The sequence below is a fragment of the Leptinotarsa decemlineata genome, unplaced genomic scaffold (assembly GCF_025532065.1).
Source record: "Leptinotarsa decemlineata unplaced genomic scaffold, Ldec_3_MD MMD2_P_RNA_scaffold_2, whole genome shotgun sequence".
In the NCBI taxonomy this organism is placed as follows: Eukaryota; Metazoa; Arthropoda; class Insecta; order Coleoptera; family Chrysomelidae; genus Leptinotarsa; species Leptinotarsa decemlineata.
Genome location: NW_027412529.1, coordinates 22122984 through 22267162, shown reverse-complemented (window position 1 = coordinate 22267162; position 144179 = coordinate 22122984). Strand labels below are relative to the sequence as shown.

At 35.8% G+C, this 144179-nt stretch overlaps 3 protein-coding genes across 4 annotated transcripts; 1 reads left to right on the top strand and 2 right to left on the bottom strand.

The window, feature by feature from the left end:
- Window positions 1–12327: 12327 nt before the first annotated feature.
- On the bottom strand, window positions 12328–28696 carry LOC111507836 (cytosol aminopeptidase). The gene is made up of 3 exons (XM_023163198.2): window positions 28476–28696; window positions 28244–28356; window positions 12328–14211 (listed from the first exon to the last, which is right to left on the bottom strand). The coding sequence occupies exons 1-3, from the start codon at window positions 28578–28580 to the stop codon at window positions 12846–12848; spliced, it is 1584 nt and encodes a 527-aa protein (XP_023018966.1). The 5' UTR covers window positions 28581–28696; the 3' UTR covers window positions 12328–12845.
- Window positions 28697–76688: 47992 nt separating this feature from the next.
- Bcat (Branched chain amino acid transaminase) lies at window positions 76689–143342 on the top strand. 2 transcript variants are annotated; one of them, XM_023163197.2, is made up of 7 exons: window positions 76689–77214; window positions 99009–99149; window positions 110604–110813; window positions 120600–120830; window positions 134263–134569; window positions 137893–138047; window positions 142784–143342. In XM_023163197.2, exons 1-7 carry the CDS (start codon window positions 77191–77193, stop codon window positions 142970–142972), a joined length of 1257 nt encoding a protein of 418 aa, XP_023018965.1. In that variant the 5' UTR covers window positions 76689–77190; the 3' UTR covers window positions 142973–143342. The 2 variants fall into 2 exon arrangements, with proteins under 2 accessions (XP_023018965.1, XP_074041796.1); XM_074185695.1 differs by lacking the exon at window positions 99009–99149.
- Window positions 131994–132738, bottom strand: LOC141487473 (uncharacterized). The gene is made up of 2 exons (XM_074186558.1): window positions 132536–132738; window positions 131994–132450 (listed from the first exon to the last, which is right to left on the bottom strand). The coding sequence occupies exons 1-2, from the start codon at window positions 132646–132648 to the stop codon at window positions 131994–131996; spliced, it is 570 nt and encodes a 189-aa protein (XP_074042659.1). The 5' UTR covers window positions 132649–132738.
- Window positions 143343–144179: the final 837 nt, after the last annotated feature.

Here is a 144179-nt window from a genome sequence, read left to right as displayed (position 1 = left end):
TCTGCAGAGCTGGTGCTCTGGGCTTAGTCTAGTTCACATGTACTTTTTTTGTAACATTTTTCAGCCCTGTCCAAAAATTACGACCAAGGAGTCATTCGATTCGTATTTTTGCCTAGAAAGTTTAAGGAGAGGTCCGAAAACGCGCCGATAAAAATTACAAAAGTTATAAACAATTAAGTGAAAAAAAATGGGGCTTTACTTTTTTCTTAATATCCCGGAAAATTTTGAAAATTTTGGAAATTTGAAAAAAGATTTGAAAAGATCAATGAATTTGCGTAAAAAAAGTCCCGACTCCCGAAACTGTATCTCGATTTTTTATAATTTTTACAGAGCCCTGAAAATAGAGCCAAAAGCGGGTAGTCTGGCTTCCGCGCGCCTTTCGTCACTCTGACATAAAAACAAAAAAAAATATTCAAACATATTAAATGTAAATATTAAGGAATGAAAAAATTCATGTAATGTTGGGATACATCAATAAACAATAATCCGCAGTCAAAAAATTTTTATTCCAATTTTAACGTTAATTATAAATTTGTTGATTAATAACTTTTTCTGAATTGAAAGTTAATATAAAAATCCCTATAATTATTAAACTGAAACCCTGGCACTTTTTTCCTTTGGTGAAGTTATCCTTAATAGGCAAAGAATACAGTTGGCAAAATAAAAAAAATTGTTATTTTCTATTTTTTTATTGACAATTGAAAATTATAATTTTATAAAAAATACATTACAAATTTTATTTTTTTATTTTTTATTGTTTCAATGTCTCATGGCTAAAAAGTAATTAATAATATTTTAGAGTACGTAAACGTTAAGTGGGAATCTTCAGACCAACACGTAGATGTTACGCCAGCTCGGCAAAAACGAGATGCTAGTGATCGGCAGACATTTAAAGCTGGGCTACAAATACATAATCCCTTTACTCGATCTGAAAAATTGCAAAAAGATTGGTAGGTGATGCCAATACTGATTGCCATAGAGCAATCCCGAAAGGATTAGCGAGTATGGCAAGTATGGTTGGATTCAATGGAGAAAATTATAAGTATTCAAAGGCAAACATGGTTCAAACTTTAATTTCAACCGTACCAACTGTAGAATTAGATGGGGAAAAATCTGTCAATACATCTTTATTATTTCAACGAATTGCAGCAGTGATGATAAATGACCCAAATATAATAAAGACGGCTCTTCTCTATGAACTCCCGATGGATTTATTTGATGACAAGGGTATCATGCGAGAGTCTAAAGAATCGGAATTGTATGACATACTGAAAACTACAACTTTTCGTTTATCTGATTTGATTGGCTGTATGTTTGTTGTTGATGGCGGTTTTCTGTTACATAAAGTACCATGGAAAGAAAAGAAAACATTTGGTGAAATAATTAGTGATTATAAATCTTACATTTTTAATCATTTTAACAACACAACGTCTATTATTTTTGATGGCTACAAAGAAAATTTTCGTAGTGTCAAATCATATGAAAGATTCAGAAGAGTTTCCAAAAAAGTTGCTCCTGAAATCACCTTTGAAATAGATATGAAGCTAACCGAAAAAAATAAAAATTGTTTTTAGCTAATGAAAGGAACAAGTCTCGTTTCATTACTAAATTGAAGAGTGCGCTTATAGCCGACACAAACTTAACAATCAAACAAGCTAAAGAAGATGCTGATACACTAATTATTCAAACAGCCATAGACCTTGCCGAAAAAAATCCAGATAAAAAAATTGTTGTAATTGGGACAGATGTAGATCTTGCTGCTTTATTGATAGCTTTGACACCAGATAATTCAAATATTACAATGTGGAAACCACGAGCATCTACCAAACAGTTGGATGTTATTTATGAAACCAGAAATAATAAGCACTTGAAAAATATCATTCTGTTTGCGCATGCCTTTACAGGATGCGATACAACGAGCGCTATTTTCGGCAAAGGGAAAAAAATTGCTGGATATTATAGATAAAAATCCTCAGCTGATGCAATACGTGGAAGTCTTCTACAATCCCGATGCCTCTCGTCAAGATATCGAAGTAGCTGGAGAGAGAATTATGCTGGCCTTGTACGGTCAATTCGATACTAATTCAACATCAGGTCAGTGTCGTGTTTCTCGATTTTTAAGTATGATTGCGAAATCAAAGACTGCGATCAACTTAGCAACTTTACCTCCAACAACAATAGCAACACATTTACACTCATTTAGGACGTATTACCAAGTTCAGTTTTTGATTGGTAATTATAATTTGAATCCGGAAGATTGGGGTTGGATCAAATCTGAAACAATGTTCCTGCCGATAAAAACAACGGAAAAACTGGCCCCTGACGACTTACTTAAGCTGGTTAATTGAGCCTGCATAAAAGAGTGTGTAATAATCGATGTGGATGTAAAAAAGCTGGGCTTCCTTGCTCATCTTTATGCAAAAATTGTAAAGGTGAAACATGTTCTAACAGTACAAGGCCATCACTTGAGGATGACAATGATGATACTGATATCATGATCGGTCGATTAAATGCTATCGATAGTAATCCCGACGGAAATGAAGACGACCTTAATGATTATCAAGATTTTCCAGTAGGAGTTCAAGAATACTGTGAACCTATAATTGAAGAAGTCGAAGAGGAGGAGGTTCAAGGAACATTATGACAAGAAACTACAGAAAAAATCACAGATGATGAGCCACCGCCACTAAAACGATCTAAAAGATTACAAAAAAATAATAAAAATTATAAAAAAACTTTTAACTGTACTAAACATGATTCATTAAATTTTAAAAATAACTTTTAGTATGTTTTTGATTTAGTAAATTCCCTGAAAACTTGAAATATTTCTTTTTTTAATAAATAACGATCAATAATTAAATAAATAATAGGACTACAACTTTAGTAAAAGGCTTACATTGTTAATAACAAAACAAACAACAAAAAAAGACTTATTTGTCATAACTGCAATAGTTTAAAAGTTATTATAATTATAAAAGCGAAGGAGCGAATGAAAAAGACAAGTATCAAGGACAATATTAAAAGTTTTATAAAAAATAGATTAAATTAAAAAAACACATAGTTACTTTTATTGAACAAAGTATTGAAAAAAAAATAAAAAAAATTGTTTATAACAATTTTTTTAAAATAAACAATTAAAAAAAGACTAAAAAAAATTTTTTTCAAAACCTTAAAGAACAATAGAATTTATGATTAAAAAAAACAGTTCCTTAATGTCAATATTTAGTTGCAAAAAACGATTGTTAATTAACAAACGCATTTTTTAGAAACAAAGAAATTTTTTTAAGAAACCATTTTTTCCTAAAAATCATGATTTTTTTCAATTAACATAATGCAAAAAAAAAAATCGAATTGCTCACAAACAATGTATTTGTTTATAATAAATTTATTAACAATAGCTGTAAAAAATAAAAAAAATTAATTAGTTTTTAGCCATGAGACATTGAAACAATAAAAAAAATTGTAATGTATTTTTTATAAAATTATAATTTTCAATTGTCAATAAAAAATAGAAAATAACAATTTTTTTATTTTGGCAACGGTAATCTATATTTTTGCCTATTAAGGATAACTTCACCAAAGGAAAAAAATGCCAGGGTTTTAGTTTAATAATTATAGGGATTTTTATATTAACTTTCAATTTAGAAAAAGTTATCAATTAACAAATTTATAATTAACGTTAAAATTGGGATAAAAATTTTTTGACTGCGGATTATTATTTATTGATGTATTCCAACATTACATGAATTTTTTCATTCCTTAATATTTACATTTAATATGTTTGAATATTTTTTTTTGTTTTTATGTCAGAGTGACGAAAGGCGCGCGGAAGCCAGACTACCCGCTTTTGGCTCTATTTTCAGGGCTCTGTAAAAATTATAAATAATCGAGATACAGTTTCGGGAGTCGGGACTTTTTTCACGCAAATTCATTGATCTTTTCAAAAATCTTTTTTCAAATTTCCAAAATTTTGAAAATTTTCCGAGATATTAATAAAAAACTAAAGCACCATTTTTTTTCACTTAATTGTTTATAACTTTTGTAATTTTTATCGGCGCGTTTTCGGACCTTTCCTTAAACTTTCTAGGCAAAAATACGAATCGAATGACACCTTGGTCGTAATTTTTGGACAGGGCTGAAAAATGTCACAAAAAAGAGCTAAATCGAGTACATGTGAACCAGACTATCTTGTTCCTGTTGTATCCAACGCTATTTTCTTACTGGGCGCTCTATTTATATCGTTCTTAAGTGTATTCCCTATTCGTGTTCGTGTACCTTTAAGGACAGGCAGCCAGCCCGTCTGACTGAGCTCGGCCTCCACTTTTTTTTTTTGTGAAAAATACTCATCAAAAACACACATTTCAACGCATCACGTGATAAGAATTTCTCGAAAACTCTAGCCTCTCCCACAAAACTTCACACTGACCAATATATAACTCGAAACTCAGACAGACTCTCATCTGTCACAAAGTTAAGTGCGTCTGGATATTACCAACCTGAAAACACAGCGAACGTAATATTGAAGTAACAACTTTACGTAGAAGTTAAGTTAAACATAATATATCATATTGACGTAAATTTTTACGTTTTAGCTAAGACATATTTTTACATAAACTATTTAGTAAATATGTGGTTAAAGTATGTTAGAAATGCAATGGAGTATTTACGTAAATGTATTACATAAACATGTTCTGTTAATTTTATGTCATATTTATGTAAATGTAAAAAAGTGTGTTTGCTGGGTTATTAATATTCATTGTATGTTCTTTTCTATTGAAATTATACCTATGCGTTTGAATCTCTTGCCTCTATATATTCTTGGTGCCTTCCAATGAGATAATGTGGGTACCTTCTTTGTTGAGAGCAAGCTCGGCCACAGCCAACTTGTCGGTTTGTCCGAGGCGACAATTTCTCTTGTGTTGTAGCTGGTGGTTCAAGTTTTTGTTCAGGTGGGTTGGTTTTCTGTACACTCGGTGGCACAGTGTACTTCCTGTTCACAAGAACATCCAAAAAGGTTAGAGTCCTTTGGGTTTCTCGTTTCATAGTGAATTGGATTTTTGGGTTGAATGAGTTGAGATGTAATAGAAAATCTGTTAGTGTGTCTTCCCCATCTCACCATATCACGAACGTGTCGTCAACATAGCGTAGCCAACAATATGGTTTCACGGCCTCTTGCTCTAAGGCCCGTTGTTCGAAATTTTCCATAAAAAAGTTTGCCACCGCCGGACTTGATGGACTGCTCATTGCAGTACCATCCGTTTGTTTGTAAAACACGCCATCCCATAGGTTGATGATAAGCAGAGGTAATAGAGATTCAAAAGCATAGTGACGATTTCAATAGATAAGAAGTGCGTTGGATACAATAGGAACAAGAACCAGAGCACCAGCTCGGTTATTGCGACCGTCAAGCAACTCTTCCTGTAAACCTTGGCGGATTAGGGCTACGTTCGGCTTCTTCCTTAGCTTCACCAGCTTTTCTGTCATCAGTCAATAATGTTTCCGATCTCATCGATTCTATCCTTCCTTCCATATTTATCAATATCAAAGACGTTTTTTATTCTGAAGGTGAATCACTTTGGCATGCTGCAACTAATATTGCTCCTCCTACAGATAATAAGAAAATGCAAAGTGTATGGGACTGACCTCTTCTGAACATTATAACTGATAAACCTCTGAAATCTACAAGTGTATACGATAAGGCTCGTCTGAAAGCAGCAATGATCAAGGAATCGGGTGCTTGGCTGAATGCTTCACCTGTTGCATCTCTTGGAACACTATTAGACGATGAATCTTTCAGAATAGCAGGACTTAGAATGGGTTCATCTATTTGTGTTTCTCATACTTGTGTTTGCGGTAGTATAGTTGATGAGAAAGGTACACATGGTTTGAGTTGCAGGAGAAGTGCAGGGCGTACATCTCGACATCACCAAGTGAACGACATATTGAAACGAGCTATGTTGTCAGCGGATGTTCCTGCAATTCTGGAACCCTTAGGTACCAGTCGAGATGATGGTAAACGACCAGATGGTATGTCTCTCATACCATGGAAATACGGTAAACCTGTGGTATGGGACTTCACTTGCGTTGATACGGTCGCGGCTTCCTATCTAGCCGAAAGTTCCAAGTCTGCTGGAACTGCAGCATTGTCTGGCGAGAAATTGAAAAGAAAAAATACCAAAATCTTGGAAACTATCTGTTTCATCCAGTAACAGTTGAAACTTTTGGTGTTTATGGCCCGGAGTCTCTGTTATTCGTTCATGAACTCGGAAGGAGAATAGGCCATGCAACGAAAGATCACCGTTCTACCTCTTTTTTGATAGAAAGAATTAGTATTGCTATTCAACGTGGCAATGCTGCTTCAGTACTTGGAACTATTCCTCCTTCACATAATTTTGATGAGATCATGCATTGCCATAATTTCAGTATGGAACTGAAAACTCTTCGAAACAAGCCGAGATATGTGGATATTCATCAGACTCCTATCAAGGTTAATTCACAAGTGATTGATCCACCTTCTTCTTTTTCAGTTCGGTCAGTGGACTCAGGTCATTCTTGCCCCCCAAATATGAGTTGCAGTCCTCGTAGAACTGGTTCCCTTTCAGTGGAAGAGTTTCATGAAGCAAGAGCCGAATCGATACCTCTACGAGACCGTCCTTCACTTAGAAGGATCGATCGCAGCTTGAGAAATGGTTCTTATGGAGATTCTGTGAAACATGTTCTTCCTTATGAATCAGTAGATAGTTGTCCTGAAAATCTAGAGAAGAAAATTGGATTGGATGATTTAGGAAATACTTGCTACATGAATAGCATTTTACAAGTGTTGTTCATGACGAAGAATTTCAAGAACGAAGTTTTAATGATGAACGAGAACGGGAATGTTTCCTACTTATTCATCAAACTTAAATACCTGTTCATGCAGCTGCAGTTTCGTAAGAAGGTATCATCTTTCCATCCAACCGATTTCCTGGAGTCTTTGTAGTCCACGAGATACTCGTTAGGACAAACAAGAGGATTGTTCCGAATTCTTGGGGTTCTTGTTGAATACTCTTCGTGAGCAAAACAATAGCAAAATCAATACTCCTGACCGCTCTGGACTGAATGATTCCGTACAGCCCATCTCGTATTGTGTTTGTAAATCTTTTGCTGGAAAAATCCTCACTTGTTGACTTTGTGGTAAATGTTCAAGAAGTACCGAAAACTTATGTGAATTCCTGGAACTTCATCTAGCTTTTCCTAATATGACTAATAACCAGTCCGTGCAAAGCTTATTGTTAAATCATCTGAAAATGGAATTTTTAACAGGTGATGATCGAGATATGCCGTATTGTATTGTCAAACATGCGCCAAACTAACTGTCTGTTATAAGGAAACAAGTATAGCTGATGCACCAGTCAATCTAATAACAGTGATGATTTTCAAACAAGACTCAATATCTAACGGAAGCAAGAAACTCTTTGGAAGGTTCGAAATAGATGAACATTTCAACCTAGCAGACCACTATTATAATATTCATGCAGTCATTGTTCACTGTGGTTCTGGCGTTGAATTTGGTCATTATTACGCCTTGGTCAAAGAAGAAACGGACTGGTTTAAGTTTGACGATAGTCGTGTCACGAAGTGTTCTGGCGATGTTTTATAAGAGAGAGGACATTGTTAGATCAAGATCTTCAGATGATGTGGTGCTGCAGGTTTTTCCGGGTTTTCCTGCAGCTGAAAGAGCAAATGCGGCACTGGAATCAATGAAGTCGCCCCGGAGCGCCAATTCATTTTGTCGTTTTTATTTTATTTTAATCACAGAATTAAATTGACAGATATTTGATTTTTTATTGATTGGTTTCCTAGCAACGCTATAAGTACAACAGCCTACCTGTTTAAAAATTCAAATTTCACATGGATAATTTTCTGACTTTGACATATTGTAATATGTTTTTTTCAATATTAAATCATAGTTTTTCCTGTCTCAGAAAAAAATTGTGTTTTTTTTGTCTCCCTCCGCTTCGTGTCGGGAGACAACACAATCTCGAGCTAAAATCTAATACTTTTTTTCCTTGTATAATAAATAATATAACTATTTCCATACCATAAGTAAAAAAGTGTTTGGAAATGTTTTCATAGAAACAAGACATTTTTGACAGGAATAAATTTATAGCGACTTTTCGAAAATGCACATTTTCGAAAAACATGCTGTAACTCAAACAATGATAGATATCGATATGCGGGTTCCCCATTAAGTGTGTCATGAAACTGACTCATAAGACACAACCATCACTTTTCATCCATCTAGTTTGAGCACTATTTGATACTATTATGTATTTACATGATGGACGTCTTTCCTCCTTGAAGATTTTGAAACGATTGATATATTGCGCAATAGATCTTCTTCTGATAAGACAATGGCTATTCCCGCGTAAATGCAAACCGTCCAACGTCATCTGTCGGATTTTTATTCAACCGTACGATATATTAAAAAAAAAGAGAAAAAAGAAATTTTTTGAAACGAACAATTCACAAAGACATTTTTGACAGGAATAAAGTTATAGCGACTTTTCGAAAATGCACATTTTCGAAAAACATGCTGTAACTCAAACAATGATAGATATCGATATGCGGGTTCCCCATTAAGTGTGTCATGAAACTGACTCGTAAGACACAACCATCACTTTTCATCCATCTAGTTTGAGCACTATTTGATACTATTATGTATTTACATGATGGACGTCTTTCCTCCTTGAAGATTTTGAAACGATTGATATATTGCGCAATAGATCTTCTTCTGATAAGACAATGGCTATTCCCGCGTAAATGCAAACCGTCCAACGTCATCTGTCGGATTTTTATTCAACCGTACGATATATAAAAATAAAAGAGAAAAAAGAAATTTTTTGAAACGAACAATTCACAAACTCAATTTTTGCACCTATGCCGGTCTGATTTAACATCGGCGACTTGGAAAAGGAAAAAATGACAGGCCTTCTGATGATATTGATATGATGGAAATGTATAGAAGTTATTATGAGTACATTACAGCTGCAGGACCGCCACTTCATGTATTTATGTATAGCAATGAACAATTATTTATAATTGATCATCAAGCCACATGGTACTTGGATCAGGGCCGTAGCCATGGGGGGGCGGGGGAGCCCCCCCCCTGCTTTTTCGACTCGGGAAAAAGTTGGGAAATTTTGGACCGTGAAGATAGAAAAAAATAATAGTAAAAAATGAATGAAAATTAAAAAAATAAAAATGAGAGAAAAGAAAGGGAGAGGTAATAAGAAAAGGGAAAGAACCAGGAGAAGGTTGCATAACTTGGAGATCCCAAACTTTGAAATTCTGATTTTCAAAAAGTTTAATTTTTCCCAAGTAAGAGAACAGTCCTGAACAATACTCAAATTTTGAAGTTATAAAATTCTCAACTTTTCGCTGTTTTTCGACTTGGAAAAGTTGGGAAATTTCGGGTCATGAAGATGGAAAAATAATAGTAGAAAACAATAAGCACAATATTATTTAAGTGTTGTTTCCTTTCATTTGTATTGAATATTTCTATACATGGTGGATATGGTGGAAGACCAAGAACCTTTGCCCAAAGTAGAATAATTCCCATTATTATTTTTATAATTACCAAAATTTATTTTTGTTTGTGCATACCCTAACGGGCATAAGCATTCAGACAATCTTTGGATAGCTAAGTAAGAAAATTAATATATTATAGTAGTAACTAATCCCTCGGCTTTCATTTTTTCGAAAGTTGGGAAATTTTGCTGGTCGGATTGGGAAAATTTGGATTCCCTCCCCCTCTGGCTTTTCTTTTCCTTCATGACTTGGATGCAACAGGAACGTTGACAAGAAAAGTGTATAATGATTCAAAAAAAATTATTACTGTGCTGTGATTCAATCAGCAAACATGATGCGACTTCTACCGCGGCATGGCTTTTGAAATTCAAGTCATTTTATATTGAACACGGTGAAAATGACCACCCTTTGAAAGAGTTGTGATTGATTTCGCTTTTATTCTACTTCAATGACATTGAATAATATGGAATTGAAAGATCATCTCGACCTTACTTGTGGAATTATTTCTCATCTGTTGCTTTCATATGATGAGAAAGAATCATTAATGAAGATATGAAAGCATATTTCAAGGAAGACGGTGAAATTCGTTCGACATACATTGAAGGAATAGTTTAGTATCAAATCCAAATTATTATCGATAAATAGGCAAATCTTATATTATCGCTACTTTCGACAACTTACCATGTGTTATTAAAGAAATTACCAACGATGATTTCCGAATACTTTCAGAAAAAGATTGGTTCACAAACTTTTTAGTTGATATTGTTTTAATTGACACCAATAAAGCAAACGGAAAAATATGTTAGAATTTTCCTTGCTAGTTTATAAGTTATAATAAGTTCAAACATAAAAAATCAGGTGGGAACGATGAAGTAAAGAAGAACAGAAAATTGGATATAAAATATAAAAACATTTTTTTCGCAAGAAATAATACATGATTGTTTTTATTACAACAAATTGTTCATAAGAAAAGCAGAAAATTTAAATAAAAACATTTTTTTTAGGTATCAAAGAGCAAGATGAATTATGATTAAAAAATATTAGTGTTGATTACAAGTGGTAGAAAAAAATAGTTAATTAACATATCCGTTTTTAAACAATGAAATTACTTTTTTTAAGAAACGAATTTTTAAAATCATATTTGCATTAAAGATTACGTTTGGAAAATGTCAAATAGTTCTTGAGATATTTGCAAAAAACCAAATTCAGTTGATTGTGTTCATAATTTTTGAAAATTTTGCAAACAGCACTTGAATTTATACGCTATTTCGAATCGAAAGACACCTCGTTAATATTTTTCGGAGGCGGAGAAAAATGTTTGACCTGAAAAAAATTGTTCGTTTGGGGTCTTCAGTTTGGAATCTTTCAAATAGTGTCTAGTGGCTTTTCCAGAGCGTCCAGAACGACAAATCTCAAAAGTAGAAACTTGTGCGAGCTAAGGACTAACGAGGTCTTACCTTTTAACGTGTGATTCCTGAGATGAAAAGGGGGGAGCCAAACGAAATGCATTTAACCCATAAATAAATGAAGCTACCAATTTCAAATTCAATATTGCAGATGCCACCATTTCCATACCCATATTGTATGAGTATCTAACGAAAGAGTTTGACGGAGGGAATAAGATAAGCAGCGTAACGTTATTCTGTCATTCTGAATCTGAGTAGCAACATCTAGCTCCGTGAGAAGCTAGATAGTTAAAAAATTAAAGTAAAAATATTTTGTAGTAGGTATGAAGATTTATGACCAAAAATGAATAGATTGAAAAATTCAAACGAAAAATAGTCAAGGAATATTTTCAAAAACGAGCTCTCATTAAAGTTGGTGTACTGAGACGAATAAAGTGAGTTTTGCTCAGGAAAGAGTACTGATTTCAGAAAAAATTAATTATACCCACCTACTGACTGCATATTTTTATCATTGGTCATGATTTAATTTTGATTTTGTATTCAATTTGAAGTTTTGCTAAAAGTTCGTCGCGCAAATTGCTAACAAAATTTTATCAACATAAAGCGCAACAAGCTCTTAGCGAAACTATAAACACGGTACGAGTACAATATTGAGATATAATTCACTACGCTGAGCAAAACTTACTTTATTCGTTTTAGTATAATAACCTTAATACGCGTATATGAAAGCTAGTTCTGAAAAATATTCATTTTTAATATTTTTCTCAATAATTTCCATTTCGGGTGTTAAAAATTTGACTAAGCATCTTTATTTGTTCAAATTTCCTAGTTTGCTTTATAACTCATTCAAATGTTTTGTTCCAAGCATTTTCAAAGTTCCATTAATTTTTCTTTTCTTAGATTTCAAATCTAAAACAAAAAACATTTTTCAAATAATGGAAGTTTGAATCGCTAACATCAAATGCACTTATGCTCACAAATCTGTCATTGTGAAACTTCAGTGGCAATCGAAGTTATTAAATTGAATGGTTAGAAGAAAAATTGTTGTATGAAATATTTAATGAAATAGTTTTTTCAAGTTTTTGATTTCACGTGAATATAGGTAGGTAATGTAAACATTTTCTTCCACTCCAGAACAAAATACTGTTAATCGCGTCGAAAGATATTTTGTTTTGATGTGGAGAAAGTGTTTTTGATAGATTCATGTTTCTACCTATCATGTTTCACTTGATGTGACAGATTTCCAATTGGAAAGTGGAAATTTATTGAATAAGATGCGTTTTCAGATGAACATGTGAGTATGAAAATTAACAAACTATTCAATGTAAAATAAACTCCATCAATCAGTAAATATTCTGATGACTCTTACAAATTTATTAGGTTAAGACAGTCAACAGTTCACTACAGGTACATACAAAATATATTTGTTTATTCGTTGAATAGGGACAGGTTGAAGAGTTTTCACAGAAAGTGCATATCTTATAAATCATAATACTTGACAGAGTCCGGAGTATGACAAACTCATTAACAAAAAATATTCAAATGAGTCCAGCAGCTGAGGTATGGTTATTTCGGATGCACTCAGAATTTTATCAAAGGGTGATTTTTTTATTGAAAAGATTATCAGAATGTCATTTCAGTTGAAGTTGTTTCTTCCAGTTGACAGTGACCAGCCGTCAATTATTAAGGTCATCCCAAGAGAATTACGAGATCTCAAACTATTCCTAATTCGAAATCTCCCTTGAAAAATCCCATTTTACCTACTTTTAGAATTTAATTTGACCCATTTAAAATGTCAAGAATCCAAATAAGTGAATTCATGCAGTGTCATCCGAAAATATTTTATACCAAAATATGCATATAAAAGTATTATTCTAACTTTCTTTGTCCTTCTGATGGACACGAAAGTTGATATAACAGTTGTATTAATGTACGTGTTGGTCGACCTGTCATACGCCCTTTTGTCAAATAAGGATACACTTTATGTTCACTCTTGAAACCTACACCTGTGGTATCAAAGTGAATCCAGTCCACACAATCTATGAATTCATTCAAAAATGCTGCCCCGATGCAAGAAGATCCATGCCCAAGTCCTTTATTATTGACATCATGAGATCTAAATCCCGTCACTTTTTTGGTGAAAAATTTCCATAAGGGCATTCTCCAAACCCTGTCTCCAGTAATGACCCCTGCTTTGCGCACCTGAGACCACATTGTTTGAGAATTGCAAAATACACCACTTGCTGCTGAACCAAGAGCAGCTCGAACCCCTGGTGTTAAGCTGGCTACATCAATTATTAAACGAGGTTTGTACATGTTCTGTCCATAAACCAGGGCGTCGGCTAATATCAATCGACCTTCATTGTCTGTATCAGTGATCATAATTGACTTTCCATTCAGACCCATGACGACATCTCCACATTTCATCGCCATTCCACTGGGCATATTCTCGCATAATGGAATTACAGCTTCTATATTAATTGGAAGACTCAACGCTGAGGCAGCACGAATCGTGGCTATAATAGCTGCTGCTCCACACATGTCAGCTCTGTAACGGTCCATACCCTCACATTTTTTTACACACAGACCTCCACTATCAAAAGTTATACCCTTTCCTATCATAAGTACAGGTTTTTGTTCTTGAGGAGCACCACAGTACGAAATTTCGACCACAACAGGTGGTTCACAAGAGCCTCGAGCAACAGTAAGAAAGGCGTTCAATTTCTTCGATTCAATCCAATCTTTATCATGCACCATTACTTTAATACCACATGGACATAACTCATTAACAGTTTCTTGTGCGAAATGGAGGGGTGTCATTTGATTTGCTGGTGTATCGGACAATCTTCTTGCTAAATTTTGAGACTCTGCTTTGAAAAGTCCCCGTTGAAAACTCTCAGCATCACAGTCGTCAAATAATTCCAAGGTGGGAATCACTTTCCAATGCTGACGTGATCTATTCTCCTGGTACCTCCACAAGGCGAGTGCACTTCCTTCGGCTGCTTGTTCCGGATGTCCCAAACCTTCAACTAAAATTCTTGTTACTCCTTCTCTTTTCAATACTTGAGCTCCCATTCCTGCTCCCTCTCTCACAGCCTCCATGCCTTCGTCTATCGCTTCCATTTCATTATATCCAAGTTTTTCTTTCCCTAGTCCCACTACAGCAATAGACCAAAATTCTTTGTCAATGTTATTGAAAATTCGGGCATGTCCTCTTCGTATATCTGTTCCAGCTCTGAAAATTAGAATTAGATCAGATTAAATAAATTTATTTTATTACAGACAGTTGAAATAACTATTTGAACATATAATAATATATTTTCATAAAGAAAAACTGGTGCTGGAGGCAGGAAAATATTGTTCAATTTGGTTATAAAATACACGATGGGAGTATAAAACTGTAGGATTTATGAAAGCTTTATTCCATAATATGAAAATACAACCTGAAAATACTATTCCAAAACTTCACTATCACTTTTGAAAGGAATTAGTTTACTTCACTTTCCCTTGACATCACTGCTTTCAGCTATGTTCGTTATGCTTTATTCTGTGATGAAAAAAAATAACAATTGTTTCTACCAGCCACCATTTCACGAATAACCTACGCCTTCCAGTCTCATTCACCGTTGCTTCAAGCACATATCTTAAATACGATGAATAGATTTTCATTTATGCCATTGGAACATTGCTCCTACTCTTCTATACCGGAGAATTGTTGCTTGATTTTGACGTAACGAATTCAAAGGAGCTCTCCTAGCTAGGCAACTACCGATTTGCTCCTTGGAGATTAGTGGATACTATAGAATAAGTTATAATTACAATAAATAGAAATGCTTCTTATGAGCAGCTTGATTGATATTCATGACTAATATTCATGACTACCGCACTACCATGTTGCTAATCAATGTCACGGCGACAGTTGACCCGGTGGTATCTCTCCTGAACTTATGCAAGCGTTATGTTCATGTCAAAATATCCTTCTACACCACTTCTGTAGAGTTGGTCCAGGACATTTGATATTTTCCTTGATGAATTTGGTGCACTACCGTTGCCCGATGATTATACCATTGGAATTTGTTTCCAATTAGGACGAACTAGGATGTAGGGCCAGCTCTCGAATATTTTTTATGTTTATAGACCTCGAGAATTCCCAAAAGTCCATCTGCAGATGCCCTGTTTCCATAGTTATAACAACAATTCCAACGCCGCTTTCAATACACCGTCTATTGTTGAATGGCGACCCAGTCATAGCAACTTGCTGCCTTTTGATGTCCTTTACTGTTCCACAAATTCTTTAGGGGTTTGGATATATCAAGTGATTATCATTTCTGCTCCATATTCCTGCAAAGTCTATTTGAATTGTTCGTTTGGGGTCTTCAGTTTTGGGGACTTTCAAATAGTGTCTAGTCACTTTTTCATGGCGTCCAGAATCCTTTCGTATTCGTTTGGCAGCTTGCGGTCTTCATTTTTGTTCACCTGTTAATTATCTGGTCGTATCTTTCCCAACTCGTTTCCAACGTCTGCCACACACAGATATTGTTTTCGAATTTAGAGTCAGCATCATCTAATTAAGCATAAAATCCAAAATTATTTTTTACACGTAAAAGTACTTGAAGCCTCTGAACTACAAAAATAACTGATTTTTCAGTTTTGTTTTGGAATAATCCTCATTTTGAGGAATGACAAATGAATAATTTTGATGCAAAAATAATGTCAATTTTCGATTGGCGTACTTATACGAAAGCAATATTTTTTACTAACAGCAAAAAGAAAAAAATGCGCTGGGATTTGAAATCGTGAAACCCGTGATCATCATGTCGTACCACTTACTTGACACCACTGAGATATTTTGGTATTAAATTACAAAACGATAATTTCCATCTAAAAACCATTCCAATAGCCTTATTTATTTTGTGAATGAAAATACATCTGCTATAATAACATTAAAACCGTTTGACTGACGCCTAACAGAAAACAACTACTCTACTGGCTAATACCACGAACGGTGTTGGATTATATCCGACATGCGTCAGTGCAGGAATCTTCACAGAAAATTTCCTGCATATGCAATTGGCAATGCAACTGAAAGAGTTGACCCTCAATTTTGGAACGGTCACCCTTGCAGACCGATTTCGGGCTCATTAGCCACTCATCAGTGCAAGATAGTGGCCATCATCGACCTAAAGTCAATGATATTCCATAATTGAAAATCGAAAAGGATACCTAAAAAACATTTTGTAATATATGAAGATACAGCCTATTCTGAGGTAAATCCAAATAATTCCATTAGATATTTATCTAGAGAAATAACTTCCACCGTGTGTTATTCAGCGAATTCTGAAAGAACATAAGATTTTTCCTTGTAAGTTAAGATAAGTTTTGTCGGTGGTTTATGAATAAATAATGCAGACAAAATCCAAACTTCTATAGAAATATTATATGAAGCGATGAGGCTAATTTTTCAAATTGTGGGATGTGTAATAGAAATAATTTTCATTATTGTAGTAGACATAATCCATTTCTAATATTAATGTTTGGTGTGGTATATTTGGAGGCAGAATTATCGGTCCATTTTTCTACCATGGTTCTTTAAATGGACCCTGTTACATTAATTTATTAATGAAGAGTTTTTCGATGATCTTGATCTGGTCGCTCGTCAGATGATCTATTTTCAGTAGGATGGAGTACCAGCACACAATTTCACTATCGTGAAAAGAATGTTGCGAGACTGTTTTGGAAATAGATGGATTGCTACAAATGAGACTGTTTTGGAAACAGATGGATTGCTACAAATGGTCCTGTTAAGTGGCTTCCTCGTTCACGAGACATGAAACCTTTAGATTTTTATTTTTGGGGATTTCTGAAAAATGAGGTGTACAAAATAAAATATTTTAATGTAGATGAACTGAAAAATTATATTGAAACAATAATTAATAGATTTGATGACCGAATTGTGTTGAAAGCAACACATAGGTCAAGAGAAGGGTCCAAATATGTGTTCAACATGAAAGCGGTGTTTTTGAATAACTACTCGATATTTTATAGCTCTTTATTCGCCAAACCAAAGACATTTTTTGTACTAGTGAAAGAAAGAAATATTTTCAAATAAGTCGCTCATCTAGGCTGCTCTGACGAGAAATGTTTGACAACGAGTTTCAAAATATCAGTTGTATTTAGCGAAATTTGGTTTAAAGTATTTTAAAATTCAGTAGAAATAAAAGCACTGTGAGCACTGAAGAAGCATTTTTAATACCCAGAGAAAAATCTTTACTAGGGTACAATAAGCAAATTATTAAACGGATTTGAGGCTTCTGGAGATGTAAGTGATGAATTTGGTGGCAAACTCCAACAATGGGTAACCAATTAAGATATGGAAATTGAAATAATGTTTTCAGCATTAGGATTTCCTAAATTAATCCCTGCGAGAAAAGATAGCTTCTATGCAAAATCCTATTGAAAAAGATACGGTTTCAAAAATGAAAAAAAGAATAAGTTTTCCCATACAATCTCCGATTTATTCATACTTTAAGACCATGAAGACGTTTTGAATTCTGTTTCAATATCCAAGGAATGTTAGAAGATACTCCATTGATAGGAATCATTTTTTTTTCGGATGAAATAACACTTACATCAAATGGAACAGTCTCTAGCCAGAACTGCCATTGGCGGAGTGACACTGATCCAAATTTTACCAGTACACATTTGAAACAAATGTGTGGTGTAGAGTTTGGGAAATTTTCATGAATCTTTTAATGCGGATCGTTTTTTGCTCTTTCTAGAGAACGAATAACCTTCCTCTCCTTCAACGTTCCAACAGGATGGTGTCCCATGCCACAGCCGGTAGAAGTGAAGCGATACCTTGAAAATTGTTTTAATGAAGATTTTCTGAAATTTTTTGCCACCTCTGCCTCCAGATTTCTAGTGGTGTTACCTGAAGGAGGTGTATCTTCACGGGCCATTCATTTTTAACGAATCATCACAGAATCGGTTCAGTTCATTACTCCGGCTATGACCAGAAGAAGTTAATAGAATAATTACCTGTATTGAAACAGAAGTCAAATATGTTGAGGGGTTAGTGCCTTGAGGAAGCTCAATTGTTCATTGGATTATTACAACAGAATGAATTATGGTATCATTAACATACGTCATTAAACGAAGAATTAAAATTTTCCTCCTCCAAAAAGAAGAGCACCAGTAACTGATATTTCCGAGTATGAGTATTCCAATATTAGACGGATTCTGATACAAAATTAATGACGGTTTGGGAATTGTGGCTTCCAAAACATCTCTTCGAAGAATTTTGAAGAAAATAGGATTCAAATGGAGTTGGACTGAAAAGAATAGAAAATGGTCATTAAAGCATTGAGGATCAAGTATTTACAAAAAATCAATTAATTTCGTAGCCAACAGCGACCAATTGTGTTTCTTGATGAAACATATATTTTTTTTTCATAGTGAACATACATCTTTCAAGAATTGGAAGGATGAATCGACCAAAGGGCTATTTAAAAATATTGCGAAGGGACCAAGACTTATTACTGTTCTTGCATAAGGTGACATTGGCTTTATACCTACTTGTCTGTTTTTATTAAAATCAGGCATAACATTAAGAGAGTATCATTCAAAAATGAATTCTGAAAATTATTAAATGGTTACGAGAAAAGTTAATCTCAAATTTACCTGTGAATTCGGTAGTCGTGACCGATAATGCTCCATACCATATTATTCAAATTAATCCAGCCTCCAACACAAATTTTAGGAAGGCTGACATGGTGACGTGGATACATGAAAAAAGCATTATGTTCCTTCCTAACATGCTCAAACCCGAATTATACGAGTTGATAAAGGTAAATAGAAAGCATCATATTTTAACAAATTTGATGAGGTTCTGCTTGAACACGGACATAACGTTTTGCGACTTCCATCTTACCATTCTGATTTGAATCCCATTGAACTCATTTGTGCTACTGTCAAAAACAACGTTTTCCAAAAGAAAGTAACTTTCAAGTTGGAAGATGTAAGGAAACTGGCAGAGCACAAGTTTGATCAAATCACTTTCGAGGAATGGCAAAAGCGTTGTCGTCATATAGTGAATATAGTGAAATATTGGAAAAATGAAACATTCACAGACGTTCAAACAGAGATAAACCTAGTGATTATGAATTTAAATGACGATACAAGCTTAAGCAGTAGTGAAGATGAAGAACATTTTTTTTCAGATAGTGACTGATAAAGTTTATTTTTGGATAAGAGTATCATTATACAACATTTTAATGAACTGTACTATTACCTATAATACAAAAAAAATGAAAAGAAACTACAAAGAAGTCATGTTCTATTTGCTACCCTAATCAAATCTAGTAATAGTTACGACACTGGCCGGCAAGGGGTTTACCGTAATCCAATACTAATTTAGTTGGGAGAGTCTATACCTGCGCGATTTCTCGCCATCAGCCGTTGGCACATGTTTTCATTTCATTACAATTCTTGTTATTTTTATCAGCCCTTTATCGAACATAATGTTCATATTAAAATATGTAGTTAATTTTACAAGAATCTAATGAAAAGACTCACCACAACTGTGGACGACCCACTGGTTCTTTATCATGGATTGATTAAAACTGGGAAAAATGCTTCTATTTAGATAGAACAGGATATACTATTTCCAGAAGCCAACTTGGAATCACTGAAGCAAAAATGAGTACAATCATTATCATATAATACTTTGAGTGAATCTATTATATCGAGAATTTTAAGGTAGGTATTATGCAAATACCTAGAGTATGAAAATATTGAGTGTGTGAAAGGTTTGAAGCTGGAGATAAGAATCTGAAAATTATCATGATACTGAATATTACATTAAGTAATATTTCGATCCATTTCAGTTTGTGAATACATTGAGAAATATGAAGGTTGGATGATGGAAAATGCTTTATCCATTGAAATTAAATAAAGCAAAACAATCTATAAGCAAATTGACTGAAACATTGAAGTATTTTCATATATTTTTTATGTAGGTTTCGAAACTACCTTCCAAACATGTTTTTCATGCCGGTCTATTCATAACTTTGAAATTGAATGCTTGTTATCTTCTAATGTGAATATGATTCACTTGAAAAGAAATAGAATTGTATTATGGAATTTTATGCAAAAGTCAAAAGCTTTTTCACATTTTCAATACATTTCTTCAGTGATCCACATTTGGTACTGGTTCTTGCATATCCTGAATACCTATTAGAATGAAACACTTAAGTGTAACCCTAAAGAAAACTTACATGAATGAAAGGATCATAAAGAAAATTATATCTGTACATTGGAAATAATATCGTTTCCAAACTACGTCCACCATTCATCTAATGCATTTCAATTCTATAAGTGGCTCTTTTACTTTCACCTTGATCAAACTATCAATCTAACGAATTCAAATTTCAAAGGTTAACTGTAATTTTAATTTTTTATGAACCCATGAAAAGTGCAGTGATCAACATATTTTCAAGTTCGGGACTTGAACACTGTGGTTACAATATTGTATCTATTGTAATTTCTATCAACTCTCATGTGTGGAAAACTTTCCCAAAATAACCAAACCAATGTAAGAACTCATGAAATGGCGTAACCAAAATGTGGTTTGTCAAATTCATGTTCAACGTTTGATTTTTTGGTGTATAATCTGTATCTGTAACTAGAACAACTCATACCGGAGTATGAGTTGTTCTAGTTCTCCATTCTCAAAATTTTGCAGACTGTGACGGTTAAAAAACTGTTATATTGTCAACAACAAAAAAGTAATGCCTTTGCTTCAAAAAAATATCTATTGAGTTGCAGCATTTCCTTCCACAGCATAAGGCATTGTAAAAAAATAAAAGTTTGCGGAAATAATGGATGTTGAAGATGGCATTATGAACTTTTACATGAAGTCCAAAGCGGGTGGGCCTATCAGAGCCTCTTCTGCAACCTCTTCTGTATTGTGGCTTTAAAATTATTTCGTGAGAATAGAAAAGAATGGTTCAGAGAAGTCTGCACTTGTTGCTACTGGTAGTTTAGGCAAATATAGAAAGAGTGTATTGTTGAAACGTTGACAGCTTGTTCTGCAGCGGTAATGGAATGTTTAAAAATTATGCTCTTTCAGCTATCTCACCTATTTCAGCTATTTATGATTTGTGAAGAATTTGATAATTCTCCTGCACTTTCTGAACCTACTTGAGTGCCCAATGTATTCATATTTGAAACTTTCATACAATATATTTCATGTCGAATCCATGGTTCAAAATCAAAGCAGATAGCACGGTTTCGACCCGCTATAAGAATCATCAATAATTCTTGGCTGACTCACGAATGCATTACTGAACTGAAAACTGTGCTTACAGGAAAAGCCTGAAGGCGATTACTTCTTCCCTTACGAAAACACCATTTATGGGAACGACAAAAAATTCAATACATGAATACTAAAAGAAAGCCCCCCTAAGGTGGTTATTTTCAAAACCAAACCACGTCATCGACTATCCCATTAACTCAGACTTGTCGACAGTTGAGTTCAGCACTGCATTCGTGGTTCAGCCTGTTACCACAAATAAAACCTATGAGGGGTCTGAATCACGAGTGACTTTTTTTTGTGCTTTCGGTTCGACTAGTTACCTCGTTGTGGAAGCTGCAGCTGAACACTGAGTACAAATTCCGTTCGACGGTCATGTTGAAGCTTGTCTTTGCAACGGATCACCTTGGGAGTTTTATTTATCTTTGATATTCATGGCTTGAGTCTTCTCCCGATCCAATGGATGGTACCTCTGTGAGGGGAGACATTATAGCCTTTGATTGAAACATTGCTTGATAACTTCACTCCCTACCTCAAAATTCTGATGGAAGCACGTGATACATACTACATTTACTGTATACGGAATGCTTTCAGTTTCAGGAGAAAAAATGTGGAAAGTAACGAAGGAACAATGATAGAAAATAGTTTGTCAATCAAAATGGGAGTGACATCATATGACATCGTTTCATATAAAATAAATATATATATATATATATATATATATATATATATATATATATATATATATATATATATATATATATATATATATAGATTTGCCGTCCAACAAGAAGATACATTCAAAAAAATAATGTTCAGTATTGTGTCTTCCTTACTGATTCTTTCATTTTATAAGAAATTTTATAAGAAGACTACATTGACGAAAATTCAGAATTATGGATGACAGATATGCTAAATTCCAAATCTCCAGACAATGCTTTACTTCAAACCAACAAGAGTGTGATGTTTGTAGAATGTTTCAGTAACTAACTATGCATATGCAGTTCATTTGAGAATTGTTTCGTTTCGTTAATGCTAAGACGAGAATAACGAAAGCTCCTTTCCAAATTGTTACTACAAGAACTTGATTTGAATCTCGACATGTTTTCAGTTTTTTATTGGAGTAGTTCTTAAATCGTTTGAATACAGTCTGAAATTAAATTTTTAAGGTTTTTTTAGCTCAACGAATAATAGAGCTTCATGAGTAGACAAATGATTCTGATTGGAAAAACGGCAATTCCAAAGAGAGCACTGACGTACACAACCATAGAACCAAAATATTCAACATCGTAAATAAGAAATAGTGGTGGATATTTTTCGTTAAAACTTTATATACAGTTTGTGGAAGCTTGAGGAAGCTAATGTATAGCGTAACACGTGTCGAAATTTTTTGAATCACGTAAACCGTATAAATAAATTTTGAAATGGATATTCAATATTCCTCGAAAGTTCTGGAACTGAGAAAGAGGAAAGCAATGATATAATAATTGTCATTTTCAAGAGCACTCTCATAGGTACCGATCATAGAAAGCTAACCAAGAAAGATAACCAAATTGTAGAATAGAACCAATCCTAAGACAAGACCTTTTGCTGAAATTAGTATATACTATTTTGACATCAAAAGTGAGTATAAAAAGAAACCAAAAAAGATGGATACAGAGAAAAATTTACATGTAATTGCGGTAACAGTATATCTTAAAATTAAACCAGTTATGAGTACCTGTGATTGTTTTATACATCATAAACGTTTTTCGACAGTTTTGTTGTTGCAGAGGGTTTCCAGATAAAATATGTAGCCATAACGTAAATACGTTATTAATAATTACGTTTCGAAATTTTCTCATCCTCAGAAAGAAAGAATAATTTTTCCAGCTATGACTTTCTCCTCACATTAGAGACTGGTGGGAACGACTTCTATAAGGCAATTCTATCAAACTAATCAACAAGTTTTGAACTTCTTGTCCAGTTGGATTGCTTAAATAATAGCAGATCTATTTTGTAGGATATGAATTTTGAAATGATAACCAAAACTCAGACGAAGGTCGAATATAAGAAACGTAGGTGATAAAATAGGTAGAACCCAAGGGTATCGATAATGATGTGTATCCTGCCAAAGTCAAAAAAAATTGTATTTACATGAAGACCAATTTCTTCTCTGGAATTACAAGGAGTGAAAAATGTTAAAGTAGAATAGTTTATTCCTTGAAACACCCTACGTATAGTGTTTGTCAAATATCCAGAAGTTTCATCTGTTTTTGCGTTAATCAGCTGTCGCCCCCATATGAGCAACAACTCTCAGAAGTTGAGAAACTTGTGGGAGCTAAGGACTAACGAGGTTTTGCCTTTTAACGTGTGATTCCTAACACGGTTGCAGAATCATCCCAGCTTCAACCAGATGAATTCTCTCGAGAAAAATATCTGGTCGAGGCGGGAATCGAACCCACGGCCTTCCGATCGTGAGTCGGGCGCACTACCACCGCGGCCAATTCCACAACAATTCATTAAAGTATAATATCGAATAAGACGAGAAAATTTATTCAAATAATGAATTATTCGTAAGAAGTTTTCAGATATAACCATAATGAAGATGAAATGTGTATTGAAGAGATAGTGCTGGATACGTATTGCATATCAACACAGATGGTGGTGCTGGTATTGAATCCATATTATTTTCAGTAAATCCTTACTTTCAAAAGACACGTGTACCAATTTCACAGCTGTTGGATTATCAGTTTGTGGGATAGATCATTTTGAGTGAAGCAAGTTTTGTTAGTTTCAATGGAGAAAAAGAAATTTTGTGTGTTGATAAAGCATTGCTGTTTGGCGAAAAAAAACTGTTGAAGTCAAGGTTTCGCTTGATGAACATTATTCGGACCGTTGAGTGGTTTGCTATAAAAAAAGCCCAGAAAATAATTTTGAATCAAAGGAAGGTGTTAGACATATCCTGCATGAATATTTGGGTAAAAACAATAACTAATTGATGATTCTGAGCAGTGTTTGAAGCTGTTCCATCATAAAAACCCAAATTTATGTGTCGATATGTAAAAATGGATACAATATGGCTCCATAATTCCACACTAGATTCCAAACGATCGTATTCTGAGTGGACTGCACGTGGTGAACTGACTCCAGAACGTGCAAACCGCAACAGTCAAGTCGGCTGGAAAGGTTATGGTGTCAGTATTTTGGGATGCGCATATCTATCGACTATCTTGAAAAGGGAAAAACCATCAACATCAACTATTACATAGCGTCATTAGAGCGTTTGAAGGAAGAAATTCATTGTTATATAATTTTAAAGAATGTTCATCCTAAGGATTATTTGAAACTACAATGTTATTGATTACTCATGACAATCGATGAAAAGAATACATTTTTCAATGAAACATCCTATATACAGTGCTTAATAAAAAGTCTGCGACATATTAAGTTCATTACTGATTTTCCAAACAAATTTATAAAATTTCTGATTGATTCGGCCGTTACTTGATGAAGATCAATAGTAATTTCATAAACTACTTAAGATCTGATCTTCACAAACTTTATTTTCAAAGGTGTAGTTTATGAAATTCATAAAAAGTATCTTCAACCCAAAATGCGCATTTTTCATCGTTGAAAATATTAATTTTGAGAAGTAATGAACCATTATTTTTCAAAATATCAAAAATTTCCACCTACAATGCTGTAAGTATAGTATCTATACAGATATATTTTCGAAGGATTATCGACATTTGAAGTTGAAATATCAATGAAAACTATTGAACACTGAATTTCAGATATCTCAGAATATAATCATATGCACTGAAAATCAATCCAAATAAAACTTTGGCCTTATGCATAGGGTCTCAAAAACAAATAGTAGAAACTCAGTGTAACTTCAGGCTCACTCTCGATAATGCAGACATTGACTGGGTAGACACTGCTAAAAATTTTGGCGTAACCATAACTCTTTGTCTTTCCTTGAATATGTGACGAACATTTTCAAAGTATCATTCTTCAAACTCAAATCGCTATATGAATTCAAGTATCAATTATCAGAAGAAATGAAACTCAGGTTAGTTAAAACTCTTATTTACCCCATATTGAGTATTGTCGTTCGGTGTATTACAATTTTTTGCCGCAGTATAACAAACAAAAGTTACAACGTATACAAAATGCTTGCATGCGATTCGTATGCTGTATACCATATGGTGAACATGTCACCCCATTTTTGTTAAAAATGAAGGAGGTGAATGTGAGGTACAGAGTCCAATATTTGATAAAAATGTTTTTGTTCAAGTTGCTTCAAACTAAAACACCTAGTTATTTATATAGTTTATTGAGCAGGCATTCTGAGATACATATGGTCAATTTGAGAATTAACTCATTCAACATACCTAGCCACCGTACTTACAAATTTCAAGGATGTTTTTCTTATATAGCCCCTTCTTATCTGAATGAAATTTTACCCCTTTTAAGTCATAATATTTATCAATTTAAGAAAGAAATAAAATCACAGATGCTTACTGCTCAGTGCTAATTTAAAAAAGTTTAAATTCAATGTATGGTAGTGTAATGAAATTGTTAAATTGACCAAAATAATGTTAAGAATATTAAGAGTTATTAGCAACTATATGATGTATTATTTGTTTCTATTCTCTATCATTGTTATGATAGTAAATAAGTATGTTTATAATTATTTTCTTATACTCACTGTATAATTTTTGGGAGGGGTGGAAGATAGCCTTTGGCTAACCCTTTTCCTTTTATGTATAAATGTATTTTTATGCATAATAAACGATATTATTATTATATATATATATCCAGGTTTCGTTAATGATATGTTCACTTTGAACCAAGAAAACCAACAGTTAATTATGCAATAAACTATAATAAATTATTGGAATTACACAGAGGTGTATATTTCATAGAGTTCTACAGATTTGAATAGAGTGAAGTACGAAAGTCTAAAAAAAATATTTTTCTCAGTATAGTTAGCTTCAGTTGTGAATTTGTTTATATTTACAAACAAATTATTAGAAAATTTAGACTACTTTAGTTTGAATGAAAGAAATCGAAAAATTGAGTCTAAGGTTTAGACTAAGATATAGGACACGATACACACAAGTTGCTTCAGAACCATGTATAAGGTCTAAAACTGAAGAATATATAGGGTGGCCGGTTTGAAAAACTCAAGTTGACATTCGGTATAACGGGCAATGCTACCATTGCTCTTATTTACGTGAGTATAGTGATGATTCTTTAAAATATTTTATACATTGAACGAAAGTCATTTTTTTGTATAGGAAAATCAGTTTTTTATCGACCTTCTTTGGGTATTTTTACCTTCCACAATCTGTATGAAGTTGTTCATTACAATTCAAATTTTTCCAGATTGTAGAAGATGAAAATACCCGAAGAACGTCGATAAAATTTTTATATATATTTGTATAAATTATATATATTTTCCATATACAGTTCGGACGGATCTCCGGTGGAATACCTTGAATATTGAGAATCTGAACGTAGTGTGTGTAGTATGTCTATGAATTTATAAGAATCTAATTCGAGTAAGAACTCAAAATATTCACTTCCTTTTTTCAGATGAGTCAAAATTGAATTATTAATGGAAATTTTCCCGAATAAAGACTGATTGTATTTGAGGTGGACATTTTCAAAATTAGGCAAAATCATAATGACCTAAGGTCTACATCGCCTTATATAAATTTGAAAGACACGAAAATAAATATCAATAAAAGGTATCATTAATGAAATATATATACAAAGTTACTGGAGAAAAACCATACCTGTAGTTGTTTTCCATTTTGACAAAATTAGCAGTTGAATTCGAAAAAAGAAACTGCTGGAATCTGATTTTGCTTCAAACAGTTGTCGCCCCTCTAACAATAATAACCCCTCAAGAGACGAAAATTGTTAGATCTAAGAATTAACGAGATCTTACCTTTTAACGTGCGATTTCGAGTACGGGTTGGACGATAAGACAGTGAAAACCGATCGTCCGACCTCTCGGCTCGAACCACCGTTTCACCTGGCGGTCGATTGAATGAGTGAAAGAAACCACTCACGTCAACCCAACCGGCTACGTACTGGATGAAAAAGCCGAAACGCAACTCAAATACACGTCTTCATTTCGATCAGAATATATTCAGTCTCCAGAAGATCTCAAGTCTCCAGAAGATCTCAAGTTTTTGGTTTACTCTATAATGGGTCCAAATCAATAATTAAACTTTTATATATTCGCCGAAATCATTAGAGTTCAATAATTTTTTTTTTAAATACTCACATCAACGTAATATACATTTCTGTAAACATCAAAACTTTAAAATCTCAAGGTTTTGTAAGTGGCATTTTATTTTATGAAAGATAATCATGGGTACTGAATATGTATAAATGAAAAATATGTAGTTATCTCTTGAATTGAGTGATGACTCAAACTGATGAGAGAGTAGAATCACATCTTTCTAAGTATTAGTTATTTATCCATTTAATGACTAAAGTCATTCTTCTATTCTATCATTTATTATTGTGAGACTTTCAAATACAGAAAAACAGAGAATACAGAACCCCTAAAGTTCTGAAACTTAAATTATAACTGGATTTGAACATTTATTAAAATAGCTAATGCTACCTGAGAATAATATTGATGAACAAAAAACTCAGTTTTACAATAAAAAGTATAACTGTATCACTATTTGGAATTTGTTACAAACAAATTTCAAAAATCAACGGCCTTCAAACACGGAAAATAGTGATTCTGAAAACCTCGACGGCGAAAGCCTTAACTATTTGGTCACCATGAACCTGATTCTAAATAGTTTCGCATCATGGCGATCTAGAATAAACGTCCTAATGGTAAATGACAAAAAACATTAGAAGTTATATTTTTGAAAGGGATATTATGCTTCATTCAGTTTCATTATCTATACCAAAATAAAATTATTAAAAAACCACTAACCTTTTAACTAGGTCGAATAACTTTCCGCTGAGATGATCATTAAATTTTGCTGCTGCTTTGGTAAACACTGGTTCTTCATTTTCACCCTCATATATGCCTAATATGAGCCCTTTCTGAAAAAATAAATGGTTATTCTTTTCGCCTAAAAATATGAGAATTCGATAATCAGTTCAATACGAATTTCTCTGCTACATCTAGGAAAAAAACTGTAGAAATTAACTTAAATATTTACCTTCTCTTCACCGCAATCTTCTGAACAAAACTTGCGTATTCCACATATTCTTGGTAGTTTGGATCGAAAACAGTTTATGCCTTTCAGAAATGTTACGGAAGACATGTCTTTCCTTATTTTATATACATATTTTACGTGAAAATTTTGGACAGAAATTGAAAATAGCCAACTTTTGTTTACTGGTTGCCCACGTCACCCACATTCGTTTTTAGAGGACTTATGGTACCTTTTCCTGAAATGACTTGACTGATGACATTGTCATGTAATCTATCATTAATGTCACTTTTTGTCAAGTACTGATAAAGGGTGTTCGACATTCTACATTTCCTAATTGATATTTCAAAACGATGAATCGTGAAATTATTTCAAGAAAAGTTTGTTGAATTTTTCACTAATATGTTTTCGACTAGTCCTGCTATGAATATTTCTTTCAAATTTGAATCCAAATAAAAACTGTCGATAGAAACAAATATGGAATATTCAAGTTTTGTATATCGAGAGTTCACAGAAACAGAATGAATTTATCATATTCAGTACCTACTCATACATAAAAACTATAAGTCTCTCGGATTCATTGAAATCTTTTATAAAGTTGAAAACGTTATGAATGAAGCAAGTTTGATACAATGATTGTAGACTATTCCAATACATTTTTCAAACTCTCTTCAGTTATACCATTTTAATCATGAAATTATGAACAGTGATAAAGTGAACCCTGTTGAATCCAGTGGAGTAGTCAGAATTATGATAAAATTTTCAAAAATTGAATTGATGAAATGAGTGAATCTGAGATTTGTCTGATTATGAACATTTTTCGAAATAATATTGAAGTAAATCATTTAGAAACTACGTTTACTATTTAAACGCCAAATAATTTGGAAACAAGAAGAATCCAGTGGTGGCGCCAGATTAGAAAATCTCTAATGTTTTTTTTTATTCTTGACATTTCAATATAATTGCAGTTGGTCCTGAAAAAGAAGACTCATTCATGAAATATGAAGTTCTAGTAGCCTTCTCTAAAGTCAACCTGATGAAAAAAATCTAGTCGCTACAGGTTGGGGCACCCCATACGACACGGTCCTGTGAACCAAATCATTAATTTTTTTGTGAATTTCTGTATTTCGTCATATGTATACTGATCGAGGCTGCAGAAGGAAATTACTTTGGAGTCTACAGGGTGGCTCAAAAAATGTGTTTCGTTACACTTCTGAGTACGTCGGATAAAAATAATATGATAAGTACTTTGCATCTAACCATAACCGTTCTCAAGTTTTGTTTCGTATGAAAATGCTATACAGGTAGAATAGGAAACTAAATAGCATAGAAATGTATAGAAATAATCCCCTCGGATTCTGACCAAGCATAGAGATTTCGAGCTATTGATTTCGATAAAACCCGTTTCTCAGTATGTATGTATATGTTGGATAAATCTTGCAGCTGACTTATGACCCACTTCTAGTTGTCCGATCAACTTGAACCGAGACTTGAACTTTGGTGATGTTGATCATTGCGATGACAATGCATTATGGAAATTTTGTTGAAGAAAAAACAATGAAATTGCAGGTCCAGAATGCGTTATGCGTTTTGTTATGCATGGTCCGATTCGATTCAAAATTAAATTGAGGGGATTTTGGGTATAGAAAACTTTTGAATGCGATGAGAAGAAAAAGAAAAATGTGCCACGAGTACAAAATAGGTATTTTTGGGTGGTAAAATTTTGATTCTGTTACGCACAGGATAACCTACGTCACACATAAAAAAATATATAATTTTCTTTTTAGCGCATTTCTATAAAAGATTTTTCATCAATTCAATCAAATTTTTTTCACTCATACTGGAAAGTTGTAAAATCCCCATTTGCCAATTTTGAATCGTATCAAACCACATTTAAAAATGTCCGCCATCTTTTTATTCTGTATCGACAAAACAATCATAATTTCCTACCCTGAAAATCCTCACATACTAATTTTGAGTCGAATCGGACCATAATTACAAATTTCGTCCGCCGTCTTGGAGCCACCCTATTGTTTTTTTGCATTGGCGAACAAATCATAATTTCCGACCCTGAAAACCACCACTCATCTATTTTGAGTCGAATCGGACTATAATTGCAAATCTTATCCGCCATTATGGAGCCGCCATTTTTCTTTTTTCCTTAGAAAAATTTTATAATGCATTGTCACCGAATCTATGTCAAATTAGCTTGCAAATGAAGTATCATAATTTGGAATATGAAACAGTTTTTCCCGTGAGAGGGCGCCAAAATAGAAAGGTAGGGAGCGAAAATTGATATGGCCAAATTCCTCACTATTCTATCTTGACCTTGGTATTATACGGGTGGGGCATCGAAAACGAAACAGATTGAATATTTTCAAAACTCAAGTTTTCTGAAAAAAATGCGAAAACACGTCGATTTGTAATCCAAGGGGGACATCTTTCTATCATAACCTCATCTGTCATATCTCTCCCCCCACCCCACGGTCATTATCACCAAAACAATTTGAATAGGGAGAATAGTAATTGTGACACATTATTAAAGAGGTAATTTCATAAGGAATTTGGCCATGTCAATTTTCGCTATCTACCTTTCTATTTTGGCGCCCGCTCGCGGGAAAAACTGTTTCGAATTTCAAATTATGATACTTCATTTGCAAGCTAATTTGACATAAATTTGGTAACAATGCATTAGGAAATTTTTCTAAGGAAATAAGCAAAATGGCGGCTCCACAATGGCGGATAAGATTTGCAATTATGATCCGAATCGACTCAAAATTGATGAGGAGTGGTTTTCAGGGTCGGAAATTATGATTTGTTTGTCAATGCAAAAAAAAACAGTACACTGGCTTCAAGATGACGGACGAAATTTGTAATTATGGTGCGATTCGAATCAAAATTAGTATGTGGGGATTTTCAGGGTAGGAAGTTATGATTGTTTTGTCGATGCAGAATAAAAAGATAGTGGACGATTTTTGTAAATGTGGTTCGATACGATTCAAAATTGGCATAAGGGGGTTTTACAACTTTCAAGTATGATGTGTGACGTAGGTTATTCTGTGCGTATCAGAATCAAAATTTCACCCCCCAAAAATACCTATTATGTACTCGTGGCAAGTTTTTCTTTTCTTCTCATCGCATTCAAAAGCTTTTTATTCAATTATAATCAATTCGTTTTAGTCATGCTGAAAATATGTACCCAAAATCCCCACAATCCAATTTTGAATAGAATCGGACCATAACTACAAATCTCATTCGTCATCCTGGACCTGCAATTTCATTGTTTTTTCTTCAACAAAATTTCCATAATACATTGTCATCGCAATGATCGACACTTACCAAAGTTCAAGTCAAGGAACAAGTTGATCGGATAACTAGAAGTGGGTCAAAAGTCAGCTGCAAGATTTTGTCCCACATATACATACTGTAACGAATCTGAAGCCGCCCCTGACCCATACGCCAGCCGATTCATCGAATCAATACATGACTAAACCGCGAAAGAATGCAGTCTGAAACCGCCGGGAAAATTCTAGGCGAGTATCGAACAGACTACAGAATTTACAATGGACCTTTACCGTAAGGCTGGCTTCTCGTCCTGAGAGGGCAATTGAATTCAGAAAGTGAATCAAGCTGTTGAACAAGGAATTCAAATAGTGGAAATAAATTGAGCGTTAGTTGTTGAGTGTTGAATATAAATTAGTTTGTGATAGTGAAATATTCTTAGAAATGAATTTGTATAAGACAGTTAATTCTTTAATTTGTTACAGTTGGTGATCAGAAGTGGATTTTTAAAATAAATTTGTGAGCGCTTGGTATTCGAGGAAAGCGCGCCTAGTGGACTTGAAAGTTACCTAATTGAAGCAAGAATTTGAGGAGAGGGAGCTAGATTGTTCCAGAAAGAAATCAGTACTCTAGAAGAGACTGTGTAATAACTTGATGGAACAGGAGAAGATCCCAAAACATATACCAAATCGCTTAAAGATGAACTTCATTAAAATTCGGTGAATTTAAAAGATGAACTTCAACAAAATTCGAAGTGCCTAGAGGAGAAGCTTCTGGAAAATTCGAAGAGTTTGGAAGACAAACTTCTAGAAAATACGGAAGGCTTGAAGAAAGAACTTTATTGCGTGGCGAGTCTACTGGCATTTCTTGCTACACCGGAAAATGTAATGGAGAGGTTAGCAGTTCAGGCATTCTTGGACGGACTTCGCGACCAAGAAACGAGGCAAGCCTTGACACCAGCTCATCCCAAACATCTCGTGGGTGCACTGGTAAGCGCTCTGGAGTTTGAGGCTGCAAAACAATCCTGCAAGAGCCAGAGCAAAGTTCGAGCTATCGAAAAAGATGGACAGGTGCCTGCTGATATTGAGGCCACCATCAGAAAAGTAATAGAAGAAGAGAGAAAACAAATAAGATGCTGGAACTGTGGGAAAATTAGGCATGTGCATAGCAGGAAAACTAGAGGGGGTCGATGAGAAGGGGCAATCGTCGGCCTGTACCCAGCAAGCCCCCGTAAAAAACGCATATATTGCCATTCTCCAACGACAAGACAAAGGCGTTTTCGTAGACGACTTCATCAACAACGAGCACCATGCTGATAGATACAGGTGCGACGAGAACCATTCTTGGGCCAACCTGTGCCAAAACACCGGCAAGAATTGAATCGTCCAGTTGGAAGCTACGCATCGCAACAGGGGAGCCAGCCACTGTACTTGGAGAACTACCCATTGAATTGGTGTTGGGCAGCACTTAATTGAACTAGCGTGCATTGGTGGCGGACATCGAGAACGATGCGATTATTGGATTGGACATAATGCTGCCTGCTGGCTGAAGATGTGTGCGTACCTGAAAAGGCTGAAACCATCCTGGAGGCTCGCTTGGATGGAAGCGCGAGCAGCGGCAAGATGGTAATGTTCGAGTCCAAGATACATGATGAGAAAATTGAACGAAGAATCGCACTGGGGAAGACCCTGTTGCGTGTTGATAAAGTTGTACCCGTCAGGGTCATGAATGTAAACTACTTTCCCGTGACCTTGAAGAAAGGAACAATGCTGGGGCCCTGTTCGTCTATTTTCTCTGTGATACGGAGTGATCACATTTCGGTTAGCCAAGCCAACCACTTGCCTAAAGATTTGGAGAAGTTGATTGACAATTCCTCCAAGGACATACCACCAACTCACCGATAAAAATTGATGGAGTTAGTCAAGAAGTAGCAGGAAATCTTCGATATTGGAGAAGAAAAAGGCGGCAGAACGAATGTGGTTCAGCACAGAATCGACACTGGGAATGCTCGACAAATCCGGCAATCAGCTAGAAGACTTGCTATTGCCCAGAAAGAAGAGACAGATAAGATAGTCAGCGATATCGAAAAAGAAGAAGTCATTGAACCTTCTGACAACCCCTGGTCTTCCCCACAGTCGTATTAATAAAGAAGAAGGACGGCTCGACAAAGTTCTGCGTGGATTATCGCCAATCGGCTCAGGATTGTGGCAGTTCACGGTTATACCATTCGGGCTTTGTAATACTCCAGCGACCTTCGAGAGATTGATGTAGACGGTTCTCTAGGGGCTCTCATGGAAGACGTGTCTAGTGTATCTCGACGATATAATCGTGGTCGAAAAATCGTTGAAAAATCTGGAGGAGGTATTCCTGCGTCTGAGGAGTTCTGGATTGAAACTTAGTCCCAAGAAATGCAATCTTTTCCAGAAAAAAGTCCGTTACCTTGGCCACGTTTATGGAAGAAGATTCTTGTTGAGAACGGACCATGCAGCTCTCAAATGGCTTCTGCAGTTAAAGAATTCCGAGGGCCAAGGAGCGTGCTGGATTGAGAGACTTAAATAATTTGACTTCGAAATAGAACATCAAGCTGGGACTAGCCATAAAAATGCAGATACCCTTTCACGGAGACCATGTCCCGATGACTGCTCTCATTGCCGACGAGCAGAAGAGAAGGAAGCAACTATATAAAAATACAGCTGTAGACGACAACTGGGAGGACCATAAGATCAAAGAAGACCAAGCGATAGACCCAGATTTTGGTTTAGTCATCGGATGGAAGAAAAGTAATCGAAGAACATCGTGGCAGTAGGTAACAGGTTATTCGCCAACGGTTTAGTCTTACTGGGCCCAATGGAACACTCTTACCTTGGAAAATGGGTTTCTGAATCGGGTGTTGGGGTCTGAAGATGGTGAAGGAGAAAGGCACCAGACAGTGGTACCCAGGAACAGACGACGGGAGGTGCTCAAAGAAATCCAGTATGGAATCACTGGAGGACACCTGGGAGTAACGAAGACCCTCCAGAAAGTAAGACAACGGTTTCACTGGGTTAATTGTCAAGCCGACGCAAGGACTGGTGCTGTATGTGCTGCCAGTAACGGACCTCGGATACGACTGAAAGCTCCAATGCGCCAGTATAACGTGGGTAGTCCCTTTGAGAGAATCGCCATCGACATCGCCGGCCCGTTAGAAATAAATTTGTTTAAGACAGTTAATTCTTTAATTTGTTACAATACATAAGAACTATCCGGCAGCAAGTTGAATAAAAGCTTTAAAAAAAATGGAAATCCTTGGATAAATTCAAATCCAATAATCCCAAACTACATTAATTCACATTACATACATTATTCTCGAAACGCCGTCTGACGTTTTTAAGTATTTCTGGAGTTATTTGACGACAGTCGTACCTTTGGAATAAAATTTGACCTACTACGCCTATGTAGTATATTGGTATATTAAAAAAGCCCTTTGTTTCAGTGCTTATGTGTGTCAGTTTCTTGTCAGCTGTATTTCAGGTCCATTAACAAGTAAAATATAAAAATGGTTCATTCTATTGAATATTATTTCAAAAATAATGAATGTGCCAACACAGCCAGTAGAATTTTCAATGAGCAACACCCAAACGAAAACGTAAATCGTAAACAAATCTAAAGTAAATGGAACTTCAAACGTTCCAGCCAGTCTCTATATACCTACACAGTAGGTTTAATGGACTGACACCTATCAGAAAACAACTACTCCCCTGGCTAATAACACGAAGGGAGTTGGATTATATCCGACAGGCGTCAGTGCAGGAATTTTCACAGAAAATGGCTTGCATATGCAATTGGCAATACAACTGAAAGAGTCGACCTTCAATTATGGAACGGGCACACTTGCAGACCGGTTTCGGGCTTATTAGCCACTCATCAGTGCAAGATAGTGACCATCATCGACCTAAAGTCAATGATATTCCACAATTGAAAATCGGAATTCTCTCAGAGTATTTCATTCCTCTTCCGAAGTTGGAGCGAACATCACAAATGTCACTCCATCTAGTGGACGAGGTACTAACCAACTGCATATCCGTAATTTGCCCGATTCCTCTGAATAAGGAAAAAACTTTCTTATTAGTCAGTGGGCTATGCTTGAAGACTGGCCGTAAACAAATCTGAAGTAAATGGAACTTCAAACGTTCCAGCCAGTCTCTATATACCTACACAGTAGGTTTAATGGACTGACACCTATCAATTGCATATGCAGGACATTTTCTGTGAAAATTCCTGCACTGACGCCTGTCGGATATAATCCAACGCCCTTCGTGGTATTAGCCAGGGGAGTAGTTGTTTTCTGATAGGTGTCAGTCCATTAAACCTACTGTGTAGGTATATAGAGACTGGCTGGAACGTTTGAAGTTCCGTTTACTTTAGATTTGTTTACGGCCAGTCTTCAAGCATAGCCCACTGACTAATAAGAAAGTTTTTTTCCTTATTCAGAGGAATCGGGCAAATTACGGATATGCAGTTGGTTAGTACCTCGTCCACTAGATGGAGTGACATTTGTGATGTTCGCTCCAACTTCGGAAGAGGAATGAAATACTCTGAGAGAATTCCGATTTTCAATTGTGGAATATCATTGACTTTAGGTCGATGATGGTCACTATCTTGCACTGATGAGTGGCTAATAAGCCCGAAACCGGTCTGCAAGTGTGCCCGTTCCATAATTGAAGGTCGACTCTTTCAGTTGTATTGCCAATTGCATATGCAGGACATTTTCTGTGAAAATTCCTGTACTGACGCCTGTCGGATATAATCCAACGCCCTTCGTCGTATTAGCCAGGGGAGTAGTTGTTTTCTGATAGGTGTCAGTCCATTAAACCTACTGTGTAGGTATATAGAGACTGGCCGGAACGTTTGAAGTTCCATTTACTTTAGATTTGTTTACGGCCAGTCTTCAAGCATAGCCCACTGACTAATAAGAAAGTAAATCGTAAATACTTTCTGGAACTGATTCAAAAATTTTGACAAACGGATCTGTGGCAAATATTAAACGTCAAATTGAAAACCCAGTATAAAAAGAAGCAGTGGAGGTAGCTGCGAATCCAACTCTTGATATACGAAAGCTTGCCGAATTATCCGGAGTAAGTCGACGTACCGTCGGGCGAATTTTGAAAGATCACAGATTCCATCTGAATATTACTGGAGTTTTTCCCAACACCTCTTTGAAGATGATCACTTGGTGATAGAAACACGTGTCGAGGTGTTGAAAAATAACGATTTGGTGTTGGCAAAAACTCCAGTAATATTTATTACTACACCAAAGGTTCCAAACAGTGCATCATAAGATTCCATCTATATAAAATTGAACTGGTTCAGGAACTTAAAGACGACTTCGGTCGTCGCATACAATTTTGTGAAATCATGAGTGAACGTGCTATACAAGATCCAAATTTCGTTTTCAACATTTGTTTTTTGGATAAATGGAGTTTTTATTTCAACGGGATTGTCAATTGACATAATCGTCGGTACTGGTCAGATTGTAATTCAAGAGTGTTTCATCAAGTACATACGCAATACCCGTTTGGGCTGGAATATTTGGCGATCGTATTATTGGTCCATTTCTTCTACCAGGTAATCTGACTGGGGACATGTATTTGGAATTACTCGAAGATACTGTGGATCCAACGTTATTGGACATAATAGAAAACGATAACCGCGATACCATGAGGATCACCTAATATTCCAACAGGACGGAGCTCCTCTATATTTTGCTGTAGCGGTTCGGCAGTATCTAAATGAAAGATTTCCTAGATACTGGATTGGAAGAAGAGGATGTATTGAATGGCCCCCACGATCTCCCGATTTATCCCCCTTAGATTACTTTATGTGAGGCCATTCAAAAAATTGAATATACGCCACTCAGCTAGGTTCGTTAGAGGAGTACGTCAACGTATTATTACCGAATGTCGTCAAATAACCCCAGACATGCTCCAAAACGTCAGACAACGTTTTGAGACGAACTTATACTCATGTATGGCAGTTAATGGAGAACACTTTGAACATCCACTGTGAATTAATGTAGTTTGGATTTATTTTAGTTAAATGTATGCTCAATTTTCCAATTTTCAAGTTCATGCACTGATAATTGTTTCAATTTCTCTTCTTTTATCGTCAATTGTTCATATTAGCTTTCAAATACAATATTAATATGTGATAGGAACCACACGTTAAAAGGTAAGACCTCGTTAGTCCTTAGCTCGCACAAGTTTCTCAACTTCTGAGAGTTGTCGTTCGTATGAGCTGATTAACGGAAAAACAGATTTTTTTAAACAGAACAGTTGTTTTCCCCGCAATAGGGCACCAAAATGAAAAGTTAGGTAGTCAAAACTCACATCTCTATATTCGTTATGGAATTACCTTTTTAATGCTGTGTCACATTTAGTACTTTTCCTATTCAAATTGTATGAGTGACCACGGGGTGGGGAGAGAGGTATGACAGTTGAGGTTACGATAGGAAGATGTCTCCGTTGGATTTAAAATCGACGTATTTTTGCAATATTGTGTTTTAAAGAATTCGTTTTCGGTGCCGGGTCGGATCGAACCATAATTACAAATTTCGCCTGCCATCTTGATTTTTGCAACGACAAAAATATTATAATTTCTGACCTTGAAAATCCCCACTTACTAATTTTGATTCGAATCAGACCATAACAACAAATTTCGTCCGCCATCTTGTAACCACCATATTGTTTATTTGCATTGACAAACAAATCTTAATTTTCGACCCTGAAAACCACCACTTATCAATTTTGAATCAAATCTGACCACAATTGCAAATCTTGTCTTCCATTGTGGAGCCGCCATTTTGCTTTTTCCTTAGAAAAATTCCATAATGCATTTTCACCGAATGTATGTCAAATTAGCTTACAAATGATAATTTGGAATACGGAACAGTTTTTTTTTCCGCAAGTTTGGTAGCGAAACTCGATATAGCCGAATTCCTCGTGAAATTACCTTTTCAATGGTGTGTCATACTTACTACTTTTCCTATTCAAATTGTTTGGGTGATAGTGACCGAGGGGTGGGGGGAGAAGTATGACAGTTGATGTTATGATAAAAAAATGTCCCCCTTTGATTACAAATCGACGTGTTTCTGTATTTTTTTTTTTCAGAAAACATGTGTTTTGAAGATATTCGATCTGTTTCGTTTTCGGTGACCATAAGATGAATACCTAGTGAATGTGGAAAAAGTTTCACTCGGAGTGACAAACTGCGTCGTCATCAGCGGACATCCTGTACTTCTACGAATGATAGGTAAAGGGCCATCAACATCAAAGAGGTGGAGGTCAAATCCTCCAACACCTCCAGCAATGCAGACATGTTAGTGTTGCAAGTTGATTATTGTAAGCGATCAAATGAATGTACAATGGAGAACTTTGCAGCATGAAATAAATGCATGTGTTCAATATTGAGACGATGTTTTTGAGCTACAGGGTGGATGGTCAAAACCATGACATGGATTATACCCCACATTCTTCAATGAATTGAAACAGAAAGTATTAAAACTACTTGAAGAAGTGTTAACGATCCAAAAATGTGTGAAAGTTGATATGGAGGTGTTTGGATGTTACTGTCAATCTACTGATTTGAATTTGGTTTTGTTGCAAAATATATTTCAAAACTTCTTTGACATCTGTCGAAGAAGTAAAGAAATAAGCTCTCAAAAAAGAAATAACTGCGTATATATTCGAATTTTTATCCATTTCTGAAGACGGAGGCAGATTTTGGCCTCCGAAACGTAAAAGATAAGTATTATTTCTTAATAATTTTTTTGATAGGCAAAATTGTTAAATACGACAAGTTACTGATAAATAGAAGATTTTTCTTTGTGAAAAATACTTTGATTTTTACGCAGTAACTTATCGGGGCAAACTAAAAAGTTTGCCCTTCTACACTTGTATAAAGTTCTCCATTATAATTTTTATATTTTTTCAGATTGTGGAAGGTAACAATTACCCAAAAAAAGGTCGATAAAAAATGATCAGCTACTGCTGATTTTTCTAGTCTTAACTATTTTAGGTGGGCTAAGTGTTCCTTATATGTTATTTTAATAGGCTTTTTGTCTGTCCATAATATTTTGTATCACAGTCCTGACATTTAATTTCGTAAATTCCAGACTTTTCCAATATGTGTGATTGATGACTTGTTTACTTTATGGTAATTCATGATCACTTAAATGAAATAAATAAGAATACTTTTGTCTAAATACCACTGGAAAATTTTATTTTACGACTGGTTTCGGGTTTGATCCCATTATCAAGTATAAAACTGAAATCTGAATTTGGAACATCGATTTTATAGAATTTTCAGGTACGTTGCAAGGCCAGGTATTTGAGAGACAGGATGCCAACTTAAAATACCATCCTGAAAATTCTAGGGGTTGTTAAACTCTTAAATTCAAGAGAGGAGACCTACATAAATCAAGTTGCTCTTTTAGGGGTATATATTTCTGGTTTTCAATTGATTTGTTAATTTTCATGGCCTCCAGCAGATTCATTTTTCTCCCTTTATTACATATATGTAGGATTTTGAGGTTATCTTCATTTATTTTGTGGTTTGATACTTGAAGATGTTCGTACATTGCAGATTTTTTGTCCAAACAAACATGTTCACGCAGTCTTATTTCTACCGGTTTGGCCTGTATATACTGTAGAGCGAATTATTATTGTTTAGAGAAATAATTTTGAATATTATCTGAAAGTTTACCTGAGTAATTGATTTTATTTCATCTTGGAATTTTTTTCCGGTAAAGGGATTGCAAAAGCTCTGTGTATCATTGACCTAAACGCGGATAACTTATGTGAGAGCGGACTGAAAGACTCAAAGGAAATTGTACAGTCTGTGAACGTATTTTTCCGGTAGATATTGAATTGAAAACCATTATTAACTCTTGAAATATTCAAATCTAAGAAGTAAAGCTTCTTGTTTTGTTCGATTTCCACTGTGAACTTAATTTTGTTATGTAGACTATTGAGAAAGTTTAAAAATTGATATACCCCTAAACGAGCAACCCATCTCTTGAATTTATGAGTTTAACAACCCCTAGAATTTTCAGGATGGTATTTTAACTTGGCATCCTGTCTTTCAAATACCTGGCCTTGCAGCGGATCTGAAAATTCTATAAAATCGATGTTCCAAATTCAGATTTCAGTTTTATACTTGATAATGGGATCAAACTCGAAACCGGTCGTAAAATTTTCCAGTGGTATTTAGACAATAGTGTTCTTATTCATTTCATTTAACAGACTTTTCCAAATTTTCCACTTTGTCTTTTGATTTTCCTAAAAGGCTCTGTAGTGTATGTCTTGTTTTAAAAACACCTTCATACCTAGTTCCAAAGTTCTTCGTGTATTGGTAATATGGAACTGAGATATGTTCATCTTGGTTTTCGTCGTTTCAAAAAGTCCTGTATTGTATGTTTTTCTATTGTGAACCTCTCATGTGTGAGAGGAAAACTCAAAAGACGATGCACCAGAATATTCAGCCCAGCACGTTTGTGCTGTCCACAGTGATGTCAACCGCCAGGAATATACCTGTACGTCAAGAAATGGAAGTTGTTCTTTATTTTGTTGATGAAAATATGTTTTGTAAAAAGGAAACAAAGTCCTCAATATTCGATTTTTTGTTATTGAATATCGCGAAAACATCATACACATACCTTAGCCATATTCTAGGAAAATACTTTGACTTTTCTTTGGTTTCCATTTCGAATCTTTTCATGAACAGGTTTGCCAGGTAGGAGGACAAGCGATTACCCATAGCCGTTCTCTCCTGTTGTTCATGAAAGCAACCTTCTACCTACGGTTTTATTTCTTACACAAATTAGCGAGAGAAACGAATTCATCAATTTCGTTAGTATGGATTCAATGAACGGTATCAAGGTTTGATTATCTATCATCCCATAACTGGCAAGAAACTTAACGCCACAAATATAGTTTGAACATAGCAAATATCGAGTGTTACAACGAATGAGACGATTTCGATACTAATTGATATTCAGATTATTTTTAGTTATCGCCATCGTTTGGAATAGTCTGGTAACTTTAGGGCTAATCAGACTGTAGCCTAATTTGCCTATAGATACGTTAATTCGGTCGACCCTATATTGAAGTCACATTTGATGAACAGCACCAGGCGTAATTGATGTGAAACATATTACAGCAATTTATGATTCAAATATTCGTTCATTTTTACATATATCGTACTGTCTAACGAGCGATCCATATCATTGGACATCTTTAATACAAATAATTAGGCTTACATGGTTTCGTCAACTATGGAGTTGGGATATTTTACAAATACCAAAGCTTCATTATATATTCCTAGCTTTATTTGTAGGAGTTCATCATTTTAACATAACCGGCCTGCTTCATTTGGATTTCATAATGCCAGTGCAATTTCCTAATAGGGTAAGTGATTGATATACTCATTAGTTGACTGTATTCAAAGTGAGTTTATTTATTTACCAATATAGGGGTTACAAACAGATTAACAAATCCAATAGAGAACACACTTTATAAATTTAGTTTACGTGGGCTTTGAGAAAGAAGAATAGAAAGAAAAAATAAAAAAAAAATATAACGGACAATCGAAGGATGACATAATTATTTATAAGAATGACAGAATACAGAAATGATCATAACTTATCAATGAAGATTCTTTCATCCTGCATTTGAAATAGTCTAAAGAGTTTCAACCCTGAACATTGAACTCGATTTTGGAATAAAGCTCTGGACAATGAACTAGTCCTTTCATTAACTTCAAAATAATGATGAGATCCGTAACAGTTATTCTATCCTTCATAGGCATAATATTGTATTGTCGCATAAAGGGACTGTAGTCGATATTCGTAATTTGAAAATAACCGATGTATTATGTACATATGCATAATATAAATTAACAAGAAGTTTTGCCGTTCTGAAATATTGACAGTTTCTTTTGAGGAAGGAATCCAATAATACTATTACATTCATTGACGATGTGAATTCAATGATAACTTCGAGTTCATAATTATTCCCAAGTCTTTAATTTCTGAAACTGATTTCAGTTCGTGATTTCCGAAATAATAATAATTTCTGATTATATTTTTGTTTTTGGAGAATGAGATTGACATGCATTTTTGTGGATTGGGAAAGGAATCATTATCATCACAGAATTTTTGTGGCGCCTCAAGTCCTCCTCAATTTCTCTGCTATCATCTGAACCCTTTACTGTGTGATGGATTTTCAAGTCATCAGTATTAAGTAAAAATTTGCATTTATTGAGGCAACTGAAGATTTCGTTGATGTATAAAATGAAGAAAAAAGGACCCAGATGGTTGCCTTGAGGAACTCCGGAGGATACCGTGGAGGGAAATGACGTAAATCCATTTATGGATACCATTTGTGACCTGTTGTTCAAATTGGACAATATCCACCTCAATAAAAAGTTATTCACACCGATTTCGGCAAGTCTCTGTAATAAAGTTTTGTGATTGTTCTTATCAAAGGCCTTACTGAAGCATATGTATACAACATCCACCTTGACCTGTTTATCAATCGAGTTTTACAAAAAAATCTGTGAATCCTATTGAATCAGTTTCTATCGTCCTATGGGGGAAGAAGTTCAAGGATGTTATTATATATTATGTTTTCAAAAAGTTTGCCAAATACGTATAATTTATTGATCGGCCTATAATTCTTTACATTGTGTCTGTTGCCGCTCTTGTAGATTGGTGCAATATGCGAAATTTTCCATTTAGCAGGAAACATTCCACTCGGCAATGATTTATTGAAAATATATAGCAGAGGCTGAACAAAGCTGTTCTTGTAAATTTTTTTATATCTAACGAGTTAATACATAGCTGGGGAGACAAATGAAGTTGGATTAAATATGTCAATAGGTTAAATGAAGTTGCTTTAGAAATTTTTAGCGAAAATTTAACAAATTGCGTCCACGGTGTCTGCAGTTTCTTTGTTGGGATACAATGATATAAGATATAATGTTAAGATATAATGTGTCCTGAGAAACTAGGACGTTGGAATCAAAAATGTACTCTGAAATATATTTGAAATTTGGAAAATCAAGCATACAATGTTGAGAGATGACATCCCAATGATTTTGTAAGCTTTTGTTTATAATATTTAATGATAAGTTGGTAAAAAGAGAAAATACATCAAAACTCACTAGAACATAGTCTTCTAGAAATTTGTAATCAATAATGAAATTGCTAAATGATAATGAATCTTTCACATAAAAATCGTTGACAGTATTATATGACATAGACAAAATATTGGCCAACCATTTAGCCAGTTTGCCAGTGAATTCTCTGACGACACTTTATCTAGGTATAGCTTTATTAAGAATGTTCATCTAATACTTGTTGAATCTTCCGATTCCTTTCAATCTCGAGGGTATCACAAGAAATATACCTAATAATGAATGAACATTCTGTGATACACAAAATACTTGACAGAATGGAACAAGGCATTAAAAAAAACACTTACGAATCTTCAATTACAAAGAAACTGATGGGGATAAAATTTAAAAGAAGGTAAAATCAAACTTTTCAATACGACAATGGCAATTAAAATAAGTAATGCGAATATAAATTATGCTACAGAGTTGGGAAAAAGCAGAAACCCGAGGAAAAACAAAAGGAATTTTTATGAGACTCAGAACCTATGGTATAAAGCAAATAATTTATGAATATTACTGGAGTTATGATGCACTGTTTGGAACCTTTGGTGTAGTAATGAATATTACTCGAGTTTTTTCCCAACACCAAATCATTATTGTTAACACCTCGACAAGTGTTTCGATCACCAAGTGATCATCTCCAAAGAGGAAGATTAAAACTAGAAACTAATGCAAAGATTACCCTATTTATGCTATATAGGTATCCCATACAGGTAAACCATCCAGGCGTACCACCCATACAGGTATACCAACCTAAATTAATTTTACAATTTTGCCTTATCTATTATTTTACAATATATGTAAAAACGTCTTCTTCCTTATTATGTCATCTACAATACCCCTCGAGAAACCGTTAGTGGTTGCTATTTCCTGTATTGTACGTCTTTCTTTTGTGAACCTATCATGTGTTAGAGGGAAAGTCAAAAGACGATGCACTAAAAAATTCAACCCAGCACGTTTGTGGGGTTTCCCATGCCCATGTCCTCCAACCTGGCAGACCTGTTTATGACCAGATTCGAAATGGAAACCAAAGAAAAGTCGAAGTATTTTCCTAGGATTTGGCTAAGGTATGTGGATAATATTTTCGCGATATTCGATACCAAAAAATCGAATATTGACGACGTTGTTTCCATTTTAAATAATAGATGTGCATCAATAAAATTCACGTATGAGTTAGAAAATAAGGGACAACTACCATTTCTTGACGTTTTGGTAATGAGGAGCCAATATGGAGGGTTAAAATACGATATATTTAGAAAAGAAACAAGCACGTAGGTATATTCCTGACAGTTCACATCACTGTGGACAGCACGAACGTGGTGGGTTGAATTTTTTAGTGCATCGTCTTTTGACTTTCCCTCTAACACATGATAGGTTCCCAAAAGAAAGACGTACAATACAGGAAATAGCAGCCACTAACGATTTCTCGAGGGGTATTGTAGATGACATAATAAAAAATAAGTTTAGGTTAAGAATGAACGAAATCTCGACTTTCTAAAGGACAAAAACCAAGATAAATACATCTCAGTTCCATACCACCAATATACGTGGAACTTTGGGAAGATTTTCATGAAACTAAGCATGAAGGTGGTTTTTAAAAATATGCAAAATATGATGGACAGACAAAAAGATCTATTAAAGTAAGATATAAGGAACACATAGCACACTTAAAATATGGAAGACCTGAAAAATCAGCAGTCGCCCATCATATTTTGCAACAAAACCATTACATAGACTTCATCTGTTTAATCTGTTTAAAAAAGCTGATTAACGAAAAAACAGATTTCAAACAAATTTTTTTTAACATAAAAAACGTTGTTAGAAAACGTCTGAATCTACGAAGGAGAAATTTTTGTCAAATATAAAAATAAGATTTGTATTTTCAAGTCTTGTGAAGAAAGATTTTGATGAATTATTTTGTGCAGAAGATTACCTACATGAGAATAAATGATACACTCCCTATGATTTCTTTTCAATAATTGAACTGTTATTCAATAATCAATAGTCTGAATTCCGTCATAGAAAATAATTAGGTAATAATACTTCATTATTATAAAATGGGGAGATTTCGAACAATGCTATTTTCAGTAACCCATCGAGAAACTATGTTATATACTATCGATGAGGTTACATACACTTTTCTACATTTCATATTAAATTTTAGTTTCAAGTTGACTAATCAATATAAAATGATGGAATTTACAGATATTTTAGATGATCAAAAGAAAATTGAGACTCAAGAATTTCATGACTTTCGAGCGTTTTTTGATGTACAAGAGAATATAATGAGTGCGTTGGCTTTTATCCATTTTAATATCAGAAGCATTAACATTAATATTTTGATGAACTCCTTATTTATCTAGAAGAGGTAAATAAGCATATGAACATAACAATTATATCGGAAACATGGAACGCCAACTCGGTAGGTAAGTGATTATTTAATACCACATTACAATAATTCGAAGGTGAGTGATGTCACTAACTGAAATCAAATCAATACAAATTTCATTGACTATTGATGGTATTGAGAATGGAATAACAGCATCATATAGATTACCCTCCCCCGATACTTAAATTTATCTGAACGACATAAATTACAAATTTTTTTTTGCAAAAAATATTGACATGTCAATTAGTTAACATGAACATTAATTTAATGTTTCAAATTTTCGGTTCTGTTAATGAGTACCTCAGTATCCTTGCTGAAAATGGTTATTTCTCCTATAACAATGAGCCGACCAGAGTTACGTCTAATACACAAAGCACAATAGATCATATTTTCGTTCGTAAAAATAATGTAAATCAAAACATACTATTGACCTCGGCATTATTCAAAGTCGATATCACTGACCACTAGCCAGTTCACTTGGAAATATCAGAAACAATGCAGTCACCTTCTGGAAATGAAAATGAACCAAATACATTTGCAAAAAATTATGAATTTCAATACATTATACAAATCATTAAAAGGGAAATAATGATGAAGATTAATGAAATACAGATTTGTTACAATGAGTTTATTGAAAAATTTGAAATTCATTTGAGTTTCAGCATCACATTCTTGTAATACCCGATATGAAAAATAAGAAACAATGAAACCATGGATCACTACTGGTCTGATTACCTCAATACGGCAAAGGGATCACCTAAAAAAATATTAGTTAGATATGCCCCAGAAAGGAAAAATGAATATAAGTCATATAGAAATAGATTAAATAATATTATCATGCTGGTAAAAATAAATATTATAAAATCAGGTTAAATACAATAAATGGAAATCGTAAGAAAACGTGCATGGGTTCTCATAAATCGAATAACTGAAAAAAAATCGGTAATGTAACGTTCAAAAACAAAAAACCATTCTCTTATACATTTTAACAACCACTTTTCTAATATTAGAACCAAAATAGCAAAAAACATAAAAAACTGGAGAATTACTTGATCATCTCCTTTAAAAAACACCCAACAAGAATCGATGTTTCTGAAACCAGTAACACAAAACTGATTGGAATTATAATCAAGTTGATATATAATCAACAGTTTATCTGATTCTGATGGCATTTGCTCGAAACTCATGAAGTATATTCATTCATTCATTATATCTCCATTAATCCACATGATGAATATTATCTATGAAAATGGTAAACTATCAGACCAATTCAAAGAGTCAATCGTCATCCCCATTTATAAAACAAGTGAGTGTGACGACATCGCGAACTGATATTGATGATTTTGCTAAAGTCTTTGAACAATCCCTGGAAGAACAACTCAATAGCACTTGTGCTGAGTTGAACTTCGCCTTTTGTTATATCAGCAACTAGTTCTGTAATTTATTTAAATATTTGTATGTAACTGCAGCTAGGAAACAATAAAGACTATCATTATTATTATTATTATTATTATAAATTACCTCAATGCTAAAAACTACTAACAGACAGACAATTTGGTTTCATTAGTAACTCCAATACCGAATAAGCGATGATAGATTTTGTTCAAAAAATAATTGGAATCTTGAATAGTTCAGAAAAATCTTTAGCTATATTTCTAGACCCAGCTAAGGTATTGGATACCGTTAATCATGGCTTGCTATTGAAAAAATTACTTGGATTGGCATACGTGGCCCAACATATAATATACAAAAAGTCAAAGTAGATAATAACCTGAGTAATGCAATGAAAATTTAAACAGGAGTACCACAGGGAACTCTTATTATTTTTTATTTACATCAATAGTATCTGTTTCATCAGAAATTTTGGGAGCAATTTCATATCATATGCGGATGATATAGCACTCATATTCGCAGGTAGTAGTTGAAAGGAGGTATTTAAAAAATCAAAAAAGGGACTGAGATATATCCAGATATGACTTGATCACACATTCACCCTATTGCAGAACGATCAACCAGGAAATAATATAATCCACAACAATGACATAGACTGTACTAATATAACAAAATGCAATTATTGTGCTTTGAAAGAAAAAAAAATGAGAGTTATTGTGAATCGGCATATGGGATGGGATGACCACATAAATTATGTTGTGAATCGGCTCAGACTTTTAAATTCTATGAAGTGAGGAATATCATGAAGTATAAAAACTTTATCACCATACACCACCATAATCTGCAATAAGATGCCTGACGTGGTATTTTTAACAATTCGCTCGATATCCTCCAAATATCTCAAAAAACAGACTTGAAAATATTATCAAGAAAACCTAAATTGTACTTTACTGAATGTCTATATATGAGGACACGCAATTACTAAAAACGAATTGGCACACAAATCCACACTTCAATCAACAAACAAAGAAAAACAAAAAATATTCGTCGATAATTCATCCATAAACCTACCAACATTTAATAAAAGTCACACACAGAGACGTATTTTTTATCATGGCCCAAAATTATTGAATTTTCTGCCAGTTAGCATAAGAAATATTTCCGAATTTAATGTATTCAAATAATCAATCAGAACATTCGTTATGTTCAATGCCGAACTTCTCAATATATTCGGCTAAACAGAACTAATGTTCAGCATTATCATTCATCATTCCCTATATTCGACAATTTACTGAATTTATTGATCAAAATGTATGTATATAGATATAGTTAATAATATATCATTCAATACCTTGAGTGGTGGATGTAAAGCGTAACACAAGCACTTTAGTCACTTAGGTGCATCCATTCTCACACATAGGGTAATAAAACGGTATGTAAACTGTAAATTGAGATTCAATTCAATTCAATTTATTCAATTCAGGTTATTGGAAATACATTTTTATATTTTGTTTAATATTTTTTACATTTTGTTTAGTATTGTAACGTATTAAAGAATTAACTGTCTTAAACAAATTTATTTTAACAATACTTCACTATCACAACTAATTTATTTACACCACTCAGTAACTAACGCTTAATTTATCTTCACCGTTTGTTAACCGCTCGAATCGCTTTCTTGGTACAGACTACTCTTCGGGACGATTAGCGACGTTTTTTATATTGTCAACGAACGTTCCGGATCCCTCTGCGGATTTCGGGACTCATCCGCATCCTTCCCGCTCTTTCGCGGTATTCCGTCATGCGTCGGTCAGGGCCGGCTTCAAATTCATTACATTGCCCCCTTCTTAAAGACGTTTCGCCCCGAAATGTCATCCTTGGCGTGTGTCGATACCTGCAGAACTCTTCATATTTGCACTGTGAAGTTCGATGGAAGTAACACTCCACAGTCTTTATGCTCGGTCGTGGAAGATGGTTACCACACACCAGAATCTGGATGCCGCTGGATCTGAAGATCGTTTCCAACATGCTTCTCACAATTCTCCAGTCCAGCCTGTCGAGCCCAGAGGCTAATTTCGGGATCGCCAACTCCACGAGATTCTTGTCGAGCATCGTCTCCTTCAGTCTAGTAAGACTCCTCCAGACATCTTCATAGGACGGTTTGTCTCGATAATGCTTTTTGGTCACCAAGTAGAAGATGTTTCTCTGACCCTTCTTCAACTGTAGCACTCCTCCGACTTCTGGATTCTGTTCTCGTAATGTTTGAAGCTGGCCGAATTTCTTGTTGAATACCACAGCGATACCCTTGGACATTTGGAGATCCTCTGCCACGCAGTGCGCTAGGGCGTAATCAACTGGAACCTTGAAAAGGTCTCGTGGCTCGTCTCGAGTTACCCCATGTACGACCTTCTGTCCGTTCGAGTATAAAGACATGAATTGCTGGAACGTCATTTCATCCTCTGGTGGTCTGAGGGCGCGAACTTGGTCGTGATTTCCAGCATAAGGAGCCAGTCTATTAAAATGGACGACCCTAGGCTTTCCTCGAGGTGGCTTATGGATTCGGTAGACGAGGTCATTAATCTTTTTCATGATTTTGTACGGACCTTCCCACGAGTTCCGCAACTTCGGTGATAAACCACGGCGGCGCTTAGGATTGTACAGCCAAACTAGGACGCCGATTTCGAATCCTCCAGCATTCGCCTTGATGTCATAGGCCTCCTTCATTCTATCGCTGGCACTCCGGATGTTCAGACGGACTCGTTCATGAATGTCGTCCATTCTCTGCCGAAGCTTGCTGACATAGTCTTCCCCCGCAGTGTCTTGCTCTGGAGGCATCCCAAATTTTAGGTCGCAAGGAAGCCGCAGCTCTCGTCCCATTATAATACTGGCAGGGGTTTGGCCGGTTGACTCGTGCACTGCCGAACGATAAGCCAGCAGGAACAGGTGGAGGTATTGGTCCCAGTCTCTTTGATGGTCAGAGACTACCTTGCACAAGTGGCGGTTTATAGTCCTATTCATTCGTTCCACCATTCCATCGGACTGTGGATGTAAGGCTGTGGTTCTGGTCTTTCGAATGTCCAACAGTTTACATATTTCTTGGAACAGGTTGGACTCAAAATTTCTGCCCTGGTCTGAATGCAGCTCCAATGGGACACCGAATCGACATATCCATTCCTTTACCAGGACGTCAGCGACGGTAAAGGCTTCCTGGTTGGGCAGGGCATAGGCTTCTGCCCACTTGCTGAAGTAGTCCATGGCTACCAGGATGTATTTGTTCCCATGGTGGGACTCTGGGAACGGGCCGGCGATATCGATGGCGATTCTCTCGAAAGGACTACCCACGTTATACTGGCGCATTGGAGCTTTCGGTCGTATCCTAGGTCCGTTACTGGCAGCGCATACAGCACACTTTCTGCACCAGTCCTTGACGTCGGCTTGACAATTAACCCAGTAAAACCGTCTTACTTTCTGGAGGGTCTTCGTTACTCCCAGATGTCCTCCAGTGACTCCATCATGGATTTCTTTGAGCACCTCCCGTCGTCTGCTCCTGGGTACCACTGTCTGGTGCCTTTCTTCTGCACCGTCTTCAGACTCCAACACCCGCTTCAGAACCCCGTTTTCCAAAGTAAGGGAGTTCCATTGTGCCCAGTAGGACTTGATCACTGGCGAATAACCTGCTACCTCCTGCCACGATGGTCTTCGATTACTTTTCTTCCATCCGATGACTAAACCAAGATCTGGGTCTTTCTCTTGGTCTTCCTTGATCTTATCACCCTCCCAGTTGTCGTCTACAGCTGTAGTTCTACAAATAGCTGCTTCCTTCTCTTCTGCTCGTCGACAATGTGAGCAGTAGTCCCAGCTCGATGTTCTATTTCGAAGTCAAATTCTTGTAATCTCTCAATCCAGCGCGCTACTTGGCCCTCGGGATTTTTGAACTGCAGAAGCCATTTGAGAGCTGCATGGTCCGTTCTCAACAGAAATCGTCTTCCATACACGTATTTGTAGAAATGCTCTACTCCTTTGACTACGGCCAACAGCTCTCGCCTGGTGACACAGTAATTACGCTCTGGTTTACTGAGCGTTTTGCTGAAGTAGCCAATAACTTTCCCCTGTCCATCCTGGATTTGAGAAAGAACTGCTCCAAGTCCCACGTTGCTGGCGTCCGTATCCAAAATGAACTTTCCGTCAGGTAAGGGGTAGCTCAAAACGGGAGCGTCGATCAAAGCTCTTTTCAGCTTCTTGAATGAGTCTTGGCATTCCTCAGACCACTGGAACTGGATCTGCCCTTCTGTGAGGCGAGCCAATGGTTTGGCGATGTTGGCAAACCCCAGCACATATCGGCGGTAGTAGGTGCATAAATCAAGGAAGCTCCGAAGCTGATGTATGTCTTTTGGAATGGGCCAGTCCTTAACTGCTTTGATCTTTTGTTCGTCTACCGCCACTCCTTCCCCAGAGACAACGTGGCCAAGATAACGGACTTCTTTCTGGAACAGATGGCATTTCTTGGGACTCAGTTTTAATCCAGAACTCCTCAGACGCATGAACACCTTCTCCAGATTTTTCAAATGATCGTCGAACGATTTTCCGACCACGATTATATCGTCGAGATACACTAGACACGTCTTCCATGAGAGACCTTTGAGAACCGTCTCCATCAATCTCTCGAAGGTCGCTGGAGCATTACAAAGCCCGAATGGCATAACCGTAAACTGCCACAATCCTGAGCCGATGGTGAAAGCTGTCTTTTCTCGATCTTCTGGGGCCAATTCAACTTGCCAATATCCACTCTTCAAATCCAAGGTCGAGAAAATTGTGGAGCCGGCTAGCGTGTCTAGGGTGTCGTCGATTCTTGGAAGAGGGTAGCTGTCTTTCTTTGTCACGTGATTTAGTTGGCGATAATCCACGCAGAACCTTGTTGAGCCGTCCTTCTTCTTCACTAACACGACTGGGAAGACCAGGGGCTGTCAGAAGGTTCGATGACTCCTTCTTTTCCCATATCGCTGACTATCTTGTCTGCCTCTTCTCTCTTGGCAAGAGGGAGTCTTCTAGCCGATTGCCGGATTGGTCGGGCATTCCCAGTGTCAATTCTATGCTGAACCACATTCGTTCTGCCGCCTTTTCCTTCTCCAATATCGAAGATTTCCTGGTACCTCTTGACTAACTCCCTCAATTTAGATCGGTGAGTTGATGGTATGTCTTTGGAGGAAATGTCAATTAACTTCTCCAACTCTTTAGGCAAGTTGTTGGCTTGGCTAACTGAACTGCGTACACTCCGTATGACAGAGGAAATGGACGAACAGTGCCCCAGCATTGTTCCCTTCTTCAAGGTCACGGGAAAGTAGTTGACATTCATGACCCTGACCGGCACAACTTTATCAACACGCAACAGGGCCTTCCCCAGTGCAATTCCTCGTCCAATTTTCTCGTCATGTATCTTGGGCTCGAATATTACCACATTCCCGCTCAGGTACGCACACGTCTTCGACCAACAGGACTCTAATCATCTCTTCGCCTCTTCCATGAAGCACCAGCTCTTCTCCGCCGACACGTAAGACGCCGTCTTGAAAATTCAGCTCGAACCCTCTGGAATTCATTATGTCCATTCCAATGATCGCATCGTCCTCGATGTCCGCCACCAATGCACGATGTTTCAATTTTGTGCTGCCCAACACCAATTCAATTGGCAGTTCTCCAAGTACATTGGCTGACTCCCCTGTTGCAGTGCGTAACTTCCAGCTTGACGGTTCAATTCTTGCCGGTGTTTTGGCAAAGGTTGGTCCAAGAATAGTTCTCGTCGCACCTGTATCTAGCAGCATGGTGCAAGGCTCGTTGTTGATGAGGCCGTCTACGAAAACACCTTTGTTTTGTCGTTGGAGAACGGCAACATGTGCGTTTTTTACGGGAGCTTGCTGGGTACAGGCCGACGATTGCTCCCTCTCATCGACCCCCTCTAGTTTTCCTGATTTGGGTGTCGATTCTTTGAAAGCTGGACATTTGCTACGCACATGTTCAATTTCATCACAGTTCCAGCATCTTATTTGTTTCCTCTCAGGCAACACTTCTTTCATTACTTTTCTGATGGTGGCCTCAATATCAGCAGGCACTTGTCCATCTTCCTCGATAGCTCGAACTTTGCTCTGGCTCTTGCAGGATTGTTTTGCAGCCTCAAACTCCAGAGCGTTTGCCAGTGCATCCACGAGATGTTTAGGATGAGCTAGCGTCAAGGCCTGTCTCGTTTCTTGGTCGCGAAGTCCATCCAAGAATGCTTGGAACTGCTAACCGCTCCATTACATTTTCGGGTGTAGCAGGATACGCCAGACGGACCAACCGAGCTATGTCGGCTTCAAACTCCTGTAGGGATTCTCCTGATTTCTGGCAGCGGTTCTTGAGCTGTGAATGGTAAACGTGCTCTAGGTGGGCCTGTCCATACCGCAGTTCAAGATTCTTTACAAGTTGGTTATAGTCTTCCTGTTCCTGGGTTTGCAGGATATTCGTTGCTTCTCCACGCAACGCCAATGTTAATGCTACCGCCTATTCTCCTGCATTCCATCCATTCGCTCTGGCCGCAGCTTCAAATTGTCGGCGGTAATTTGCCCAAGGAGTTTTTCCGTCGAACTGGGGCGGCTTCATGGAGAGCTTTCCTGGTTCAGAACTGAGTTTGACATCTTTCAGTTCCGGAATTGAGTTTTCAGTAACCGTTTCTGTGGGGTGGGCAGAATTAACAATTTTGTTTTGCAACCTGCTAATTGTTTTCTTTATCTCGCTGATTTCTGCCTGAACTCCGTCTTTGATTTCTTCTACTTCTGTGTTCATTTCCTTCCTGATTTTATCTATCTCTGTCTCAATGGTTCCTATTCTTTCTTCGAGTAGGCTCGCCACACTACAAAGCTCTTTCTTCATGCCTTCTGCATTCTCAAGAAGTTCTTCCTTCAAGCTATTCGAATTCTCTAGAAATTTATCTTCCAAACTTTTAGAATTTTCCAGAAGCTTCTCCTCCAGACTTACCGAATTTTGTTGAAGTCCATCGAGTTTGCTCATTATTGAACTCCAATCACCCCCAGAAACTTCGAATAAATATGTTTCGGGATCTTCTCCTGATTCAATCAAGTTGTCCCATAGTCTCTTCTGGAGTACTGATTTTTTTCCGGAAGAATCCAGTTCTCTCTCCTCCAATTCTTGCTTCAATTCGGCAACTTTCAAGTCCACTAGGCGCACTTTTCTTGAACACATATTATCTCTTACTGTCTATTTTACTCAAAACTGAATATGTCCACTTATTTAATGGAGTCCGAAACACTTATTTATTTTCACAAGTCTATTTTTTTCGCGAGAAAGGTCTATCAGTTTATATTTCCGTCGTCCGGTACTGCCCGCTTCGCGAAACACAATGAATCACCAGTCTATCTGCGCGAAAGTGCGAAAGTTTTATAGTCAATTTCACTGTAATACAAAAATTGTCCACCAAGCGCTCACAAATTTATTTTAAAAATCCACTTCTGATCACCAATTGTAACGTATTAAAGAATTAACTGTCTTAAACAAATTTATTTTAACAATACTTCACTATCACAACTAATTTATTTACACCACTCAGTAACTAACACTTAATTTATCTTCATCGTTTGTTAACCGCTCGAATCGCTTTCTTGGTACAGACTAATCTTCGGGACGATTAGCGACGTTTTTATATTGTCAACGAACGTTCCGGATCCCTCTGCGGATTTCGGGACTCATCCGCATCCTTCCCGCTCTTTCGCGGTATTCCGTCATGCGTCGGTCAGGTCCGGCTTCAGATTCATTGCAGTATGATTCCTCCAGTGATAGTTTCAGTTAGGCAACTTAATGCCTGTCTTCTGAAAGTTATCCTTTTGAAGGATCATATTCCTATTCCAACGATATATCGTAGATCAGAGATAAGATTAGTTGTACATAGAATGTGTCCGATTTACTTGTTTTATACAAATCTTAGGCTTTTATAATGCTTGGTTATGAGAGGAGTGGAACAATTGATATAATAATGTTCCTGTTTAAAACAGGCGTAGGTATAGTTTACGACCTATGGGTGTTTTTGTGAGGGTCAGTGATTGGGATATTATTGATTACTTAAAATATATTGAAAATATTAAAAAAAATTACTTCTTTTTTTAATCTTATGGTACTTTTTAGTTATTTTATATTAGTTGGGAATAGGTTATATAGTTTGGGTCCATAAATATAAACTGATTTCCGAGTCAGTTTTATGCATCGAGGGAACTAACTGTAAACTGTGTATTTGTAACACCTCTTGTTGTTCGGGAATTTTGTAGTAAAATTTTTTGACAATTGATTTGAGACCACAACGATAGATGTAAAGAGATCTTACATTGAATATTTTTGTTTCCTCATACAAAAGATTGGTAGAGTAATTTATTTTTTCCTTCAGAACTATTTTTAAAATTGTGTTTTGTGCACTTTGTAAAGTTTTTATGGTTGAATTAAAAATGCCTCCCCAAGAGAGAATGCAGTATCTTATAACTGATTCTACCATAGAAGTATACAGGGTTATTACTTTTTTTTTGTTTAATATATCTCGAAGAGGTTATCTCACCCTTTTTGTGACGTAAGTAATATGTTCGTGCCATCTGAGGTGTGTATCAACAAATACTCCAATGTATTTAATAGAATCAGTTTTTTCCAGAGATGGGCATGTGCAAAATAGTGGTGCCATACATACGTGATTATGTAACTTCAGAATCCCTATAGTTGGTTGACCCAGGTCAGTAGGTCAGTTGGAGAGAATGCCATATATTTAGTTTTCTTTATGTTTAGGCTTAACAGATGATAGTCCATCCACTTTTTAATTTTTTTGATGCCGTTTTCAGCAGAATGGTAAGCTTGGTCCCAAGATTCCTCTGTAAAAAATAAAAACGTTTCATCAGCATAGCAAATAAGATGTCCTTGAAAATCTTGAATCCTAGCTAAGTTGCTGATGTACACTAGGAACAGTATTGGAACCAGTACTGTCCCCTGTGGAACACCAACAGTGATATTCAGTGATTCACTTACTGCATTTCCTACTTTAAATGATATTTGAATTTGTCTACTACTATTACTACTACTAATATATATGTATATAATAATATAATAAAATTTGCGTACTACTACTACTACTACATATAAAAACTAGAGTTGTCGAATTTCTTTTTTAGCTCTATCGCCTTTAGGGCATACTGTCGTCTTTGTTTTATCTTTTTCAATAAATTTAATATACCTGTCAGTTTCATTTGATTACATGTCTCGATACTTGTTTGCAAATAATCAACTGGTTGTCAATACCGAGCTTGGAGTTCCATGCAATGAGTGGGTACGTGTGTTTTATCGCTACAGCCGCTCGTTGGATCACCAGACTCCGATGTTTTTGCAAATTCAGGTGCCTATCCAGGATAACTCTCAGATATCGTGCGCGTTTCCCTCATCAACGCTCACACCTTTGATTCGCAACTTCCCGAAGATCTTCAAGTTGGTAAATTGCTCCGAAAAACTGACGAGCTCAGTTTTCGATGTGTTCATCTCAATTTTTTTCCTGTCGAAGTACGACACGACCATCATATCGAAGTGGATCTGCAATTGCTGCTTAGCCACCTCGCTCGAGAAGGAATGCGCGTGAAATGCGGTATCGTCCGCATAAATACCCACATTCCTTCGCGAGAACATGGGAAAGTCATGCTAGTGCGGTGATAGGCAGGACCCCTGTGGGACACCTGCTTTTATCGGATAATGTGCATATATGGTTTGGTTCACTCTTACACGAAAAAAATCTAAAGAAATGAACTTTGAACGTTCAATCCAGTCTCGATATACCTACCCAGTAGGTTGAATGGACTGACGCCTATCAGAAAACAATTACTCCTCTGGCTAATACCACGAAGGGCGTTGAATTATATCCGACAGGCGTCAGTGCAGGAATCTTCACAGAAAATTTCCTGCATATGCAATTGGCAATACAACCGAAAGAGTCGAGCTTCAATTTTGGAACAGGCACACTTGCAGACCGGTTTCGGGCCCATTAGCCACTCGTCAGTGCAAGATAGTGACCATCATCTATCTAAAGTCAATGATATTCCACAATTGAAAATCGAAATTCTTCCAAAGTGTTCCGAACGAACTGGCCAAGTGGGCGCTTCGCAGGCCAGCGCTTGCCAGCATCAACTTGTCCAAACGTACCTGGGAAGTTTATATCTCTTTGTTTCGCTATTCCATCAGTTGACAGCACAGTACCTATGGCAATGGACGAGGAAAAATTGAGTTGCTTGTTAAAGCAGACTCTAGAATAGAAGTTCTGAAAATTTGCCTGGAGTCATTCGGAAAAACTGTAAAAATTTCTTCTCGTCTTCTTTCAGGTCGTTGAAAAGATGATGAAACTCTACCATATTTGCCCTCTTTTGATTAATTGGATGGACCCAAAATATTTTTTTTGTGACTATATTTTCTTCTACATTAGATAATACGGCTACTATAATGACAAGTTCTTCGTCAGAACTGCTAGACATGTTTTCGTCACCGCTCGATGTCAACTAAAATTCTTCAATCCATTTTGTTTTCACTTCACTATAATCTTTAACTAATACTATATCTCCTCTACATAAAGTTTTTACTCTTTTTCCCCCCTAATACTTTTTTGACGTTTCAAACTTTTATCTTTTCTAGAAAACTTCTTTCCGTTTTTCCTCTTTTTCGTTTCTGGCAAAAACAAATCTAGCCAATCATTATCTCCGCGGGACTTGTACCAGTAGTACAGTGTGAAATATTTCTGTAATCCATCAAGAATCGCTTCAACAATGAATCCAAATCAGAAATACCTGAATTCACACTTTCCATTAAAGATTTCTTTATCGATTTTACTCAATTTTCAGCCTGGCCATTCGTAGCGAGATGGAAAGGTGGATTATGTTTTATTTCAACACCATTACCTTTCGAAAAATAATGAAATTCTGAAGAAACGAAGTACGACGCGTTTTCTGAAATAAAAATGTGAGGAATGCCAAATCGTGCAAAAAGACTCCTTAATTTTTTTTTTGTATCCGTTGAAATTATTTCACTCACGATGAAAGCTTTATACCATTTTGAAAAATTATCTGATGTCACAAAAATATATTTTTTTCACTGGGCCTAGATAATCTATATGAATTCTTTCCCAACAATCATCGGAGTATTTCCAATGTATCAATTTGGCTTTAAGGGAATTATTTCTTGAACATGAACACGATTTGCATTTTTTTACCATTTTTTCAATTTCGATATTTAGTCCTGGCCACCAAACATAGTTTCCTACCAGACTCGGTTAAAATTTGTCCCTGTATATCTTTTGGTATTACAATTCTGTACTCGTTCTCTGATATTTTTTGTAGGACACTATCCTACAAGGTCAGTTCCATTATCTTTTCCCAATTTATAGGAATATTTTCGTTTTGTGAAATATATTTAATCATAAAGAAACAATCCTCAGCTTCTGCTGAATTTGTTGGGAGCGATAATCGTGGGAGACAATTTGCATAATTATTTTATGATTTTACATATTTGATCTCAAATTGAAAATTAGCCAATATGAGAGCCCATCTCTGTAGTATGTTTGCAGCAAATATGGGATTTTCCTTTTCAGTGCCAAAAATAGCTACTAATGGCTTATGATCGGTCAACTGCCAGGTAACATAAAGGGCGTTGCAGTCAGTTACCACTTTAAAATGTAGGTATTCCTAGCAGATACACCCTGAAATATCTTAATGCATAAACAACACCAATTATTTTCAGCTCATACCAGTGATATGGTCCATCGTCGTCTGTTTACTAAAATAAGAAACCACGTGTGACTGTCCTTTTTGATCGAATTGTATAAGCATGGTACCCCTTCCTACTGAACTTGCATCCGTGTGAAGCTCCATTCGCAAATCCGGGTTGTATATAACCAATACAGTTGATGACATCAGAATTATTTAAATTTTATCAAAAGCATTTTGTTGGGATTCATTACATTCAAATTCCATATTTTTTCTGGTCAGTTTGGTAATTGGTTCAATAATATTGAAAAATCCCTTCACAAACTTTCGTGAATAGCTTGCCAAACCAATGAATTGTCTCACTTGCTTAACATTGTTCGGCGGCGACATTTTTGAAATTGAATCTACCTTAGCTTTTCCTTGTCTCAGGCCTCCTTTGCTGATTTCTCTTCCCAAATATTCTATAGTTGTCCCAAATTATTACTCAACTTCAAAGTGAGGTTATGTTTTCTCAATTTTGACAAGACCATATGTAAACGTTCAAGCCCTTGGTCAACCGAGGTAGATGGGATTATAATGTTATCAATGTATGGGAAAAGCAATTTTATTCTTGAGATCTCCCAAAATGGTATTGATTAAAGATTGAAAACCCGATGGGGCATTGGTGAGCTCAAAAGGCATTCGCGAAAACTCATAATGCCCATCTGGAATGACAAACGCTGTCTTAGCTAGATAATTTTCTGCCATAGGTACCTGATAATATTCAGAAGCCAGATCAAGGATTGTGAAATATTTATAACCGCCCAACTTGTCAATTTGTTCATCTATTAAACGAAGTGGGTATTTATCTTTAATAGTGATATAATTTATTTGCTGAAAATCCTCGCACATGCGATATTTACCAGCTTCTTTTTCACTGGAACGACATGACTGGCGTATGAGGACACAGATTTAAGAATCATACCGTTTTCTAAAAGTTCTAAAAATTCTGCAAACTTTTTTATTATTGATTTTACTCTAAGTATGTTTTCCTCTATGGTGGCTCTGGAAATGAGCACATAATCAAGAAATGAAGCAAAACCTTCAATTCCTTGTAACAAAAGTGACATAATTTTCTGAAATTTCGTGGGACTTGAATGTATACCGTAACCTGTTGTAACAAAAAATACCTTTAGATGTTGTTAAAATGCGATATTTTGAGCCTGATTTTACCTGCTTATATGCATTCAGCAAATAACTCTTCTATACGTGGTTAAGGAAATTTTTGTCGATCTCTAGATGTGTATTTAATGTTATTTTGTAGTCACCGCATAACCAAATTGTTCCATTTGGTTTCATTATCGGAACTATTGGTGTTCCATATTCACTGTATTCTGCCGGTGATGAAATTTTTGTTTCAAATAGTATGTCAATACAGCCTCAACTTTTTCTTTAAATGCAAATACAACAGCTTATACAACCCTTATTGAAACAACCTAGCTCTGAATTTAGAAACTTCTTTTTGAAAATACTCAGCAAGATCTGTTTTTAAATTATTTACTGACAATTAAAATTTACTGAAAAAGTCTCTAGGTAACAATGGGGGCCCTCCTTTGTCTACAACATATAAATATAAATTGTCATTCATGTTTTTATAGATAATATTTACAAGTATTTTTCCCAGAGGGGTGATAATTTTTCCATCATAAGATCTTATTATTTCTTGAGTGTTTTCAAATGGAATATTGAAAAAATGAGCATGTTTGAATTCTTTTGAAATCACCGACACGGAGGCATCAGTATCTAACTCAAATTCAAAATAAATATCATTTATAATAACACCTACCATAATAGGTTAAACATTTTTCAAATTCTGATTTAGATTGTACAAATGAAAAACTTCATCAAATGATTCTATTCTATTATTTCTAAATCCAGATATAGAGCCACTTTTAAGTTTAGGACATTTTACTGCAATATGATCCTTAACACCACATTTTTGACGAAAACAATGTTTGTACCTGCATGATACTGGATGTGCTTTACCACACCTACCTCGCTGCAGCGGACGACTGCTGCTTTCCAATCTCCTTTCACCTGTTGTACCTGAATACTTCCTACCGTGACAAACGTTCTGCTCTGGGCAGGGTTCATTTCTAATGACTACCTCTTGACGTCTTCGACTGCTAACTTACTTGTTTGAAGCTATTCCGATGGCTTTCTTGAATGTGAAATTTTCACTTTTTTGTTTTCAAAATGCTTCTCCTTTATACATCTTTTTGGTAGATGGTAGATGCATCGCCCGGTGATATACCATCGCAACAGCTTAGGCAGCGTGAAGTTGCTCTCGGGCTGAAGTTCCGTTGCTGTACCGCTGTTTCCGGATTCAGGGGTGGGAATATAAGAAACAATTGCATGATGGTGCTCCTAGGGTCAAAATACTCCGGAGGTAAAATGGCTCCCCAATCGGATCTCCATGTGGGGGCTGATTCGAGGGCGTCATCCCGCAGAAGTTATTCGTAAATCACTATTTCTGATAGTCAAAAAAGTATTCCTAACATTAGCCCACAGAGAAATGCAGTTTCTCTTTACTTGCAAACAACACTGATTTTCTGCAAATCAATCATCCCAGTGCAGAAATTTCCAAATTCGGTGACTTCAATGTACACAATATCGAATTAGTCAAATTTTCAAATATCAAAGACGAACAAGGTCGCGAAGCTGAGGCTTTTGAAATAAGCAGCGGACTTATTCAGATTATAAATGAGCCAATCCGGATTCCTGACCGTGATGGAAAATGTGCTAGTCTTCTGGATCTATACTTAACAACCAATCCAGAAATTTACAGTCACTTTAAGATGTCCATTGGGATCTTCTGATCACAAACTCATTTCAGTGTTGAGTGAATTACCGATAAATGTTGGGAACAATCTAAGTCGCGGAAATTTTGACATTACAGTGATATCAATAATCATGGAAAAAGCCGTAAACCACCATATCCTTAAATATTTGAAAGGCTTCAACATCTTGAGCGATCATTAATATGGCTTTGGAAAACAAAGATCAACAGGCGACTTTCTATCGTATGTCACCCATATTTGGAATAACGCAATCGATAAACATGGAGAGTCAAGAGCTGTTGCGCTTGATATTTCTGAGGCCTTTGACCGTGTGTGGCAAAAGCTGTTGCGCTTGATATTTCTAAGGCCTTTGACCGTGTGTGGCATGAGGGTTTGCTGGGTAAACTTCGATGTTATGGCTTGTCGAATCATTTTTAGTGTGACTCTTCAGCTTCCTGAAAGAACGTGCCCTGAAAGTGGCCGCCGAAGGATATCTCTCGAATACTTTTACCATCAACGCTGGCGTTTCTCAGGGATCCATATTGTCTCCAGCCATCTTTTTATTGTAAATCAACGGCTTATTGAATAAAACCAATCCAATTCAATATATTGCTTTGCTGACGACAGCACACTTGTCTCGTCATTCCATTTGGTTTCCACGACATCGGTTGCGGATGCACAGCAGGAGGTTGCATATCTTAATGAGGATCTCCAAGTGATTTCGAATTTAGGTGAAATTAACCAGGTTCAATTCAATGCCACAAAATCCTAGACATCAGTAGTGATTCAATGTGAATCACTACTTTCGCACAGACACCGCTCTTAGAGCGCCCAAGGATTTTCCTGTAGTGTTTGTACGGTAATTGTAATTTTGCTATTAAAATTTCGTCACACCCTACGATGTCAGAGAAAGTCTCAAACATCACCAATACCAGCTCTCAGGAATCAATCAATAATGAGTCAACGACACTCGGCGAAGAAGGAACTTTCCTTATGAATATTTTCATTTCATTCTTAATGCAAACAATAAGCTTATAGAAACATAATCAATGAAGATTTTGGAAAAAATCAAAGTAACTAACTTTTTGAATGGTTTCATATACTGTCTTCATTTTTGCAAAACATAAGAATTTTTGGCACTCGGAATGTTTCGTGAACTTTTGTTGAACTATTGTCAGACATTCTTTTTTGTCGCTTATTACGGCCGGACAAATTGATTTGACCCTGTATATATGACCTTCTATATGTCTTCTTTTCCACGTAGCTCAATAATTTTTGGCACTAGGCACTAGTAATAATTCGGGTACTTTACTTGAAGTCTTGCTAGACATTATTTTTTTCTCGCCTATTACAGTCAAACAAAATGTTTTGACCCGTTTTATGTAACCTTCTGTATGTCTTCCTTTTTGTGAAATATGAGAATTTTTGACATTCGAAATATTTTGGATATATTAACGGCAATCTCACCAATGATTCATTGTAGTAGAGTATGACTTTATGTTGAGCATTGTATTGAAAACATTATTTTCTCGTAGGATAACGTTACTCATTGGAAGGATTTCAATCATCAGAAACTGAAACAGTAGATAATCTGAAAACACCGCCTGCGCTTGCTCCTCTATCCCACATACAATTTTCCCTACGTTAGAAAGTGTGGCCAGTAACTGTGACTAACGTCACATTAATGATATCTTTTACCACCAATCTTGTAATTTTTCAAATTCTACTATAGTCATAATATGGAAATAAAATTCCAACGATAAAAAAAATGTTTGTCAACTTGCAGTGAATTGACTTCAAATTCATTTGCTTCTGCTGGTTAATGAAAATATACAAAATATTTTTTCATGTTATGTGATAACTTTCCTTTCAATTCTGCTCTCACCTATCAATTTGATGCATTCATCAGTTCGGACTTCCAATGTCTACTATGATAAAAATTGATTTGAAATCCCTGAAAGAATCTGTAAAAAATTGAAAGATTAGCTGAAAAATAACAATTTTATTAGGCAAAAAACTGAAATTACAATGAAATAACATACCGCCAAACAACCAAAAAAAAATTGAACTATTAGCACGAGTTGAAAAATTGAAAATTGTTAATAAATTTTCAACAAACGAAAATTAAAAATGTAAAATTAAAAGATTCCAAACCAAGTTACTTCACGACGTTTCGATTGATATTATTATTTGGAGATCTCACTATTTATAAGTCATTCAACTGCTTTCACCTATCCCCTCTTCCCTCTCCCCGCTTCTTTGGTTTTTAGCGGGAGCTGACCGTTTGGCGGGAGTTGGTCGTGTTCTGCTTGATTAGAGGTTTCCATATGTTACGTATCCCTACGCCAGCTTGGCTAAATGCGTTGTTGGACAACATATATGTGGCTTTGAATTTCCTCCTAAACCAGTGTTCCTTCTTGTGGAAGATTTCAGCTTGAGCCCACTTGACGTCATGTTGATGAGTTTAAACATGCTACGCTATTCCGGATTTGCTGGTTTCTCCTCGCTGTGTGTGTTTCTTGTGCTCGGCAATGCGAACTTTCAATGGCCTCTTAGTTTCACCGATGTATGATTCTCCGCACTCGCAGGGTATCCGGTTAATGCAATTCTTGGAATCGCAGTCCGCGTTTGGTGGCCTGGTTTTCGTGAAACTGCTACGGATAGTGTTCCTAGATCTGAAGCAGGTTTTGATGCACCACTAAACATTTTCAACTACCTTCAAACAAACGTATCAATTTGACGTTTTATTGACGTTTTGATACCAAAACGTCAATAAAATAATGTTGTTAGGTTTACTGATTACTACATAAGGACACATTGCAAAAATAAATTTGGTAAGGCAATATTGTGAAATTAATTTTCATATGGCTGAAAATTGTATATAAACATATATTGTAAAATTATAGATAAGAAAAAATTATAAAATTAATTTAGGTTGGTATACCTGTATGGGTGATACGCCTGGATGGTTTACCTTTACATAAATAGATTAGCTAGCATTAGTTTCCAGTTTTAATCTTCCTCTTTGAAGATGATCACTTGGTGATCGAAACACGTGACGAGATGTTGAAAATAACAATTTGGTGTTGGGAAAAAACTCCAGTAATATTCATTACTACACCAAAGGTTCCAAACAATGCATCATAAGTACAGCTATGAAGACATCACAAACTCACGGATTTGAATAGAAATCCGCTAACGAAGCTATTATGATTGCATTATCCAGTTCTGTATCCAACGTGAAAGATGTGATCTCCATATGGCTTTAATTACTAGAAGTGTAGCGTAAGCTGCTCAAAATTTACTTATTGACTCCAGAAAATCGAATGACTTCATAACGGAATTTACTTAATAACTGCTAGAAATCGAATAACAAAGTTTCGTTTTCCATATCTATATTCATAAATTCGTATAAATGAAGTCATTCCGGTCACAGTTTCGCCATACACGACTACAACGCGAATAATTAATTTCAAATGTATATTCTGGCTTTCACGACCTTCTTTCATAATGCAGTTTTCTATGGCTTTTCGCTCCATCTTATTTCTTCCAAAGTCCATCGCAAATTGCAAGCGTGTGGTTAGTCTATATACAAAGGCAAAATCCATGAAAACTAATAGAACAGCGCAAGTTGGCGCCCGGCCCGAATACGAGGTGGCGCGACTAGCGTGACATGTGACTCGCGTGGCACAGTGGTTGAGACACAGTTTATCGTGCCAATTCTTTCGCGTGTCGCCTTATTTTTTTGTTGTTTATTTTTTATATTCGCAGTTATGGTTGAGGAAAAGTTAATAAAGGCTGTGAGGGCATACAAAGAGTTGATTGACCCCAACGATTCGAATTACATAAAAACAAAATTTGAAAACACCGGTGTGAACTTAGCAGCTAAAAGGTAGCAGCCAAATCCCGAAAACACCCGAGCGCACATAGACGTACGTCGAACAGTTATTAGGGAGAAATAAACATTAAAAAGGTGAAACATGATTATAAGCTCTATTATTATCGCTGAGCGAACACCTCAGGCAACTCTTTCGAATGTGCCTACTAAAAAAAGAAATTCAAAAAAATTATAAATAAGGGATGAGTACATTTGTAACAAATTATTTATCACTGAAAACATGTATTGTTATCAGACGTAGTAGATGAGAACAGCAGCAGCTCAAATAGTGAAATAATTGAAGGTCGTCACATGGAGACATACATTTAAAAAGTAATCGAAAGTCCTAGAAAAAATTCTGTCACCTTAATTTCACGTTAGAAGAATCGAATTCGATCATAATATGAAAACACAAGATGAGACCCACTATCGAAGGGAGTCAAATGGGAATAAAATTCAAAACTAAATCGAAAGTCATAATAGGAAAAATCCTCTCAGCATGATTTTATGTTAGAAAAATCGAATTCAATCATTATATCAATTTGTGAAAATCACAAGATGAGACCGTCCGTCGAAAGGGAATTGGGGTTATGAATACAAAAATAAATCGAAACTCAAAGAAGGAAAAATCCTGTCACAATAAGTTTATATTGGAAAAATTGAATTCGATCATAATAATAATCTCTGAGAATCACAAGATAAGACTGGCCGTCGAAAGGGATGAAATGGGGATATAAATAATATTGTATTGTAATATTACAAGAAAAGAGGTATTTAGGAAAAAATGTTTCAAATAAAAATTGTAGAGAAAAAAATTTCAAATAAGTTTCATTCTTAAATTTTTTTGTCTATCATGTGAATTAAGTGAGGTATGGGCACTTTTTCTTGTCCCATGAGATACGCATTCTACCTTATATCGCGTTAACGGAACGGATATTTTATTGGCTTTCTAACAGCGAGCAATTTATAGAAGTTACATGCGGTGCGTATGCCTGAGAGAGCTTTGTTCGATTATATTTATTTGAATTTATTCTTGTGCACGATGTTTTTAAAGGTTGATAATTTTATATGTTTAAAATTTTAATTTTTGGTTCTTCACTCTTTTATTATGAAGAAACGTTACCTTTCCATCGAAAAGGCTATATCAATAGCCTTAAAAGACAAAATTCCTTCATAAAACCCAAATATAGTTGAAAAAGATATTTGTCAAGAAATTGCTGATTCTCTGAAAGGAACATCATTTGGCGTTTGTAGTCGAAATCAGAGAATTGTAAATGATAAGAACAATTTCAGAAATTATTTTATGAGGAATTTTATGAATTCTCAAGTTCAGACTATGAAAGTTTGTAGTACCTTGAGTGAATATAATCTGAAGAAAATGCTATTTTCAATGAACATTGATCCAGTAGAGTTGTGTAGTTCATATCGAAGTGATGGGTTCAAAATAGAAAACGAATTAATTACATGTGGAAAATATTAAAAAAAGAATTTTGGATGAAAATTGCGGTAATTGTAGTAGAATGGACGATAATCAATTTAATGATGTTTCGATTGAATACTGTTCTACTCCAAAGAAAGAACTGAAATATTCAGTAGATGGTATCGTCTACAAAATGCGACATTGTTGAACAGAGTCAGCGTTTAGAAATGGAAAACTTGGGAAGTTAAGAGAATTGTACCGAGGTAATGCCCGGAGCAGAAACTATTATAGATGGAAATCATAAAAACATTTCCCCACACATAAGTTCAATTAATATTATTGGGAAATCGGTTAAAACGGCTTATAAAAGCTGCAATTTTCTAGAAGGAGTATTTGTAGTTGAGGAAAAAATCTGGAGAAAGATATTTATCGATGAAAGATTAGATGTAAAATATTATCCATATGTATTTTGAAATCGAATTGCATTATAGCGTTTAAATAGATTAAATATCTCAAGAAAAGTAATATCATCAACGTATATGGTATTTGTAAACATAATAATTATGGATGTAAAAAATTCAGATTGAATATTGTTGATAGAACTGTTCAAGTATTTAGTACATCTTCAAATTACAACCATCCATTTCATTTAACCAATCCCGTGAAAGGGGTGGAAAGACGATTGATAAAGAAGAGATTATTTAATGAAACAAAAAAATCCTTTCTGAAAGCTAACGAGAAAATTTTGAATAAAGGTAAAAATCTGCAACAAATCAAATCTGATTCAACCTTGAGGAAGATAAGATCCGAAGCAATGTCAAATTTGGATCGTGAGAAAGACAATCTCTTTGATTTGATATTATCGCAGAATGATCACCCAGAGTATATTAAAGAGATATGTCTCCCGTTTAGCGTAAAAATGTATAGCGTTGAACAGTTGAGTGTTTTGAAAGCCCAGAATAAAAAATCGTTACGAATCATTTATTTTGATGCAACAGGGGGAGTCGTAAGAAAACCAACATCAATTTCTAAAATGGTTTATTTCTATACAGCGGTAATCAAGATTGAGAAACCTAAAAGAATATATCCCATATCTTCTATGATTTCTTCGACACACGATTCAAATTCTATTTTCAAATTGTTGAATGACTTTAGATATTTTTGCGAAGACAACAGGTACTGGACAGCATTTTCAGGTGTTGTAACAGACTTTTCATTCGCTAATATACATGCAATTTGTAAAGCATTCTACAGATGTACTTTGAAAGAGTATCTACATAAATTCTATGTTTTAATAGAAGAAGGTTTCACCAGTGTGGAAAATCATTTCACGGAAATGGTTTCCAAGGATATAAATGACCTATGCATGAATATAGACCAAAGAAATATTTTCAAAGATTATCGCGGCTGCCATTTTATTCAAAGAAATTGATGAATTTGACACATTCGTCGAAAATATGTTCATACTTTTGAATTATGAATACCGCAATGAAAACACGGAATGTGCTTTTAGGAAACTGACACAACTGGCTAGAGAAAAAGTTGAATACGCAGTAGAAACATTTGAAGAGACATTAAAAGACGACTGCTTCAGATCAAATACTGAATATGCCGAAAAAGAAAATAAAAATTAAAGTATTTTCAGTTCCAGTCCTTTTTATATTAGATTTTTGAGAAAAATCGAAACAATTCATATCAAAAAAACACTAATAAGAAGACCTGATTTTCCTGTTTTCCTGGAAACTATAATTTGGACAGATGAAAGCGCTTTAAGAATTGTGGGATATTCAACCGAAATAACGAATACATTTGGAGCATACCTAAACAACTCCAGACAGTTCCAAGAAATTCGACCTCAAATGCGATTTAGTATTAATGTGTGGGCAGAAATCATTTATTTGACGGCATTCTGAATGGAGAAACCATCACCAGTTTTTAATGTCGATTTTCGAAGACTATTCGGATGATCTACCTTTGGCTAACTATAACAACATCTATGATTTCAACATGATGGTGCTCCACCGCACACTACCAGATGAGTATCTAATTACCTGACTGAAAGGTTTGGTGATAAATGGATAGGAAATAATGGGCCGGTGAGGTGGACAGCAAAGAGTCAGAGTCAGAAATGCTTTATTGTCATAAAAGTTTAGGTTTTGTTGACAAAGCAGGCTTAAGAACTAAAACAATCTGAAACATTAACATAAAGGTCAAGAATTTAGAACAAGATATTAATATGGCTCAAGCACACTTCAAAAAGTTTATGGTAAAACTCTGTGATAAAAAATTTTATATGTTGACAAAACATGCTCTAAAACTAAAACAATCAAAAACATTAAAATAAAGGTCAATAATTAAAATAAGATATTAAAATGGCTCAAGCACACTTCAAAAAGTCAAAAAGTCAATGGATAAAAGTCTGTGATGAAAAAAATTATAAGTTGGAATTATAAGTTGCGAAGTCATCCAAAAGAAATTCCTCAATAGTATAATAAGCTTTATCTAGCAGAAGTTTTTTTACTCTTTTTCGAAACTGTTTGTAGCATGTTAACTTTCTGATTGAAAGGGGAAGATGATTGAAGTATTTTTTGCTATTATAAAGAATCGAATTTTTAATTTGTGCTGTTGACTGTATAGGGAGAGGAATATTGAATGTGAGACGAGTGGCATAATTCTGAGTTGAGTTCGAGACGTTATCTTTGTGCTTTTTGTGCATTAGGCAGACTGTTTCTAAAATAAAGAGGCAGTAGACTGTTAAGATGTGATGTGCTAAAAAAGAGGCTTACAGGAATCTTGCACTCTAGCTCCGGTAATGAATCTCACTTTTTTTTTGTATTGTGAAAACTTGACTCAATAAGTTTTGACAGCTGCTCCCCCAGAAACAAATTCCGTACCGCAAGTGGGATTTGAAAAGTGCAAAGTATACTTTTCTATCAGAATGATAGTCCAAAGAGTTAGAGATAGACCTTATCGCATAACAACTTGAGGATAATTAAATTGGCATTGGGATATTCGTCTTTGATATATTAAAAGATAATAAATTGGCATCACAGCATTGTTTAACTTTGCTTATATCATGCTCCACCCCAATTTTTAGTGCATCAGTGCTTCTTCCATGCCAAAGTATAGACGTGTCATGAGCAAAAATTGTGAATTTGCCTTCAATCGATATATATGCCAGATCATTTATATAAAATAAAAACAGCAAAGGCCCGAGGACAGATCCCTGACGTACTCCGCATTTAATGCTCAATTTATCTGATGATGAACTTTTGAAATTCACTACTTGAACACGATGTGATAGATATGACTCAAATCACAACAAGATGTTTCCTCTTTTGAAGCAATATTTTGTGATCAACACAGTCGAATGCTTTTGTTAGATCACAAAATACTGCCACTGCAGCCTCACCAACATTCAGTCTAAGGTAAAGTTCTTCTAAAAAAGCAAACATTGCATCATTTGTGCTCTTAGAGGCTTGAAAGCCATATTGATTGGAGTGAAGAATATGATTTTTGTCAAGAAAATTTAGGATTCTCTTTTTCATTAACTTTTCCACGATTTTAGATAGAGCTAGCAGTAAAGAAATAGGCCTGAAGTTCGCAGATATAGACTGAAGTTCGCAGGTCTCTAGACTTAAGTGTTATGGATACATTCTTATGGGGTACACTGGAGAATAGAGTTTATGGTCAGATGAAATATTAAAATATTGAGGACCTTGAACACAGCATTGTTAGAGAGTTCGGAAGATTGGGGAGGAAGAAAATTATTCGTGCAGTAAATAATATTCGAGGAAGGGCACAGTCATCGATAACTCAGTGATCGGGGAACCATCAGGATGAATAAACCTCTGAAGAAGCCAGCCACTCGTGCTGGTGAAACGTTAGGATACAGTTCCAAACCACAACGGCCTTCAAACCCGAACGAAGATCGTAACGGCATATTGTTAGTCAGGTAATTACGCAACTTTGCATCCCAATTTGACCATCTTCGTATCTCTTATAGTTTTCGAGATTCAAATGGTGAGGATCTAATTTGAAACACTCTGTATACAAATCAATTTGAATAATAGATCTCTCAACTGAATTTTTTTATGCAAACAGATATAATAGTACGGGAGACTCATTCGAAAATAAAAATTTGAAAATTAGACTAGAAAACCATTGAAACAAAAATAAGAAAATAAGTAAGATTGTTTATCTTTAATAGTTCTGAATAAAAGTCCACGATAACATATATCTACCTCTTATGTGATAGCCACTATATGCAAAATGTTGAGTCATAAATACAGTTAAATTGGATACTTTTAAAAAAATGCACATTTTAGAATATCTGTAAATTTTTTATAAAAATTGACACAATTGTCATTTCGAGTATTTAATATAGAAAAATTTTGTCTTTTACACTAGCAATTTGGACGAACCGTTTACAAGTTATCACGATAAGATTAACCTTCATAATCCCGTGGTCAAAAACTTACATTAAATACGGAGTGGGGTCCAAATGCACCCCAACATTTTTTTGGCTTATTATTATTTTTTTAATGTTATAATTAGAGAATATTAAAAAAAAACACATTCTGCTTATGAAAAAAAAAATTTTACATTAAAAAGTTGTCAGCATTGATAAATGAGTAAACACATTTTGAAAAAATAATATGAAATGATTAGGAATAATAAAAACAAAAATAATTATGAAAAAAGAACAAGTGACAATTCAAATAATGATTGAATTATCACACCTGTTACAAACTGTTATATTTTTTGAATGTTCTGCACATACGAACTGATTGCACCGAATACAAAACTTTCGAGATTTTCGTGAATTCCTTCGCTAATTTATCTGTTGTGTCCACTGCACCCTTTGTTTTATTGTATTGTAAGATAATGTCTGGTTTGTAATTAGTTTCTTCTCCACTTATTTTGTCATCGTTATGTTCAGTCGATAAAAGAATAACTGCGGCATTTTTTTTTGGTACGTAGGAAACTAAGGTTTTATTTTCCATGAAAGCAAACATGCTTGAAAATTCCTTCTTATATCTTGCTGGAAGTATTTCTTTTGGAATACAAGTTTTATTTTTACGCAGTGTACCACACAAGGTAAGGTTTTTATCTAAAAGCATATTAGCTAACTCAATACTGGTAAAAAAGTTATCAGTAGTTATTCCATATCCTGAAGATAAATGCTTTACCAGGTCCAACACTACCCTTTGTCCTTGGCCTTTCTCCGGTTTGTTTCCTACTTTGCCTAAAATAATTATTCTGTAATAAAAATCTACAATTTTGCATCAAAAAACTTACCTTAATGAGATTGCATATTCACTGTATATGCTGAACTACAATCAGCCAATGCCCCAATTTTTAAACCGTACTTGTCCGGCTTACTCTTCATGGGCCTTGTCTCGGAATGGGACTGCTCATCCACGCACAAATGTTCAGATGGATTAAAAGATTTCTTGCAATTTGCACAAAACCATCAAAAACATGTCTGATTGGGGCCAATTTATCAGTGCGTTTTCTTTCTTCTCTTGTTTCAAAATTGTCGAATCTTAGAAAACACATAATCTTTTGGAATCTGTTGCGAGACAAGGCAGATGGTACTAGAGGCCGACATAAAGTTGGATCTTGGCTCCAAAGTACACAAATTGGCTCTTTAGCAGCGTGCCAGGCTCCAAAAATAATAAGCAAACCAATTGCTTCCAGTTCTTCTTCAACAAAAGGAGAAAAGGCCTTCTCATTTCTCGCATAATATGATTCGGCTTTTCTATTTGTCTCCGATAAAATCACATCCATAATATCTTGTGAAAGAAATAGTTCAAAAGCTTCTTTTATGGTGGAAAATTGGGAACTATTTCTAGTGAAACCTGGTGAAACCTTCTGAATATTACATTTTCGTCTCTTGATGTTCGTAGTAAAAGGAACCTTTGCCCACACACTACCATCTTTAGACGAATAAGTTGGATCATCTGTATAAAAGTTTATTGACGGGCCTACTTCATCTGCAGAATCTGTCGACTCATTTTCCCTATCACTAACTTGTAAAACGTCATCTCATCAGTTTCAGTCACTATGTCAGTCTCCTCAATATCACTTGAACCATCCTCAGGTTGTAAATCATTAAAATAATGGTCGTAAGCGTCCGTTTCTAATATCGCCAATAGTTCTTCGTCAGTTATCTTATTTTCATTTCTAAACTTTCGTGGTTCACTCATTTTTATAAACGCGTACTCGACAATCAACTGTAAACGTGACTAAACACCCTTAAATTATATTGAGAAAATAGGTGTACAAATAAATTGGGAATCCCCTAGACAAGAAACGGGGAATCCCCGTCGTTTGAACAATTTGGGATTAATTTGTACCCCGGTTGGTTTTAAACGTAGGCAAAATTTATACCTGTCGTTACATACCGAGCGGGATGCATCTGGACTCCAAGCAACAAAATTCTTTATAATTAGTTACAATAAAAAGCAATTTATTCAAAATTTTGTATACCAATTTAGATATATATTTAAGAAGCATAGCTCGAAGGATATATTAGAATATATACCCAAAAATTCATGTCTGGGGTTCAGCTGTACCCCGCTCGGGTTTATGAAGGTTAACTTGACCATCGCCGTCATCGTCGAGAACGCGGGCAGACGCGTGAGGGCAGACGTCGTTGACGGTGGTGTTATTTTTGCGAATTTCTTCATAGGTAACAGAATTAGATTCTCGAAGCTATTCATTACTCAGTGCAGTTGGCATATTTTTTCAGTTACTGTATTTTTGAAGTAAAAATATAAATTACCAGCTGTTGCTCACTCTTATATTAACGTATAGCCGAAGCTACCGAACCTAGAATCTTGAAATATGCAGGTAGGTTCTTTGTATAGCGAAAATAAGCATCAAGAAAGAGAATCGGGAGTTTCCACCACCAAGGGGGAAAATAGGGATTCAAAAATCTTATTGAATTTCGTCAGTTCTAAAGTTGAAAACCTGCACTTGTTTTGCCTGACGACAGGCCCTAGTTCTTAACCAGTTGCCTTTTAGTGAAAGCTGCAGTGAAAGAGAGAGGAAGACGCTCGTAGGCGGTCAATGTCAAAGTTTGGCTTCCCAATTGACCGCTCTATCCCATTGATGGCGCCTTCGTAAGGAAAGATGTCGAGCTTGTCATTTAGGGACAGTTGAGTCCAGCAACGCATTTGTGGTTCGCCCTAGCACCAATGATGAGTCCTATGGCGGGTCGAAACAGTCATGTGTTTTGCTTCCTCAAGCAGTAATCGTTATCAAGAATCGACCGATTCTAGTATTGTTACTTGTCATTGTATCACAAATTACTGGAAGAAGGAGATATTTTGAAATATTTAGTTTTCAATTAGAAAGAGATGGACTGTATTGAAATATTGGTATAATATCAATGACTGAATTAGCAGTGAATATCAGTTATGTGTTTTATAATGCTGACACAGTTTCCTGGGTAGAAGCTGACACAATATTCGTTCCTTACAACAAACGATAAAAAACATGATAGTGTTTTTCGGTGTTTCATTTCATATCTGTGATCAATTTGTAGTGAGATATATGGAACATAACACAACGGAATACTCAACCAAGAATCCAATATATTGCTTTGCTGACGACAGCACACTTGTCTCGTGATTTTCTTTTGATTCCAGGACATTGTCTACGGAGGCACATCTTCACCGGCAGCAGAAGGTTGCATATCTTAATGAGGATCTAGAAGTGATTTTGAATTGGGGTGGAAGTGGGGTGGGTGGTTCAATTCAATGCCACAAAAACCCAGGCATCGGTTTCCTCCAAGAAGATAAATGTCGCTGAACCGGATATAATAATGTCAGGTCACACAATTTCGCTTTCTGCTTCGATAAGTTTGTTGGAGGTTGAAATGGACACCAATATGTCTAGGCACAATTATGTCGCTGGAATTGCAAAGGCTGCTTCTCAAAAACTTGCAACACTGTTCCGTCCAGGAAACTGTACACACCTCAGCAACTTTTGTTAGTTCATAAAGCTCAGATCAGACCTTCTTTGGAGTATTGCTCTCATGTATGGAGTTCTGCCCCCAAACATACCCTGAAGTGGCTGGATTCCATCCAGAAAAGAGCCATCCACCTGATTGGAGACGCCAACATCACGTGCAACCTTGATAGCCTGGAACATCGAGGAAAGGTTGGAGATTTGTTTCTCTTCTATAGATACTTTCACGTGAGGTGTTCAAGTGACTTGGCACATTCGATTCCACCAAGAACGGTACATATCAGAAATACGCAACGGAATGTGGCTGCTCATCGTTTTGAGGTTCAGCTCAGTACACCTCGAACTTCACTCTTTGAGAACTCTTTCATCTGGAGAACGGCGTTTATGTGGAATGGACTTCCTGAGAAAGTTTTTCCAAATGGATTTAATCTCAAGCGATTCAAATCCAATGTGAATCACTACTTTCGCACAGGCATCGCTCTGGGAGCGCTTTGAGGATTTTTCTGTACTGCTTGTGTTTTATCCTCCTTGAAAAAAAAACGTAGATAAGTGTATGATACAATCTGAAATCCTGTGTCATGTCTGCAGAAACTGATGATTCGATCCTTCCCTTAAGTGGTCTTTCTTCCAGAAATTCTTTCGCTACTTGTCAAAGTCGGTTAGTTAAGTTTCACTCTCCTACTACCACTAGCTTCTGGAGCTTCTGTTCCTTCAACAAACTTTAAGTTGTAGCATGCCAGTTACAAGCGAGCTTGTGTTTTCAACTAGACCAGTTTGATAGGTTTCCCAATGACAGCAATGAATAGATGTTTTGAGACTACATCTTTTCTACCTTTTGTATTATTATTGGTATCTGCGTCAGAACTTGTTGCAGTGGAGACACAAAAAAGAAAATCTGTGCATGAAGGAAAACCGATTGTTTTTTAGTTCAACTGGCCATATCAATTTATTTGAAAAAATTGTTTTTATTTCATCAATGATATTTTTGGTTATCAATAAACTTACTACATAACAAAATGTATTTGTTTGAAGACTGAAAGATAATTCTTCCAGTTGTTCTCACTTGCAACACCAGTGTATTATGATGTTCACATATCCCAACTTCCACTTATCAGTCATTTATTTTCTGTGCAGTAAAAATGATTAATATCGAATTTTCTTCCACTATCTGAGATTGTATTTGAATTCTCTGGTTGGGTAAAGTGAAAGCAATTGAGAAACAAACGTGAAGATAATGAAATCACGATAAACAAAATGTATACGAAAAGGTCGTGATCTTTCATTATCATATTTCGACATTGCGTTCGTTCGATTTCTTCAATGCTACTGCCGTTTTCAATGAATGTTTTCGTTTCATCGATGTTTTTGCCATTCAGAGTGCGTCAATAAAATTTTGTATTTTTGGAAACCTAAGAACGCTGTCATGCTCAGGATTATAAAATATTAGTTACAGACTATTTTAAAGTATATGTTAGTTTCTTGTTGAAAATAACCACCTGATTTCAGTGTCCGTATTCGAAGTGACATGTGGTGAACTTGTTGAACTGGATTTGGTTGTTTCAGTGTTTTTATGTATATCATTTGAAAATCAGAAAAGTTATGTTTGTTATAAGTTCCAAACAGGTATGTACTTGATAAGGAAATGAATTATTGTAGATTTCAAAGAGTTGCTAATAGATACAATATATTGAAATCACATCACCACCTCAAAGGTTGATACTTCTATAATGAAACAAATGAATGCTTTCCTTTTCCACCTTTCAGTAGATATCAGATGTCGGATAATCATTGAAAAAAATTAATACATTTTTATCTTAATGGTGCCACCCTATTGTAGAGTATCTATCAATTGCACTAAACATTATTGTTTCCAATGAAGTAGTCCATTAATAAGTCATTTTATAAGATATCATAATAATTTTTGTACATTCTTCAAATGTAGTTCTTCCATGTATACTTCAAGTGATGAAATTGGTTTCATGTGAAGAGTATCTGCGATATATTATGTTTCACTTAAGATTTGAAGCACCATTTCAGAATTTATAAGTCGTTTCGAAAGGAATTGAAATAATTTGTCTCTTCTGCATTCCTTAATTGATATCTCCAAAATGGACTCCACATCTTCATACATTCATTCATTTTTTGTTATTATCATCATAGAAATTAAACTACATGAAGCAACTACAAAGCAAATAATGTTGTACACATTGAAAATTTCACATTAATATTAGTTAAGATCATGTATATTTACTCATCTGTCATATTTTACGATTGTATAAAAGTATTCCAAAACTTTTTCATTAGATAAAGTAGACTAAAAAGATCACATGAATGACTGTTCTATTCATATTTTCAGTAATTGAAAAAGAATGAATTTTATCATGGACCAAATAAGGTTCATTAAAAAGTATTATGGTTAGAAATTACAGTTTATAAATACCACTTTCTTAAGGACAATTACACCTTCAGTAATAATGTTATTACCTAAAAACAATGACATTAATAATAACGTATAAAAGTAAGAAACTGGCAGGGGTCGGGGATAATTTCAGTAATAATAATCGTGTAAAGTGAGGGTATAATTATTTTGTCATTACTCTGTTCAAAATTTCAAGAACAGCTGTAGTTAATGAGGCCGGTGACGTTGCAACTGAAAACTTCAAATCCTCAAAGCTAATTATTTTTTAGTTCAACTGGCCATATCAATTTATTTGACGAAATTGTTTTTATTTCATCAATGATATTTTTGGTTTTCAATAAACTAATAAACTTGCTTCATCAACAAAATGTATTTGTTTGAAGACTGAAAGATAATTCTTCCAGATGTTCTCACTTGCAACACTAGTGTGTTATGATGTTCCCACATCCCAACTTCCAGTTATCAGCTTCTTCCCGGGCTAGGTATCTCAGAGTTGAAGCCATTCTTTCATTAACTGGTAAACCGTTCCGCATAACCGTACTTTTTCGTGTTAGAATTGGTTGAACCATTCGCAATAATTTATTGAGAGTGTCTTCGTCCATACGAAAATAATTTTTATAATCACTCACTTCATTCGTTTCACTTATAACACTAAATGTGAATAATCTTCGCGTATTTTACCATTTCTTCATCCAGTAACGACGGTTTATACTTAATGCAATAATTATAGCTAGACATGTTTTTTTCTTAAAATCCATAATCGATAAAAACATAGTCTATGTGATTTTTACGCCACTCGAAACATAATAATGATGAAAAAACAATATCAGTAATAATCAGCAAGTAAAGCGCGGAAAATAATGACAGGGAATAACGGGACAATTTTCAGTAATGATTTGCTGAAATGACATTATAACTGAACGAGTAATGGTCCCTTTAGATTTCCATTTCTCCGTCAGTAATTGAAAACAGATAAATTCATTAATTGATCATTATAAATCATTCTTGGTGACTGAGGTGAAGTTTTATGACAGCAGGGAAATGATTATGTGTTGAGCACATATCAGACGTCCAAATAACGAAATGTTATTTTTTACTGTTGAACGTATATGTTGTATACATATAACATCTGAAAACTCCAACTGTTTTTATAATGATAGATGATGTATCTATTTGTGGTAGCCTTTCGGAATTGCACAATGCTCGCCACGACGCTCATAACATTTTGTAAATGCAAAACAGCTGACTTGAGTATTTTTCCTAATTATGCAAAAATGCATTGATAAAACTTTTCATATTCATCAGGCAGCTCCGGAACCATTACCAGTAACAATGATAATGGAAATTCAATGATAATAAAATTACATAATAGGCACAGCACGTTTGTGACAAATTGGGTGGTATTCAATATGTGATAATACATTTTTTCTATCAATTCAACAGGTGCGTTTTCGGTCCGACTCTCGGCACTGTAGGACCCATATTTATGCTTTTCTCTGGCTTTCGCAAGACACATCCACTCTGGACCTCTTCTTAAAAATTTGAAAATATAAAATATTAGTGCTCTCAATTACCATGAAAGGAGAAGAAAGAGGAGAAAATGAAGAAAAAATGAAAAAAGAAGTTGAGATACTGACATAGAAATATGTTGACGAAGGGCTGAAGAAAATAATTTTAATCAATCAACCAAGTGTGTTAGTCTGCAGTGTTCAATATAATGTAACTCACTCGTATGTCAGGATTCTCGCAGGCTCAGTCACTCAGATTGCTGACAAGGTGCTTTTTGAATATATTTAGACATATAGTTTCTGAAACATTGCAATTGTTTTTCATGGAGATGATTCATTGTGGAGGAGATATCATGAGAAAAAGATCATTTAAATATTTCCTTTCAATGGGCAGAAATGGTTAACACATTAACCACATTTACGATCAAACATATTTAGTAGCGTCAAATCTGCTAATTTGTGTGAAATTTCAAATCTTCTAATTCCGAATATTAATCTGATGCAATAATTTTGAACTTTCTGTATGCGGCGCCAATCGTTGTTGTCTAAACACGGATGATAAACAACATCACAGTGGTTGAAATGCGATAAAACTAATGAACCATTTAACATTTTCTTGATATCAACATTCAAATATTGTCTATGGGGTTATTGTCTATGGGTTCCAGAGATGAATCAGCAATTTTCAATTTGTAGGTTATATGTCCAATAAAAGTTTATGATCTAAAATCAACCCAAACTTTTTTGAATATGACCCAAATTGTATTTCATGGGTATAGAAAAGTGAACCTAAAATGCTGTCCTGTCGTACTTCTGTTTCAAATTTTTTCAAGGTACAAGAAATTACGTTATCTGAAGTTTTTGTAGTCTGTTATTCAGCTAGGTTAATATCAACATTAATTATGCATTACTAAACATAGCACAGAGTATTATAGTGTCAAATTCTTTTGAATAGTCCAAAAGAATTACTTGAAATCAACGAACTTGAAGCCAGATGAAAAGCCAGATCGATAACAAATCAATCAAAATTTATTTCATAGATCGTAACTGAAACATTCAAAATAAAACAATGTGTGTGTTTAGAATGTATGCTTCCGTTAACCAACTGTCGCCTCCTAACCAATGACAACTCTTAAAAGTCGAAATTTGTAGAAGCTAAAAGTGAAAAAGGTAAACAGGTCTTTTCATTCAATGCCGCGTGTTATGCAGAACGGCTCAATCACGTTAATTAACCGGTTACTGTTATAAAGTACAATGATGTGTTATAAATGATGAATTCGAGTGCAAAAAATGTTTAATCTCTTCAAATCTCTGTTCCCTACTTTCTGAATCATTCTGGATTGATATTTTTTAATGGAAAAAACAAATTTTTGAATATTGAGGCATAAATATTTTGGTCTCATATTGTTTTCCAAGAATACAAATCCATATGTACAATAACAATTATGAATTGATGAATCATTCTAATATCTACGGAATAAGTGTATGCATTCTAGTTCAGAAAAAATCATGATACGATGCCGATTTCGGAACCTTACCCCACCACTTTCAACCTTGAAACGACCTTGACTCTTAAGAGGTGTTTTGACTTGTACGACTTTGACCTATGTCATACGATGCAGATGCACTTCCATGAATATTAATTTATACCGGGTGACCCGAAACCAATTTACCCCCCTGTATCTTCGTTGTTATTTTATATGGATGTTTCAAATTTGGTACTTCGATTTTTGATGTAATGAATGTACAATTTAGCAAGTACCAAACCAAATATGAAACTTCGGTTTGACCGGAAGCGCATCCAATTTTTATATTTCAAATAGAAAGTATGTATTCTTTTCGAAAATTACGATTCGATAGAGAATTACCTTTCCAATGATATGTCACAATCATACTTCCCATTCACAATCTGCCGATATAATTGAGATTTTATAAAAAATTACTTTTTGTATTCCCCTCGTAATGGAACATTTTCATGAAAGTATGCTATGGAAGATTGAACAATATCGTGTGAGTAACAATAATTCATGGTCAAACTTTTTACACAATATGTTTTATGCAGACTAACTACTTTACAATTACTCATTTCTTTTAAATGGTAACTTAGGAATCTTTAAAGTTGGTTAGAAACTCCAATAGATATTGAAATACAACACATGAAAAAACCTCCATATTTTTGTTTCCCATTTATTTTTTATGAAGATAATTTCCATGGTATATCAACAATCTTTCGAATGCTTCGTTATGTAGATAAATCTTTCATCGTTGATTTGTGACGCCAGAAAACGATTTTGGAGAAGTTCTCCGAGCATAAAAATCATGTCAATTATTTCTTCTTTTGGGATAATATTAGTTAATAATTATATATAAAATTATTACAATGTGTTAAAACAACGATAAAAATAAAATAAATACAACAATAAAAATTAATTGGCGCTCCGGGGCGACTTCATTGATTCCAGTGGCGCATTTGCTTTTTCAGCTGCAGGAAAACCCGGAAAAACCTGCAGCACCACATCATCTGAAGATCTTGATCTAACAATGTCCTCTCTCTCATAAAACAAAATGTAGGGTGTCTCCAGGGTTAAACTAACATTATTAGTAACAAAATAATGATAAGAAGATCACAAACAATCGTTATCACTAATAGTGCAATTTGGAATTGAACACATAAATGACTGACAACCATAAGTAAATAAAATAATACAACTTGTCGAAACACCTTAGGCGACTTGTTAATAATACATTTCTTGAAATCGATTTGCAAAATGAAAATGTTCATTTCCTTGTAAACGTGAACTATCAGTATATATACTTATTCGATGGATAATTGAATTTGACATCTTCTGTAGACTTAAAATACAGAGTGTTCAAAAATTTTAATTATTTTAACTTAATTTTCACACCTTATATGAGTTGGTAGATTATTATTATGTGCAATATAAATGTTGTTCAGATATTAGCCTTCAGCACTAATTTGCAAAACGTCAGTTGGGAATTCAAGCCACTACATTTTAATAAAATAAAAGATATTGCAAAAGCTACGAGGCTCAGGAGATTCAATACAAAGGAAGTTGTTAACAATTATATCTGACACAAATTAAAAAGAGGTGAAATTAGCGCACATAACACTCAAAAATGGGACAAAACCGCAAACACGGAGAGGTTCATACGTAACGCTTAAGTTTCCGTAAAAATACTTGTCTCTCGTGTGAGTCCTAGAATTTTGTAGGTATGTTGACAGATATATTATAGGAAAACAACAACTTACCCAGTTTAGCCCTTCTCAAGTCATATAGGAAAAAATAAAAATGTGACTTTTTGTTTTTATTGTATTCTAAATGTACTATTACCATGTAACGATAAATATTTGATTAAGCGTGGTGTGTTGACACAACCATCATTAACTTGTTTTTTTGAATACGGGCCTGTCTCTTTCAGTTTTATAACTAATATTGCTACAGACATAATATCACAATAACTAGCATTAATTACCAGCAATTTGTTTTCTATTGAACTAGCGATCCGCCCCGGCTCCGCACGAGTACAATGCTGATACTGAATATATATGCTAATCACAAAGTGCTATAGGGCGAAGCACGGATAGTATAGCCGCATCCGGCCATCCGGATGGTACCGCCGCAACCGCTATGTACCTGCATTCTAAATCTGTAATATCTTCGAAAATATGTACCCGCATTTAAATTACATGTTGTGAAGGGCCATATTGATCTATATTAAATGCATAATGTATTTAAGGATCGGATAAGAATTATTGATGCATTGCTTAAAATCGCTTCGTAAATAAACCATTATTTATCGAAGATGAAAAATGATTATTGTGGGACTTTTTTGTAGACCTTTTTGAAATGTACAATACTGTAGTATACAGGGTGTAACTGAATAACTGTAAAACATTTAAGGAGGTGATTCCTCATCGAAAAAAAAATAGGATCATCCATATAAAGAAACTTCATTGGAGCATCCCTTGTTAAGATATAGCCCCTTAAAGGGGGTACATAAAATTTATATAACAATTTTTTTCACAAGCACCGAAAAAGTTACAATATTGAAATCAACCTGACGTTTTGTACTACCAAAAACACACTTAGCCAGTAATTTATTCGGTTTACCCCATGGTTGTAAGGGGTGGAAAACGCAACCCCTAAAATTTATTTCCAATGTAACTTTTTGTCTTATTATTTGTTTACCATTTAAAAATTTATTTCCGATAGCCTGTTTCATTCTAAACAAAAAATATCTCCTGGATTTTCTGCCCAAAATAAACCAGTTGGCAGCAAAAAATTATTTTACGAACAGCTACAGAGATACATCGCCATAAATGCGAACTGGATTTATTGTTATTTTGTAGTTAACACCTGTATTAAACGATTGAAGTGTAATGAACAAAACTAATTTATTAATAACAAAACACACAACATGTAGAAAAAATAGTAAATGTTCAATATGTCTACCTTCCCACATAGCAATAGATATTCCAGGTATATTTCATGAATATACATTTAAGGATATTGTATTATGCTATGAATATGCCATGGATATATATATATATATATATATATATATATATATATATATATATATATATATATATATATATATCTTCTGGAGAATATTCCCTGGAAGTGCTCCTGGCGAACCTTTGATATATTTTAAGAATATTCCTTGGGAATATTCTTGGAATATCTTATAATATTCTTAGAATATCTAAGGAATATTCTATTAAGAATATTCCAGGAATAGAACCCGAGGAATATTCATAAAATATTCAGGATATTCTTAGTTTATTGTAGGAATATACAATAGAGAAACACCATAGAATATTCTTTAAATATATGTTATGAATATTCTAGGAATATTTGGAATATTCCAAGAATGTGACGAGTAACCGCTATAAGGCATGTATATATTGCATTTTGATGCAAGATTCACACAAGCAATAAAACACATAATATTCATAAACAAATATATTTTAAAAACAATATACACTGAAATATTTGACGTTTCAACCAATATTAAAAATAAAAAATCTGATTCAAAATATTTATACACTGAATAAAATATTCCTGAATACTGTCATATTATAAATATTAGAGATGTATTCAAATTAGGATGTTCCTACTCTCAAACAAATGTATACTAAAAAATATACTAAAATAACAACTCTGTGAATTCATCAGCACTAATTAAAAAATAATAAATATATCATTTCATTGAAAAAGAAAAAGTGTATTACATCAAGAAATAGGTTAGGTTAGGTTTCTCACTTGAAAAAATAAACCCACAAATGGAGTATTTAAAATGAGTGGTATGATGGGTTCTTCAATGAATTTCACTTACTTAAAGTTATCCAAACTTTGGTCACCAGAATAGTTTTCCTTATATTTGTCCAACAATGCATCAGCCAGTGTTTCAATAGTAATACCTGGAACAAAATGTGCATTAACGTTCATTATCACTATTTGAAAGTGGCACAATAAAACTGGAATAAAAACCAAATAGATATTTTTCGCATAGGTTATTCATGAACATTTACAACATTTTATGACTTGGAGAGCAACTTGCATTGTCTTGTTGAAAAGTACTCATTACATTTTCAGTTCCTTGGCGCACCTGCCTGTACCAGGTACCACTCTGTTTGCTTTTGGGCAAATTGATACTATCTTGAAAACGAGTGATAAAAATTATGAAAACAAATGATACAAAAAAATGTGTCATTCACTTACTTTTCTCTATTGAAGATACACAACTGAAATCACTCTAGTTCAAACATGTACTTAGTCAAACCAACAAATCCCACACACCAACTCTTCTCGAACCTAAAATGAGGTATAGTAGGTTAATCACCATGACTTCACTATCGATACTATTGCATTTTACTTACTTTTCTTGAAGACTGAATATATGCAACTCTCCTGTTTGAAGATCCAAAATCAAACTTTTCGCTGTACTGCAAATTGGACAACCCCAAATTATAAATGGTACACTGAATGTGACAGAATTATACTTTGATAATAACACCAACACACCAGGCCTTACACACGCGAACCTGCCACGTCAACCGCCATGTTGAATCAAATGTCGGATTTGAAGCAAATGTACCATGCATTAAGGGACAGCCGCTTTCACAGAGCTTATTCGACTGTCGCGCGCTACACTTCAATTGACCAATGAGAAACGTTTACTCCAATTCTTCACTTACCCATTTCTCTTTTTCCAGGATTTTTCGCTTTGTAATTGAATAATTTCAAATACAAAAAGACAAATAGGATGAGAATTAACCAATTTATTGATGCAATTGGTTCATTTATTGGCCCATTCAAATTTTTTTGTCGTTTCCAACAGTTGCTGTTGGAGCAATTCATCCAGAATCTTCGCGTTGAGTTCAAAAACTGGTTAACACTATCAGGGTTATATACATTAGGTTATGCATTCGATTGAGATCTTCAAATATTTTTGTTTTTAATAATATTGAATTATTTGAATACGTTATTATAAGATAATTCAAAATTCCATTGTATAGAATATTCCAAAATATACCGTGGGGATATATTCTAAGAATATACCATATGGTATATTCGATCGACAATATTCTTAGAATATTCAAGGGAGAATAATCCATTTATAGACATACTATGCACATTCTTTCGGAAATAATCCTGCCATATTCATTCAAGCATATTCTATGAATATTCTAAAGGCATGTATATATTCCAAGAATATTCTATGAATATTTGGAATATATACGTTCGTTTTATGATATACAGGGAATATTCCATGAATATCTAGTACTGTGTGGGTTCAGACATTACGCATGCGTCTAGACGTCTAGATGATGCGATTTCTTAAGTCCTCTACATCGCGAACAGGAGTACGATAAACCAAATGCTGTAAATGGCCCCCAATGGGGAAATCGAGAGGATTGAGATCCGTGGATCGAGCGGGCCAGTTCTGTGGTCGTCCTCGACCTATCCACTGATTTGCATATATTTCAGTTAAATGCTGATGTGCTACTTGACTAAAATGGGCGGGAGCCCCATCATGCATAAAAAACATAATCCTTTCTGACGCTCAAAGGAACTTCCTCCAGCAGTACTGGATGCACTTCTCTTAAAAATTGAACGTATGCCTCACCATTTAATGGAGGAGGTAGAAAATGAGGCCCAATTGAATCATCCCCAATAACTCCTAGCCACACGTTAAGAGAAAACTGTTCTTGATGTTTAGTTTCGACAATAGCGTGAGGGTTTTCATCAGCCCATATGTGGTAATTATGAAAATTAATAATCTTGTCCCGAGAAAAACTACATTCGTCTGTGAATTCTATCGTCTTCAGAAAGTCACAATTTCTTCTAATCATTTCCAGCATCCAATTGCAAAATTCAAGACGGTTCGGAAAGTCTCGCGGTAACAGTGCCTGTACTCGTTGCAAATGGTAAGGGTATAAGAGTTGTTCCTTTAAAATTGGAAATACCGTCATATGATCAACATTTAGCTGGTTATCATCCGACGATGTTAGTATCCACGATTGTGGATACTAACAATCAAATCGTCGTGACGTAACTTGGTTTGGAATCTGTTAATTTTTATTTTTCATTTTTGTTAATAATATTTTTTAATTTTCAGCTTTCATTAATATTTCAATTTTTTATTTTTTGGTTGTAGCTTGTATATTATTTCCGTGTAATTTCAATTTTTTGTTTTAATAAAATTGTTATTTTCGGTTAATCTTTTTATTTTTTTCAGGGATTTCAGATCAATTTATATTATATTAGATGAAAAACATTTAGCTGCAAAGCAATCTTTCTAGTACTGGTAGTAGGTTGTTCTTCAAACAAATTAAGTACTGCTTCATCAAGCTGTGGTGTTCGTACTTTCCGATGGTGACCACAATCCTGCGTTCTTTTGTCGAATGCACCATATTCTCGTAATCGTTGATGAAGTCGAGCAAATATTCTATGTGAAGGATGCTGCCGTTGAGGATACATTTCAGCATATCTTCTAGAAGCCTCTAACTCATTCCCCTGCGACAGACCGTAAACGTAATGGATATCAGCCATTTCCTCATTTGTGTATGCCATTTTAATAACAAGTGAATTATTAAAGTACTGAATTAAGAACAGAACAACAACACACAATTAGTATTAATTCAATTTCGAAAATTCACAAACTGACAGCGTCATACCAATTTAATTGTCACTATCGCAAATAGCGACCTTCTAGATAGATTGGTTTCGTATTTTCGCATTTATGATGATGTATCTCTGTAGTTGTTCGTAAAATAATTTTTTGCTGCGAACTGGTTTATTTTGGACAAAAAACCCAGGAGACATTTTTTGTTTAAAATGGAACAGGCTATCGGAAATATCTGTATCTTAACAAAGGATGCTCCAATGAAATTTTTTTATATGAAAGATCTTTTTTTTCGATGAGGAATCACCTCCTTAAATGTTTACACATATTTAGGTACACCCTGTATTAATTTGATCTGTCTTGTAAGCGCAAGAAATTTTTCCCTCTTGGGAGTAGACATTCCTGATTCTCTTTCTTGATGCTTATTTACGCTATACAAATAACCTACCTGCATATTTCATGATTCTATGTTCAGTAGTTTCGGCTGTACGTTAATATAATATATAATGAGAGCGAGCAACAGCTAGTAATTTATATTTTCACTTCGGAAATACAGTAACAAAAAAAAGACAACTTCACTAACTAATGAATAGCTTCGAGATTTAAATGAACACAACCGTCAACGACGTCTGCCCCCACGCGTCTGACCGCGTTCGGGTCGCGTTCTCGACGATGGCGCTTCATTGCTTAGACTGCCCCTCTACTCCCGCGCATAGTCCCCCGTCGTCTTACAGTAGACACGACGCGTAATGGCTTTCTGCGTTGTGTCAAACTCCTCTTATCGTGATAACTTTTGAACGATTCGTCCAAATTACTTAGTGTAAAAGACAAAGTTTATCTATATTAAATACTCAAAATGACAATTGAATTAATTTTTATAAGAATTTGACAGATATTCTTAACTGTAAATTGTAATAAAATTATCCAATTTGATTGTATTAATGACTAAGTTATTTGCACATAGTATTTGAATTATCTGCATATAACTCCAACGGTATAGACAGCGCACGTTAGGATAGCTCTCAGGGACCAAGAATTTTTACGACTTAATACTTCTCGTTATATCATGATCAAAATTACACAAAATCTCTGTAATTTGTAGCCTATATGTTATTCTGATGTATAAGCTGTATTTATGTAAAGTTTCATATACATCCATTCAGTCGTTTAGGCGTGAAATAACTACAAATATAGATACATCAATCTCCCAAACTTTCACATTCATATCAGTATAGATAGATGGATTAGTATACATAGATCTTTACATTAGCACTGTTTGGTTATGGGTTCTGAAAACTGACAAATGTTTGTTGCATGATTCGAAACTAGGAACCTTGTGTGTACGCAACACTATAGGATAAAACCAGAAAACTTGAGATGCATGAATAGTTCAATGAATGCAAAGCCGTATCTACATCCACTCATATATTTTCTTAGCCAAATGGTTAAAATATCCGATCAATCAAACAGCTAGCTCTTTGACTGAACAATCACACGGCTAGCTTTTGAATTGAATATTTGAGGCGCTCAAAATGTTCAACACTACAGCTGATTCAAAAGCCGCAGGCGTCGTCTAATTGAATTATTTCAGCGCTCACCACCGCTGCGCTAGGTGCGTTTTGTTTTTAAGAGCTAGGTAGATATAACAAGGAACGTATTAGCCTAGAGCTAGAAGAAAATGTTAAACCAATTTTCCAAAAGCCTCATCCGGTTCCATTTACTTTTCCGGGAAAGGCGGAGACAGAATTGAAAAAATTAGAAAAAGAAGGTGTAATTGAGAAGGTGGACAATTCTAATTGGGGAACGCCATTAGTACCTGTTATGAAGGCAAATGGTAAAGACATTCAGATTTGTGCCAATTACAAAATGATGGTAAACAAATATTTTAAAGATTTTTTCGACTCCTTACCCAGAATAGATGAAATTTTTGTAGCTTTACAAGTCACCCTAGTTAATTTGCCATTTAACCAGTTGGCTAAGCGTCGTTTAGCTGTAGTGTTGAACGTTGCAGTTAACAAGTCGGCTAAATGACGTATAGCCGTGTGATTAAAATGGCGTTGTTTAGTCAAAGGGCTAGCTGTTTGATTGAACGGCTATTTTAACCAGTTAGCTGCGACACATATACCAAGAACCAGTAGACGATACTCACAATAAGTAATTTTTATACCTGTCTATCCAAACCAGATATAGTTTTCTTTTCAAAAATTCGGGTGAACTGAATGCTATCTTCTACGAGAAAATGGTGAATAATAATCACTGAGAACAACATTCGAATTTGTTTGAAGGTTATTGATAATGTTTCATGATGAATTTCACTAGTTCGGACTTCCATTGTCTACTATATAAAATGATTTGAAATCCCTGAAACAACTAAAAAAAAGAATTGAAAATGAATAGCTGAAAATATCAATTATATTAATCAAAATAAACCTGAAATGAAATGATAGTGAAAGTAAAAATAGAACAATTGAATAAATAAAAATAAAGAAATGAAAAAAGAAAATAAAAATAAAAAATGGAGAGATTCCAAGTCACGTTAGTTCACGACGTTTCGATTGTTAGTATCTACAATCGTCTTCGGGTGATGACTGGACTGATTCCTCCGAGAGATGACTATTTATAGGTCGTTCAAGTACTTTCACTTATCCCCGCTTTCCATTTTCCGCTTCACTGGTTCCGTGGGAGATGACCGTTTTGGCGGGAGTAGGCCATTTTTCGCTTGATGATGGGTTTCCAAATGTTGCGTATTTCTACGCTGGCTTGGCTGAATACGTTGTTGGACAACATGTATGCGGCCTCCTTGAATTTTCTCCTAAACCAATGTTCCTCTCTGTGCAAGATCTCAGCTTGGGACCACTCGATGTTGTGTTGATGGGTCCAAACAGGTCTGCTATTCCTGATTTGCTGGTTTTCTCTCGCTGTGTGTGTTTCTTGTACTCGGCAATGCGAACATTCAATGACCTCTTAGTTTCACTTAGTTTCAATGACCTCTTAGTTTTCCGCACTCATAGGCTACTCCAAAGCGATGATAGGAAAAACTTTGAAACTAGAAGACAGCAGGAGCCTCGCAAGGAAGAGAAGCCGTCACAACCAGTGTTTGCACTTCTCTATATCAGAGGATTATCGGAGAGGATAAGAAGAATTGGTTCCAAGTACGACATCAGAACCTGCTTCAGATCCGGTAACACTATCCGTAGCAGCCTCACGAATACCAGGCCACCAAACGCAGACTGCGATTCCAAGAATTGCATTTACCGGATACCATGTGAGTGCGGAAAATCCTATATTGGTGAAACCAAGAGGCCATTGAATGTTCGCATTGCCGAGCACAAGAAACAGACACAGCGAGGGGAAACCAGCAAATTAGGAATACCAGAACAGCTGAGATCTTGCACAGGGAGGAACATTGGTTTAGAAGAAAATTCAAGGAAGCCGCATACATGTTGTCCAACAACGTATTCAGCCAAGCCAGTGTAGAAATACGCAACATTTGGAAACCCATCATCAAGCGAAAAATGGCGTACTCCCGCCAAAACGGTCATCTCCCACGGAACCAGTGAAGCGGAAAATGGAAAGCGGGGATAAGTGAAAGTACTCGAACGACCTATAAATAGTCATCTCTCGGAGGAATCAGTCCAGACATCACCCGAAGACGATTGTAGATACTAACAATCGAAACGTATGTATACCAACCTGTCTATTAATTCACTTTTTTTCCAGTTACTTTTAAATTACCACATGCAAGCCAATGTTTTAATGTTACAACATTGTTATCCGTTACAGTTTCAAATTTTAGTTCTGCTCTAGGAACATTTTCTTCTGTTTAAAGCATTCTTTTTTAATTGTACTTTACCATATGTTTATATGAGGATTAGGCAGTGTTTGTCCCTACTGAACTACTAGCGCTGCTAATGAGTGATTTTTCGTACTTCAAGAAAAAGGTTTATTGTGGAAACATGACTTATTGCGGGAAAATTTGAATCCAAGGAATATAAAAAAGCTGATGTGTATATTGTTTTAAAAAAATGTTATCGGCGTTCAGAAAATATCCATTGAAAAATTATAGATTATACCTACATTTTTAATACATATTTAATAATATAATAATATTCATCATCAGTTTTCAATGGATATAGCTTTTGATGTATGAAGAAAAGAGAAATGAAACTTTCTATTTTTTTTTCCCACTTTTATTTGTAACTGACTTTACTGCAGTTACTTGAGTTTGTTGTATAAGTTTGAAAATGTCCGTATAGGACGAAACTGCAGTAAAATTAGTTACAAATAAAACTGGTAAAAAACATAGAACGTTTCATTTATCTTTTCTTCATTATGATTTCCTACCAGGTAGTAGTGCTACATACATCAATTTACTTCTGATGTATCGAAATATATCTGCATATATATTATAGCGATCGATGTGTTTATCGATGGAATCGTTAATTTTCTCACGGAAATCAGAATTATAACTGGTGTTATACTTGCATATCTCCCCCCCCCCTACCCCAAGACAAGTCACAAGAGCAATATGTGTTTGAAAACCATTGGCGTAAACATTCTACATTTTTTTCAGTACAAGAAAATTTTTCAGAAGCGTGGCATATATGAATCACTACCAAAGGTTTCAGTAGCATAAGACGTTTCATCTATGATGAATTTCACTAGTGCGGACTTCCATTGTCTACTATATAAAATGATTTGAAATCCCTGAAACAACTAAAAAAGAATAATTAAAAATGAATAGCTGAAAATAACAATTATATTGAGCAAAATAAACCTGAAATGAAATAATAGTGAAATAAACCACAAGTAAAAATATAACAATTGTATAAATAAAAACAAAATAAAAATAAAGGAATGAAAAAAGAAAATAAAAATGAAAAGTGTAGAGATTCCAAATCACGTTAGTTCACGACGTTTCGATTGTTAGTATCGAAACGTTAGTTTCGTTACTATGTTAGTATTTTGTTTTTATTTATTCAATTGTTATATTTTTACTTGTAGTTTATTTCACTATTATTTCATTTCAGGTTTATTTTGCTTAATATAATTGTTATTTTCAGCTATTCATTTTTAATTATTCTTTTTTAGTTGTTTCAGGGATTTCAAATCATTTTATATAGTAGACAATGGAAGTCCGAACTAGTGAAATTAATAATGAAACATTGTCAATCACCTTCAAACAAACGTTTCATCTAATTTTCTAACATCAATAATGATAGAAATAACTTTTAACGTGAAAATTCTGCTTTCTATTCAGTACTAACGTAAATGTACTACTTCGTATCTCGATCATTTTGAAATATTCGATATCTTCATCAGAGTACCGAATACCATTTCTCTGCAGATGGGTTGAAGTTTCTGACTTTATTACTCAACAACAGCAAATGGTTATGTAGGTTTCTGTTGACGCTTCTCACTATCAGCTCTTTGGTTATATGATGATTTCTTATATCAAAAATAAAATCCATTTGATCGTTCCGTTCTAAGTTATAGATCAATGATTCTATCTTACTCTTGAAAATCGACTGGCTTACCATCTTGATCGAGAACTATTACAGCGATGTTGGTAATTTCGCGTTGTGGTTCGATTAGTGAATAGAGTGAATTGAAATAAATTAAATTAATTAATCGTATGCAAAGGTGGGTGGGTCTCCGTCGAAGGCTTCCCAAAGTATATGGTTGATACTTTTTTCATCCTAATAGGTAAATTTGAAGGATGGATTGTGCTGGTTTCTGAAAAAATACCAATATGGTACCGATGTTGTCAAGAAACATCATGTGAAAAACCGCATAAGTAATCAATTTTTTCTTTTTCACCAATGTCCTTTTTGATATATTTCTGTTGCATTGGATGATATTGTTCTAGGTAATCCGTCAATACATCGTCTGAAATATAATGATTCGCTTCTAGAGCATCAAATACCTCCTCTTCATTACCGTTCTCATCTCTGGTACTAGCAACATCTTCCAGTTATGAAAACTCAGTCTAATCTAAAGGGCGCTGTGAGCCTTCTGAAAAATCATCATGGAAAGATTCAAGCTTTGATTTGAATTATGACTCAAGTGCGTGAGAAGGAGAAGTGGTTTCAAATTTTATTTCAGCTGGTGAAGGCGAATGTGAAATGAGTTGAATCAGCGTTTCAGAAATGAGTTTCAATAATACTCGGAAATCTTTATTCTCTTCAGATTTTCCCAACTTCAAAGCTTTAATTTTTCTCAGGTCTTTAGCTAACTGACTGACAGCATCAACAGTTCTATCATTTATACTTGTTGCAGACATGATTCACGCTAATGAAACAAACAGCTCACAGTCATATAGATTCATCAAATCCCATGCGATTTTGCCCATTTTCCACATCAAAACTTTTCACCATCACAATGGCGTTGGACTTATTTTTTGATTTTTTGAACATTTTGATCATATCATATTGAGTTCCTCAGATGAGAAATTTGAAAAAACATGTTCATTGAATACATGTTTCAAATTGATATCATTCTGCTTGAAGAACATAATGACATTACTGTTATCTCTTATCAAGTGTTTGGGTATTTTCGAGAAGGTCTGACGACATCGACTGACTTGTGTCGGCACATTGCAGAATATTATTTATGCCACATGCTATCTTGACAAATATGAAAATAGAGTTTTCCCTAGTAGCTCTGGGTGGGTCGATCATTTCATCGTTGTCATTGAAGAGAAAGTAACCGTCTTCTTATTCTGGGGCCACGGCTAACCTCAATGCCCATTATCGCGATTATTATCGCGATAATTTTCAACGCGCTAAAGTGGATGGCTAAACTTAATACGATTAACGTGAATGTCCATGATTGACGATAAAAACGGCGTTAATTTTACTTGGAAGATGGACGTTGACACTGACACTGACGTAGTGTGGCCGCTTTATCGCATGAATTCTCGCGTTAATCTCTTTGATGTACCGCCACTTGAGCTATCGCCTAACGCCAAACGGCAATGTTACTGCCATTGTCAAATTATCGCGTCAAGTCGTGGCTACACCTACGGTTAACGTCCATTATCGCGATAATTAATGGCATTTCTCGTTAGTGTGGCCCCAACATTATTTTTTTTGAATACATCTTCAAGTGACTGATATTTGGATTTATATAGCGAAATCAAGTATATGTAGACATTTTTAATGAATCTTCATTCTGGTTGGATAACAGGCTCATCATGGCATTGGTTTTGGAAAATTCGCTTGGATCGCCGGTAATAGTTCACCGTATTTGCTCTTGTTCGTAACTCAAACAAAATCGAAATTATCAAAAGGTAATGCTGATTTTTGCTGGGTGACCTTCATGACGTCTCCCTTTTCAGTGCCGATAACAATTGTTTTAAGTGCCCAAAACTATATTGAATGATTCAGTATTGTGTTTTAACCGAAAAGGTAGTGGCATTATGAACTCTGTAATCAAATGAACTGCCTTCTAAAATATACCCACCCGGATATCAGTACTGCTGTTCTGGCACCGTATTGAGCAAATATTATCCCACGCTCGAAAAGGCAAAAACGGTCCAGATTCCGTCTGTCCCCAACACGATGTTGCATATTCAAAGGATAAATCTTTGGAAGATTGTCATGAAACTCACTTAGATCTGGAGTACAAAGCGTGAAAAGGACTCAAGTCGAAAAAAGGCAGCCTCTTGGTTCGTCACCACAGTAATGAAGACCAAACGTGATCTCGGAATAGGATTAAAAAAATTACAATCTTCCAAAAATATCGTACATAGAATATCTCAGACTGCGGACGTCGCAAGGTTAGAATACCTCAAGAAATACCAATTGAAACGAAAAGTGGCGGTATTCTACCTTCAATACCGATATTTGCTGCACTCAGTGCTCTAGGTGGATCGGCTGGTGAAGCAGCAGGAGTTGCCAAGGCAGTAATTGATGAGAAAAATGCCAAGAGGAAACACAAAGTAGATTTTTGTCATGATAGAGCAATGAAGGAGATTGGCAAATTAGCAGAGGTATATTCTCGAAGGAACGTCATTGTGGTTATAGGATTCTCATTCGTAAATAAAAAACTCTTATTGAAGCTACCCAAGAAATCACTTGGGTAGCTTCAACAACAACGGTAAATATGGTCAAGTAATAATCAGTTCGTTCGAGAAAACGAAATCCTTACTATGAAGAATGAAACATAATGTTATTAAAAAATTTATGCTTGGATATAAATTCATCCCGTTTCTCCTAATCAACAACTAGACGAGACGAAAACTGCTCGTTTTAAACAATCTGGTTTGCTATGAATGTTGTGTTGGGTGGATATACTCAGTTGTTCTGTTCTGTATCTCAGATAGTTCTGTATCTCAAAATTATATTTCTTTCTTGCAAACACCGACAATCATTATGTTGATACGATGAATAAGTCACCCTGTTTATGAATTTGACATGTAACCGGTTGATTTTCTGACTCAATTCTAGTTATATCGATTTGAAACAGATGTGACTATCGATCTTCCAAAAATACAAGAGCTCTAGGGAGCTGCCGTACTGTATACATTCGAAGGTTACACATTTCTTTTCTCTCTGAATCGAATTGGGTGCAAGTTTGTCGGGATATGATTGAATTGTTCAGATTATGTGGCCGTTTCTTCGGTAGTGTCTTCTGAGTGAGATGTATGGTGACCCATTTGATATTGACGTAAATTTGCGAATAAATGAACATTTGAACCTGATCAGTTGAATGATTATCTTATTTCTTCATGTTAATAATAAATAATTTTCAAAACAAAACACAGGTCATGAACTTTGATAGCTCAAAATGTACTTTTATAAATGGCATTGAACTTGGGAAATATTCTGGGTCAGTATACAATGGATATGAAAAAAAAAGTAGTACGTCAATCTCAACAGTGATAAATATTTCGTCGAATTCCTCATTACCAAATTTCAAAAGTATGCATTCTTAAAATCTGAGAGAAGATGAGAAATTTAAATATCAAAAAACTAAGACTGTATGATTTGATAAAAACTGTGAATGATATCTCATAATAAAAAAAAGAAATATTGGATATGTGATAAAAAAAATTGTAGCAAACGAATTATCGTTGTTACCTAAAATGAGTAGATGATTGATGATTTTTCATCGACCTTTTTTGTAATGTAATGGAAAATATAATACATGTGTAGAAAGGGCAAATTTTTCAGTTCACTTCGATAAATTACAGTTAAGACACGCCCGAAGAAGCCATTGTTAGGCGAAACATGTGTTGCGTATTTGTAAAACTGTTCAGTGAAAGTTTCACAATAAAGTGTTTTTGAATACGTTATGGATTTGCATCAAGTATCGGCCAATTCCATCATATAACTTATAGATAACTCCATACAATGGCTTCTTCGGGCATGTCTTTACGTTAAAGAGACATCCCAAGAAGCCATTGTATGGCGAAACACGTGATGCGTTTTTGCAAAACTGTTTAGTTTTTCAGCTTTCAAAAATATAACGGTAAGGAGAAACTGTGATTAAAAGGTGATTTTCATATGTAAATGCGCCCTTTTTATCCCCAGGGAGAGCGACACAGTTGGAATATTCAAAAAATTTTCCTTTTTCTGTTTTTGTTTAAAATCTGTTTTTCCGTTAATCAGCTGTCGCCCCCATACGAACCACAACTCTCAGAAGTTGAGAAACTTGTGCGAGCTAAGGACTAACGACGTCTTACCTTTTAACGTGTGATTCCCAACACGGTACATCTACAATATAAAACGAATCTAAATACAAAATTTTAGCCTCCGAAAATATACCGGTACGGAGAAACAGTGATGAATAGGCAATTTTCATGTGTAAATGCTCCCCTGCTATTCCCAGTGGGGGCGCCCCAGTTGGATTTTAAAAAAAATCTTTTTCATTGCACATCTACAATATAAAACGAACCTCTACATACAAAATTTCAGCCTCCGAAAATATAGCGTTACGGAGAAACAGTGATGAAAAGATAATTTTTATATGTAAATGCGTATCTATGAAGAAGCACCTTTAAACCAAATATTAGCTCCCTAGGATTTACCAGTAAGAGAAACAGAGATGAATGAGTGAGTGTTTACTTTCGCATTTATATAAGTATAGTGTGGTTCAACATGCTATACTAGAATTCCTTCGAGTACATATCAAAATTGTGGCGGGATGTTCATTTCTAATAGGCATCAGATAACGGGAGAAGGAGCTCAGTTCAAAGATTATTAGAACTTATATGAATTAGGTATTCAAATCATTGTTGAAGAAGCTACCGTGTTAGGGAGACATGTCGTGATATATTTTTCAAATAAAGTTTGTGGAGATCAAATCGTGAGTTGTAGTTTATGAAATTACTATGGATCTTCATAGCCGAAAAGTAATTTTTTTTTGGGTCATATTGCAAATAACGAGCGAAATGTATCGTTAAAATTGAAGTGCTGGGGAGGGTTATACTAAAAAATTTTCTTCTTCGAAACCTGAATGTCACGACATTCAGAACGGAACATCGATTTTTATATTTCTACTCCCAGAATAGCAGACAAAAAAGTTTCTCATATTTGGTGCGTGGTTTAGCAGAGAAATATATGACACACAGGAAAAAATCTTTAAAAATAGCCGAAAGTAACGGCAAACAGTATGTTGGTCAAATTGAGTGGCTTCAATATATCGTTACGAAGAACATGTTTCACATATTCGATTTCACAGATCAGAGAATGTTAGAGTCGCTCAACATGCCTTAGAAAACGGCCACATAATGAGTGAGAAAGCTTGAATCTGTCGGGATCGGTATATTTCTACAGGATTTCAGACAACTCGATAGAAATCGAAAAATGTGGAATGAGATCTATGAATATCAAGTCCCATTCGAAGCATCTCGATGTTCATTCTGTTACGTAATAATTATAGGTAGATATGAAAGGTGTCCTTACAAGTATTCACTAACATTACTCCAGATAATTGTGTGTTCAGATGTCTGTAAAAGTTTTCTTTCATCATAGCCTGATGTTACTAACTTGGCAAGCGAAACGCGTGTCGAGAAAAAGTAAATTCCTTTCAGTGTGGAAAACCATTTTCAATGAAATAATTTGAGCCATAAATTTCAATTACATCCATCAAAATAAAGGAAATATTGGGATGCAAGCATGCAAATATTGGGATGCAAGAAATATATTGAATTCTGGTTGGAGGAGGAAAATTTTCAATTTCATGAAGTCAAGAGTAATAGAGTTTCAACATTTTCATGATGTGATTTCAATTTTTGAAGTAGTACTGTTTGCAACTTCAAGTTATATGGGTTCATTAAAAAAAGTTTGATTTTAGTACATATTTCGTTGATTCATAACTGGTTGTTCCAGAGTTTTTGTAAATGGGTATTACGGCACCAACACAGGTTGAAACAAGCAAAACGTTCTTGTTCTCTGCAAATTAAAGAAGCCCCTATATTTGATGATGGTCCCGATGAAAAAATAGAAGCAGATTCGACAGCTACATTCAGAGTAAGTATATATACGGTTCGATTCGATGTACACTAACAGAACTTCAACAACTACAACTACTTTCAATATCATTTTGAAATTTGACAACATAACTTTTCGAAAATGGCAGTTCTACTGAACATGATTCCAAAATGTCAGTTCTGATTTCATCAAACGTTTATATAAATTTCATTACTTTGTTGTAGAGAAGTTGTTATCATATCTCACACATATTGATTCTAATATCTACAGAAAACACTGACAATTTGAAAGTACTGTCATTTTAGAATTGATAACGCTCGACGTATTTGGAAATACTGGAGCAGCCGGTAATTATAACGAATTCCATAATAAGCTAACAGATTTCTAAATTTGTAAAATGTACAAATACTTTGATGTGGTGTTCACAGAATCAGTTGTCTAATTTTTTTTGGAGAAACAGTGTCTAAAGGGAGGCACTTTCATTGAAGTTGCCCACTCAATTGATAAACATTTTGCAATTCGCAAGAAATATCATAATATGAAGCCCCAACGGATGAAATTCTCACAGATAGCCAGACTAAACTTGAAGCACCGATTAACCCAAAATCAATCCCAATTGATACAACTCTGAGAATGCCGTGAAGAACAAATGAGTTGTCGGGCAGGTGCACATTGTTTTGAAAAAAGAGAAATGAAACTTTCTTTGTTTTTTGCCTCTTTTATTTGTAACTATCGTTACTGCAGTTTCGTCCAATATTGAGTTTTCCAAACTAGTACAATGAAGTCCATATAGGATGAAACTGCAGTAAGGATAGGTACAAATAAAAGTGGTAGGAAACATAAAAATTTCATTTCTCATCTTTCATGATTATCTTCTACCACGTAATAACGACTACATTAATCAATTCATTGAAGGACACATTGTTGCAATACTGATGAGTGTGCCAATCACGAATCATCAGAATTGTTGTAAATCATGCCCGAAAGAACATAACGCCGGCCGCCACTGGTGACCATAAACCAAACGTGACGCAGCTGAGAGCGTGGGAATATCCAATGTTACCTGCCGCTCGAGGAGGAGCAAGAAACATGCTATCGATGTCGATGGAACTTCGGCGAAATTATACGATGTTCCATTGCGATATTTAAACGCTGGCTGCAAGCGTATTCGGTCAATCAAGTACACAGTGAAGTGGACGTAACAGTGCGGTACGCGAAGTGATCTAATAGGGCGATAGACATTCAAAAAATAGTTGAAGTTCAATTGAAGAGTTTGTTGTATTTAAAGTGAAATGAAGTTAAGTTTGATTATTCAGTGTAGTCAATTATTGGTCAACCCACGGGGAAAAACGTAACAGAATATATCAATTTCATCATCAAATTGTTTCGATATAAAACTGTTTTTTCGAAGTACTAGAGTCATCTCATGATAAAAAATGTAGGAGTCAAAATCTCTGGAAAAATACGACACTCACTGCCCGTTTGAATGAGGCTTGTTTTACTGATGAAGTCTCAAAAACACAAGGTGGATGAATGGCCATAACATAAAATAACTTCAACGAAAATAGGTTGTTTTTTAAAATAATGTGCCTAGCATCTACTTCAACTTCATTTTGAGATACCAAATGATACCAAAGCCCAACAGCGGTGTACTCATGATCCACTACCAGATACTTCTTTTTCGATCTTCTATAGATCTTACCAGTTGGTTTTAGAACCGTTTGAACACTTTCGTCTCCAACAAGAAAAATCTTCAATGAGAAATGGGCACAACTCCTAAGGAAGTCAAATTCAAGCCCGGGCCGTGTATATAGCTGAAATAAAAAAAAATTCAGGGAATCCTGAAATTTTCATCAAACAAATATAGTTCAGTAAACGAACGAATTTTGTTTCGACAACAGTTTTCCATTAAACGATCGATATTGGGATGAATCTGAAATATGGAAATCTAAAAATTAAAATCACCTCAATGAAAATTATTCATTCATTCATTTGTGATGCACTGTTAGGAACCTTCGGTGTAGTAATGAATATTACTGGAGTTTTTTACCAACACCAAACCGTTATATCAACACCTCGACAGGTGTTTTGATCACCAAGTGATCATCTTCAAGAGGAAGATCAAACTTACTGTTGAAGATGATCACTTGGTGATCGAAATACGTGTCCAGATGTTAAAATAACGGTTTGGTGTTGTAAAAAAACTCCAGTAATATTAATAGCATTTATGTTGACTAATTATAGAAAGTGTAATCTCCCTTCTAATAATTCATCTGTCTGCCAAAAACAAAATCAGCGAAATTTCTTGGGGTTGAATGACTCATGATAATCTCCTCGATATTATGTACATCGGTATTCATTTCCAATAACAGAAGAAAAGGGTAAGTAAACACCCACCAATAACACTTCGACATAATTGTGTGGAGATCGACATGAATCTAGGATATGAAAGTAATATACCTCTCGATAAAATACACATGGATATTTATGCCAATCAATAGCCTGAAAGGATGATTCAACTCCTCACGAAAATATTGTTTCGACGAAAGTTTTTTGTTCAACGTGTAACGAAAAAATTATTGCAGATTTACCAGGCTAGTGCAGTGGAGATGGGATTGGTGTTCTTTGGACTGACTTGCCAGTTTCAGATTTGTATTAGGTGTCAGGCAACGTTCTGGCTGGACGCCAGAATTTTTTGTTTTTAGAAAAAGTATAAAAATTCAAACTTCCTTTGAATTCATTTATATATATATATATATATATATATATATATATATAATATATATATATATATATATATAATGTATATGGAATATAATAAAAATAATATGCGATTCTATGACAATTGATTGTATATAAATACAATTGAATTTATACAGAGGTACCTGTTAGAGTAGTTCTTTCCATGGTTGACTGCACCCTGGTTCGGTGTAGGTTGTCTTGGGTATCTGTCAGAGTTCAATGAGTAGGGCTTCTATATTCACCCTAGTGTTTCTTGGATACGGAGCCTGGACCTTGGAGACCAGTCGATTGTTTGGGGATCACAGTAGGGCTTCTATATTCATCCTTGTATTCCTTGGTAACGGAGTGTGGATTTGAAGACCAGTCGATCGGTTGGAGATAACAGTAGGGCTTCTATATTCACCTTAATATTCCCTGGAGACCATACCTTGAAGGTAAACAGCTCAGGTATGGCTCACCTTGGTAGTGGTATCATGAAAACGATATGAACTAATGACACATGGAACCAGATAGATGTACACTACACTTGAACCTTGGATGTCTATCGTAACTAAAGTCTTTCATCGAATATACAATTAATGAATATATTGAATACAGAGGAGAAAAATTATACACATGAATTCTAATCTCAAAAATCTTGAACAACAGTTCTACAACAATGTTTCAACAAGCGTTGAGACTAAGGTTCATCACTGAATGTATATATATATATATATATATATATATATATATATATATATATATATATATATATATATATATATATATATATATATATATATATATATATATATATATATACAAATATATATGATTGAAACTGTTTACATATACAAAATATTACCAATACAAGTAAATTGAAACGAAAGAATATTAAACTACAAAAAAATTTTTGTTCATTGAATCAAAACATTTACTGACGTGATAAAGGGTTCCAAGAAAAAGATAATCAAATATTTCTTTGAAAATTCTTATGTAATCCAAGTTTCAAGTGGAATCTTGAGTTCAAGAAATTTCATTCAAATTAATCAAATAATTTTAAAGGTTGAGATAATACAGGGGGACGTGAGATAAATATTAGATAAAAGTTAAGACACAATTTTCATAATTTGTAATGGAAATATGAAATTGCAACTTTCAAGAAAATTGCTAGTGGACCTGGTGGCATAAAAAGTGAGTCTGGGTGAGATCAAACACATAATTATTGATTTTTGAAATTAAAGAAAAATGTGTGTATCAATATTCACTCAGAATCATCTCCAGCCTTGATATACAGGAATCCATGTGGCTTGTTGCGATTCTGATTATATTTTCCCAGTAGTAACAGCCTTCAGCTTCTATTTCAAACAAATTGATCGGGACCCTTTTGGGGTTTCATTCGTCATGCAACCAAATGCTGTTAAAATAAAAACGCAGTCAAATTCTTAAAAATCACGAAGTTGTGAAAACTAAATCGATATATCCCTCACTATAAAAATAACCTGAAAACATTCATGAACTGAAGGGGTAATCAGTCAAATAATGTAGGATTATAAAGATAAACCTAGATATCGATTTCATGAGACCATGCATATCGCCATTTTCTGATAACCAAAAATTTTAAGTTATGGAAACAAATATTTCTAGGAACTCTTCTTTCACGTACCTGAGATTATGTTCAAACAACGAACACTTCATGAAAAGTCGGAAAAGGAAGATTATGTTAAGGTATTTAAAACAACGTGATACAATTCAAGCGATCAATCCTCTAATCGATGTTGCTCGTACCCAACGATTATGGACAAACAAAATCAATATAATATATATATATATATATATATATATATATATATATATATATATATATATATATATATATATATATATGTATATATATATATATATATATATATATATATATATATATATATATATATATATATATATATATATATATAAATAAGACCAATATCGCGCTCAACTCGTCTTGCATTCGCGATCGTTGTAGATGTCGCTTCGCTTCTAAACATTTTCAGCGACTTTTCTATCAGCTTACAGATACTTCTATAACGATATATAAACACTACCAACACGCATATAGAAAAGGTTTAGTTGAAAGTGCGGTACGAAGTGATCTAATGGGGCGATATACATTTGAACATAAGTCTGAAGTTTCAGTTAAAGCGTTGTAGTTTCAGTGTAGCAATGAAATAAAGTTGAGCCTGATCGTACAGTGTAGTCAATTATTGTCAAACCCACGGGAAAAACGTAACAGTATTTATTCATTCCTCTGACCTGGAAGCAAACAAATCAATATTCGAATCATACATGTTGATCTTGAGACAGCGTATACAATGATTTTTTTGGGACGAATGAAATTTAATCTACTATAGCTTGTACCACAAAAATGCTCGAGAAATTTTCGGAGTTATATAGGAAATTCATCAAAATGAAAGCTTCTAACAAAAATGAATGTCCAATTAATTTTTCTAGTATGTTAGGAACTATTCAGAATTTCATTATTGGTTCCTTTAGTGTACAGTTTGTCAAGAATAGGAAAAAGTTTCAAAATCTTAATTTGAGACCGCCTTAGCTGTGCGCATAAGACAGGAGTGGAAACGCCCACAGCCCAGTCAGCCGAATTTGTCTGTTGTGAAGTGAGCATCGCGGGTTAACCGAATGTACAGTCTGAGCAGAAATAAAGCGTTAAGGGTACAATTTGAGTATTGTAAAACAACCAGGATGGAGTTTAAATCAAACCTAAATCGTAAAGTGCTGACAAGTCAAACGAGGGAAGTTACAGCCAATGTGATTTTTTTTGCAACCAGAAGCGACAGGAAATAAACCTATAAAGGACTTTAAAAAAGTTCAAGAAAGAGCTGCTATGGAAACTGGGGTAACTTTAAGCAGTATATAAAACATTTCAAAGGAAATATTAAAAGAAAGAAAGCCGCAGCTGAAACTAACTTAGATGGTTTTGATAAAGGGTTTTATTAATTATTATACCGTCGATAAAAAGGTTCCAACTATTCGGCGTATACATCATAAATTTAAATCCGAAAATAACTATGCTGGTTCCTACGAAAGCTTGAGAAAAGTTATGCATGACATGGGATTTCGTTGGAGGAAAACGGAAAATAATCGAAAATTAATAATGGAAAAGCCAGATATTGTTTAGTTAAGAATTAATTTTTTGCGAAGTATGAAAAAATTTCGAGAAAAAAAGCGACCCATAATTTCCATGGACAAAACCTATATTCATTCCTCGCATACCCACATAAAAACCTGGAATGACAACACTAGTGAAGATTTACATAAACCAGTATCAAAAGGGCAAAGACTAATAATGGTGAATGCGGGCAGTGGAAAATGCTTATTTGAAATTTAGATCAGGTGATTATCATAATGAGATGAACTTCACGAATTATATAAAATTACTACAGGAGATGTTTATTCCTAATTTACCAACATAGAGTGTCTTAGTGAAAGACAATGCTCCCTATCACAATGTGCAGGTAAATAAGTCTCCTAATTTATGTAATAGAAAAATCGAAATGATGGAATGGCTAAGGCAACGAAATATATCTTTTACAGAAGATAGGTTGAAAATTGATTTGAATGGTCTAATTAAAATCCATAAACCGCGATATAAAATGTATAAAATTCATGAAATTATGAGCGTCCACGGGCATATTGTTCTGATGCTTTCTCCATACCACCCTGACTTAAATCCTATAGAGTTAGTGTGGGAGTCTTTAAAGCCATATGTTGTACAAAGAAATGTAGATTTTAGCTCAAAGACCGTAGAAAGATTATGCGATGAATTTTTCAGTACGTTTTCTGAAACTGACTGGAAAAAACGATGTGAGCATGAAAGTTTTGAACAGTTTTTCATGGAAAAGGAACCAACATTAGATTTCATGGTAGATGGCATGATAATCAACTTGCAAGAAGATAGTGACACTGAACCAGATTACATCAGTTCAGACCTTAGCGACGATTTATCCTCCGAAGATCAAGATAAAATATATTTTCATTTAAATTTTTTCGTTTTTTGCCTTTTATAAGTTTTATCTTTGTATTGTTTTATTTGAAATTGTTACGTTCTTAGAAATTTCTCGCCGTATTTTGCGTTTGATTTGAGTATTAAAAATATAACCCATTATGTGATTGGGCAATCCAACAACATTAAGTTGCCAATACCAATGACATCAGTCCTAAATGGTTCAGGTGTCTATAATGGTTGTAAAATGTTCAACCATTTGCCAAATAATGTGATAGAAATAAAGTCTTTACAATGCTTCAGGAAGGCTGTGAAAGGTATTTTAAGTGATGGACCATACTATAGCTAATATGAAAGAATGTTATTTTAACGAATTGAAGAATCAACTGCCTTAAACAAATTTATTTTTAACAATATTTCACTATCACAACTAATTTATTTACAACACTTATACAACTAACGCCTAATTTAACCTTCACAGTTCGAATTCTTTATTGGAACACACGATTCACTTTCTAGATACAGACTGCTATCTCGGGACGGGAAGCTGGCTTATATATTGGCAACGACCGTGCTAAATTTCTCTAGTTGTTTAGGTAGTGGCCTAGACTGTTCGCGGCGGCTTGTCGCGTTCATTTCTTTCGCGATGAGTCATGTGTTTATTTGCTGGCTGAGATATCGGTCAGGGCTGGCTTCAGATTCGTTACATTGCCCCCTTCTTGAAGACGTTTCGCCTCGAAATGTCATCCTTGGCGTGTCTCGATACCTGCAGGACTCCCCATATCTGCACTGTGAAGTTCGAAGAAAGTAACACTCCACAGTCTTCATGCTCGGTCGTGGAAGATGGTTATCGCACACCAAAATCTTGATACCGGTGGATCTGAAGATCGTTTCCAACATGCTTCTCACAATTCTCCAGTCCAGCCTGTCTAGCCCAGAGGCTAATTTTGGGATTGCCAAGTCCACGAGATTCTAGTCGAGCATCGTGTCCCTCAGTCTGGTAAGACTCCTTCAGACATATTCATATGACGGTTTGTTTCGAGAATGCTTTTTGGTCACCAAGTAGACCCTTCTTCAACTGTAGCACTCGTCCGACTTCAGGATTCTGTTCTCGTAATGTTTGGAGCTGACCGAATTTCTTCTTGAATACCACAGCGATACCCTTGAACATTTGGAGATCCTCCGCCACGCAGTGAGCTAGTGCCTAATCAACTGGAACCTTGAAAAGGTCTCGTGGCTCTTCTCGAGTTACCCCATGTACGACCTTCTGTCCGTTCGAGTATAAGGACATGAATTTCTGGAACGTCATTTCATCCTCTGGTGGACTGAGGGCGCGAACTTGATCGTGATTGCCAGCATATGGAGCCAATCTATTAAAATAGACGACCCTAGGCTTTCCTCGAGGTGGCTTATGGATTCGGTAGACGAGGTCATTATCTTTTTCATGATTCTGTACGGACCCTCCCACGAGTTCCGCAACTTCGGTGATAAACCACGCGTCGCTTAGGATTGTACAGCCAAACTAGGTCACTGATTTCGAATCCTCCAGCATTCGCCTTGATGTAATAGGCCTTCTTCATCCTATCGCTGGCACTCCGGATGTTCAGACGAACTCGTTCATGGATGTCGTCCATTCTCTACCGAAGCTTGCTGACATAGTCTTCTCCCGTAGTGTCTTGTTCTGGCGGCGTCCAAAATTTCAGGTCGCGAGGAAGCCGCAGCTCTTGGCTCTCGCCGAACGATAAGCCAGCAGGAACAGGTGGAGGTATTGGTCCCAGTCTCTTTGATGGTCAGAGACTACCTTGGACAAGTGGTGGTTCATGGTCTCATTCATTCGTTTCACCATTTCATCGGACTGTAGATGTAAGGCTGTGGTTCTGGTCTTTCGAATGTCCAACAGTTTACATATTTCTTGGAACAGGTTGGACTCAAAATTTCTGCCCTGGTCCGAATGCAGATCCAATAGGACACCGAATCGACATATCCATTCCTTTACCAGGACGTCAGCAGCGGTGAAGGCTTCCTGGTTGGGCAGGGCATGGCTTGTGCCTACTTGCTGAAGTAGTCCATGGCTACTAGGATGTATTTGTTCCCATGTTCGGACTCTGGAAACGGGCCGGCGGTATCGATGGCGATTTTCAAAAGGACTACCCATGTTATACTGGCGCATTGGAGCTTTCGGTTGTATCCTAGGTCCGTCACTGGCAGCGCATACAGCACACTTTCTGCACCAGTCCTTGACGTCGGCTTGACAATTAACCCAGTAAAACCGTTGTCTTACTTTCTGGAGGGTCTTCGTTACTGCCAGATGTCCTCCAGTGACTCCATCATGGATTTCTTTGAGCACCTCTCGTCGTCTGCTCCTGGGTACCACTGTCTGGCGCCTTTCTTCTCCACCATCTTCAGACTCCAACACCCGCTTCAGAACCCCGTTCTCCAAGGTAAGGAAGTTCCATTGGGCCCAGTAGGACTTAGCCGCTGGCGAATAACCTGCAACCTCCTGCCACGATGGTCTTTGATTACTTTTCTTCCACCCGATGACTAAACCAAGATCTGTGTCTTTCTCTTGGTCTTCCCTGATCTTATTATCTTCCGAGTTGTCGTCTACAGCTCTAGTTCTACAAATAGCTGCTTCTTTCTCTTCTGCCGCTCTGTATTGTGAGCAGCCATAGGGACATGGTCTTCGTGACAGGGCATCTGCGTTTTTTACGGGGGCTTGCTGGATGGAGGCTGACGATTGCCCCTTCTCATGGAACCTCTCTAGTTTTCTTAATTTGTTGTTGGTTCTTTGTATGCTTGGACATTTGCTACGCACATGCCCAATTTTCCCACGGTTGCAGCATCTCATTTGTTTTCTCTCAGACAAAACTCCTTTTATCACCTTTCTAATGATGGCCTCAGTGTCAGCAGAACCCTGTCCATCTTCCTCCATAGTTTGAACTTTGTTCTGACCCTTGCAGGATTGTTTCACAGCCTCAAACTCCAGAGCTCTTGCCAGTGCACCCACGAGATGTTTGGGACGAGCTAGCGTCAAGGTCTGCTTCGTTTCTTGGTCGCGAAGTCTATGCAAGAATGCCTGAACTGCTAACCGCTCCATTACATTTTCAGGTGTAGCAGGATATGCCAGACGGACCAATCGAGCTATGTCGGCTTCAAACTCCTGTAGGGATTCTCCTGATTTCTGGCAGCGGTTCTTCAGCTGTGAATGGTAAACGTGTTTTAGGTGTGCCTGTCCATACCGTAGCTCAAGATGCTCTACAAGTTGGTCATAGTCTTTCTGTTCCTGGGCCGTGAGGGTTTGTAGAATATTCGTTGCTTCTCCACGCAACGCCAATGTTAATGCTACCGCCTTTTCTCCTGCATTCCATCCATTCGCTCTGCCCAAGGAGTTTTTCCTTCGAACTGGGGCGGCTTCATGGAGAGTTTTCCTGGTTCAAGACTGACTTTGACATCTTTCAGTTCCGGAATGGAGTTTTCGTTAACCGTTTCTGTGGGGTGGGCAGAATTAACGATTTAATTTTGCCAATTGGTAATTGTTTCTTTCATCTTGCTGATTTCTGCCTGAACTCCGCCATTGATTTCCTCTACTTCTGTGTTCATTTCCTTCCTGATTTTGTCTATCTCTGTCTCGATGGTTCGTATCCTTTCTTCGAGTAGATTCGCCACACAAGAAAGTTCTTTCTTCAAGCTTTCTGCATTTTCTAGAAGTGTGTCCTCTAAACTCTTCGAATTTTCCAGAAGCTTCTCCTCCAGGCACTTCGAATTTTGTTGAAGTTCATCTTTTAAACTCACTGAATTTTCGCGAAGCTTGTCTTCCAAACTCTTCGAGTTTTCTAAAAAATCTTTCATGCTTTTCGAATTTTCCAGAAGCTTCTCTTCAAGGCTTACCAAATTTTGTTGTAGTCCATCGAGTTTGCTCATTATTGAACTCAAATCACCCCCAGATACTTCGAATGAATATGTTTCGAAATCTTCTCCTGATTCCGTCAAGTTATCCCACAGTCTCTTCTGGAGTACTGATTTCTTTCCAGAACAATCTAGCTCCCTTATTTCCAATTCTTGCTTCACCTCAGCAATTTTCAAGTCCACTAGGCGCACTTTCCTTGAACACATTTTGTCTCTTACTTGTCTATTTTCCACAAAACTGAATATGTCCATTTATATGTCCGAAACACTCATTTATTTTCACAAGTCTTTTTTTGCGAGAAAGGTCTATCAGTTTATGTTTCCGTAGTCCGGTACTGTCCACTTCGTGAAACACAATGAATCACCAGTCCCTCTGCGCGAAAGTTTTATAGTCAATTTCACCGTAACACAGAGATTTTCCACCAAGCGTTCACAAATTTATTTTAAAATTCCCACTTCTGACACCAATTGTAACGAATTGAAGAATTAACTGTTTTAAACAAATTTATTTTTAACAATATTTCACTATATATTTATATGCTCTTATATATACGAATTGATTTTATGAATTAAGTGAAAATTGATAAATTCAAATGCACCTTGGTTTTACATATGAACTGCAATATAGATTGAATGAAACTGTGTGTGAAAGATTACCTACTCTTATGACAATAAAGAAGTATATTCTCTCTCACCCTCTCTTCCTCTCAGTAGAAAGATTCTTCGGGCGTGTCTAATATTGAAACTTTTTTTTCTTAATACACCTATAATCATAAGAGAAGTCAGTGAAGATATGTCTTAGTTTTTCTTGATCTGTGGGTATTTCTTCTTTTTATTCTTGAAATACTTTTTCGATGTTTCAGTATGAAGATTTAACGACCAAATTGGCAGATCCAGCAAAATTACGAACTAAACCAGAAGTGTGTGATTTGAAGTTTGGAAAATTCTTCAGTGACCATATGCTGAAGATATTTTACCATAAACAACTAGGAGGTTGGCAAAAACCTGTTATTGTGCCATTCCAAAATTTGAGCATTCATCCAGCAGCTAGAGTTCTTCATTATGCAATACAGGTACGGAATCATCCCAATTAACTTTACACATAAATTCATCATTTTCACAATTACCCGTAGTTAGTACAATTCAAAATCTATTTTTTATCAAAATTTCATGGCCACTTCTGCATTGCGAAATTTGACGACTCAATAAATTTCGTATTTTACGTTAAATTATACATCAGATATCCTACAGTTGAAAACAAAAGTATCGAATCGATTGAATGAAAGAGCGGACGGAGAAATATTACAGGAAAACTAGATTTCAAATTGCAAAACCCTCATTGAGTAACCTCAGTTGACATATTCGAACTGAATGTAAGGGAATCGGAAAGAATATGTTTTCAGCCTGTAACCAGGATGTAGCCAACTCTGCGCTTGGCCACATCATACTGATGAAGGGTTAACCTGATTATGGTTTGATTTTTTCTGAACTCTCCTTTTCTGCTCACTGAGTGAAGTTTGCTCAACGAGATCTGCTTGCTGAAGTATTTTTGGCTGATACGATAATATTAAAATTGAAATTACTAAATCTTTACCTGACTAGGTGATCCCTCATTTGGGCCTCCCTTCTTGTTGACTGGGACTTGTGTGGACGTTACTTCATGCTCGCTTACGTTACGTCGATATGATTGACAGTAAGAATGACAAATGAGAAGGTCGTGGTTGGCGGGTGGCAAGTGATGGCGGGAGGAAAGTGATGCTGAAAAGTAGGTATGACGAACCGTGCCTTCACGGGTTTTTACAAGTTCACTGGTGTGGCGAGGGTCCGTGCCATGTTAAAAACCCTGAACTAAGTCCAGAATCGAGTCCTCATGGTGGAAAAACTATGGCACAAGCTTGTGGTTGGCGGAGAAGTGAAGGGTTCGGAGAAAATTTTCAGGATTTTCATTTTTATAGAGTTCTGAAAAAATTTTGGGAGAGTTCTAAAATAAATTCAAGAAATATCTGAATCCCTTGAGAATTTTCTCATTGTTGAGGAAATTTTTGTAACGCTATGCGATAATTAGCCTTGATTTTCCAGTTATCTCAGAGGAAACACCAGGATTGATAACTTCTTCAAATGAACTGTCAGGGATATTACTGTTGTTGGAAGGTGATTGGAAGTATAGTTGCACAGCCGGTTGTCCTCCGGAGGGGTAATAGGGTTCCGTTGGGGGGCGTGTCCTACGACTCCGCCACCGTCGACCGCATTTACCCTTCGTCGCAACGGCCGGCTGGCCTCCCAGACCTGAGCCCTTCGGATTTCAGGACTCAGCTCTTGCCTGGGTGCAACGAGAGGTTGGTATGCTTCGGTTTGCTCGTATTCTGGGAATCGGGATGCGTGTAGGTACTGACCCCGCCATGGAACCACCTTCAAGCCTCTCTCGACTTCAGGGTGATCCCCTGGCATTCCACCACCCCCTAGCGCTTCTGCTAGGTCGTCAGTATCCGGTTCGAACCGGGGACGAGGCGCTCCTATGCGCGACGACCCCTTCTCCTCCCAGGGATCATTAAGTGTTCCCCCCTGGGGGCATCGCGACGCCTGGCGTCGGACGACCTGTGCTTCGTTGCTTGATTCCCTATTGCCAGCATCCCCAAAGCCTTCTTTGCTTTGGGAACGCTGTCCTTCACCGCGCCTCTCGAAACTTTCCTTACTTCGAAAGTCCTGTCCGGTGGTTCTTCTTTCGAAACATTCGCTGTTTCGAAAGTCCTATCCATGATAGCATGATTCTCTTGTCGGGTTTGACAATGGCTTCGACATTTCGCTGATTACTGTTGTCACAGGATGGCTGTACACCCCGTGAAACGTTACCCTTGGTGACTCTACTACATAAGTAGGTATCACCGCCTCAATGTTTTCACTCAAAACATTTCGTTCGGGAAAACTCTCAAGTCTAGAGGCAGACAACCCTCCGGTTGTCGCCGCCGGTTAAAACTTTTAAATTGTTTGGGTTGTTCCGGTTTTGATGAAAAACGCTGTTGGCTCGTTGTCGGAGCCGATCTCAGCATAGGAGATCGCGTTTTCATATTTAACATCTCGCGAAGCCCTAATTGGGGTTCGCTCTGTGCATGTTTTCTAGTGGAGACCATTCTTGGCATTGTCAATTCAGCTCGCATGTCGAGCAATTGGCGAAGATTGGCCTGGTGCGTGCTCCTGGTCCTGGACAACACCTCTCCTCGGAGACGATGTCCATTTTCTCGGAGTAACGTCTCCTGACGTTCTCTTGCAAATGTTTCCTGGTCCATTCGCAACGTATTCGGTGTATTTAAATTCCTAAAGCGATTTAATACAACTTCACTATTTCGCGGAGTTATTTCGCAATTTGAGGACTCTGTCCTTTGTGTCATGTCGAGTTCTCTAACTACTCGACTTGCTAAAAAACCACCAATGCCCAAGGTTTGTCGCTCTGCGATCACGGGAGAGGCACTGGTGTCCTCGTGCGCAAAAGGTCTACGTTGAGTAGGAGATGCCCTCAGACTGGCCAACTCTACCGGAGTTCTCGGAATACTGTTTCCTGTGAAAAGAGTCCTGGGGGGTTCCGCGTCTGCTTGTAGAAGTCGCACTCAGGCGGCTAAGCGTGTCTGAGAAGGAACTTGATTGACCGAAGCTTGTGGTCTCGCGATTTGACACTGGTGTATTTTCTGCAAGCTGCGCTCGCGCTTGTCTTGCCCTAGTCTGCATTTCGAGTTCAAAGTTTCCCTAAAATGACTCTGACGAGGAAATAGTCAGAGGGAAGAATTCACGGAAATCTAATATTTTTAAGTTCACTCTTGGATCGCGAAAGCTGCTTTCCTATCCAAGGCTTACAGGGTGAACTGAGCTAGTGATTTAGGAACAAGAAGCCTAACGGTTGAACAGCACCCTAGGATGAGGGCCGCTCGCAGGATAAGGTATCGAAATCTTGGAGGGTCCTAACGGTTAGGTTGAGTCGTTCGCCAGAAGGACGTAACTAATGATGTCTTGACCCTCCCGAGTTCAATCTCGAAACACCTCGATCGTTTAACACCGCAAGGTGATCGAGTGGAGTGAGACCGAGCAACTTTAGAAAGGGACCTGCTCTTCCTTTACAGGATTTGGGCTGCTTTCCTCTGGCGGAGTGCCAAAAGGAACCTGGACAAACGTAAGGTATGATTAGGCACTTCAATAAGTTATCCAACCAGTAATCTGCTCCAGTATAAGCTCTGTTGAATCCTAGAGTTTCCACAATCCTAGAATTTCACGAATTAATGTCCAGCTACTAACCTGCTTTGATTTAATCTCAATTGGTCCTAAAGATTCCTAATTCCAATAAAAATTCCTCCAATTCCACTGATTAATGATAACCGCAGATCCCTGAAAACTCCTGTGCTGTGCTTTGTCTCTATTAAGTTCTGAAAAGAACCAGAGACTCGAATTCATTTGATTAAACCCAACCGCAGCTTCAAACTTTCGAAAAATCTTCGGATTTTTAAGATGACTGCTACTCGCTCGATGTTCAAACTTCGACTAACTATCGTGGCTTGGAAATCCGTATATTTATGTTAAATAAACGGGCTCTCTTCCGCGCCACTTTCGGCCAATCGGCGATCGCAAAAGCCGTGCGATCCTGCCTGACCTAGATTCAATATTTACACAACGAAAAAAACTCATTTCGTATGGATTTGCCAGCCTTTACGACCTGTTTTTCTTCAGGCGCTGGGCTTTGAAGTAGGAATACCGCTTGCTACTATCCATTCACGTCTATATGCCGCTGTTTCTATCTCATTCTTTCCATGTGTCGTTCCGCTTCCTCAATTTGCGTTCGATAAATGAAATCTAACAGTCTTTGGCCTTACTCGGAAATCTTCGGAAAATCGCGAAAATTCTAAATTTTCGTTTTCCTCGATTTCATATAGAACTCAGCATCCTAAGACAAAAAGTCTTATGCCGCGTCTCGATATTCCCATTCCTTCTTGCAGAAAAATGCGTTTTAAAAATGTAATATTTTTTAAAACTCAAATGCTAATAAAAATTGAACCACGAGCACTAGAAACGTGATCGAGATATCAAACGATAGCTACTAAGAATCTCTATCGATACTTCTTTGAAGAAAGCACGATTTTCCTGTCTAGATAACTGAAAAAGCCATTTTCCATAAAATCGACTTTTTCCCTATTTAAAAATTTGGCGAAGGCTCCAATCGTGCAAAAGATTTTTCTATCGCTTAGGAAACGACATTTCATATCTTAATTTTCAAAACTAAGCTGAAATATCTTGGGAAAACCAATGTTTTTCCACATTTTCTCAATGTTCATTCTGAGTGGACGAGTTTAATGATTACATTCTCAACAGAGATTATAAAATGATTTTCATCAAACATAACATATAATAAAACGATTTTATTCAAACTGGTAATCCAATAACCGCGATATGCGCAAGAATTTAATACAACCTATCTTCACTGTTCAACTAGCTGAATTCGAATTGTCTCGAAAAACTATCGTAATGGTACTTAACATTGAGATAATTAAGACAGGATGCAATGGGTGATAAATGACGTGAATGTCGTTGAAAGATGGCGGACGTTGGATGTGGTTGGGTGGGGAAGTGAGATGATAATCGTAATAATCTGTTGAAATCTGGGATTATCTATCATGAACTCCAGTTATACTTGAAGGCTCTGAAATAGTAAATCGAAAGAAATGAACTTCAAACGTTCAAGCCAGTCTCGAATATATCTACACAGTAGGTTGAATGGACTGACGCCTATCAGAATACAACTAATCCTCTGGCTAATTGGATTATATCCAACAGGCGTCAGTGCAGGAATCTTCACAGAAAATTTCGTGCATATGCAATTATCAATACAACTGAAAGAGTCTAATTTCAATTTTGGAACAGGTTAACTTGCAGACCGGTTTCGGTCTCTTTAGCAACTCATCAGTGCAAGATAATGGCTATTATCGACCTTAAGTCAATGATATTCCATAATTGAAAATCGGAATTCTTTCAGAGTATTTCATTCCTCTTTCTAAGTTGGAGCGAACAACAAAATGTCACTCCATCTAGTGGACGAGGTACTAACCAACTGCATATCCGACATTCGCCCGATTTCTCTGAATAAGGAAGAAAAACTTTCTTGTTAGTCTGTGGGCTATGCTTGAATACTGGCAGTCAACAAATCAATCTACTGTGTAGGTATATTCGAGACTGGCTTGAACGTTCAAAATTTATTTCTTTAGATTTGTTTACTGCCAGTCTTCAAGCATAGCTCACTGACTAATAAGAAAGTCTGAAATAGAAAAAATGTTGAATTGTCGACGACTTTATTGTTTCATCTTCAGGAATCTGAAATATAAGAACAAGACATACATATCAAAATGGGATTCTAGAATGTAGTTTTGTTTAAAACAAAATAAATTACGCAAAATAACAATCGTTAGAAAATGAAACGCTTCGAACACTCCACAGAAAACATACACAGGTTCACGAAAAACGTTGACACAGACACGAAGAAATCAACAACTGTCGGTTAATCATTTCTTTATAATGCAAAAAGTCCCATGAAAGAAATAAACGAGAACTATAATTGGGAAATCGTCTGTTATTGATTCAGATTTTTTTTATCAGATTGAAATATGAGGTATGTAAATTTTCAATATCCGACTTTTTATTAACATTTTGTAGCAATTATTTGTTTCAAGAATTTTTTTAAATATTGTCTGTTGTCCTATAATACTGACTGAGTTAAAATCAAAAGTATGAAGGGATGACTCACAATCCCTGCTATGTTCAGTCATTCCTTGTGTTAGATACCTACCTGTTTGCCCTATATATACTTTTTTACACTTGACACATGCTATTTTGTAGATAATATTGAATTTTAGGTCCTTTGTTGTTTTTGTTTTATTTCTCGTAAGAAAATGATTTTTAACTGTGTTTTCACACTTCATACTGATTTTGAAATTTTCATTTTCTAGAACCTTGCATAGTTGGGGTGTCAGACCTGCTACATGCAGTAATTTGAAATATTCAATGTTCAACGGTGCTCTTTTTTTTCGTTCATTTGATCTGTTGGAATATACTAATTTTTTATCTATCTATCTGAAGACTCTTGAATGAAATGATTGAAATAACAAAGCATGGAACAACATGTCTTAACAAAAGGTCGGATATTGGAAATTTACACACCTCATTTTCGATCTAATAGGAAAATCAAACGATAATTCTGAGTCATTAACAGACGACTTTTTCCAATTACAATTCTCATTTCTTTCAAAGGCTCTTTTTGCAGTTTAAAGAAACGATTTACTGACAGTTTGTTAATTTCTTCGTGTCTGTGTCAACGTTTTTCGTGAACCTGTGTATGTATTTATATTTTATGTAGAATTTATTTACTTCGCTGTTTTTGAACTCGGAAAGCCGCCCTAAATATAAATACTCATCAACGTTGTTTTCTGTGAAGTGTTCGAAGCATTTTATGTTTTAACGATTGTTATTTTACATAACTTATTTGGTTTTTAACAAAACTATATTTTTTTAACCTCCTTTCCCCTGGCAAACAAAACTATATTCTGGAATCCCATTTTATTATGTATGACTTTTTTATACTTCAGAGTCCTGAAGATGAAACAATGAAGTTTAGAAACGTCAAAAATGTTTCTCCAACATTTCGACCGAATTCCGGCCAACTTGACATTCGAAATAATACTCAATGGTCGCCATCCTATTCAACAACAAAATTGTGATCTAGTAATAGAAAACAAAGGGTCTTTATATCATTTATGTCGGCTCTTCAAATAATTTCATCAAAAAACTGATTTTGCTGTATCACAAAGGACATTACAACGTTATGCTATAACGTCACTCACCGCAGTAATCACTTGTTATTACTATTGGGTAGAATGTAATATACCCCATGTTAATTAGTCGGACATAGGTGTGGTCAAACATGTTTGGAACCTTTGGTGTTGTAATGAATATTATCACTACACCAAACCGTTATTTTTAACACCTCGACACGTGTTTCAATCACCAAATGATCATCTTCAAGAGAAAGGAGTGTCTTCTCAACTGGTCAACTTCGAATCAATTGATGAAGCTGTTTCGGACAAATCTGTTTGTAACCTCTTATTGTTTGATTTGCCATGATGCATTTGTGTGTGATGTATTTGTCTACCTGCAAAACATGATTCTACCTATATATTCTGAAACAAATTGTTTATTGAACTGTAATTTCATTTTTGCTGTACTGAATACTTTCTATCATTTATTGTTGTTGTGTTCTTTTGTGGTTTGGATATTTTTATATTTCAATCATCTTCTTTTCTAATATCTCACATACCAATGAGGTTTGACCTTGAAGGACGTTCCAGGACCTTCAGCTAGTAGCATACAATATGACCTAGAACGTGAAGTTTGCCTTTCCTCATGTAATTCGACTTTGAGATTCGACTCTGTCCTCATGGCATACCCTTGTCACACAGCACTTTTCTGAGAATATTCCGACCTTGGGATAATTTCGGAAGAATCGTTGGAGCTCAGTTAACCAGAACCACTATTCACACTACTTCCGACAAGGCTCAGAAATGGCATTTACAACCCATTATTAGATCTTCTTCTTCTTTATGTTCTGAAATATTTCTTACGATCTGTCTGTTTCAAAATCTGTTTTTCCGTTAATCAAAATTGGGAAAAAAGTACGCCACGACTTGTATTTTTTTATTTTTTCAGATTATTCAACTGAAATTACAACGCTTGTGTTTTATTCATATCTAGCTTCCTTTTCAAAAAAAAAAAAAAATTGAAGCCACTTTGCATATCATAAACACCTACTTAGGACACCAGCGGACTGTGATTCTATTATAAATAATTTTACTAACGCCGAAATGAGTATCATGCACTTCATTTATGGATCAGCAAATGGTAATGCCGAAAAAATACGGAGAATCCACTAGGACAGATATCTCAACAGAGTAATTATTCCATGGGATGAATGTTTGGGAAAAATCTAAGTCGCACAAAGTTTGGCATTACAAGATCAGCTGAATGGGCGGATCTTGAAGACCATTTCCAAAATTTTCCCTGGCAAGATGTTTGTTGCAGCTCTAAATATCCATCAACTTGTGCTTCTGAAGTCACGGAAGGTGTACCGTCCATGGATGCATATTTTCCTTTTCCAATGAAACGTCCTTCTAACGGCGAACCTTGGTTCAACAAAAATTGTGAGCAAGCTGTCGCCTCCAAAAATGTCACTTATCGGCAGTGGCGCAAAAATCCCAGAGCCAAAAACTGGACTGCAAAGCTGCAAACTAAGGATAAATGAAAGCAAAGAACTTCACAATTAGAAAATTAGGGATAAACTGCTTGCCAATTCCAACGGGTCTTGATTCTTCTGGCCAGTAGCTGAAGCTGTTATTCAGAACTTAACAAAATCCACAATTCCACCACTAACACAAGCGGATGGTTTAATTGCAACCACAGCCATAGAAAAAGCCAATCTACTAGCTGAACAATTTGCGTCCCACTCTACAGTCGATTTTCTGGGAAAGGCACCACCCACTATTCCTACACTAGAATCCACAATTCCGAAAATTACTTTCCGACAGCGTCTGGTCAGACAAATTTTGAAAGAGCTCCATATCAACAATACTGGCCCTGATGAAGTGCCCGCCATCGTTCTCAAGAAGTGCGTTGCATCGTTGCAGACTTTTTAACCTGTCTTTCAAGAAAGGGGATTTTCCTTCTTGTTGGAAGATTGCTCGCGTTCAACCTATTCCAAAAAAGGGCAGGAAAAATCTTCCAAATAACTATAGACCAGTCGGTTTGCTATCAGTGATCATATCAGTGAGCTATCAGAAAATCATAGAGAAAGTCGTAAACCACTATATCCTCAAATATTTGAAAGGCTTCAACATCTTGTGACATTCGGAAACAAAAATCAACACTACCTTCTATCGTATGTCACTCATATTTGGAATAACGCAATCGGGAAACATGGAGAACCCAAAGCTGTTGCGCTTCATATTTCTGAGGCATTTGACCGTGTGTGGCATGAGGGTTTGCTTGCCAAACTTCGATGCTATGGCTTGTTGAATCATTTCTATGTATAGCTCTTCAGCTTACTGAAAGAACGTTCCCTGCCAATGACTGTCGATGGATATTTCTCGAATACTTTCACCATCAACGCTGGTGTTTTCTCGGGGTTCCATATTGTCTTCAACCCTCTTTTTATTGTATATCAAAGACTCATTAAAAAAACAAGAATCCAATAAATTGCTTGCTTGCAGAAGGAGGTTGCATATCTTAATAAGGATCTAGACGTGGTTTCGATTTGGAGTGAAAGTAATCAGGTACACTTCAAAGCCACAAAAACCCAGTCATCGGTTTTCTCCACATAAACGCAGTTCTCCAGATGAAAGAGTTTTTAAACAGTGAAGTTCGAGGTGTACTTAGTTGAACCTCAAAACGATGAGCAGCCACAGTCTGTCGCGTATTTCTGGTCCTGTTCGAATACTGGCTCTCTTTTGTAAATTACATTTTGGTGAATCTCTGGTACTCAACAATTGATTTTGACAAACTTTTTCGCATTGCATTCAGAATGAAAAATCTATCAATCGTATTATTGCCTATGCTGTTTAAATTTTCAAGGTTGATTTTGTCAGATCTCAAGAGTTGGAGAGCCGTCAGTTGAATATGAGAACCCTGAATGAAAACTTAAAGATGATTATTGCAAAATAGTTTTGAAGTTCAATTGTTACTTTTGGGCTTTGTATAGTCTGATCTGAAAAAAGTATTACTGTCATGAAATATTGCAATCATTTTCAGTATGATGGAGAACTTTCAATAATTTTGTATTTCAGCTATTTGAGGGCACGAAAGTATATAGAGGAGTTGATGGAAAATTGAGATGGTTTCGACCAAATTTGAATATGATTCGCATGAATAGGTCAGCAGAAATGATAGGACTTCCAACCTTTAGTGGCTCAGAACTAGTAAAATGTTTAATAAGGTTGGTTCAGATAGATCAGGAGTGGGTTCCACATAGTGAACAAGCCAGTTTATACATTCGACCTTCATTAATTGGAATTGACGTAAGTACGTTCACATTCAGTAAATTATGTATATTATCACACCGTTGATCGTATTTTTTCGTATTCAAATTGAAATTAATATGGGAATGATCAGAATGGTACTAATCTATTTATGTTTTGATTTTCGTGAAATTATTTTCCAGCAGCTTGACTGCATTAACCATTATCAGTTCTAGAAACATGTGGATTCGTTTCCCGATGGCATTCCAGTATAGCTACCAAAATTTTTCTATCGCAGTTGTCAGTTGATTGGTAAAACCACCAACACTGACATAAAAACGTGGCAAGTTGACTTGGGTGTCACACCAATAGGTGGTTCCACGTATGTCTCGTTTATGATGTTATTTTTATCAAGTACTGGTTTTGGTTATTCACATTTTGTCTTCAATCGAGGGCCACTACCTGGTACTGACGATTCCCAACAGGCTGAAACAGATGTCTACCGTTGAAGCACTCCGTTGCTTGAATAGACAGCTGTTGTAAATATTAATAACTATACAGGTATCTCACTCAGTCATCTTTATTTCTTCGTACTGGTAAGTCCTAGAAAACCAAAATTTGGATATAGGTGCTTCTCAGGTCTTAGATGCGCACTAAGCAAGGATTTCCAGACATTCCAATTGCCCCTCCCGTGGGGATAAAAGGGACGCGTTTACATATGAACATTACCTTTTCATCACTGTTTCTCTGTACCGCTATATTTTCGGAGGCTGACATTTTGTATGTAGGTTCGTTTTATGTTGTAGATGTGCAATAACGATTTTTTAAAATTTTCTAACTGGGGCGACATTTGCGTGGAAAAGGGGCGTTCATAAAATACAGTTACTTTTCGTCACTGTTTCTCCGCTCCTATCCCTATATTTTAGGAAGCTGAAATTCTGTCTGTAGGTTTGTTCCATATTGTAGATATGCAATAAGAAAGGATTTTTTAATATCTCAACTGGGCGCCCCCACTGGGGATAAAAGGGCGTCTATCAAACATAATTATATTGCCATCACTCTTTCTCAATGCCCTTAAATTTCCAGTGGGTGAATTTTTATTTAGTATCAGCATTACACCCGTGCGAAGCCTAGGCGGCAGTGTTTGTTCAAACCGAATCACGTGACAGCTGTCAGTGTCAATTTATTTGTTGTCTCTCTCTCTTTGTTCTTCAACCACATAGCTTTTACCGGTAATCCATAATTTTAAAACAAATAACGATTTTTAATAAGTGAATTCAAATAATCTTTCTTATATCAGTGAGGGGTCAACCTCTTTCAATGTAGTGACTTATTTTATTGTATTAACATATTTCAATTGTTTAATAATAACTTTCTTTTCAACACGGCCATCCTCACTAACAGTAAGTTGAGCCCTTTGTAATAATTTGATATTGTACCATCATCATACAAATTTTGTAGCTCTTCTTTGAAGATGATAATACATTTTTTCGAAATATTGAAATAACTTGTGTCATAAGAGTACATTTTCGTTCTGCAGGAAATTTCACCCTTCTCCATGTAGGGTTTTGTTGGTATATACCAAGATGTTATGCCAGAAATAACGTCAAAATGTTTATATACTCAAGCATACACATTTTTAATGTAAACTCAGTTTGATAGTCTTTTTTGTTTTGGAGATGTTTGGAAAATAGTTTTTCTTCAGTGACTGAACATAACCTTTTTTTCTAATTGAATCGAAACTCAACAGTTTCTTTGTGATTTTTTCAAATGAATCAATCAATATTTCATTCAAGAATAAGTTCTTCTTGATGATTCGAAAGTCATAACAAAAATATTTTAACAAAAACATCCTCAGTGAAATTACATAATGGAAAAAGTTTGAAGTGAATCAATATATTCTAAAGATCAATCTTCTTTGGAATATGGAAGAAAGAAAGAAAGATCGTTCAGCAGACTCATTCTGAATAAAGTAAAATCTCTCACAGGACATAATAATAAATTAAAATTATTGAAACACTTTCTTAAGAATGGAATTCTGCAAAACAGTAAATCGCTGAGTTGGTTAAATCCTATAATAATACATCGTGAAATCTATAAAATAACGAATATAACGTTTTCTTTGAAAACAACAATGGAATAATATAGTTTTCCATAGTTCTGCATTTTTAGGAATAAAAAAAAAGCATGGCGAAATCAAATGGAAAATGAAATATAAGATAGTCCATTTGAAAAAATGAAAAAAAAGTTTTCAAGTTCAGATTCATTGAGTATTACAAACAAATAGGTTGAATTTTTATTTGATGGTGGATCATTTTCATAACAAAACAAACATTTTGAGTGAGTTCTCTACTCAAAATGGCTACAGATGAATACTATTTTCGTTTTTTTTTTCAAATATGTTTTGAATCGTTTGTGAAATACATTTGAATACATTCATTTTCTGAAAGTAATCTTCTAACCTAATCCGTACCTATATGAAAAGCAATAAGTATCATTCCTTTCGAAACAACATAACTTTGATCCGCCTTGCTTTCACTGGGTGCCCTGTGTTTTGAATAACATTTCAAAGAAGTCCAATGCCTTGATATCTGAAACTTTTATAGTGAACATTTTCTGAAACTTCTAAAAAAACTCGATGTGACGCACACGGTATAATGCCTTTATCCACCTATACTGGTATAAAGTGATTCAGAGTAATTCACAATCAGTAAACAATCGACATCAATGCTAATTGAACCAATTTGATGCAACATTAGTATAGAATATTTAGAGATATACCGAATTGGTTTTTGCCTACAGGTGTAGAGACAGCAACGATATTATTTGCATCCCTCTCGAGTACCTACATGATGCTGATCATTGAGGTTTAAAATATCTATTGAAAACATTTTTTCCACATCAGAAAAAAATAATGATACATGACGACGTTTCTCATTAACACCATCAGTAGATGACAATTTCAGTCACCTTCTGATGATGCTAACGACTTGTTTAGCGAATCACGTCGTTAGCCAGTATTTTTGTTCTGGTGAGGAAAAAGTGATCTCAATAGATTCATTTTACACTAGAGGTTGAAATACTACCTATCAAAATTAGTATCTGAGATTCGGAATACCAAAGCCGTTTCTTGTCAAGAGAAGACGAGACGACGAGAGATGCCTTCTCTCGAGAGAAACGGTATTGTTGTCAAGACGAGAGACGATTTTCTCTTGACTTAGTCGAGACAAGACGAGAGAAGCATTTTTTTGTCTTGTTTCCACAAGCTCCTAAATGTTCCCTAACCATCGCTTTATAACGGGAAATTCTTGTTGAAAATATTGTATTTCAAGGCAGATGTTCAGTGGCATAAACAATTTAGGTATATTCCGCAATTCAAGTTCTCGTCGTAAAAGAATGGAACTAGTACGTTTGCTCTCAAAATTCCCAACCAAACATGTATTCCTAACCTTTTCTGGAAACTGGTTTCTATATTCGTATTATTCTACCTATAATGGATGTTATTGTTGAATCAACCGCTGAAGAACCTCTGAAGAACCTCTTCGATACACAAAGATCGTACGGGACCCTACTGCATCAATCGAAAGAAAGTTGTACCAGATTTTAAAAAAACACCAAGTCTTTTTTTCGGACAAGGAAAGATCATCACTAACACCGCACCACAGTAAGCCCCCTCACTTGTATGGACTACCCAAAATCCACAAGAAGGACGTTCCGCTTAGACCAATCATCAGCTCCAGAGATTCGGCTACTCAAAACTTGTCTAGATTTTTACTTCCCTTAACACAACCATTACAAGGAAAAACATCGTCTTTCGTGAAGAATTCAAGGCATTTTGTCGAACTACTAGGGTCAATTGAGGTCACACATGAAGATCAACTGATTAGTTTCGACGTGGAAAGCCTTTACACCAACGTTCCGGTCGAAGAAGCACTCCAAATCATACAAAGAAAGCTATCCGAAGACGGGAACCTAAAAGAGAGAACGAATCTACCTATAGAAGTAATCATGGAATTACTAGAATGCTGTGTACGTAACTGTTATTTCCAACTGAAGGACGAATTCTTTACACAAGATGAGGGACTGCCAATGGGTTCGCCACTTTCACCAGTCATAGCCAACATATATATGGAGTGGTTTGAAACTCTAGCCATTGAAGAAGCCCACAAGAAACCGCGAGTCTGGTTGAGATATGTTGACGACACCTTCATAATATGGAACCATGGGAATACTGAACTAGACGCCTTCCTGAAACACATCAACAGCGTGAGACCTTCCATCAAATTCACAATGGAGAAGGAACTCCACAACGAATTGCCATTCTTAGACGTTTTGGTGAAGAGGACCGACACTAAGTGGGAAACATCTGTATACCGAACACTCACTCATACGGGACAGTATCTGAACCACGAATCCAACCACTATCAATTGACTAAAAGAGGAATCATCAAGACTCTATTAGACCGTGCTTTTGGGCTCTGTAATACGAAGGAAGGTCTCGAGAAGGAACTAGACATCATCAAAAATGATCTTCAACGGAATGGCTACTCCAAAGCGATGGTAGAAAAAACTTTGGCTAGAAGATAGCAGGAGCCTCGCCAGGAAGAGAAGCCGTCACAACCATTGCTTGCACTTCCCTACATCAGAGGATTATCGGAGAGAATAAGAAGAATTGGTCCCAAGTACAACATCAGAACCTGCTTCAGATCCGGTAACACTATCCGCAGCAGCCTCACGAAAACCAGGCCACCAAACGCGGACTGCGATTCCAAGAATTGCATTTACCGGATACCCTGTGAGTGCGGAAAATCCTATATTGGTGAAACTATGAGGCCATTGAATGTTCGCATTGCCGAGCACAAGAAACACACACAGTGAGGGGAAACCAGCAAATCAGGAATAGCAGACCATGTTTGGACCCATCAACACAACATCGAGTGGTCCCAAGCTGAGATCTTGCACAGAGAGGAACATTGGTTTAGGAGAAAATTCAAGGAAGCCGTATACATGTTGTCCAACAACGTATTCAGTCAAGCCAGCGTAGAAATACGCAACATATGGAAACCCATCATCAAGCGAAAAATGGCCAACTCCCGCCGAAACGGTCATCTCCCACGGAACCAGTGAAGCGGAAAATGGATTGCGGGGATAAGTGAAAGTACTCGAATGACCTATAAATAGTCATCTCTCGGAGGAATCAGTCCAGTCATCACCCAAAGACGATTGTAGATACTAACAATCGAAACGTCGTGAACTAACGTGACTTGGAATCTCTTCACTTTTTATTTTCTTTCTTTTTTCATTTCTTTATTTTTATTTATTCAATTGTTCTATTTTTACTTGTATTTCATTTCACTATTATTTCATTTCAGGTTTATTTTGGTTAATATAATTATTATTTTCAGCTCTCTCATTTTTAATTCTTCTTTTTTAGTTGTTTCAGGGATTTCAAATAATTTTATATAGTAGACAATGGAACTCCGAACTAGTGAAATGAATCCCGTTGATGATCATTTCTTGTTGAGTCGAATCACTTTTTTTGAAAACTTCAGCACATTGAACTGAATCTTGTTTTCCAAACATTTTAAAGACTGTTGCTTTACCCCTCCTGTAAAATGCAGACGTCGTATCACAGCCAGTTATTGCTTGTAAAAATAGTACATGATTTTGACTCTTTGCAAAAGTAAATAAACTTTTTGACGAATATATTTCGGTTTGACTTTGAGCTTTTTCTAGGTCTAGAAAGAAAATAGTTTTTTAGGGTGGAGTTCGAGCAATAAGAAGTACGAGTAAGTCTACATCTTCACCAACAACAATAGTTCTATTTGTCATATTAAATTGCTCTATAGATGTTTCAATAATCAGTACGTCAGCATCGTTATTAGCCTGTTTAACCAATATATTTTCGCCAATAAACTTATCCTTCAACATTGAAATGAACTGAAATTTGTTGTATTTGCAAGAAATTTCTGTTGACTGGTAGGAACTGTCATAAGTTCATCAAATAGAATATCTGAAGATGAATATGTTGCTAAAGTTCGACGACGTTGTTCTCCAGCTTTAATATTTCTCGTGCAATCATCATAGCCATCAAATACGACCGTAATTTTGGCACCAAAATGTCTACGTACATACTGAACGTATTTATCTAAAATAATGCTAAGTGTTTCTTCACTATCCCACACAACACGATGTAGTAAGTATCCGCCGTCAATGATGTATATCGTATTAGTATTGTTAATTTCAATATTGACCTGTTGGAAACAATCGTAAATGGCAGACTTCTGTGTTTTACGCATCCCGAGGTCATCAAACAACGATAAAGGGTAGGGAGCCAATTCATATTCAGAATTTGATTTGAATATTTGTTTCAGGAGGACTTTCTTTCAGTTTGTGTCTGAAAGTTACTTCTTTGCATGATCTACACATCCATGTATATAGTTACTTATTTTCAAATTGATTACTTCCTTTCTTTCTTTGGAATATTCTCTCATCCATTTTTTTTGTATCAGATGGAGTAGTAGAAAGTCAAAAACTTTCTTTCCCAAAAATATTCAGATTATTTCTCAATTTCATCTTGAAATGTTGCAGTAATATTCATGTGCTGGAATAATACAGGGTCAACAGGTACTTTTTCTTCGTGAACTTTTTTAGTATTACTCATTGCTAAAAGAGGAACAACTTTGCGCGTTTAAATTTAATATCATTGAATGTTAGTCCTGTTATTTTCGCCATAGAGGCGACACCACTTGCAATAGATATAATTTTGTTCACCTCTGGAAAAGGTTCATTTATTGAGAACCACTCTAAAAGTTTTCGAATGTCTTCAGTATCTTTTTTCACTCTTTTATTTATGCATATAATGACGATTACAACTTTTACAACTTTTTGACTAGTCGTATCTCAAAAACGGTGGCTCTAAGAAAAAAAAGTATCGATGTATTTTTTGTAGAGAATTTTATGACCTACAATTTTTATCTAGAGTTATTTTATGATGGAACTTACCGTTTTCCTGAAAATCGCGAAAAACCAATTTTTTTTCGAGATTTTTGACCTTTGACCTCGAATAAATTGTTTTCCAGGCATCGCAATCATTCGGAATTTTGAAATCTTATTTTTAACTATGTTTTGAACAATTACACGAATTTGCAGCTTGTTGTAAATTTATGTACCTTCACTCTTATTTTTTAGTTCAATTTGACCGGACTATCTAAACATATTAGGGTTTTCGTCATTGTAGTAGTGGCAGTTATGTCTGTTAACTAATCCGTTGTTATGAAAAGTTGACTCATCGGAAAAAAGCACATAGGTAATCAAAAATATTTTCTTCATCATCAAACTTTTCTAAAACCCATAAACAAAAATTCAGTCATCGATCATAATCTTATTCAAAAAGCTGTTAGTGTAGGTAGTTGAATGCGATACGGGTGGAATTTGTAATTTTGAATTATTCTTTGGATACTCTGTCTGCTTATTCCAGTTGTTTCACATATTTTTCGTTGACTTGTGTGAGGGTGTTCAATTAGAGATAACATTACTAAATATTCATTTTTCTCATTTCCAGTAACCGGTTTTTGCCATTCTTGCATATTATAAGATATACCGCCTGTTCTTCGGAAAAGCTGCAACAACTTTTCCAATGAACGCTTGTTAGGATGACTCCTTTAGGCATATACTCTTGACGCTAATTAACAGTTTTCTTTACACTCATCGATTAACAAAATCATATCAATTCGTTCTTCCTGGGGATTAGTTCTCATTTTACAATATTTCAAAATGACAATATTTCAAACTGGTTAAAACAATCATAATGGTTTGAATAACAAGTTGTGTCACTGTCAAATACTTTTTGTTTCTTGATAGTAATTAACGTCATCTAGGCCAGAGCCTACTATTATTGAAAAAAATGTAGAATAGGTTTTATAGGCAATCGTAGGTGTATGTTTTTATTCACCCCATATTGTAATTTTGGTATTTATTCCACTATGAAGTCTAATATATTTGCTAAGAAACAAGCGAATATAACATATTTTGCCTCAATAATTAAGTCACGTGCATTTTTTTATTTTGAAGAATGCCAGAAATGGCAATTAATTTTAGTTTTTACATTTCCCTCATTTTACTTTAGATACTTATTTGAAAAAAAATAAACTTGTGTTTCTAGCGAATCTACGTATTCTTCAATAAAAAGGTGTTTAAAACGCTTTTTAGGCTTTTCATTACAATAGAGCGTGTTTCATTTTGAAGTTAAAAAAATGACTCATAAGTAGAATATAAAAACGTGTCTTCTGTAAAAAGCAGAAGAGATAGGTATAGGAAACCCTAATATAGTTTTGCAGGGAATCTACTCCTGCGTCAAATTACGCCACTGAATACGGGGTGTTGCATTCAACTTTAATTGAATGTGTGTCCAAATTTTGAGGCAATTTTTTTGGCCACTCGGAATGATATTGCATTAAAAATTTCATGTGGTAGTTAACTTCAACCTTTGAGCTAAGCAGTACATTTGATCACGAGATACTCGTTACACGTTACGGGGTAAAAACGGAAAATATAGGGTGTTCCATAAGAAGAAATATAACTTTGGGAGTCACCCTGTATATTTCAAAATAATTTTGGAATTAGCTCCTCATGGACCCACATATAACTATGCTGAAAGTTTTTCCCTAACTCTCTTTATTTCTCGTTGAAATATATATATATATATATATATATATATATATATATATATATATATATATATATATATATATATATATATATAAAATCTAGAAAGGTTAATGCAGTCAAGCTGCTGGAAAATAATTCCATGAAAATCAAAAAATAAATAGATAAGTACTCTTTGATCATTCCCATATTGATTTCAATTTAAGAGCCACCGGTATACAGCTGTTTCAGCCTATTGGGCATCGTCAGTACCGGGCAGGCGGTCCTCGATTGAAGACAAAATGAGAAAAAACCAAGAAAGTACTTGATAAAAATAGCTGCGTAAACGCAAGCGAAACATAAGTGGAACCACCTATTGGTGTGACACCCAAGTCAACTTGGGAATGATCAAAGAGTACTTATCTATTTATTTTTTGATTTTCATGGAATTATTTTCCAGCAGCTTGACTGCATTAACCTTTCTAGATTTCATATCATTTCTAGAAACATGTGGATTCGTTTTCCGATGGCATTTCAGGTTAGCTTCCCAAATTTCTGCTACCGCAGTTGTCGGTTGATTGGTCAAACCACCAACACTGACATAAAAAACTTGGCAAGTTGACTTGGGTGTCACACCAATAGGTGGTTCCACTTATGTTTCGCTTGCGTTTACGCAGCTATTTTTATCAAGTACTTTCTTGGTTTTTTCTCATTTTGTCTTCAATCGAGGACCGCCTGCCCGGTACTGACGATGCCCAATAGGCTGAAACAGCTGTATACCGGTGGCTCTTAAATTGAAATCAATATGGGAATGATCAAAGAGTACTTATCTATTTATTTTTTGATTTTCATGGAATTATTTTCCAGCAGCTTGACTGCATTAACCTTTCTAGATTTCATATCATTTCTAGAAACATGTGGATTCGTTTTCCGATGGCATTTCAGGTTAGCTTCCCAAATTTCTGCTACCGCAGTTGTCGGTTGATTGGTCAAACCACCAACACTGACATAAAAAACTTGGCAAGTTGACTTGGGTGTCACACCAATAGGTGGTTCCACTTATGTTTCGCTTGCGTTTACGCAGCTATTTTTATCACGTACTTTCTTGGTTTTTTCTCATTTTGTCTTCAATCGAGGACCGCCTGCCCGGTACTGACGATGCCCAATAGGCTGAAACAGCTGTATACCGGTGGCTCTTAAATTGAAATCAATATGGGAATGATCAAAGAGTACTTATCTATTTATATATATATATATATATATATATATATATATATATATATATATATATATATATATAAATATATATATATATATATATATATATATATATATATATATATATATATATAATATATATATATATATATATATATATATATATATATATATATATATATATATATATATATATATATATATATATATATATATATATAAATAAATAGGGTGTTTGGTAGCTGGGTGCAAACCTTTAAGGGGGTGATACACTAGCCCATGTAGAACATATTCATACAAACATTTTTATTTTCTAGCGCGTTTTTGATTTTTAAGGGAACTTTTACGAGTTTTAGTACAAAAACCCAGAATTGGTCAATTAAATGCTAATAACTAATAACAGAAATGTCCGGTTTTTAAAATTTATTTTCGTAGTCTTATGTGTCCCCAATCGTACTAAAGTAGTTTGAAGCACCATTGTGTCCAAAAAAGTTATGTACAGAGCATTTAAACTTTACAAAAAAAGAAAGAAAATAAAAAATCTGACCTTTGATGCCAATTAAAGAAATAAATAAAATACATACAGATATTCAGACACCTTTGAAAACATGCTTAGTTATTGCTCTTTCGTTTAAGGTATCATTTACCTAGCTAAGTCTTAAACTTTTTTAATTAGGGTACCTGAACCAGTTAAAGGTCGTAAATATGGATTTTTGTGGAATTGAAGAAAAATATGTTTTGTACTGTAAAAATTTATTGTTGGTGTTCAAAATATCCTCCACCATTGCGTATACACTTTCTACAACGATTTCGTACTTCAGTTGTGGTTACTTTCATTTGCATTTCCTGTTTCATAATTTCAAACGCTGCCTCTATTCGCTGAAGTAATTCTTCTCTCGTGGTGATTTCTGTTGTGTATACGAGTTCTTTCACCCGACCCCACACACAAAAATCCAACGGAGTCAGGTTGGACGATCTGGCAGGTCAGGGGATGGGTCCGTCTCTCCCGATCCAGTTGCCAGGAAAACAGCGGTTCAGGTGTTCGCGGACGCTTACAGCTCAATGTGCTGGGCATCCATCTTGATGAAATGTGATCGGCCTGTCCGTGTCCAATATTGGCACTTCGGCATCATAGAGTGACATTGGCAAGTTGTTTATCATGAATTCGAGGTAATTTTGTCCATTCAAATTGTCAGGCAAAATGTGTGGGCCAACCAATGTGCGTCCGATGACCCCAGCCCACACATTTATTGAAAATTGTCTTTAGAAAGAAATCTGAAACAAAAATGCAATAAAATTAGTTAATTTAGGTAATTAAACACGTGTTGAACATGAATAATAAAATAATGATGATGAAAATCATTTATTTACCTGTTTTTCCCAATTTGGATTGCTGTCCTTATCAGCCCATTCATGAAGGTTGTGGAAATTAGTAATTCCTTCCCTGGAGAACTTCGATTCGTCAGTCCAGAGGGTGGACTTTAAGAACCGCGCGTCGTCAATATCTGCGTTTAGCAAAAAACGGCAGAACCGTATCCGTCTCGCCGGATCCGTTTCCTTCAAGCCGTGCACACTCGTGTCGTAAAACGGATATTTCTTTCCGTTGTGCATCGTACTCCACACTTTCCATATCGAAAGGTTTAAATCTCTCGCTACAACTCTGATGCTAGTGGTAGGATCCGCTTCGAAGGCTGCGAGAATTTGCTCCTCAACATTGACATTATGTCTTCCTGGATTTACTGCAGGTTCAGCATGATGAATACCAGATTCAGACAGCCTACGATATGTGTTGGAAAACACACGGACGTTAGGCACCCTGCAATAAAATAACTCATTTTTAACGTCTTTTGAAGGTGAAAATGGCAAAATTTAACTACCGCTACAATTAGAAATTAATTTACCTGCGGTTCGGGTAACGTTCTTGGTACAAACGTCGTGCCAGAGATGCGTTACCATCAGCTCTGCCATACATAAAAATGATATCGGCTTGTTCATGACTCGTAAACTCAGCCATGGCAGCACACACAACAAAAAGTTCGATAGTCCAAAATAAACAACACCCGCAGGAGCGAAAGGCTACAACTGAACACGGTAAATTACAAAAATGTGGAACACAAAACCAACGTCTACTCGCAACTCGAAAGGGCTAGAGAACTTGTTTGGCCAACCAAACCGACCCGGCGAGGGGTCCAAGATGATTACTCAACTCAGGTACCTAAAAATTGATAAACTCAAAAGCAAGTTTATGGCCCTAGCATAAGGTCTAAATCATAACAACAGAATGCATTCCAATTAATGACTAGCTTCAGGTCAAATTCTTTATTGTAAAATGCCACCGGCACCGGCCTTTGTTCAGTTTTCTCTTCTTTCAAGTTGGGCTAAGTTTCTTATTATTCCATGTAAGTCTAAAAATAATATCGCATATTGCTTTAGGATTTTCGTTCAAAGGTTTTTGAGCTGAATTTCATTTAAATTACTTTTTTTTTAATTTTTCAAATATTCATATTTACGACCTTTAACTGGTTCAGGTACCCTAATTAAAAAAGTTTAAAACTTAGCTAGGTAAATGATACCTCAAACGAAAGAGCAATAACTAAGCATGTTTTTAAAGGTGTCTGAACACCTGTATGTATTTTATTTATTTTTTCAATTGGCATCAAAAGTCAGATTTTTTATTTTCTTTCTTTTTTTGTAAAGTTTAAATGCTCTGTACATAACTTTTTTGGACACAATGGTGCTTCAAACTACTTTAGTACGATTGGGGACACATAAGACTACTAAAATAAATTTAAAAAACCGGAAATTTCTGTTGAGATTCGAAGTTATTAGGATTTGATTGACCAATTTTGGGTTTTTGTACTAAAAATCGTAAAAGTTCCCCTAAAAATCAAAAACGCGCTAGAAAATAAAAATGTTTTTATGAATATGTTCTACATGGGCTAGCGTATCACCCCCGTAAAGGTTTGCACCCAGCTACCAAACACCCTGTATATATATATATATATATATATATATATATATATATATATATATATATATATATATATATATATATATATATATATATATATATACATATATATACATATATAAAAGTAAATATCGAATTTATTCCATACTTTGCGGACACACTGTATATATTTTTTTTGTTAATAAACACAACTCGTCTAATAATTCTGAAGATACGAATAAACACTTTTTCTAACTAGAACTCCATACTATTACCTTAGAAGAAATGTATTATGAATGTTGTCGCTTACCTCATTAAAATTTCAATCAAATATTTTTTACTCTGAAAAAAAATGATTCAGATTTGTTTACATCCATACAACGTCGGAAAGGGAAGTATCGCTTTAAAAGAAACATATTATGGAAACTTCATCATGATGGTATCCATCATTTTCAAAATGAAAATCTTTGTTTCATTAACTTATACGAAATGATCGTTTACCAGGTCAGTTGATCCAGTATATTATTAGTTCTTGGTGAATCATTGACTAGGTACAGAATTTTTAAAGATACATCATCATAACTGAAGTTGACATATTCATTTTATTACAATTTTCAATAAAATATTACAATTCTCTCATGAATCTGAGATTATTAATGAAATTTAATTGATTTTCAGGGAACGTTGGGTGTCCAACAAAGTGATTCAGCTCTGCTTTATACCATATTGTGTCCGGTTGGTACTTATTGGTCAGATGGTCAAGAAGAATCCATAGCGTTACTTGCAGATCCAAGATATGCACGAGCGTGGCCAGGTGGTTGTGGAAGTAGTAAACTGGGATCTAATTATGGTCCAACAATCAGAATACAAAGTAAAGCTAATAAACGAGGGTACCAACAGGTATTGTGGTTGTACGGTCCACAACATTATGTTACAGAAGTAGGAACTATGAATATTTTCATGGTTTATGAAGATGAAAATCAAGGTTAGTGAATCAAAACAAAAAAACATAAATTACGGTATACAGGCCAGTTTTTTAGCTGATACCACTATATTGCTATCTCGGAAACGGTAAGTCATACAAGGACGTTTGAATGGAACAAAACTTGCCTCTTCACGAATACAATCACCAACCGTTTCTGGATATTTTCAAGAAACAGAAAATGGCAGATTCTATGTTTTTGCTCTACCGCCTCCATTTTCAATAATATCAAAAAATGACAAGGGATTTTTTTGCACCATTTCATGTTTTTCATAATCTGGTTTAACCCATCTTTCAATGCGATGTTTCGTTCATTGAAATCCGTCATTAATATATTCATTCTATATATGGATCTGTATGTTTTTTATGCATTTTGGTAGTTATTGTAATTGAAAATTCATTGATATATGTATGCAACATATTTATTTCTCGACGTTTTTCCTGAAAACACATCATCAATATTCTATTATTTCTCCGAATGTTGCTGAAATCCAGAGTCCTTCGGTCAGTGATGTCATTCATTGAGATCCTAAATATTTATTTTCACTGAAATCCAAATAGATTTCTCTCAGGGTTGTCTTCAAAAAGAGAAACCAATAATATTTGTATCAATACCAACCCATTCATAATTTCAAAATATCTTTTGAAAATTTGTAACTACCCAAATATTTCTGTTTAGAAAATGAATATATCAACAACTATTAACTAATAAAAAACTGTATCAAAAAAGTCCTAGATGATATTCAGGAGAAACATGATAAGTGAATGTTAATGTCAAGTTAATTGTAACTCAAAATAAAATATTTATTCAATTTGGTGAGCAATTTAAAGGGAATAGCATGAATTCTTCCAATGACGAAAATGTGGATACGCTTTTGGTTTATTCGAGATGTTTGAGAAATGCTACCAAATCTCTGGCAATGTATCAGGAATTGTATCCTAAACGTTGGCAAAATAATCATAGATATTTCGAAAATAATTTACGAAATTAAGGATTCTTTGAAAAATCCTCCAAAAGAAAATGTACGGTTACTGAATGTGGTGGCTACAGTGAAATAGGCGATTTAGGTGAGATCAACAAAAATTCACAATAATGATAAAGTTACATTCAATTGATTTAGGATTTGTGGAAAAAAGAAAAAATTGAGAACATGGAAGTTTCCCTGGGGGAGATTGCTCATGATTTGGCCATATCCACTACGTCTGAACGGAAAATTTTGAAGAAAAATGAATTCAAGCTTTATCAAGTCAGGAAAGTACATCATTTGCGTTTGACGGACTTCAACAGGAGAAAATTTTTTTGTAGATGGCTCATTAGAAAATTTCGCCAAAATAATGAAATTTGCAAAAAAAATGTGGTGTGACGAAAGTAGATTTACCAATAACGGATGGTTCAACAGAAATATACATTATAACTGTCGATAAGAAAATGAATATTTACATAGAGTTACCAATTTTCAAAAGAGATATGGTGTTAATGTTTGGCTTGGTGTTCTTGATAACAAAATTATTGGCCTCCACCTTTTTAAAACATTTCTGATCGAAGAATTATACTTGGACTTCTTATCAAGGACTCTAATTGAGTTTCTAGAAGATTTGCTACTCAGCCTAATAAGAAAATATGAGTATTTCCAACACGACGGAGCTCCACCACATCGCAGTTGAATGTGCAGAGATTCCCTTGATACAACTGTGCCAGGTAGATGTATAGGAAATAATGGTCCCATTGAATGGCCATGTTCAACGGACCTTTTTCTTCTAGATTTTTCATTGTGGGGCTTCATGAAAGATAAAACATTCAGAACAAATATTGAGGAATTGAAAGATTTAATCAGGGAGCCTGATTGGCAATCATTCCACAAATGTTAAAGAACTGTCACAAGCACACTATTTCTAGAGCGAGTATTTGTTTGAGAAATGATGGAAGATAATTTGAACATTCAATGCGGTATCGTGTGAGACGGTAACCCAAAAAATGTAACGTGAGGCATTCCGTTATGATTTATTATTTCGTTACATTCTCTTTCGCAACTGTTTCGTTTTCAACGTGGTGTATTCAATACTATTAACTATGTGATTGTAACGATATGCAGAAATTTGATTTCTCATTGAAAAAAAAATCAAATGATGGAATTTTGATGTAATGTTTTTTGGAAGAAACATTAAGAAATACATATATTGTAATATGTAAATGAATTTGTGGTTTCAATGACTACAAATATGTATACAAAAATATACAGGTTCGTTTTAAACAAATGATATTGATGATGGATTTCATTGAACGAAACGTCGCATTGAAAAATGGGACGAACCAGATTATGGATTCATATCATGTCAGATTCTGCAACCTTTTTTTTCTCATCACGATTTCACAAGTAGTGAAGTACGAAAAAAATATGACTCTCTACAGAAACATTTTGAAACAACACTGATTTCACAAGTCATTGTTCTTTACATTGTAAAGTGGTAATTACGTGATTAGATAAACCTATTTGGTTTTGGTTGCGCGATGAGAGACGTTTAGTTGTATTTTGGGAAATAATATAAGTTTTTCGATATGATTTATGAAGTATGCTGATTAATAAATAAAAGTTCATTTGTGTGTTCTATCAATCTTGAATTTTATGTGGGAATCACTCGAAAACCGAATACCCATTTTTTTTAATAACCAATCGAATATCTTGAGAACTCACATTAGAATTATGCCAGGTACTGAAATATATAAAAAAATACAGGATGTTACTTTTGAACTGAGGAAGTTGATAACAACTTCCGGTTTCATCGAAAATGTTGAAAAAACGTCATTATTTTCATTCGCCATAAAGCACATTGAAAAACCGATATTTGCCAAATTTCAGGATATACATCCTGATATCCTTATATGTCCCAAAATACGGCTAACCGCCGATCATCGTGCTGTCTTCTGTTTGTTAATTCGCATTTGTTGCATCAAATTCCGTGAACATCGTGTACTTTTTCAAAGAATGAATCCTCCCTCATCTGCCACTTTGATATGTTGTTTGATTGGTCTGATTTTTTTTCATGACATTCTGAAATTTAGCTCTTGTTTATTCATCAATAGATAATTGTGCTTATTTTCATTTGATAAAGCATAATAAAAAACCTACAAAATATGAAATACAGCTGTAAATTGTTACTACTGTAATATTTTACTATCTAAGTCACCTACCTTTGATAAATATGAAATTTTGACGTATCCTACATCATTTTCATGACAGAAAATGATTCAGTGGATAATATATTATTAAAATAAATCACGTTACCAAATACCAAAAGTGATTACATAATGTTCTCTCAATTTCCAGATAAGGTACTGGTTACTCCACCACTGAATGAATTGATTCTGCCAGGTGTAATTCGACATTCTGTCTTAGAATTGGTTAGACAGTGGAGAAAAATCAGAGTTGAAGAGCGAATGTTCACAATGACAGAATTGTTGAAATATCAAAGATCTGGAAAAGTGAGTATTGATAGTCATATTTTATCTAATTTTTACTAAAGGAATCTAATATGATGATCTAAAGAAGGAAGAATGATTATTTGTGTGTTTTCAGTGAGTAAACTCCGAAACCATCTGGATAGATAGGAAGCTACATTATCAGGGAGTGTAATGAAAACTCCAACAATAATTTTGAAGTATCACAAAATTGCCCATAAAAGTCATTATTTGACGTGCATATAACACTGATCACCTTGTTGTTCAGATTCAGGTATGGAGCAGAGCAAAAGTATTGCAATAGATACCCGACCTGCCGGTAATGAATACTTGATTGCTGTGACATTCTAGTCAATTATGTTTGGATTAGCTTCGATGTCCAGTTGAGAGTCGTTGTCCCGGTGTTCTTTCTCTCGCTCCTCTACAGGCAGCACTGCACGCACTGTAGCCGTTGTGTACTGGCTTTGGGGGTTGAGGCTGAGCTGCTAAATCGATTCCCCACAAAGAAGCCAGTTAAGGAGTTTCTGACTTTGGCCAAAAGCCTGACGTATAAAGGCTAATCACGCTTATGGCGAATTTGATCTTTATTCAGCCTAGTGGTTGTATCCATATAGGCTATGAGCCTGGCGGGGTAGAGGCCTCAATGACCGCCAGGCGTTTCATTACAATCGCTTCCTTATCAGGGATGCACACCTGCAGCTCATTGTGGAACTGCTCGGCGTGAACCCTTCGTGTAGTCGTGTAGTCTGATACCCTTGTATCAGACTACACGAATTTTGGAATGAATGCAATTAATGCAATGCTGCCTGTATCGTACTCCACATGTTTGTTTGTGTCGCAGTAAGGCATACTGTGGTCCACTTTTATGTTCACATTCCTTACGTTGGTGTAGATCCAATGTTGCCTGAGGGGGATTCTTATGGCTGGCTTAAAACACAGTCGCAAATTTTGGACTGGATAATCCTCCTCTTAGCTTTATCGGGCCGGAACCCGGTGTTTTCTGTCTTCCTGGGCTGTTAGGAAGCTTACTCCCAGCTGGATGTTGGCTGGTCGTGGTTAGTAGTTGTCATGATCAGCTTCAATTTCTTCCCATTCGAAGATGGTGTAGCTGATTTGAGTTCTCCTCCTTTCTTCATGTTGTAGTAGACTAATGTTTGAAGCCTATAGGGCGACCTGGTGCTTTCTGGGCTGCCTAGCTGGAACTCAGGTGAGTGTAGGGGATGAGTTATCAATACGGAGTTCACTCCCCAGTCAGTAGCTAAGCAGCTGACAGGCAACACTTCGATGATATTCAAAAATCCCGGAAATTATGTTTGAACACTCCGGCCTGTACTGAGGATTTCACACTTGAAAGTTCTTATCAGAACGCCAATAATAAACTGACTGTTAGGTTACTTGATGTTTGAAATCTTGAGTTACTGCACTGTAGGCATGATTTGAAGCTCACCTTCAATGCACACGGTGACCCACACCACTATACACTAGTACAAACAAACCGGAGATTTTAAAAACGGATCTAGACTTGTGAATTTGAATTTCTCGGGGACGATCAAAACAAGGCCGCTTGAATTTCTTCACGTTGACAGTCGAAAGTCGAAATATCTGTATAAACTTTGCAGCTACTTTCGAGTTATAAGTTCTACGTTGTCTACACTGCGATAAATATGCAGTGCACTGTTGGAACAATTGTAATAGTAAAGAAGAAAGTAATACAAATCATGAAATTATGAAACAACACAATTTATGTAGTACATGAAGAAATGGAGGGTTATTATATGAAAATGTTGGTCATTAGCATCCCAACGAGATTCGACCTCCTTTTCTTTTCGAATCTCGTTTCGCCAAATACGTATTGGAATATGTTGAAAACACTGTGTTTTCAATAAATTCACGCCAAAGGTTTCGGAATCTTTTGTTTCATTGAATTCCATTTCATAAAAACAACCTTTGTGTCGATTCACATATCTTAGCGCAATCTTTATAGGCTCTATACTATTGACTTTCACAACTTTGAAAAATTCAATTGTGAAGTTTGTCGTATAACTTCAATCGAATAGGTTCAATTGTGAAGTTTGTCGTATAACTTCAATCGAATAGGTTCTTATACTTACTAATTCGAAACACATAATCTATTTTGAATCACTTTTTCCACTTTAGCCACACCGCCTCTTGGATTTTCTATACTTTGACAACCTGAGCTCAATGAACGGCACAACCCAATAACCCTGGATGACGTTCGAAGAGCCCTTGTGAGTTCCAAGAACTTTGCTGCTCCAGGCCTAAATGGGCGAAACACTTATTGGTGGAAAATACTATCAAGCACCCACCGGAATCTGGGCAGAGTTTTAAACTCATGGCTGGACAGAGAGCAGCTGATTCCGGATTGGTTTATCGGGGGGCGGACCCTTCTCATCCCTAAAAGCGGAGATTTGTCGATTTCTGAGTATTACAGACCGATAACATGCTCAAATTCGTGTTATGAGTTGTTTACGAGCATCTTATATACACGAATGCTCACCGCAATGGACCGAGTGTTCGAACGGATATATGAGCAGAGAAAGTCGAAGAGAAAAATCGCTGGATTTGAAGAGAACCTGCTCATCGATAGATGTGTAACGCAGGACTCAATACAGTATAGGCGTGACCTCTCTATAGCATTGATCGATTACCGCAAGGCATTTGATGCAACAATGCATGATCTCATCTTGTATTTGCTCAAATGCCTTGCGGTACCCGACAATATAGTGAGATGCCTTGAACAAGTGATACCACTCTGACGGATTTGCTTTACCATAACATCCGGTCAAGCTAGGGTTCAAACAGGGTGGGTCACTTTCAGAAGGGATGTATTTCAGGGGTATTCCCTCAGTTCCCTTCTCTTTTGCATTGCGCTCAGGAATACTCGAGGGAACAACCGTGGCACCTCCGGAAACTTGAGACACAAGGTCACCTATTTGTTTTATATGGATGATCTTAAACTTCTTGCCTCTGGAGAGAAGTATCTCCATCAGTCCATGAGGGTGGTGGAAGAGCACACGCATGCTATCGGTATGAAATTCGGGATAGACAAATGTGCAATGGTACATCTCAAAAGAGGACGATGCGGGAACTACGGAGAGGATGTGCAGCGCATAGATGGAAGCATCCTACACCATCTGGATGCCGGAAAGACGTATACTTACCTCGGAGTGAAACAATGCCACTGTTGTTATCTCACAAGAGATAACAACAGTGAAGAACTATCTTCGCGGTAAGTATCAGAACAAATTTCGACAGATCTGGTCATCGGAACTGTCGGGAAAGAACTGCAACTAATATGTTTGCCGTTCTCTCGTTTGGAGAAGTGAAGTGGACTCGAGGGGAGCTGTATCGACTCGACGTCAAAACCTCAATAATTATGCACCTACATAAGAGTTTTCATCCCAAATCGTCGGTTACAGGGTTGTACTTCCCCCGACAACAGGGAGGCCGTGGACTTTGGAGTTTGGAGTGTCAACATGACTGAATGGTACTGGATGGAGCCTGTTAAGTCGTCAGTAGTTCGGATCCTCTTTTCTGCATGGTCATGGTCCGCGACCATGAGAGAATAGGAATTGAAGCATTTCTCTTTAGGATAGCTACCCGAGCACCTGGTGAACTCGATTTCGACACTGAATGAGGAGATCACAACTCTGTCACAGAGTTGGTCCGTTCAGCAAAAGGCCCACATAAAAGCCGCAGAGATCAGTTCACTTCTGCGGCAGCACAAGGTTAAGCCAATGCATGGGGTCTTCTTCAACAACATTAAAAGCTTTGGCTTATCAAAGCTGGAGTCGGAAAGTGAGGGATTCATCATGACCTGCCAGGATTTTGTCTTCAACACTTTGGTCTGCCGCAGTCACGTGATGAGTATAGAGGTTCCTGACACGAGATGCAGGCTTGCTGCGAGACGTCTGAGACTTTAATGCACTTGCTGTCAGCATGTCCAGTATATACGAGTATAGTCTCAACCTATATCCATCGACATAACGCGGCCCTTAGAGTTATTCATTACCACATACGGTACTCTTGCGGTGTTGACGAGATACCGATGTTGCCCTACGCTCCGGGGAATATTGAATCCGTTGTGGGAAACGAAAAGTGCCGAATTCATTGGAATTATTCGTTTCTTGCCATCTGGCTCATACAAACTCATAAGCCTGATGCAGTCCTTCTCGACCACCGGAGCAAGACGTCATTTCTCGTGGAGTTTCCAGCTCCTGGCGGGACAAATATCTTTCGAAAAGAGGGGGAAATACGGATACAATTTTCTCTTCAAACTCCGCAGACTCTATTCAGACCACTCTGTCAAGATGGTTGTTCTGATTATTGGATTCCATGGTGGAATACTGCCTTCTCTACTCTCGAATCTCAAAATCGGCTTGCCGCATTGAGGTAGAAATTCTCAGCTGGACAGATGCAGAAGGCTGTCATTCTTGTCTCACTGCACTCACTGATCACTCTGGGCACAATGATCACTCACCCTACGGTGTCGGGAGTGGTCGTTGGTTGATAATGCTGGCGTGCCCTCCCGAATGTATTTATTGAATTGAATAACTATTAGCAAGAGGAGTATTGAGAATGATTTTTACAAAATGATGAAAATAACTGAAAAATTAGTGCCCTTATAACAATATATTATGAATGTGTATGTTAAAAAAAAAGGGTTTAATTGAATCAAAATAACTCGCCTCAGTCATATTATATTTTTGTTGCGTTAAAGTATTGTTTTTTAATTTCAGCTCCTGGAATTTTTTGGTGCTGGTACGGCATGTGTCATCACTCCAGTTTCATCCATTGAATATTTGGGAGAGGTCATAAAAATCCCCACCATGGAACAGAACAATCCACTTTACAAAAAGTTGAGAGACTATTTATCAGATATACAATACGGACGAATAGAGCATCCTTGGGCAGTAGTTATATCATAACAGTAGCTCAGTTATTGCAAGTATTTCAGATTTGATTAGGATGTGTATGTGAAGTGTCAAGTGTAGTTTTGTAAAATCTACGTTGATCTAATCAATCTGCATACTGTGGTTGGATGGACTTTGAACCTGTTCATATTTATCACTTAGGGATAAATATGTACCCGTTTCGGAGTAATGCTCGATGGTATTTCAACAGTCTGAGGTCAAAGTACCAGTCAAAGCAGGAATATTAGAAAAATGTTTTTCATTATATCCAATGTTGGATAGATACATTTACTAGCAAATTTGTTTTTTAGGTCACAGGTATATTTGTTAGTTCGACTGTTCTGATGTTATTATGATTTTGAAATTAAACAGGTGTTTCCATGAACTCATTTCAATTTTTTTATGATATCTTGTATATTGGTTTCGAAAAACACCCAGGTTTGTATTCCTTCATAAACATAAACCTCATTCGAAGTAAGATCAAAAATATATTCACTTTAAAGAGCTTGAAACGACTTGGTCATTATATAAAATTTTTTCCACATCAGTAGTGAGAAAAACACGAGTGACTAACTTATAATGTGTGAAATACATAATCATATGAAATTTCAGATACTCCTATAAATATATAATGTATACCTACACATAAAAGTAATATTTTTAATTTGCGTAATTGATGACTTGTTTATTTTGTGGAAATGCATGATCACCTCAATGAAATGAATGAAATCACTATTGTCTAATTTCCGGTCGTGAAAATTGAATAACTATTGGGAATTAGACAAAAGTGTTTTAATGAGCATTCAAAACCATCCACTTTTACGGCCAGATTCATGATTAGAGAAAGGGAACAAAATCCTGACTGGCAGGCCGTGGTCGAATGGAACCTGAAGTACCAAACGTTTCCGTTTGTTACTACGGAAGACATCATCAGTGATATGTGCGTTCACTACTAGAACAAGGGTTAAGCTGCGTCCTCACTGAGTCGACACTGTCGATCGACTCTGTCGATCGACGTTCTCGCCTTGATGTGTAGGTGACACTCGACTTTGTCGATCGACATGTCGATTTATTTTCCATCGATTGTCGGTAAACATAAAAGACCAGTGGACGTGTTTTCGACATTCGATATTCGACAAAACTTTAGTACTCAGTGAATTCTTGCCTTGGTGACATCGTAGCCGTGTGTTTTCGTCGGATTAATGTAATGGGAACAAGAAAA

Bases quoted from the DNA above. Each gene is read 5' to 3' on its own strand.
- LOC111507836 (XM_023163198.2), bottom strand. From the start codon at position 28,580: ATGTCTTCCGTAACATTTCTGAAAGGCATAAACTGTTTTCGATCCAAA. The intron at 28,357-28,475 runs GTAAATATTTAA...TTATTTTTTCAG, and splicing joins AAGATTGCGGTGAAGAGAAG to AAAGGGCTCATATTAGGCAT. The intron at 14,212-28,243 runs GTTAGTGGTTTT...TCTAATTTTCAG, and splicing joins TTATTCGACCTAGTTAAAAG to AGCTGGAACAGATATACGAA.
- Bcat (XM_023163197.2), top strand. From the start codon at position 77,191: ATGTTTGTTATAAGTTCCAAACAG. The intron at 77,215-99,008 runs GTATGTACTTGA...TGGTTGTTCCAG, and splicing joins TTGTTATAAGTTCCAAACAG to AGTTTTTGTAAATGGGTATT. The intron at 110,814-120,599 runs GTACGGAATCAT...TTTGTATTTCAG, and splicing joins TTCTTCATTATGCAATACAG to CTATTTGAGGGCACGAAAGT.
- LOC141487473 (XM_074186558.1), bottom strand. From the start codon at position 132,648: ATGGCTGAGTTTACGAGTCATGAACAAGCCGATATCATTTTTATGTAT. The intron at 132,451-132,535 runs GTAAATTAATTT...ATTTTATTGCAG, and splicing joins GAACGTTACCCGAACCGCAG to GGTGCCTAACGTCCGTGTGT.